Source organism: Pagrus major, chromosome 7 (genome assembly GCF_040436345.1).
Source record: "Pagrus major chromosome 7, Pma_NU_1.0".
NCBI classification, from domain to species: domain Eukaryota; kingdom Metazoa; phylum Chordata; class Actinopteri; order Spariformes; family Sparidae; genus Pagrus; species Pagrus major.
In genome coordinates, this window is record NC_133221.1 from 25,703,383 (window position 1) to 25,847,561 (window position 144,179).

General features: G+C 41.1%; 3 protein-coding genes across 3 annotated transcripts; 2 read left to right on the plus strand and 1 right to left on the minus strand.

The window, feature by feature from the left end:
* Positions 1 to 27,404: 27,404 nt before the first annotated feature.
* mtor (mechanistic target of rapamycin kinase) lies at positions 27,405 to 117,351 on the minus strand. The gene is made up of 58 exons (XM_073469565.1): positions 117,228 to 117,351; positions 116,636 to 116,772; positions 116,235 to 116,343; positions 115,846 to 116,078; positions 114,981 to 115,181; positions 114,753 to 114,887; positions 114,397 to 114,672; positions 112,588 to 112,696; positions 112,147 to 112,330; positions 111,654 to 111,782; positions 111,240 to 111,484; positions 109,765 to 109,974; positions 109,360 to 109,565; positions 108,686 to 108,808; positions 108,099 to 108,182; positions 107,232 to 107,324; positions 106,620 to 106,754; positions 104,722 to 104,851; positions 99,556 to 99,806; positions 99,372 to 99,458; positions 97,605 to 97,772; positions 91,265 to 91,377; positions 90,770 to 90,932; positions 90,215 to 90,307; positions 89,335 to 89,481; positions 88,704 to 88,846; positions 88,018 to 88,180; positions 86,296 to 86,441; positions 65,088 to 65,163; positions 62,371 to 62,510; positions 58,162 to 58,262; positions 57,486 to 57,601; positions 54,673 to 54,750; positions 54,085 to 54,192; positions 49,945 to 50,070; positions 49,066 to 49,197; positions 46,841 to 46,956; positions 43,442 to 43,559; positions 42,716 to 42,913; positions 42,230 to 42,330; positions 41,975 to 42,071; positions 41,728 to 41,826; positions 41,481 to 41,603; positions 40,843 to 41,025; positions 39,971 to 40,105; positions 37,238 to 37,412; positions 35,613 to 35,748; positions 35,268 to 35,415; positions 32,213 to 32,335; positions 31,681 to 31,763; positions 31,518 to 31,590; positions 31,358 to 31,432; positions 30,654 to 30,789; positions 29,113 to 29,178; positions 28,929 to 29,009; positions 28,606 to 28,686; positions 28,115 to 28,220; positions 27,405 to 27,954 (listed from the first exon to the last, which is right to left on the minus strand). The coding sequence occupies exons 2-58, from the start codon at positions 116,762 to 116,764 to the stop codon at positions 27,939 to 27,941; spliced, it is 7,551 nt and encodes a 2,516-aa protein (XP_073325666.1). The 5' UTR covers positions 116,765 to 116,772; positions 117,228 to 117,351; the 3' UTR covers positions 27,405 to 27,938.
* angptl7 (angiopoietin-like 7) lies at positions 79,775 to 82,630 on the plus strand. Its single transcript, XM_073469447.1, has 5 exons — positions 79,775 to 80,135; positions 81,495 to 81,595; positions 81,711 to 81,905; positions 82,146 to 82,341; positions 82,461 to 82,630. Exons 1-5 carry the CDS (start codon positions 79,775 to 79,777, stop codon positions 82,628 to 82,630), a joined length of 1,023 nt encoding a protein of 340 aa, XP_073325548.1.
* Positions 117,352 to 135,148: 17,797 nt separating the features above from the next.
* LOC140999701 (agrin-like) lies at positions 135,149 to 138,912 on the plus strand. Its single transcript, XM_073470222.1, has 3 exons — positions 135,149 to 135,349; positions 137,229 to 137,490; positions 138,842 to 138,912. The coding sequence occupies exons 1-3, from the start codon at positions 135,149 to 135,151 to the stop codon at positions 138,910 to 138,912; spliced, it is 534 nt and encodes a 177-aa protein (XP_073326323.1).
* The last annotated feature ends 5,267 nt before the right edge of the window (positions 138,913 to 144,179 follow it).

The following is a 144,179-nucleotide window of genomic DNA, read 5'->3' on the forward strand; positions in this document are numbered from 1 at the left end:
ATCTGTCATTAAGAGGGGGTGAAGTGTCGTCTACCGGGGTCACTCATACATCTGTCATTAAGATGGCAGAGGTGGGGGTGTTGGAATATTTGTACTTATGGGTGTGAAGTACTGTGTACTCATATCATTACTACTGTCTATAGTGAACATACCTACCATAGTACTATACTGTAAATACCCTAGTGTACTCATATCATTACTACTGTCTATACTGTACATACCTACCATAGTACTATACTGTAAATACCCTAGTGCACTCATATCATTACTACTGTCTATACTGTACATACCTACCATAGTACTATACTGTAAATACCCCAGTGTACTCATATCATTACTACTGTCTATACTGTACATACCTACCATAGTACTATACTGTAAATACCCCAGTGTACTCATATCATTACTACTGTCTATACTGTACATACCTACCATAGTACTATACTGTAAATACCCTAGTGTACTCATATCATTACTACTGTCTATACTGTACATTATGGTATACAGTGTTAATATAGTACACATTATTATATAAATTTAATTTATGCTTACATTTAAGTAACCAGGCTGAATGAAAGGACTTATGTCTAAAAGTAATGTGACCTACTGCCAATAGATGACATCGCCATGTATTGGCGTTTTTGTGTATTGCAGTATCAAATTTCCACCTTTTGTATCGAGCCATTTCTTGTTTTATGATGAATTGGATTGCAATTATATATCATTTATGGTATACAGTATTTATATATAACCAATGTTATTATATAATTTCTATTTATTCTTAGATGTAAGTATCGAAGCTGAATGAAATTACCCACCCCGAATAAATGAATGAAATAAATAAATAAATACCCCCCCCCCCCCCCAAAAAAAAAAAAAAAAACAGGTGGTAGCCTGGCCTAAGTAAAAAATGCCCGGCCTAAAAAAATGGCCCAGTCCAGCCCTGTGTCTAACTATAGTTTAAAACATTTGGTCACTGCCAGAAGCTCTTGAACACAATGTAGGAGAAGTTTGGGATATCGTTTAACAAGTAAATATTCAGGGTCAGCTCCCTCTTCACCTAGATAATCCAGTTCCATTCTCTTGTTGCTCCCCCTGCAAGAAAGACCTTGATAAACTTACAATTCTTCACCTGAGGCGACAATTTGCTCAAAATCTTGAGGGGGCGAGCAGTATTTTTTAGACAAGGAACAACGGTGGCAAAGTTTGAGGTGCTGACCAGAAATTTACCATCAGCAAAAAGCAATTGAATTCTGTCTGCCTATCTATCTAAAGCACAGCCAATAGCTGCATTTACATGGAGCCTCCATATAAACACCTCACTCACAATAAACAGGCCCATACCGAACAAAATTTCAATCAGTTGCAGAGGATTAGTTTAGAACTTCAGGCAAAGGAAAGTCCAAGGTAAAAAAAAGAGAAATACAAAATTGAGGACAAACCAGGACAAATCAGGAGCACAGGTAAATCATGAGGACCGGGGAACAGGCACAGGAGCCCAAGAGACGCATTGACAGAAACCGATGAACCAACAAAGAGTGAGGGAACAACACAGCTTTAAATACAAACTAAACAAACAAGGGGATGAAGTGCAGGTGGAGAGACACTGGGAACATGGCAGTGCTAATGAGGCAGTGTGTGTGTGTCGGGGGGATCAGGCTGGCGAGGTGCACAGGAACACAGGAGGGACACAAGGCATGAGAGGATATAACTACAAAATAAAACAGGAAACAACTAACCAAGAACCAAAACCAGGACAATAACCTGATTTATTTTCCGTCTGCGTTCTTTCTGTGCATGCCCACCGTCTTGATGTAAATGCGTAGTGACATACGTTGCTCCACTTACCAAAGATGGTGGCTTGTAAGGTGAGCTGGTCTACTGTGGGGAATTTGTTTTGTATTTTCTTTCCTTTGTGTTTGACTGTTAATGTATTCCACTTATTAATGTAGTCTGAGAGGTCAGATGATTTGTTAAAAGCAGCAAACTGATATGAAGCTGATTTACGTCAGATTTCATGGTTGAACCATGAACAGAAATAACAGATCGCCAGTGTAGCATTTAAACTGTAGGCTGTGGTGTCATAATTAACAACAACTGAACAAACTGATAAATGTGTCTGCTAACATTAAAATCAATTGGAATCAGATCAGTCGTGAGCGTTTTAGTGACTTCCTCGTTCATCTCGAACGAGCCTAATAAAGCTATAATAACTAACTTCACACGAATTGTAGAAATTAAATATCAATATCAAATCCGGCCCTTGGCCCGTTTTTTTAAATTGTTTATTTTGTCAAAAGTACTAAGAACAGTGTTTTTTTTCTTTCTTTGTATCACATTCATTAACAAATAATGAAATAACAAATGTTTTTTTCATTTTCTGATTTTTCTGAACCAAGAAGTTTTCTGGTTTTGGTTGAATTTATATTCAAATTATTGATTTGAAAATGAAAACAGGAAAAGCACATGGGTTTCCATCTTTTGAACTAAAAAAAAAAAAGTAGAAATGAATAATGCATTATGTATTTCTTCATCCCGTTATCAAACAAGTTGAACACAGCTTTGGAGGAAGGGTACGTGGACCTTTCAGGTCGGGTTGACTTGCGGCACGAACATTGTTGCACCAGAACATAAAAACAAAAATCAATCACACATCTTTTTTTAACGCTGCGAGTCACAAATGAAATTAAAAGTGGTTCAGTTACACAAGGCAAAGCTGTGTGCCAAGAAAGTCTCTCTTGCATCTTACAACAATTCCATTTCTCACTGAGCAAATTTCTGTATTGGACAATCCCAGAATCATCAAATGCTTTTCAGTTCTAATCCGACTGAGCGTTTGATCACGGCCCATTACTTCAAAGAGATTTTTCTCTTGTACTTCATGAATATAATAGCAAGGTAATTTGTAAAGTACAACAACGGTCTACAGCAGGACAAAGTCCACTGTCGATAACATTTAAAAAAACAAAGCTAAACCAGGGGCATGTTTCAGCACCACTCAGTGATATTCATTTGAATTAATGGCCAAGCGGTGCATATTCACTTCACAGCTTTCAGACTCTGGTTACCCACAAGAACAGCCTGCAGTTTAATTAGAAAGCTCTTGGCTCCATTGTGAGGGGGTGAGGGAAAGGGAAGGAGGAGGAGGAGGTGGAAGCAGTCACTGATTGAGCACTTTGTCTTCAAACCCATTTAGCTGACAAGAACACAGGAAGAAACCTTAAGGAGGAGGAGGACGAGGAGGAGGAGGAAAGGCAGAGCAGGGTTAGGGTGAGAAAGTGGGAGATGGTGTGATTGTATCAGAATCCTAACGAGGGAGAAGATGAGAACACTTCCTGTGAAGCATGAGTGTGCGGGTCTTTTAATTCAACCAGGTGATTCCACAGGAGAAGGAGGAGCTCATTCAGTGACACCAGTTGGCATCATCTTCAGGTGAAATGAAATCCCTCGAACTCTGCACCAGTCTCATGTCATTTCTCATGCAGCCAGGCCTGCCAGCACCTTGTCACAGCTTGGCCTGCAGCGATCTAACCAAGCTAAATATGTTGCCTGTACAGTACGCGGCCATGCTGCCCTGTGGATAACAAGCCAACCGATGGCACCAATGCCACCACCAGCCTTACTGGACCTGCAGGAGTATCGAGTAAATGCCATAATGCTCCCATGATGTCTTCCTATGGAGGGAGTGGGCCACCGCTGCCTGCTCGCCTGTGGTTTCGCTGTGTAATGAAATATGTCTCCCTTGATGTATGGCTGCAGGAGAAGCCCAAATCGAAAATTGAATCACACTAACTTAATTTGTGGTCGGGGCAATCAAATTACTTGTTTTGGCTGCAGTGCTGACGATGAATTCATCTTTGTGACAAAGCTGTCACGGCAGCGTAAAGGGGGCGGTGGAGACAGAGTGTATATATGTGTGTGTGTATGTACTGTACTGGGTAATGGTGAAAATAAGTTAGCAGAGGAATTTGCCAGCGGTGCTCTTGTATGCAGCGTCGTGGCGGTGCGGTGACCACCTTTAGCTGCAAGTTCACTGTCCGTGAAAAGCGTGAAGTTGTCACGAGTTTCATAATACCAACAATAAAAGGATTCCTTCACAGCAGCCAATGAACAGCTACACATGTAAGCAGCTTACACAGGCTTGGGTTGCCCTGTGGAGTAGTTTGGAGAAGTGTCAGAAAGTGTCGGCATCTACAGTATGTGTTCATTTCTACTGCAGCTGAACAGCTTGACATCAGCGCCTCAAGACTCAAAGCTTTATTTGGCTGTGCCGAATTGCTCATTAAAAGGGTCAGTTCATCCAAATGGCGAAAAAGAGAACACATTTTCTCATGAATCCCCCTCTGAAATTATCTGTATGTAGACATGCAGAGGAACCGGGCATTGAGACATTTATGAAGTTCCTGTCGTCATCCAAATGCATAAAGGGTGAAAGAAAATGTGTTTTTAAACAAGGTATTCTTTACGTGGCCTGTCTCTTCCAGGCCACCAAGCTGAAGAAGAGGTCACATGGCACAGGTGCCTCTGATATTGTCTTGTTGGTGTTGTTCCTGCAACATAATAATTAATATAGCTCCAGGACCATCATTAAGACTTAACAATCACATTTTCTAAATGACATAGCTTAGGAAATCAGATGGATGAGAGACAGGAAAAATACGCATGTTAAATGCAAGTTATACGTTTTGATGCCTAAACCTAACCAATTATCTTTGTTTTCAAGCCTAATCGATCATTTGTGTTGCCTAAACCTTACCAAATATTCTTGAAGCTTAACCATAACCAAGTCTTTTTGATGCTCAGTGTCCTGAGACAGAGTCATTTAGCCGTGATAGCCCGCTCCAGATGTGGTATTGGCATCATTGTTTTGTAAGATAAATTAGCAATCCTGGAGCAACATTTATTATGATGTTCTGTGAACACAACTATCACAGTGCTACATCATTATTGGTGACATCTCAAGCTGCTCAGTCAGTCGTCCTCGATCCAAACTCTTCAAGTATATTTTTTAATCTACTTGCATAAAAAAATTCTACTTCAGGTTGACCTCGTACATTTTTAAAACTGAACAGGCTAAACAAAGCTTTTCCTCAATGGCCTTAGTTTGGGTTTGTCAATAATTTTTTTGAGGTTTCGACCCAAGGCTTTCATTCAACCACAGCACATGTGATGATGAAACAAACCCAAGAAAATGAAACAAAACCTCCATACTCTGAGAAAGAGGTCAGCAGTTGCGATGTACTGTACCTTTAGCAGGTCAAGCCACAGGCTTCTATGGTGGAGGCAGTGCAGCAGGGTCATGCTCAGCGGTGGACTCGTCCAGAAAATGAGGCTGATAGGAGGAGACAGGGAGGGTGGGTGCAGTGTTTGTGTGTCACTCCTTCTTCCATCCCTTCACTTCACACGTTGTGAAGACCAATGCCCTGGGCGTAGAATAGTTACGCGCCGAATAAATCCCATAAATGCAGAAAGAGAGAGTTTTTATTCACCGAGTTGAACGCGCCAGGCAGAATAAACTAGTTGCAAGATTTGTTCCCTGTTCAACCAATTTCCCCAATTGAGAATAAGTTCGTGATGGGCCATTCCAAATAAAGCCTGTCCATGCATACACGCATACTTCACATCCATAGACGTTTCCCACTGACTGATGCAACACACATAAAGCACATTTAAGAGGGCGTATAGCCCCTTTTCTTTTTCTTCAACTCTGTGGAGCAAGTGACAACCAAGCAGAAAAGATTAAAAAACGACTCAGTGGCCAAACTCACAGTGAGTGATGGATAAACAGCCTTGTATCCAAACAGTTAGAACAGCTCAAACTCAACACACTTGAGTGGGCAAAACTAATGATTGTGGGTCTAAAAGACACCGTTTGAATGGCGTTCGTGATGCTTGTGTGGGTTCGATCTGAATTCTTTCAGTATAACAGGGATACTAAAACACTTACACCCAGTTTATCCACATTTAATGGGTGTATTTAGGAAGGCTGGTGTAGTTTAAATATTCGCCACAGATTGAATGCACTTATTTTAAGACGCTTGAATAAAGTGGCTCTGCCAAATGATTAACATGATCTAATGCTATACACTTATAGATTGTATGTTGCTTGAAACTTGCTTGAGATATGAAATAGATCCGGTACATCAGGCTTTGTTTTATGTTGGTGTTAATTCAGAGTGTCTGGTTTTGCTGTTCAAGCATAGATTGATTGTAAACATCTGCACTACATTACTTCATAACAACATGAATTGGAGAAAACGCAGGCAGACTATTTTACTGTGATGGTTTAAATAAGCCCTCATAGATTTTTATGTATGGAAATGAATGGAAATATTATTCCTGAAACGGCAGATGGAATACATAATAATATCTGTAACACATGGCACGGTTTAAATGGTTATTTGTGATGTAAACAGTGTTGGACGGTAACATAATGTCTATTTATTACAATTATCACTTTTTTGAGTCACAAGTTAAAGCTGCTGTGATATATTTTTAAAATAAGTGTTAAATAGTTCTATATCCCAACACTGTTAAACAGTGTTTGGTCAGTAATCCATGTCTCTCCTCCCCCGGCTCATGCAGTAAAATACAAAATAAATGTTCTTGTATCCCTGCCCACTTTATCTAATCAGGACAGAGAACTCCGTAAAGAGGCGGTCCTGTCCGCTCGGGGAACAAGCAAAGAGCAGGATCCTCCTGTTCTGATACCTACACCGACAATGGCCAAACAGGGAAAGCTACCAATTCCAGCGCTCCTGGTGACGGCTTCGACTACCAAACAGGCCAAGTGAAGAAAAACGCTCGAAGAAAGAAAGAGGCGAAGAGTGTTGAAATGAAGAAGAGTCCTGCGAGTGTGGTGACATAGAGAGGAGGGAGGGCATTGCTAACACGCTTACAGCAGCGTTAAGTCTTTTGTGCCTGTGTTGGAAGCATAAACACACATTTACAGGAGATCAAGTAACAGATGCTTTGTGGCTGTACTTGAATATGACTTTGGCAAACATAAACAGGGGTCGATGTTTGGGTGCTGGTTTTCCTTATACTCTTTATTCAACAGGAGTTGTATCAACCAATCAACCTGTTTGAAACGCAGAGCAGGAGGGGGAGAGCCAGCTATGTTTTGTTAGCTGGCTAGTTAGCAACCGTCAAGCCTACAGTCAAGATTCACCTGGTTGTGCTCTGAGTTGGAGGGTCAGTGAACCTGACAAGACAATAGCGTCAAATCAAATCACAATAGCAGCAGTAAGTATAGTAATAAGACAGTGTATAGACAAGCCAACGATATTTACAGTCGGCATGTGTGAAGCACGTGCAGCTGGCAGTGACCACTTCCATTATTCTGTTTTAATGGTCAGGAAATCTCATTTTCTCTTTCTACATGTGTTGAATCAAGAAGATGTGACAGTGAATGTTGAGCCTTTGGAATCAGAGGGCATCTTTGACAGACCTGGGCTGAGTAAAGTAAAGTAAAATATGTAATGTGATTACTTTTTTGATGACTGACGGGGCATTTGACATTTTTCAAGTAACTTGCTGAACACTAAATGTAAAATATAAGGCTGGTACGGTCCTTCATTCAAATCAAGCTGGATTTATTCTTCTGCACAGTCACACATACGTAAATATACGCAGAGAAAGGCATTATGGGTAACCACAGGTCACAGACACCTCCCAAGTCTCAGCAAAGCATTGTGAGGACTAATGTTTTGTTTATGAATATTCCAGACAAACACACACATACGTAATAACTGTTTTGAAAATGGGACAGCTATGAGGATACATTCGCTTAATGTCGTTTCCCATCTTGTCATTGTCACATCCATTCATGAAAATTGGCTCCCAGCAGCACACACTCGCATCCAATCCATCGCGTGTCTCATTAACAACCCCAGCTTAATGAACCAGGTCCTGTGATAACATGATTTTCACTGCCGCACACGGAAAACCACACTGCTTTTGGCTTCTTAAAGACAGGCGACAGCATCCTAAAAATAGTTCCTGTTTACTCTCCTGTGTTTTGTTGGGCCTGTGTCCTGCTGTGACTCTCTGTGCTGGCTCACTGTTTTTGCATTGCCAGTGTCACCTTCAATTTCCTTAAGAGGAGAATGAGCAGATGAGTTGTTGCTGGAGAGGGAGAGGTGGACACAAAACAAAGGCATGAGATGGGTGATATTCAAAGATGGATAGAAAGATGTAAAAAAAAAAGAAGAAGAAAAAAAGACAGACTAGAGGGAGGTAGACGAGGCTGCAGCAGAGTCAGAGATGAAAGGAGAGAAATTTGGAGGGGTGAGGGGAGGACTATGGAGCTTTAGAGAGAGACAGCTTTTAAGAAAGTGAGGGGGATGGAGGGAGAGATTGAGAGGGAAAAAAGCTCCGGGGAGAGGACAGAGATGGAGTTTTAAAAAAAGACAGAAAGAGAGAGAGAGAGAGAGCAGGCCGACTGAATGAAAACAGCTGGAGAGAGAGAGAGAGAGAGGGATGCAGAGGGAGAGAAAGTGTGTCAAAGAAAGCGACTGCTCTTCTGAGAGCTCTCTTCATGTCCTGGCGGGGCACCACTCTGCTGTCAGGTCCACCTTCCCCGGACAAGGACTGCTTGTCACGTTAATGGCCTGGAAGGAAGACCATGTCACTTTATCACCTCGCCGCGACGCCAACACGGCCGTGGCTTTTGTCTCCTCAGCTCCCTCTCCGCTCCACAACTCCCTGGAAGTGACTAATTGATCCTGGGAGACGGGCTTTTTTTGTGTCTCGGGGGCTGATGAACAATGTGAGAAAAAGCCGCTGATAAAGGGGGAAAAAGAAAGAGAGCAGGATGTGCGCCCGGCCCGGGATAATGTAGCCTACTGTCTGCTGCAGTGCTATCTCATTTCCCCACACAAAAGTAACATCGCCACTTTGTAAATGAAAGTCAGTCAGGCGAAAGATGCCCCTCACGCTCTGGCGGCCCCTTCTTGAGATAATGGGCGCATGCACATTATTTCTGTAGACACAAGATCGACTCAAAAGAAGAAAAAAAAGCGTGTGTGTGGGTAGTAAATGAAATTCACTCAAGTGTGTGTGTGTGGCTTCAGTATCCAACCCTCCAAGCATTCCTAAGTATTCTCACAGGACTGTAGAGAATGATTGGTGGGCTTATATCCTGTAACATGCATCCAATTGCTTCACAGTACGACTCCGTGTCTCGACTCATCTCTGCTGGATCCGATCCCTCCTTGTTGGAAACTGCTGGAGGAGTTATTGTTTACTCATCTGCCTGTTGATGCTAAATGTGAGGGGGTTTAAAAAACGAACTGGTTGAGCGAACGATATGGAAAAATAAAACAGCTACATTTCATGAAAGAGAAGAAGAAGGAGGAGGTTTAGGCCGCAGAGCGCCGTTGGAAATACGCCAAGAGAACAGAAGGGTGGAAAGCTATCTAGAGGAGGCGAGAATCTCCCCTCCTTCAATAGCTCTGGCCTTGTCAGATATGGTTATGCTTATTGGAGACACAGGCGAGGGGGGTCACTGCACCAGCATGCCTCAAAACATCACCGCGCCTGGGCTACGATAAGAATAGTGCACTGAATCATAGCTTACAGTGCAGTTATGTGTATGGATGATGCATGGTGAATGAATTGAAGATAAGGCCAGGGATGCGGATGTGCTGGACACAGCTACACGGCAACGTTTGACACATGGGGGGGCATGTTTGTGTGTATGTGTATGTGTATGTGTATGTGCGCAGATCCACTCGGCTTGCAGACCATCATTTTCAAGGCTCAAGGATCCTGGGAAAGCCGAATTACACGTAAGAGTGGTTTAAGTTTGCTTTTTTCCCTTCCCTCTCCTCATTTCTCAAGTGTTAATGTCTTCTAGAGAAACATGGTGGACAATAAGAAATGTCCTGAAAGCTCATGCAACAACTAAATGCATTGTCTGGCTGATAAAAATGACCACTTCAAGATCCCAAGGTGACATATAAAAATTGCTTTTTTTTGTTCAACCAAGAGTCTTAAACCCAAACATATTAAAGCAGACATATCATGCTCATTTTCAGGTTCATCATTTTATTTCGGGTTACTACTAGAATATGTTTACAGGCTTTAATGCTCAAAAAACACATCACTTTTCTCATACTGTCCAGTTCTGCAGCTCTGTATCTCCATAGACATATATACATAGACGCCTCACTGAGCGCTGAATCGTACGTCGACGTCGCTGCCATATTGGATGTGGCAGATCTGCCCCATGAACTAATACAAGTCAATGGAGTGAACTTTGTAAAGCGCCCTTCTACAAAGTGCTTAGAGTTAATGCCTCTCATTTACCCATTCACACACGTACGAATATATTTGGGAAACAGACAGGTACCAAAACAACGTATGTAACGTTCTCTGATGATTATAAACATTAACATTAACTACTCCTTATATGTTTAGTCAACAGGTAGCCACCAAACCGACATATGTGTAATAATGTTTTTATGAGTGTTTACAGCTACCAATGTATGTAACGCTGTTACTGTGATGATAAATGACAGTTAAATATTGAATCTGTGTCTATAATAACCGGATCCTGACATGTAAATGTGACATCTGTGGGAATAAAAAGCACTGACGTTTACATTTAACTGATTTTGATGAATCGTTTTTATATCCAGTGATTTTAACTACTAATAATGACAATCATTAGGACAAAAAAATTAACAATAGACCTTTTACATAGAGCAGGTCACTGGTTTGGTGCCTACCTGTTTACTAAACATATAAGGAGTAGTTAACGTTTATAATCATCAGAGAACGTTACATACGTTGTTTTTGGTACCTGTCTGTTTCCCAAATAAATTCATATGTGTGTGAATGGGAAAATGAGAGGCATTAACTTATAGCACTTTGTAGAAGGGCGCTTTATAAAGTTCACTCCATTGACTTGTATTAGTTCATGGCGCAGATCTGCCACATCCAATATGGCGCTGACGTTGACGTATCGCAGCAACGGGCCAACCCGCTCAGTGAGGCATCTATGTATATATGTCTATGTGTATCTCCCCTCTGTCTGAAATACTCTGTTTTAGCTCCAGTCTCTTTAAGGCCCGCCCTCCTGAATACCCAGTCTCCTCTGATTGGTCAGCTCACATACACCTGAGCCAGCGCTGCTAACAACAACAACAGGACAGCTGTGCTAAATCAGTTCTCACATGTCAAACTAGCTGCTAGGCATGTTTGATGCAAATGTGTGACTCACTGACGTAGTGTCATATCAAAAAATCACAGAACTGACGAGGCGATTCAGGAGCAGTGACTTCTGTGGGAGAGAGGAGCTTCTGTTGGTGCAGACTTTGACCTTTTTAATGTTCAAGACCTTTTACATGCACAAGAAATATAAAACAGTGAAGGAAAGGGAAAAAGGAAAGAGTTCAATATGTCTCCTTTAACATTTGAATAAAGTAAAACAGAGAAAAGTAGCAGATTCTCACATTTAAGAAGCTTAAAACAGCAAATGTGGTTCTTCTGTGATTTTAAAGGATAAGGCTGGTGTTAAACTGTACTTATTGTCAACAAATCCCCTTAAAAGTCAAAGCCTGGGTCCAAAATCACCCACTATTTGCTAAATATAGAGCCCATTGTGTTTACTTTCTGCTGTTTTTTTTTAAAGCCTTCCAACCTTTGAAATTAGAAATTATATAGTGCTCTCACAATTTCCTTCAATGCACTGAAAAAGTACCGTTATCAAACCATCCTTCAGTGCCATTAGAATCATTTGGTAGATGTGGAAATACTAGTTGTATAGCAATGACACAAAATGTCTGAAATCTCCTACTGCTCAGTCTAGGTGAGAGTAAATACGGGAGTGAGTATGGACACAGCCAAAAGTACAAAATTACTTATGTATTAGTGGAACTGTCGGGTTCCTTCTGAGGATGTACAAATATAAAGTTTAATTTTCTGGTTGCTGAAAACAGTGCCAGGTGTTTTACCAAATTAAAACAGCTACTCAAACGGAGGCCAATAATGCTTTTGTTGGGGACTATTTTCAGCTGCGGGTTAATACACATTTGATGTGCTAGTTGTTTAAATCAAGACAATGGCTCATTGATCTGTTTTTAAAGGAGCAATTTGTAAGTCATGGCCAGAATTTTAGTTAAAAACTGCAGCGTTTGAAGAAACAACAGGGTTGTAGTTATGTCAAAGACGTCTATGTATTTCATTGCAGGGATGTCTACTGAAGTTAGCATGCTAACCAGCTAGCCGCAGCCTGTCCTGTCTCATGATATCCTGTAGTTTCAGCTGGGAGATAGTTAGATACTCAGTCTAATAAGTAAACAAAATAAACTTACAAAATGTCAGGAAATCAGATATTTTACACTAATTATCCTGAGAACAGCAAAATACAACATTCCATTTGCTCCATGGCTAAGCTACTGAGCTACTTGCTAATGGCAGCTAGTTGCTACAGCAAAGAGTAGCCGGTCCAGTATGGTGAGCAGCAGTAAGCTGCTGTGCTGCCCTCTAGCCACCCTCAAATTCTGTCCATTTCCTACAAAGTACACCTTTAGGTTGTTGCCCTTAAACTGACATGAGACAAGTTTCTTGCTTTATTATGAAGTGGATGTTTTTCACAGAATGTAATGGCTTTAGAATAATGACACCATCTGCGTTTAGATTAAACTTTGCTTTCACCACGTTATTCTGTCTGCCAGCAGGCACAAAATCTCATGAGAAAATGAAAAGGCTGAGTCTGGCTGGCAGCATGGCACCATTTCTATCTGCTTTTATGCCTCCATTATAGACTTAATGAATGAATTAACTTAGGTTTACTCTCGTCTTGTTGGTAGTTGCTACTCTGAGGAAAATGGAAAGCGATATCGAGTTGTCTTTCTGACAACAGTAATACCACTCGGAAATGCTAGAGGGGGGAAAAGTTGTCTGTTTCAACTTTAATTGTCTGTCAGTCAACAAGCACTAAATAAATGTTTCTTGTAGGCCGCTGCTGTGGAGGCCATGATAAACTTTTTGTTGCAGCATTCATTCTGACTTGTCGCTGCAGTAAAAGCACAGGTGTAACTGGGTGTTCCAGTAAGTCATCCAGCATGCACAATAGCAGGGCCCTGAAAATGGAACACCTGAGTGGAGTGCAGCCTTTATTAAGGCTATTAATCACACCTGTGCCTTTCCTGCCGGGACGTAAAAACGTCTGCCGTGACAAAGGTCCATTCATCGACTTCGATCTTGGGTATTGAATGTTTCAGTTCACATTTCAAGCTGAGCTGAAAGTCCTGCTCTTGAGAGCCGATGATTGGGACAGCCTGCAGAAGACCCCTGCAGGGAGTCCGCTGTGATTTAGGATTTAAGAAGAACAAGTAAAGGTGCTGCTCAACCTGGAAACATTAGCTTCACCTCCATTTTCTCACACTTCCCCAAACCCATCTCACCCCACTTCTCCCAGCTCCTCTCCTCTCCTCCCATCCTCATCCTCCCCCACCCCCTCTTTCACACCCTAATCGTTGAGACTTACAGAAAAATCAATTTCCACTACCCAGCAGAGAGGCCCAATGTTTCACCACTGTGTCTGATTGATGACGTGCAGACGCCATCTCACACCCCGCTGCTTTTTATAGCACCTCCGAGTTGGTCGCCATTCAGTGCATTTTTATGGCAAATAATAACAGGAGATGTAATAGCTATTCCCTGTGGTGAGTAAATCTGAGCAGGGAGACAAGAGGATGGCCCGCCCAGACAGCTGGAGGACAGTCCCACGTCAACAAGTTACTTTGGCTGAATGATTGGGTACATGGCTGTGAAGGGCTCGGGGCAATTCAACAATCAGATGTGAAGGCTGTTTCTGAGATCACTGACAACAATGTGCCACCGCTTTAATACTGCAGAGTGGCCGGCTACTAATCTACTCTCAGGTTCCACTTTATAGACCTCAGCAGCCTCCTCTCAGCCAATCAGCATGCCCATAACTGAAGATGCACACACGGGAGCATGCAGCTGCTTTCGAGAAGGCGTAGCTGCTTGTTGACTACACACGGACACGTGATTGAACTGCGCACACATGGGCTGGTACTGTTGGGGCCTCTCAGAGACAATCACCCTCCTGTTATTTTCACACATCCTCAGAAAATGGTGTGAACAAAGAAGCTCTGCAGGACAAAACAGCTCGTCTGTGAAACAGGTCAGACGGTGACCAGAGACAAGACAACGGGACGGCCGTGTCTGCTCAAATAAACCCTTCACACATTTCTTAAAGCAGCAGAAGCTTAAAGGAAGCAGAAGAAAATGAGGCTTTATGATGAGCAGGGTGCTAATCTGAAGGCTAGGGATTGGTAACAACTGCAACTTAAAGCTCCCCTCTACACATGTATTAAGGCACACATAAACCACTCTAATGTGCGTCTGACATGGTTTTTGCAGCAAAATTAACACATTAACATTCTTAAAATGGCATCTTCTTCCTCTCCCTAGAATAGACAAATATTTTTTACATCACAAATTCAAATGCTGGACACAAGAAGTCTCCTACTTCTCTGTAAAGTCCATTTTCAGTGTTGGTTCACTGGAGGCTTCAAGTTTCCTCATCACATTTGCTGTATATGCCAAATATTGAACCAGGATTGGCTTCCTAACTATTCGTGACGTCACAAATCATGCTGTAGGCCCGCTTTAAAATCATACTTTCAATGAGCACAGAGAAAATGTACACTTTCAGCAGTGAATATGGAAACAGCCTTCTAGTGTCATGCCCTTGCCCTCCAGTACCTGACAGACCTCCTCCGATCCTACACCCCATCCTGGGAGCTGTGACCATCAGACTCCTCCTTCCTTTCCAATTATCATTATTATCATCATCATCATCATTATTCTCATTCTCATCATTATTATCACCATTATTATCAATATTATTATTATTATTATTATTGTTAATAATATTGTTAAAGTGTCAAACCCGGCAAATACATCATTCTACACAGTGAAACTGTAAAAGGAGAAACAAGAACAAAAACACATTTGTGACTGCAGGGGGGACAAAAAAACACAAGTCAACTGGGAAAACATTGTCAACTTGACAACACATGTAGAGCATGGAGAGACAACACAAATGCACAGCAAGTGGCAGCGACTGTTTCCAGAGGCAGAGACATATTCATGTTGCCATTGTTCAGAGCCTTTCATTCAATTGTTTCATTCAGTGTGGAAAGTTGTTGAACGGGTCACTATTCCTTTTTTGTTGTTGTTTTTGTAAGCTTTTTTAAAAAAAGAAGATGATTGTTTTGTTTTCATCTTCAAAACCTAAATCAGGTCTTATTTTGGGTTCTCTGTTGTCCACTGTGCGCAGTCGGATCTGCAGTGCGCACTTACCTGGAGGTGGCTGGGAGGTCAAACAGGCAGCATCATGATAACAAGAGGTAGTAGTTGAAGGAAGTATTTTGGTTTTAAGTGAATATTGCTCGTTAGTAAATACAAAACCAAGGCTCAATCCCCATTTTGAATTTTTACCTCTACCCCTGGTTTTCGGGTGCCCCTTTGCCCCTCAGAACGGAGTTTCAAGGGGCAGTTGTTGAAAATCTCCCCCCATGAAACAGGGCAACCCTTTAGGACCAGTGGCGGACTCAGGGTGGTTTGAGGGGCAGGGGCAGGGAAAAGACATGGCACCAGCTGTGTGTGATGGGGCACCAGCGTGCAGAAAGAGCACCAGAAGGGCACTTTCATTTGTGTTACTGCATCTCCCTTAGGGGCATTGTATTATCACATTGTTATTTACCATTTATCTGATTGAGATCAAACACTGATGCTCGCAATTTATTCACAACTTCACGCTATCATTCAATCCATCAAAGACAAAAGAACACTACTTCATTACTGGTGGCTAACATTAGCAGTGCTTTATAGGCTAACATTAGCAACCTGTGCTCCTACCTTGTCAGTCTGCACTGATATTAAAGGGGTGGTACCAACTGCAGCTGGACTTTGGTTGAATTCCGGTCGTCATATGCCTTCAAAGTGGATGCAACATTGAGATATGTCAAAATGTGGGACTGTCATGCACAAATCAGCAATAACACTGTAATGCAAGCTAGCTAGTTAGCTACCGAGACGTCAGCTAAGTATGCAGTTGCAATTGTTTTATGTTTGTTATAAAGAAAAGGACCGTAACAGAGCTCTCATAAATCCCCTATATTAGACATGTGCCCTGGTTTAGAGGGCCATGTAGCCCCAACACTTCACCCTAACACTCTATCCCAACAAGAATCGGCACACCCTACCCCAGACATGAATGTGCAAAACAAAAAAAGGCATATGGCTAAGTGGTAGAGGAGAGGGGTGTATTGGGATTGGGCCCAAACCTCACCGCTTCACAAGCATAGCTGCTGATTGACAGTCCGTGAAACTACGCTATTTAAAAAAAATTATTTTAAAAGAAAATCTGGATTAGCGGAGAATGAAAATGTTTTCCCTGGCCCATCAAATCTCAGTTTGTGTTGCAGCAAGCTGGTGGCTCTGTGTCAGAGGTCCAGGCTGGTCGACAGAGTGTAATGGTGTGTGCAGTGCTTTCTTGGCACACATGACTCCCATTAATAGCATCATTGGGATGCCACAGTGTGCCTCGGCCTCGCTGCTGTTCAGGTGCAGCCACTTCTGTCCAGCAGTCTTGTCCTTCTCACACGGATGTTTCCAGAGGGAGGAAGCTGCAGGGAGCATCCACTGAACTGACCTGCTCAGCCTCCCGCAATGATGTGAAACAACGTATTAAGAGCTCAGATCAAAGATATAGAGTATTTATGTTACTTCAGTTCATGGCTTAACAATATTTTCAAGGTCTTATTTTTTGCAAGAGACTAACTCTGCTTGAACTGCAGCTCATGCACGATTTCATTTCACAAATTAAGAAAAATAAGACACACACACAGTAAGAACATTAGTTTATTAGTTTAAAAGTCAGTAATCAGTTAAGCTGTGAATTTGCACTCACTGGATGGTTGAAATGTCATCACGGTGCTTTCTGATGTGATCCGAGCCCCAGCTGCTGGTTTTCACTTTTTAGACTGTGTGTGAAAATGTGTGTGAAAAGTGTCAGGTGAGGCATCTGTCTCCCATCTCCCTCTGCAATCCAGTGAAGCCCAAATGCAATAGAAATGTCAAATTGGATAGTGTCAGTTGTGGCAACTGGTGCCGCAACTGCATCTACAGTAAGTAGTGAGACAAACCACGCTTAAACAATCTTTATTTATCCGGGGAAGGATTTTGCTGAGTGTGCAGCCTTCTCTGAGCACATTCATACACTTCCATACACTCACACCCGGGAGCTGTCACACACACAGGGGCAGACAGCCGCCCACGCTGTGCCGCAATCGGCCGAACAGCACAGCTGAAGCAAATACAATGTTAAGGTCACTTTTGGTCAGACGGTCCAATAACTGCATCACGTTTGGAATAATGTTATCAGCCTCACAGCGCTGTCCTCTGACTGGCGAACAACAACACAGCCTCTGCCCTGCGCCGTGTTACTACAGTGGTGAACGCACGGATGACTCAACTGTCCAGGCTCACGGCTAATGGAGACCTTTACCTCCGCATGACCTGCCTGACATCACCAGGGGGTATAGACAGTGGTAACACATGATGGCGGGAAGAAATGTTGGTCGTCACAGAGGTGCCACCAAACACTCAAACTACTGAAGAGGAAACTTTGATGAAAATTATTTTTTTGTTGTTGTTTTTAGCTTTTGAATTGAAATCAGTATGATGACCTAGAGATAACGTGTTAAAGTATTACTTTGGTCACAAGTAAACAAAAAAAAAGTGACATTTCTTGTAGGTTGCTGCCACAACAGATGTTTGTTGTTAAGCGTCACTGGGAGTGATCCAGTATGCACAATGGAAATGCTACACCTGGATGGAGCACAGGACTTATTAAGGATATTTATCACACCAGTGCTTTTCCTGCTACGATGTAAAACATCTGCTGTGAAAAAGGTCCAGTCATTGACTTCCATCTTGGATATTGACTGTTTTGGTTTACATTTCAAGCTGAGAGTGGAAGATTACATTAAGATTTAAAGGAGGACAGTTCAGTGGTCATGAGCCAACCTGCAAACATTGGCTTGACCTCCATTTTCTCACAATACCATCCAAACATATCTCAGGATCCATGAAACCAAGTCAAAACGTTCTTAATACATGTTTTATTTCTTGCAATGTTACAAAAGTGCAGATATTAAAGGCACCATGTGGAGTTTTCCACCATTAGCAGCGCTGTGGAGCAATGATTTTATGAGCAGGTCCTTGTTTTCTTGCTTACACACAAGGACGCACATACTTTCACATTATCTGCAGATAATTTAACATCTGTCTGCTGATCCACAGTTATTGGCAGTGATGCATCAACAAGTGCAGTTATGTGCTGCTGCCAACACAACACAGACACAGTAAAGAAGAAAACTGTCAGCAAATGTTCAATCTGTTAACCTGTTAACCGTACTTGTAAACTGTGTGTGGGCTGTTGAGCACCACAAGTGTTTTGTTTTCCAATCAGGGAAAATGTGAACACTTGAAGGACATAGTTGTGTCACTTTATCTTTTTAATTATTACATTTCAAACTAAGAATTAAAATCAACAAATGTGAGTTTAGTAGTTTCTGCAAAGCGACATTTAAATTTAAAAGCAATTGCTTTATCTGCATTAACAACAACAACAACAACAAACTATTAGAAATACTTAAACACAACATATACCTTCATTACCATGACTGTAGTTAAAGATTTTCATTTTTACTGCAAATGAATCAGCCCCAAAAATCGTTTTTCAGTCTCTTTGATTTCTAATAATCAGTATCAGTGGCTCGACAGGTACTCCCACACACACAGAGGTTTTATTACCGAAAATGTGTTTGAAATCCACAATCACCAAAATAGCCTTCTTTTTTGTCTCTGTTACTTATGGTTGGGATTACAGTGCATATAAATTATTCCAATTTTTGCTGGCGAACCCCCTCAAGGACCCCACTTTGAGAACCACTAAACTAAAAACATTAAAGCTTGACTGATTTAGATCTGCTCCTCGTCTTTTGGTAGAAAACAGACCAGCAGACAACATACGGCGTGCCACTTGCTGATGTCGCAGGGTATTAAACTTTTCATTTTTCATGCAGTTAACTACCACACGGAGCCATTTGGAGCTGCAAATGTGCAAAATGCCCAGTTCTCTGTCTTGTCCCTTCTTGGCCTGCTTCTGTTTACAGCATGCTAACAGTAACTACAACACATGCATTTTTAAGCTACGGATTCTGTATTCTGTGCTGGAGTTTGTTGTCACCATATGACTTCAGCTGTCCCATTATTTGCGGCTGGCTTTTGCCAAACAGATGATTGCATAAAGCGAAAATCTTTCTACGTACATTTCTGACATGCCAGCTCTGGGGAGCACTAACAGGCAGCGTAAACAAGGCTGAAGCTGGCGGGAGAACGTGTCTGAAGCGTCCTTAGAGAGCAGCAGATCTCAGGCGGGCTAAACTGCTGTCAAGTTCATCGATATGGGCTTTACACCACAGTGCACAAAGACAGCCCGAGTCCTGGGTGCAGGCCTCCGCTTTAAACAACTCCAGAGTCTGCTATCGAACTCCTCTGGCTGGCCGTCAATATTGCCTCTGTCTCCGTCTCTCTCTTCACAGCTGTGAGCCGTGCCAGAAAGAAAAAGTTGGAGGGAGGTTGTGTAGTATGAGAAACAAAGTGTTGTCATAACCATAGGGAGGCAGAGGAGGGTTCTGTTTCAGAGGATTTCTGAGGGAACAAGTCAGGAAGGAGAGAGCATCCAGCTAGCACTCTGCATGTGTATTTCACTCATGCTGGACTCTTTCTCACTGAACTTAAACCCTGAAAGTTTCTCCCCCAGATCTTCTCCTCATACTCACACCTGATCTACATGCTTTTACAAGTGCTGAACATTTTCAAGACACCTTAATAAGGTCCAAGCGAAGACCTGGGCTCTGTCCCTCATCGCCTGTGATCACTGAAGACAAAATGAAAGTGGTCACATTGGCTGTTCGCAGTTTAATCCTTCTGTTACGCTGAATATCCTTAAAAGTGAACTTGGCTAATTTTTGCAAATCAAGATCACTTTACTGGTTTCAAGAAGCTTTCAGCCAGTGAAAACAGCTCTTGAATGCAGGGACGCGGGAAGTCAGTAACAGCCGTGAGAGGTCCGTCTATATAATGATGTCATAGTCAATGGTGTGCCACATTCATTTTTTTTGTATTCATTTGAATGTCCAGGATAACATGTCTGATCATTATTCACAACAATTTAGGAACATTTTGAAATTCCCCAGACTCCCTTATAAAATAGCTTGATTTTGTGAATTGTTGTGTTAGGAGAGACCTTATAAACTCTATAAAGCACCGTTTCTGACAATTCTTAATTATTTGGGCCTTCTTGTCAATTCGGCGTATGTTATAGCCACGCTTTAGGGGTGCTGGAGCCCCCTCAGCACCCCTGGGATCTACGCCTATTGCTTTGGAGGTGCCTTGTCAAGATAAATGACATCAGTTGTGGGATTCAGTTTGGAGACTGAAGACTTTTTATTGGAAAGTCAAACTGGGGGAGTTTTTAAGCCATACCATGCACCCCAGCCCATCCACTATGTTCCACTGCAGCCAAACAGCTTGCTGCTCCCCCACTATGAAGGGGGGGCCCACCTGTGGTTCAACAAAATCCAGACTGTTGGCTGTCCAGCATCCACAATGGTGGAACGAGCTCCCTATTGACATCAGGACAGCAGAAACTCTACACATCTCTTCAATAGAAACTAGACGTGGTCAAAACAGTGTTTACAACAGAAACATTTCTGACTGACATTTATTCTTCAGTGATCATCAGTGAACTCTGACACATCATTTGCATCAGAGAGATGAAGTAATTGTGTTGCCTTCAGGACAGCCTCTGTTCTACTAGCGTCAGTGACTCATTGTAATGTCTCATCGAGAGTCTCATTCTTTGGAAATCTGAAACTTCTTCCTGGGGTTTACTATCCAACATAAATGAGTATCTACTCCAGCTTTTGCTATTGGAAAGGTTACAGCTCCCACAAAAATATCACCAGCCCGGTAACAATGAGTTTCTCTGATATCCCTGACACCCATCAATCAGTGCTGGCCCAGACCAATTTGGTGCCCTAGGCAAGATTTTAGCTGCCGCCCCCTTGCATCGCATACACTCAAACAGAAACTGCATGTATGTATTCAATATTTTAAAAGTGCATCTGAAGAGAGAAGAGAAGTATATGTGACCACTGGATGTTACATTTTAATAAAAAACAGATGCTTGGTGTGTGCTATACATAAGACTAATATAGACATAATGAAAATACGATGAGATTCATTCAACTTTATCGTCATTGCAATGCAATTCAGTCTAACCAGATTGCAAAAAGCAGTAAGTGCAGTGAAATTAATATATATACATACATACATATAAATATGTATACATACATACATATATATGTATATGTACATACATACATATATATATGTACATACATACATATATATGTATATGTACATACATACATATATATATATATGTATATATATATATATATGTATATATATGTATATATGTATATGTATATATATATATATATGTATATATGTATATGTATATGTATATATGTATATATGTATATGTATATGTATATATATGTATGTATATGTATATATATATGTATATGTATATATATATGTATATGTATATGTATATATATATATATATATGTATATATATATATACATATATGTATATATATACTACAAGGACCAAGGAGAGAGTGCTTTGAGAAATGTCTGTGCTGACCTCAAGGTTGTAATGTAAGTAGACAGTGAATGTGTTTCATGTTCTGCTGTAGATGTACCTACCATACTAGATGCTGAACCTGATACTTACCACATGCTGAACCTGTTAGGTTTTTTTATCTGAAAGTAACTAGTTTTTCCCCCTAAGTTATTTTTTTTCTGTCTGTGTGTCCGTGTGTGTGTGTAGGTTCAGTCAGGCTGAAATGTGCTTTTTGGCTGAATATGCCAAAAGCATGGCTCCAGTTGCCAAGGCCCTGGATGTGCTGCAGGGAGAAGTCAAAGTTACCATGGGATATCTCCTCCCTACCATCAACATCATGATCGACAAGCTTGAGAAAATCAGACCGTCGCTGAAATACTGCAAGCCGCTGGTTGATGCCATCCTAGGTAGGGATGCGTCAGAATAATTAAGTACTCACATAATTGCTACAAGGCTAAAAAGGATTGTTTTACAGCAAAGGCTACATTGTAATTAACCACTAAACCCCAGCACTGATATAGTGAGGAAAGCTTCCAATGAAAATAGCAGACTGACAAGTTCACAATGCTGTGTCGGATTGGGAGCTGTCGATCAGCTACTTTCATTGAAAGCTTTCTCCACAATAACTAAATATTGCGCCCTGAGTGACTCCAGTTACCCATAGGAGGTTCATGTGATTAAACCCTGCTCACAGCAACCACATTTGAAAGAATACATAGTATAAGTGTGATAATTCTATTTTGCATCGAGGTAATTAAAAATGTAACCCTCCCTGTTTTACACATCGCTACTACTCCTAGGTGGTGTGGAGAGGCGATTTAGAGGAATGATGTCAGACCCAGAGCTGATTGCTGCAGCTATCCTTCACCCAAAGTTCCAAACGTCCTGGGCAACTGATGATATCCTCCAACCAGGTGAGAATTGTACCAGTCAAAATATGAGCAAGTCCACTTTGGTACCTTGCTATGATGTAACTAAAAAGGTTGGCAAAATGTCTAAATAATTCCTATTATTGACTAGAAATTGATACATCAAAATTATGCTCCTCATTGACTTACATTTTACGGCAAAAAAAGCTTTAACAGTAGTACATCACCAGACAGTTTATTATAGGATTGTAATGGGAAGTTGTCCTTTATATTAAACTAGACATACTTGGTTTGGTGTTACACATGTGAGAATAAGCTTTCTTTGAGTTTGTTTACAGGAGCACATTTTAAATCAATTTCTAGTCTATGGAGAAATGATAAAAATTGTATAATGACTGATTGTTTCATTTAGGGCTTGTGTACATAAAGGAACACCTTCCTTCCTTCGACGAACCTCGGCAGCAGCATGTTTCCTCTCCAAGCGCCTCTGATGAAGAGGATTACTTTTCTGGTTTGAGGCGCACACACACGCAGGAGACCACAAAGCAGCTCGATACCTACCTGGCGTGTACATCTGGAGGTATGGAAACGTTTGCACCTTGTCCAGCTGTTGCCAGATTGGCACTCAAGTTGAACACGGGCCTACCGGCCTCGGCGGCCTGTGAAAGGCTGTTCAGTACAGCTGGACTGTTGTTCACACCAAGAAGAGGAAGGATTCTTTCTCAGAACCTGGAGAACCAGTTGCTTTTGAAGTTGAACAAGGCCTATTTTGATTTCAGGCAGACATAGGCTGACAGAGACACAGAGATGCACACAGATAGACGCACACACACACGCAGACAGTTGTGGCACATGCAGTGTTGTTATATGTTGTTGTACTGGTACTTGAAATAGAGTTGTGTTGTTGTAGTTCTTATGTCATCACTGCTCCTCAGTGAGGGAGGAGACAAAATCTTGATGACTTGACTTGCGATGCCTTGGAATATATTTCTGCTCCGTTTATTATTATATATATTCTTGCACAGATTTTGTCTGTTAAAAAAAGTATATGTGCAAATTTAATAAATAGGATCATCAGAAAGGACAGCGATTTGTCATCCTTGTTTGATTGTTTGCAACCTTTTTCAGAACAAAGTCCAATTTATAATCCATGTGAAGGACGGACCACCATTGGGTGATATTTCAATGTTTCTGGATTAGATCTTGTCCACAATGACATGCTGTATTGATCTTGGTATCATAGGAGGACCCATAACTGGTTACTAACAATACTCACTACTCATACCTTCTGGAAGTGTTGACTTCTTGTAAAGTAGTAATGAAATTTTTAAGGTAGATCATTAACAATTTAACTCTTGAGAGCATGGACAGGTCCATGGAGTTAGAACAAGGTGCTATCAATCAAAAAAGAAAAAAAAGGCCCTATCAATTAAAAAGGAGGGGGGGGGGGGGGGGGGGGGTGAAAGGTAAGTCGAAAGAAGAAATTTACTTTTACTTTTACTTAAGTACTTTTAAAAGCCTGTACTCTTGATTACTTAAGTACTTTTAAAAGCAAGTACTTTTTTACTCTTACTCGAGTAACATTTTGACAGAGCTACTTTTACTTGTAGTGGAGTAAATTTGACAAGGAGGATTTGTACTCTTACTCAAGTACTGAAGTCGTGTACTCACTCCACCACTGGGCATCTTACACCTGGAAGTTAGAAATTACCACTTCATGTTGACTGGAACGTAGCATTAAAGTTCCCTTTCAAAAAATGTTTTTGTTGCTACAGTCGAATGTTTGACCTTCACTGTGTGGAATGATGTATGTGCAGAGTTTGACATTAGTCGGCAAGTGTGAACTTTCTTTGTGCTTACTGAAACCTGAAGCCTCAAATACACATATACTGAGAACCAGTGTTGTAAAAAGTACACGCAAGTCATACTAGAGTAAAAGTAAAGATATCATGCTAAAATATTACTCTGGTAATAGTGAAAGTCAGTATCTGACATTAAATGTGCTTAAGTATAAAAGCTACTTTTCTACTTGAGTATCAGAAGTACAAGTAAAGTAAATTATACCAATCTGATATTAAGATATGATCTGATTCAGTGTTTCTGTATCTGATTGGTGATATAATAAATCAATTTAAAAATACACTACGTTGCCTCTGGTGCAGCATTTAACCTGGAAAGTAACTAGTGAGTAAAGTTATTAAACAAACGCAGTGGAGTAAAAGTACTATATTTTCCTCCAAAATGCAGTGGAGTGGAAGCATAAAGTAGCAGAAAATGGAAATACTCAAGTAAAATACAAGTGCCTCAAAATTGTGAAAGTTTGAAAGTACAGTACTTGAGTAAATGTACTTAGTAACACTGCATCACTGCTGAGAACTGACTTTTCAGGAAAAGTTTTTAATGAGGGAAAAGGAGTAGATGTTTTTTTTTCACAACAGAACTTTTCGGTGGAAAATCAAGATCAGAACCACATTATGAATCAAAGCAAAATGTTTTATATACATCTTAAAACATGTCTGGAGGGGATCTTTAAATATTAAATAAACAATGATGATACATGTTTTATTTATAAGGATTTTCCTCCGTGTATAGACATGAAAATGATTAGCACAACTCACTGTGGAGTAAGGTTACGCTGTGATCTGGATTTTTAGTGATTCATGGTGTTAAAGCTGTTGGTTTGGATTTTGAATGAGAGTTCTGGTTTCACTTCGGCTCTACGGCAAACTACCAACCTCCTATTAGCTGAGTTTAACCCTCTTCAGTTTTGCGTGAAGCTGCTCAACAAAAGAGAGAAGCGTTTTTTTAGTCAGCTGCGACACAGGATACTTTATTTTCCTGCTTTACAGTAACTTTGTGTCTTGTAGCACCTGAGAGTGCCAGTAGCCACTACGTACCTACCGAATACCTTGCCTCAATTTTGACTGATCTTTTTTTAACCTCTCAGGAGTTCTTCAACTTCATGAAAGTGCAAGTGATCTTTGAAGTAAACATCAAGGCAGAATTGTTGAAAAAAAAGCAAATCAAACACTTTTCAACCATCCAGTTGAGGTCACCTGATGCGTGCTACAGTACCTTTCTCTTTTATAGTAACCCGATGGACTCAAAATGTTCTTTATTCAGAGTAATGAAGAAGAAGAAGAAGAAGAAGAAGAAGAAGAAGAAGAAGAAGAAGAAGAAGAAGAAGAAGAAGAAGAAGAAGAAGAAGTAATGTTTGACTATTCAGGCTGATAAGTTGAAAGTAATTAGAGGCTTTTACTGGAAAATTAATATCTTCTCCATCCTGAGTGTGTGCCTCCATTCGTGTGGCTACACTCCAGACATGGCGAGAGCTGCAGAGAGAGCACTTATGAAATCTCGAGAGGTCATGAGAAGCTAAAGAGGGTGCAAGGAAGTGGAATAACATCCAGAGGGGAGCTCTTGCGGAGGAATACAAGCACAAAGATGGAGGGAACGCTAACAGGCAAGAGGAGGAACAGGCCCGGCGGGAGTGCATACTTTTTGAATGTGTTACTGTATTCCGTCATTCCTCATGGTACCAGGTGTGGACGGCCTCATGTGACAACCTTAAAGGCTGATGGAGCGTGGCCTGCTTGCATACACAGCCTCCGCCGCCAAGCCCTTCACCTCCCCTCATTTCGGGGCATTGTCTCCCAATGAGTATCATTTGTCACCATTGGGTTGCTCCGCGCAGACAGCCGAGCTGTTTTTTCTGTGGCCCTCTCCCATTTCCACAGTTGGTAAACAGCTAAATCCCTCTCCTAATCAATGCAGCCTATTTAACTTGAGCTATTGACTCTCCTGCCCCTCAACAGACTTGAGAGGCTGAAAAAATACAAACAAATTAGACGGGTGAGAAAGAACAACAGAAACGGTTGCGGGGACTATGAAAAGTCACATTTTCAATAATGAGCTTTTGGCGGCAGGAGGGAAGAAAGTGACAGAGTGGAGGTAAGGAAGCTAGGGAGGGAGGGAGGCAGGGGGGAACAGAGGAGGGATCGATCGATATGAACAGATAATCACCAGGCCTCTGTCCCGATGTGTAAAGAGTGTGACATTGCAGAGGTGGGCACGGCAGGGAAGAGATCAATGGGCTGCTTTTTGTTGATCCGTAATCCTTAACTATCTATAAGTAATTAACCTTCAGAGGAGAATGCAGGGGAGAAATAAATGGGGAAATGAGACGGGGAATAACAATGAGCGAAAAGTAAAACAGGAGCTACCTTGTATTGACCAGATAACAGCACAGGAAACCAAATTAATAGTTGTCTCCACTGCTGCTGCCTCTGCAATTTGCTGCATCTGATTCGGTTTTGTTTCTGTCAGGGACTGCATTCGCTGGAAATGACTGCATCTCCCTGTGGTGCTAAGATGAGGATATATATAGAGCAGGCCATTTCATAGCAATTTTGAAGAAAAATGTTCAAAATCCAAAGTATTACTGTTATTTTGTTCTGGTTTAAAGGAAGAATGTAGCCTGGTCTTATCATCTCTGGTCTGACGAGTGTGTGTATCCTGAGAAGATGGAGGAGAAGGATCTTATTAGGAGTCAGAGTGCCCTCTGTGGGCACGAGAAGAAAAACAAGGTGAGAGATGGGAGGAGGGACTTTGTCTTTGAATAGAAAAGATGCCTGATTTTACACTCTACAGACACTTTTTTGGTTTTTAAGCTCAGCCACATGAACAACCTGTACGGTCAAATGAACACAGCACAGTCACAGTGGTATCTGTACAGGGTTTAATGGCACACAAATGCCCATACAGTACATTATGATCATCTCAAATCAATTTTAACTTATATCTCGTTATTAGTAAACTGTAAAGAATGTTTAAGTTAGTTAAAGGCAGAGCGTGTGAGTGAAAATGGTCGTATTAATACACAATGATACAACAGACCGGTGGGTTTCTAAGAGGCAAACAGCGTGTGAAGTCAGAAATGTCATAACTTATTACAATATGGCCGCTGTAGAAAGCTTTAGCAAGTGGTTATGGGGTTAAAAGTGAGGGAAGTCATTTGACGGCATTCTGAGTTAAATTACTATCATCAGGTAAAAACAAAGCTCTTAAAATACGTCCTCATGAACTGAATACATGTCACTGGAAAATCAGACCAACAACAATGAAAAAAATCTTTCTCAAAGGCTCGGCACTTTGCCTAAAGTACATTTTTCAGTGGATACATATTTGAGTCGAGTGCTTCCTCTTGGTTTACTGGTGAAAAAATGTCAAGTGTAACCTTGGCTGCCGGATACGATTCTTCACCAAAATGGACACCTGTAGAAAGAAAAAGTAAAGATTTACTCAAGTCGAGCACAAAAATCTGGGGAAACTACAGGATGATCTGCACATGGGGTTATCATGTAACTGTTGTTTGTTTTCATTGGATTTCTGCTTCTGCGAAAAACAGAAGGTGAGCTCGAGCAGCAGCACTGACCATCCAATGTAGCACTGGCACAGGTTCTCGTGTGATGTGGCTTGCTTGATGAGGAGCTCCACTTGCGTTGGCACGTCCAGCGTCTCGTCATGAGAGAAGTCTCGACCTGCGGGGAACAAACTCGCATCAAAAATACTAGACCTTGACCAGAAAGTTCAATCTGGTGAGGCTTTCTGATTTCAAGGGGTTCAATCAGGGACACCCAAGTATTTTTTGGATTGTTTGAGAGCTTTTATCCACAGAAGAAGTCCTGCATGTATGAATCAACCACCAAAGATCACTTGACATTTTTGTGCATAAAAGCATTGAGGAAACTGAATAAATGTTTAACATTAAAGAATATGAGCTTTCTTTTTTGAGCGGTGAGTTCAGGAAAAAAAAATAATTTCACCTGTGGCAGTTTAATAATGCAAATCTGTTTCCTATAGCAATAGGAAAGCTTGGACCCTTTCTATATTGAGGTTGGTGCTTTAGAGAGCTGCAGAACTCACCTGTGAGTTTGTCTCTCACTCTGTTGATAATCTGAATGGCTTTCTTGTTGAGTGCCTCAGGTTGTACCAAACCGTCTCCAACTAAAAGAAAACAAAAAAAAAAGAGTCCACCATCAACCGCCAACAACTTGAGAAAAGCAAATTCAAGTGCTCTCTGTCTCTTTCTCTGCAGCAGACAGAAGTCAAAGTGCACTTAAGTGCTGCCCTGCAATTGCAAAGCAGTTGCACCAATCATTCATGACAGCGAGAGAGCTCGGTGCTGTAGTGGTGAGCAGAGAGAGAACAAAAGGCTTGTACAACGACAGAATGAGCTGATCACTCACTGAAGGAGTGGATGGATTCAGGTACTGTGGTCCCTGGTTTCTTGTGCGTGGTCTCTCCAAGATCTATTCCCTCAAGGGCCTCTGCAAGGAAAGCACACAGCCACGTCTTTCAACATGGTCTTACAATATTAAGTAGGAAACAGGGCCACGATTTGTACTGTAGGTGAAGTGCTTTTGTACTCACCTACTGATTGTCCAGCGGTGTACGAGTCGGTCCTGGTGCGGGAACGCTTGTTGCCTTTGGTGTTTGCTGCGAGTCAAACAGGTGAGATGTGTGAGAACAAGCATGTTTTTCCTCAACATTAAAATTACTACCCTGCATTCTATTCTTCAACCATCAAACAGGAAGCAGCAACATTGTTCTGACCTTTTTAAATGCAGAAAAATGACACTCTTTTTTTAACCTTTACAAATGGTAAGGCTCTGACATTCACTGAAAATACTGAAAAGAGCACATCTGTTTAAATTTTGCAAATTGACTGTCAGATTGTATTTATCTACGTGCCGGAAATGTTTCCTGCTGCAAGAAGAAAATGTTCACAATACTTTACATCAAATAAGGTCCTCCCTGTGATGTTGACAATTAAAAGTTCACCCAAAAATAAAAGAATGGTGATTATCTATTCGACCCCATGCTGATGGAAAGTCAGGTGAAGTTTTATAGTCCACAAACGTTTCTGGAGATTCACAGCAAAACAGCGGATAAAGTTTTAAAATGTAAAAAACAACTGAAAAAAAACCTTAAAATGTCTCCAGCATAATCCAAGTCTCCAGAAGCTGATTTGAAAAGATGTTATTTATAACCTTTTTACAGTGGAACTCTTCACTCTGGCTGCGACGCTTAAAGCGTTGGCGTGCACCCCATCTGAAGTGAGTGCACGAGCTCGACCACATGTCAAGGGTGCAAATAAAACAGGATCTCAGGGCTTCTGGATTTTCTGTTATTTTTTACATTTTAAAACAAGTACCCATTTACTTCAGTTGTTTAAGACACTGCAACACTGTTTTGCTGTGAAGCTCCAGAAATGTTAATGGAAACTTTACCTGACTTTCAATCAGCATGAGGCTGAGTAGATAACGGCTGAATTTTCATTGTTGGGTGAAATTATCCTTTAAGGAAATGGTTCCAGTAAAGCAAAGAAAAATCACTAATGAGCTTCTAATTAATGTGTGTCATATGTTAAAAAACAGACCATTTGTGCCATAAACAGTGTTTCTTGAATCATATTTCACCTACATTTTTTAATGATCACAATGAACACCATAGAAATCCAGCACTGTATTCTTCTGCTGCAGAGAAAATGTCTTGCTTAAGGCGACCTTGACAGTATTAGCTGAGAGTGTGCCGGAGGTATTCATTCACTTTGTTCACTTGAACTTAACCAAAGACCTTCAGATGTCTACAACACTTCTTTAAGCGTTTGGTCAATTTCTCCCCCAAATACCAGCAAAATCGATTTCCGTCTCACTACTGGGACAACACTTTAGTTTTTTAGGTCAGTCGGATTAAATTTAACGCTCCACTCTCCCACCACTTCAAAGGAGGATTTTCTAATGTACAGTAAGTGGTGTAATACACGCTGACCTTCACAAATGTATTTTTCTTGGTTTATTTTGTTATCATGTGATGCTGTTACGGCCATTCCAGTCTGCAACATGTCATCTGTGTGCTGTTTGTGTTCCTTCACTACATCTACTGAATGTGAGCAGCTGATGATCTCTTACTGTCCATGAGCCTCCAGTTGAGCAGCGGGTCGTAGACGAAGGCCTCCAGCACGGCCATGACGCTGTCCCTGTGCTCCCTCAGCACCTCCATCACCGTGTGGCAGGTGATCCGGTAGTTCCCGTCCAAACCCGTCACCTGTCACCCAATCAGACACAACCTTTACCAGTGGAGACAAACCTTTCACAACATCAGAGGATTCAGTTTCTGTCCTGTGTTTGTACAATACAGAGGTCGAAGATTCAGTCTGGTGTTCTGAGGTGTGCTGATGAATCCATTTTTGTTTATATTGAGGTCTTGGAATCTTCCTTTTAAAGTATTTCTAACTTTAAAGACTTTTATAACATTGAATTTTGGGTATTAATGCTTTCATTTTTAATTCCTTTTCTTCTTGGCTCATTAAAGACAAGGCACAGTGACTCACCATTCCTAATGAAACACTGCACACTTGTAAAAGATTAATTATTGTTTTGACTTAAATCCTGAAGGTATAAAAGAAGAAGCTCAGACAGGATTCAGTTTAAGTCCCGTTAAGTGTTGTTGAATGTTGAGGACTTCAACACTTCAATAACTCTGGAAAACTTTTTTTTTCTCCTTTTTTAAAAATTCTTTTCAAGCTGAAATACACCTTTATGGCTGCTTTAAGCTGGTCCACACACACTTTTTAAGAGTTTATCACAGCATAAGACAGCACAGAGTCGCATACCTCCATGGCGTTGGTCAGCATCCTCGTCAGTCTGAACGGGATCTTTTCAGGGAACTTCTCTCTGGTCATGGCAACCTGTCGAAGGTCGTAAGACAGTCAGTTTCAGATAAATTCAAAAATTAATCAGTGGATAATAGGTTGAAAGAAAATCTCCTCTCACCTCAAAACAGTCTCCAAAGTCAATATGGAGGATCTTGCCACTTAACCGGTCTAACATGAGGTTGGATGGATGTCTGGAGAACAGAAACATGGTGCCGTTATTGATGATAACTGTCATCCTCATTATTCTAACAACCTGCTCCAAATAATACAAGACCTCTCACCTGTCACCAAGTCCCAGGATGTAGCCCACCATGGACATCACAGCCAGGGAGCGGGTGTAGTTGGTCCTCCTGTCGAACCACACCTGGAGGAGGAATAACAGCTGCATTATGAGAGCTCTTCTGGTTCACAACATTAGAGGAGAACAGTGTGGAAAATGGCTCAGAGATCTCTGGCAGGCGGCTTCAGATTATCTTTTCAGACACTTGAGCATGCAGAACATCAGGCACAGAAGGTACTAAAAAATTTTTATTAAATTTAAAGGTCTGTTTGTTAAGTCCTGCTAAATCATTTGTTGAAACTGATTCTTCAGTTTTATTTCACTCATGTGTTAAGATACACATAAAAGGTTTCCCTCTTCTTACTATGTTTCCTCTGCATCAAATGAAAACCTTTCATAATGACTGCCAGTCCAGCCTCTTGGACATCTGGATAATTTGTCATCTTTTCCATAACTGATCCCAGAACCACTGAAATGTGAGGATGGGTGTTAAACACACAATCGTCCTTCCATGTGCTAACAGAGCATCTCACCTCAGAGCTGGGACTCTTGAGCCACAAGAGCTTGGCCAGGTCGTCTCCAGCTGTGTTGTTGACGGCGTGCTCAAACACCTCCACCTTCTCCATCAGCGTCAGGTGGTCGTAGTCTGGAGCCATCTGAAACACACAAAGCCCCATTATCAAACCACACTTTAATCTGAAAAGAAAAGAAATCTGTTTATGTAGTATATTTAGACATTTTGGAAGCCAGAGAGTAGAGGAAAAGCTGAGTGAATGGAAGGATTTTAAAGGGATAATGATTCTTATTTTTAACCTGGGCCTCCACCATGATGATTGATTGTGCTCAAAATGTCATCAGTTACTTCACCGCAGAGACCATGAGAGCTGTTGTGTAATACACACCCACGGGGGGAAACACAAGCTCCAAAAGGTGATTAAAATATTGAACATTGTTCATATACGTCTGCATTCTGCCGAGCTTTAATTACATACAGTATATTTCATAGCTTCTGAATGAGGTGCTTCCTTAAGGTTAATATATTATTCAATGAATATTAGATCAATTATGTTGATGAACTCTCAGTGAACGAAAGTGAATTCAACTGGTAGATATATTGGCCTAAAACATTCTACATGCTAATGTAATTACAACTGGTAAATTGTGTTTATTTTAAGATAAAAGCTGTTCAGGTCAGGGAAAATTAAGTGCAAGCAGGTCCCGTTACAGTATGAGTGTTAATTGTTTTGGAAGAAAATGCATTAATAACAGTTCAGGTGTAAGAGACTGTGTTTGCCCTGCAGGTGTGTACTGGACAGCAGAGTATAAACAGAATAATGCTTTACCTTAAACGAACTGTTAAGTTTTTTGTGTTTAAAGAAACAAAGTGTCACCCACTCCAAAAGATTAAATTCTATCATTGTCTCACTCTGCAGTCTCCCCCATCTTTTATCTAAAAGTGATTAATGAGCTGACTGATTGACTGGTCAGCTTAATATCTCGTCCTTTAGGAGGCTTAAACTGAATGTAACACATCATTAATAACTTACACACTATTAGTAAATTGAAAATGAACTCAAGAGTCTTACTTGAGGGCATTATGCAAGGTTTTCCTGAATAAAATTAAAACAATGTATGGACTCTTACGACCTGCTAGCGTCTGCAAACACTGTCAGCTGCCTTTTATTTCTTATTTTGCTGTGTTTGGAACATTTCTGGGCATCAACCTTCGTGCAGTGGTGTGTAGCTCCAAACTAATAACAGTGCAACGGTGGTACTTTATAAAAACATAGTGACCAGGTTACTTGCTGTCTCATCTCTCTGCTCTGCCTGTGTGAGCTCTAGGTCGGGGCTAAACTACAGACACACACATAGAGCAGATAGTTAAACAACGGACAGGATGAAGCTGTTCTTCAGCTGAATTCACACAAAATCCAGCAATGCGGCACCTTTGCTTGGAGCTGTGGCCGTGTTTATTTGGGCTTTTGAATGTAGACAGTGTGAAACAATCAAAAAATAATGTTTTATCTCTCTGCTACACTGCTTTGTTCTCAATAACCCTGCTGCCTCTCTTTATTCACTTGACCACCTCTGACCTCTCAGTTGAGTTGAGGCAGGGGTGAGGATCCACCTTTGAGTGGTTTGTTTTCAAATAGAAACCAAATATTGCAGCATACTATGCTTCTGAACATGCCAGCAGAATAGTATTTGTGTGCAGGGCAATTTCCATTAATGGTTTATTTGCCTGTATTTGTTGTCACATCTGAGATAAATTAGACTGCAAATTTCACAGGTCATGTTATGGTTCAATGTTCACTATTACTGATGAAAAAAGATATTCAGCAGGCTTTCTTTCAATATCTGCCTTGTTCTGAAAAGCAAAAGACCTGTTTTTAAATTTGCAGTTAATTTCAACCATCATTGTTATTTTAGTCTTGGATTAAAAGAGAACTGAAGGACAGGTTGGGAGAGACGCTACCTACTTGTCTACTCACAGTCTGTTTCTTTTTTATCCTCTTGACCAATGAATCATGATTGGTCATGATGTCAACATCACATTGTGGGCCAATAACACTTGAACTTCAGCCCTGCCCTCCTCCTGTAGCCTTGCTGTTTTTCTTTAGTTGACTGTGAGACTTTTCTCATTGTACCATTTTCAATCAAACCACTCTCAGGGTCTTCACCTGCTCTTTCTCTGCTGTTTACGTGTGTCATCTGAGGCACTTTATCTCACTGTAGTGAGAGTTCAGTGAGGACGATTATGTATGTGTGTTCTCCTTTGACTAATTGAGCTTTCTGAGGCAGAGATATGTAGTTAATTTGTGACAATTAAGGAGCTGTGAATGCGTTTTCATTAAAGACTGATTGGTATTCATCAGTTTAATCACTGAAAACAGATGCTTCCTCAGCTTTGATGAATCTATTTCGTATTTAGTGTGGATGTTTTAGATGGAAATGACAAATTTACAAACATTTCAAGAATGAGACCAACAGTTGGCACAAAACAGGGAGTAATATGCCAATATGTAAGACCATTTATAGTAGGAGTGTCCAGATATTGCGATACTCACATTAGCCGGGACATTAAGAACTGACATACTGATATTGCATTAAAAATACACGTGATAATATCCTGCATGAGAACGTTAGGCCTTGTGCATCTTTTGTTTATGAGTTCATCTGTGGCCTTTTCACTAGTAATTGAGTGTAATTGTTCTGTCTTTTTTAAAAGTTATGCTTACAGACTGTCTCCACTTCCCTACACTCGTATTTTGAGGATAATGTATTTGCTAAAAGAAGAGACAAAACACACAGTAAAGGAAATTTAACATAGATTTGATTGCAAGCATCATTTTTTGATATCGTTATAATATTGTTATCCTGAATTTGTTTGGCCATGATAATGGTGTAGTTAAATCTAATATCATGAATATATAATAATATATATACATATAACATAATAGCATAACTAATTATGTTGCTAGATGACTTAATTGACTGAAAACACTGTAATGGAGTAAACTTAATCAGTCTGTTTTCTGTTATTGAAAGCAGGAAGAAGAAACCAAGTGGATATTAACGGCTCCTCACCCTGAGCATGATGCGATGTTCTATGTTGAGCAGAATCTTTTTCTTCTCCCTGTAGTCTCTGATGAGGGCATGCAGGGTGTCACAATGGGGCACCCAGCCAATCAGGCCTGAGTTGGTGGACAGGGGGATCACTGCGTAGCGCTGAATGCTGATGAATGCAACACAAACAAGCTGACAGTTAATTGTCAAGGTTTCAGGGTTAGTTTTTTCAACTTCATGTCCTCAGCTGTGAGAGTATACAAGCATGTGTGCTCAAGACACATACCTCAGTGTGTGTGTGTGTGTGTGTGTGTGTGTGTGTGTGTGTGTGTGTTCCTGTGTGCGTGAACATGACTGTGGGTCTACCTGAGGTTCTTCCGCAAGGACGCAGGGTCGTTGGCCAGCAGTGTGTTGACCAGACCAAACAGCTGCATGACTCTCTCATCCTGCCTCAGGTCCTCGTGGCCCTTCAGCAGGAACATGAACTCGTGGCCGTTGCTGCCTGCAGAGGGCGCCACAAAACAAAACATTGACACACTGCTCAAAAAACGGTGATGGCATTATATAAGGATCATTATATGGTTAGATCTGGCAGGACTGGTTGTTTTCTCCAGGGTGCTCCCCTGCTGCTCTGCAGCTGCATCTCCATTACCTTCGCCTGGAGCAATGTGAATTGAGTTTGAGCAGGCAATAAATGATTTCATTAGAACCACATCACTCCTACTTTAGGCTTTGGACCAATAGTCCCTCACTTTATGGTCACCCTCGGTTTGGACTGGCACTCCAGAGTGACAGATATGAGGGACTGTGGTAAAATAACTGTGCTGGAAAGGAACCCGACAGCAGAACCAACACAGCACCAGGCTGAAAGTACCTTGTGAAGTTCTATCTGTTGATTGTGTCTTGATCATCTCATATGCAGCAGAAAATATGTATCAATGCACTGGATGAACTCTGACATCAACTCAGTCAATTGAATCAGAATCAGGTTTTCAACATTACAGAGAGGAAAGTGTATTTGATGATGTCACACATCTTATTGTTCCACTATCTTATTCTCTCCTCAGTGTTCTGAACAGACCGAACAGACACTCTAATTGCCGCACTACCCTTAGTGGAGTTACCTGATCCTCTCAGTGGAACAAGTAAGACAGAGTCCCTGTTGTAACCCCAGTCTGCTCCTAATGACAATCCCAGTAAGTACTGTATTGTGTGTCACTAGAGGTGGAGAGCGCTGACATTAAATCTAAGGCTGTAGAGGGTGACAGGTTTTAATCTGAAGTCTTGCTCCAGAGGTCACTTGATTTATTGGCTATCATCTTTTACAGAGCATGTTGTGTAACACTGATGGGATACTCCAGAACAAGGTATCACATTGAGCGCTGCAGTAGAGAGAAGTAGAGGGAACCGTTTGTGATTGATAATCTGAGGATTTGGCTTTAAAACAAGGTGACTTCATGGTGCTGTGCCATTTTGGGAGCACTTCCGTGTTGTATTTCAAATCACAAAACAGTGGAGGGAACATGGTGTCAGGCTTATTTATTTCTGTATTCAAATTAATGCCAGTGGACAGTGTTGGGACGTTATCTGATAATTCGATCTGCGCTTGCATGCAGCGTTTCTTTTGGGACAGAAAATGAGAAAAGGGTGACTCATGACATGAGCTTCGTGGCCGCAGAGTTAATAAAAGTTGTTGTTTTTTGATGATTTGGATTCGTTTTGGTTTAAACTTCCTTGCTGGTTTGATCTTGCTTCTGTTTTATTTAAAGATTTTTACTCTTGTGTTTTATCCACACACAGAACTTTGCCATGACTGATGAATTCAGAATAAATCGTGGCCTTAACTGTTTGTTGTTAGCTGAATTTTCTCTAATGTGATGGCCCACGCCTGCTGAAACTCGACAACTCTGACTACTGATATTCTTTCATCTATTTTCCTAATGTAATGAGTTTGGAGCCACAAGGCCTGTGCAATTTCCTCCTAATCTTACCCATGATGGTGAGTTTGCGTGGGCGCTGCTTGGAGGTGATGACCTGCAGGGAGGGGGCGATGGACTGGATGCGGATGATAGGCTGGTTGGGGTCGTAAGTGCCTGGTACAGCCAGCTCCAGGTCCCGGCACATCAGCAGCTTTGGAGACACATATTGTAGCTCCAGGGAGGTTAGCTGCGTGGAAAGATGATGAGGTGAGGATGTAGCACAGGGGGAGACAATCAAACAACAGCACTGGCAAAACAGCTCCTGCCAACAGTGCCTGAGTGTTACAGACACTGGCTAATATCCAAGCTAAGCTCTTCTCTGAAAAAAAGTTTTTTAATAAATGACTCTCAAGCATTTCACTTTCTATGTGCATCAATAAATTCTTTCTCTGCTTGTCTGCATTCAACCATCAGTGATTTAAACCGAACCAAACTGGACTCTGGCAGACGATTTACAGGCTTTTACAGTTCACTTCAGAATGCTAATGTATGGTTACTTCATCACAGCTGCAACCTGCTCCGGATCTCCTGGTCGCATGCATCACGGAGAGGGTTTATTTCTATGTTAATGCCCACAGGGGGAATATTTGCTTTGCTCCCAGCATGTTATTATAAGGCAAAGTATTTCATGCTGCTTACTGTAATGTCTCAGCAGGGAGCGCATCCCTGAGAGCAAGACCATGCCTCAGTGTCAAATAGCATTGCTGTCTCCATTTGCCATGTGAGGCAAGAGCTCCTGACAGAACTATTTTCAATGTCATTGTTCAACAACGTGATGATCACTGCGAGGAATGTCATCTATAATTCAATTTTATTTTCACTGCAGAAGCAACAAAACCTGGTGTACGTAAAGTTTGAGCCATTTTGCCCACAACATATCAAACTGACTTTTAGTAGAACTCTAAAAACAAAATACATCTTGTACAGATTCATCCAAGCTGAAATAGGTAATCCAGCTGGTAGGATACAGCATTTCCACGTGCAAGCTCACAAGGACAATACTTATGAATACAGAACATCATGAGGTTCTGAGTTCACAGAAGAAAACATTTAGATTTAAAAAAAAATTAAAAGAACACCAAATTTTGAATGCCTTTGTCAATTCATCCATTCTCAGAGAAAGCAAATGTAAAAATTGGGACTTAAAACGAGCCAGATTGAGACTTCAGGTTCCCCTGAATCAAATGATGTATGGCATTTGATGTTATCTGCTATAATAGCAATGCTGCAATGGCTGCAATGTATTTCTTTGGGGCAACTTTGATCTTCAAACTTAGAGCTTGTTTTTGTCACTGACAGGCTGAGGTTCTTATTTTTAATATTGAAAAGATTACAGAAATGATTCCTTTGGAGATAGACCTATTTGTTAAATAATAACCAGATAACCTTTTTGTAACCAGAAAAACAAGTCTTGCTCTGAACTCTTGCTCATTGTTGCATCATGATGACGGTGGAAACATGAGTCAGAAAGATGAGTTTGGAGTTAATCAAGAGGAACTCCCAACAGGAATTAATTTCCAAAGTCATGGCTGAATATTTAGCCAATTTGACAATCTTAGATGAGGCATCAACTATCCTCGTGAGATTTCAGAGTGATACTTCACCTTGAACGAGACTTGTGTTCCTTATTATTTAACAAACAAGGTGTCTCTCTGAAGGAAACATTTCTGTAATGTTGTCAGACACAACGTCAGCCTCAAGGTGGCAAAAAAAGGTGAGGTGATCTGATTCCTAAACTTCAGATAAATATGATTTTTTTGCACAAAAACATAGCGCCCAGATTTAAAAATACTGGTATTCCCCTTTAATGAGCATGTTACAAAATCCACGTTCGGTATAAAAGAGACTGTATAATGTATTTATCTGAAGAATACAGGAGTTTTTGGTGAAGGAAAAAGCATTTTAATAATCAATAAAACAGCCCTCCTTCTGTGTTTTGGCTGTTTAACTGTGGTTTGGTAGATGTTAAGAAAGTTGCACAGAATTAAAAAAATCACAACAGTTAGGTGCATGACAGCTGGGCCAGAAAAGATAAGTTAAAGTCATTACCACATTTGCTGCAACATTTGATCTGATATTACTGAAGTGTCCCTCATCATTAAGTTGATAAACTGCTGAGAGTATAATCTCAAAAGGAACGATGCTCTCCCATGATGTTCTGCCATTCCTCTTTCACTTCTATCATCCCTCTGTCTCATCACATCCTGCCATCTTTCAACATATTTCAACACCATTTTTGGCATCTCGTTCAATGACTTGAAATGAATGAGTGAAAGTTCCTTGTTTCTCTATCATCATCTTCCAATCACTGCCTGCTCCTTCTTTATACCATTTTACAGGATGAAGAGATAGAATGTACGGATTTACTTGACAGGAGCTCAAAGAACAAGGCAGGACATGAAAGACAAAATATATCTCATCCCATCTGAAGGGAGATTGGAATGGACACAGGAATGCAGAGCTGGAGGGATGTCAGCTCTAATTTTCCCGGGAGCCTCAGAGTTGCTGTTTCAGCAGACTCTTATCAACCACATTTGTCTGATTTACATTAGTTTGTGTAGCTGAGGTTCACTGGTACATGTCAGTATCTCTTTGTTCCTTTGGCGAATATAGTGAAGAACGTTTACATAATTTCTTTGTTTACATCTATGTCTGAGCACACCCCTGAGGCAGACTGCAGTGGGTATAAGAATGTGGTTCAAAAGAAAAAAGAATACAACAGATCCAGTCTGTAGTTTCACTCACCTGTGGCAGCTGTTTGGAGATGCGTCTGAATACGTGGTAGTAGAGGTCCCAGGCCTGCGTCAGGTCCTTTACATTTCCAGAGCGCATGTACTTCCTGCACCAGTCCTGAGCCTCCATTAAGTCCCTGCCATAAGCCTGCAAGACAAAGTCAGACAAATAAGCTCTGTCCCTGTACAATGACTCATTCAATTAAATGAAAATGGTTTGCCAAAGTAGGTCTATAAAAGTGAATGCTAGACATCAATGTTCCAACTTGATTAATCCGGGATCTACTAAGTATTTTGTTTTTAATAGAGCACATCTGCAAAGGCAGCCTGAATGGAAAAATCGGATACTGCTTGTGCAGACAGTCAGGGTCACTGGTATGACTTGTGGCTGTAAAGTAAATAGGCCAGTGTACAAACCCACAGTTCATTTTGGTGATAAAACATAATCTGTATGTAATTTAACAATGCCTTTAAAACATATTTACACTTACTGCAACTTTTTATCTATTGTTTAACAATTTTTTGAATGCATTAATGAGCCTTACTAATAAAAAGACTACCAATTACAATAAATGGATCTAACTCAGCACAAATGTAATATTGTGTTTTCTGTTTTTTTACCTCTTGGAAACTAAATTTAGCGACCAAATCAGGAACTGAATGTTCCTTCAGTGCATTTGTCTTTGAGTTTCCACTAAATGCCAGCACAACAGATTAAAAAGCCACAGCTTCATTTGTCGCATGCTTTTTGCACACAAGACAACAAACATTTGTGCAACTTTTAATCAGTGTTTTAATCTGTTGACACGCAGAGGCTAGAGTTTGTGGCACTGCAGTAAACAATGGCAAACACTGAATTCAACCCCAATCTGAGAAGTCACGAACCTGGTTAAAAGAGGTCTCTTTGAGGGTCTGTGGTCCCCTCTCCATCATGGCATGCAGAGGCTCGAGCACAGCGAACATGCCCTTGACATTGCGCTCGCCAAAGTAAAGACGTGATGCCTCTTCAAGGCCCTCGTGCCACATCTCATGCCACAAGATGGCCACTCGGATCAGCTCCTCACTCACCTGGACGAGGAAAGATGAAAAGGTCAGACTAATCTCAGAGGTATAAAATATGGGATATCTGGTCTTTATGGTCACTATCTACATTATAGACTATTTCAAGTTTTCTAGATTTTTATCAAGAAAAAAGGAAAACACCAAGTTCCATTTCAAACAGTACAGTAGTAGCGGAGTACGAAGTCGATGCCCATTTCTAATGATGCAACTTTCTTTTTTTAATGGGAAAAATGACTAAACTGAAGGAGAAATTCTTGTTCCAATGCTGATTTTTCATGCCAGAATAGGTATAAAAAAAAAAAAGAAATTCTAGGTTAATTGATCCACATTTACCACGCATGGAGACGAAGCAACTGACAAACTTGTTCTGCTGAGACACAACAGACTGAATAACTCTTGTAAGTGAACAATAAAAATGATTTAAGATGATTTTCGTTAGTACAATAATCAAATCCCTGTACCATGATGGCCTGCTGAACCAGAGTGTTGCAGTGTTCACACATGTTCTTCAGGATCTTGTTAGCAGCATTGTGGCGGGCTGTGGTGGTGGACTTGGAGGCCACAGTCAGCGGGTAGATCAAAGCCTGCAGGTGAACAATCAAACAGTCACTCGTCATGACAGTCCTGCTTTATGTTACCATGTCAAATGTGTTCTTGGTCCTGGTTGATATTGTGGAACAACATCAGCAGTAATGTGAGCAGACTTACTTGAGGATGATAGCGTCCGATGTCTGTTAGCAGCTGGTGGATGAGACGACCCACTAGAGCTCGAGGAGTGTCGATTCGAGCTATGAGCTGAGGGATGACCTGAGATAAAGGAATAGAAACTCAGTCACCTGGGTTTACCTGTGAAGTGTCTAATGAAACATTGTGCTCAAATCAGCAGGAACTGACAACATAGTGTTTTCCTTATCTTTTTTTAAATTCATTTTTAATTCATGTGTGCCTGTATTACCTGAAGCCAGGTGTCTATTTGAATGGTCTTGATTCCCTCCACCAGCGCTTCGTTTACTTCAGGCCAGTGACCATAGTCAAACCACAGAGTCAGAACCCTGAACAGGACAAAAAGTCAAAAACTTTATTATTACAATCAACCACTAGAGGTCATCCTTTCCCCACACACCCCATCTGATGGGTGTCCATGAATATGAGTGCTGTTTGTTTGCTTGGACAACTTGTCCAATGTGAATGTTACAGTCCTTTAACTAACCTGAGTGTGTCCTGCAGGTTATTGCCTCTGGACAGTGATATGGAGCGGAAGAAACCTTGAACAGCAGGAACTGTGTACAGGAGCAACGTCTTCGAGAGGTCCTGTGGAAGGACGGCACACAGAGTATGCTTTCTCATGCATGGCAATAAAAAGTATACTGGAGAACATATTGTACTGTTCATGTTGACTGTGGTTGGGGATGGCAACGTTCAGAGAATTTATTCAGAGATCAAATTTCAGAAGTTTATCATTACTGGAAGCAAAGCTGACATGATTTTTTTCAAAGCCCTTTCTACCAACTGTGACAGGAAAAGGGCACTGATATAATAATAACTTGTCAGGCTGAAGCAAGGCTCAACTTGTCTCCAAAATTTATAGCTTTCTTAACTAAAGATTTCTACTTCAGTTGGACTCAAAGTGCTCGGAGAAGAGGAGAACACTGAATGGCCGAGGTGTGTAGAGGGCTCAACTCTCTTTGACTCTCACCTCATTGACCTTTTTCTGGCCCGGTGACGGCACGGGACTGTGGTCAGTGCTGTCGACCTCGCTGTCGCTGTTGCTGGCTTCGCTGTTAGCGCTGGCACCGCTGGCGTGGCGCAGCTTCTTCTTCTCGTCACGTCCTTGGTTCTGGTGTTTGTAGTGAAGCACCGCCTCAAAATTCATCACCGCCCAGGCGTGCCAGGCCTGTCGAGAGATGGCACAAACGGGGTGAAACTGGTTTTCTAGAACTGGAAATGACTTCCACGTTTGTTCATGATGTCATTTTCCATTTTACTGAGGGACAGATGTCCCCTGGTGGGATCTTATTTTTCTGATCCAAGCTTTAGAGTTTGTTCTGCTGTTTTCAGTAACCAGCTATCAAATATTGAAAGCTGAAAGGAGCTGGTGAGGACATGTGGGCAATGTGACATCTGTGTTCCCTGCAGCACAAGCACGGACAAGAAACAGCAGATTCTAAACTCATATCTTTGATGCAACAGAGATACCACCAGTGTAGCAATCTCATAAGCAAAATAAATGAGCCATGCACACACGAAAGCTGAACAAACAGCTGTTATGGCATGTTTGGTTACAGGGTAATAAAACGGGGTCCAAGGTTTTCCTGGTGACACATCAGTGTCAGGGCGACCTCCTGCCGACACAGCTGGGATTTTATTGCGGCCAGAGAGAAGTCAGAAGTGAAGGGTTAGAGTTGAAAGGGGGGGGACTGACCTTGTACCAGTTGCGATCGTGTTCTGTGGAATGGCTGTAATACTGCAGGACTTTGGGGATGGTGCTCTCGTTGATACCCTGCAGACTGAGCTGCCACTCCCCAAGCTTCAAGAAACATCTACATGGAAGAAAGGGAAAGAGGGGAGACATTTGATATGAGATTATTACTTAAAATAACAGCTTTTATTTCTACTTCTTAAAGAAAAACAAGTTCAACCTTGTGAAGCAAAGATTATGAGTGCCCTCTCACATTTATAAAACTGCAAGCTAAAAATGAAGTGGGTACCAACCACTGAAGCTCCTATGACAAGCCCTTGAACTTTATTCTGTAAATAATAAACACAGTGACATTCTCTGGCATTCAACTGAAACATCACAACCTTTATGAGACAGAACAGTTACTAAGGTTAATGTTAATAATTTGCAGCTCTGCACTGATTAAATGACTACATGATAGCATTAGCAATTAGGAAACAAATGCACTGTTGGGACAAGTCATGAAGAAACATCATCAGGAGGTTATAACCACACTTATGTTGTCATTGCTTATAAAGAGTTGGCAGGGACATTCAGTACACCCAAGGGCAGTCCATTAAAAAGGAGCAAGGTGATGATAAAAGACTTGGAAATCATGCAGACATTTATCAAAAGCATCGCTACTTAAGGCAACGTGTGATTATCTGCTGAAAGGATCTGGGATTACATCTGGAGAGTTTCAATTATCCAAAACACTCTCACTTCTTTACAGTGAGATCTGTGGCATCCCCGAGGGCCTCTTAGCTCTGTCCATCACCCTCACAAACACAGATGGCTACCGGCAAATAGTCAAATTAGTTGTCTTTGGCAGAGACAAGACAGATACTTCTCATACTAGACAAAACTGAGCAACTGGCAAGCACTGTGTTGTCGACCCATCTGACAGCAGTCTGAGTACTCTTTGCAAAGCATCTCCAACTGTCTTTCGTGATTACGTAATTTCTCCCGAGTGCTTTTCCATGCGAGCATACAGTTCAGGTTCAGCGTGTCTATGCTGAGCTGTTTCCGTAAACCGTTAAAAGGTTTGACTTTAGGGGAAGGAGCAGGAGGAGGACGGAGGAGGGGGGGTTGTAGGATGTTGGAACAACATGTTTATTTAGACAGGAGACGCCAGAGTTATTGATCTTAGGTTTAAAAAAAAAACAAAAAACGGTGAAATAAGCCTGGATTCTTTCAGGAGAGAGTGGAGGCATCCACGTGATTGTATGGATGTGAGTGTCTGACTGACCGCTCCAGGTGTGCTCCATACCACACAGCTGACCTGTATTCATGAAAGTGTGTCAGCGCGTCTGGAGAGAACCTGTCCTGACTGACATTTATACAGGTGTTTTCCCTCATATGCATTCCTCAGACAGACAGAGTCACTGTCTGGAAGATGCAAAAAAGAACAAAAAAATTCCCCTTCTGCCTGTTGTCACGCTTGTTGTCATGTATGATTTATGAAATGGGAGGGGGCACATGACTGCTGTGTGTTTGTGCACAAGGCCAGGTGAGACTACTGTATGTTTTAACCTGCTTAAGATTATACCTGTCTGCTCCCAGGTCGCACCTCTTCTCTTGCTTGAGTTGTTTGTCTAACGTGACACACAATGAAGTGCCGTAAAAAAATGCTCCAAAAACAAATCGTTCTCTCCTGCACTGTTGAGCCACTAATAATCAAACCGAATGAAGACAGCATTACATATCAACCTCAAATATTTCCATAAGCCCAAGAGCATGCAAACAACTTCTTTAAGACTTTTAAGTCGTTCCCAGCAATTTGGTGGAATACGAAACTTTCCATTTTGTAATCCCCTAAATCAGCATCTGAAAACACATGAGAGTTATTTGAATTTCAGGTTTTAAAAAAGATCTGGTTTTGTGATGACAGCTGTTTGAAACAGACTCCATACTGCATCTTTTCCCACAGTCAAGCGAAGTGATGATAGTGGAAAGTTGCCAGGGCTGTTAATTGAAGAGCACAACACCCAGCTGGAGAGGTGTAGGTCCACTGTGGAGGACACACCTGGTCTGTGATACCTGTAGGCACTGTGCCATGATTGGTTTTTGATAAGTAGCTGTGTGAAACCAGCTGCCAAAGTGGATCGTTTTATTGAAAAGTTTGAGGTGAGATATTCAGAGAATCTGGCCAGCTTTTAAAAAGACCGCAGGATGCCAATGGACCAGTAAAAGGTGCTATGCCAGATTGGGTCATGCTCATGGAAAAGAGGCAGAACGCACTGTACATGACCCTGTGTGTTTACAACATGAGGGCAGAAAATACATGAGCTTACTTTTTCCTTACTTCAGCATGTTGCTTTGGTGTTTTCTCCATTGTGCTGGAGTGGGGGTAAGGACATTGGCGGAAAGTTACTTCTGAGATCTAATACAACTGAACCACATCTAAATGCATAATGACACATTGGCATTAGTTCTGGTGAACTGGACTTTCCCTTCGGAGCTGCACTGGTGATATGTACCAAGAAACAAAAGCCATGGGGTCGATCTTATCTGTGTATCCATTGGAAGAGATATAAAAGGAGTTTGCCTCAAAGCACTGAGCGCTCCCCTCCTTCTACCTTGTACTGGAACTCAAACTGCTTGCTCAATTGATATGTATTATAACCTTCCTTTCACTGGTCACATTGTTATGTAACGTTAGCAGCTGGATACAGCAGATGTTGAGCACTCTTCACTATCTCATAAACCAATACAACTATACAGACACATTTCTCCATTATTTGTCTAGATTCACTTACTCCTGCTTCTGAACTTACATGCTGATCTTCAACTAATTTTTTATGTCATTTGATGCATAACTTACAATATTCAAGAAATTGTCATGTCAAAACTAATATAGAGTAAACTTAAAGATTTTGTCAATTCTTTCTCTTCATACTCGTCCTCTGAAAACAGAACTTGAATCAGTTTTGGTATCACTGAGCCTTTGATCAGATCAGATCAGATCAGAATGATGCGTAAATGTTGACTTTTAACTTATTTTACTACAATCCCATAATTTTAACATTCCTGGAATTACTTCTGCATCTCTCATTAAAACTGAAAAGGTCTGGAGGGTATGTAGACACTTGATATCCACCACAGGATGTTTTCACAGCAGACATTTTGACTTATCATAGTAGGAAAAGCACAGGTGTTACAAATAACATTAACAATGGCTCTGTTCTATTCAGAGTCCTGGTGAGTCATGACAGTGTGTCAGTGAACAAGCATGCAAACCCAGCAGGAACCTCAAACCGTCATTCACTTCATTATTTACACCTGTGCTTTTCCTTCTGTGACATGTCAACATGTTTTACATGAAAACGGCTCATTAGGGAGGGAGCTGCTGCTGCTACTGTGCTTTCAGAAAAAAGGGCCAACCTGGCCATCAGTTTGTGGAGCTCCAGCTTGTGCTGTTGGTCCTCTGCTGCGATGGCATGCTGAGCCTGCTGCTGCATCCCTTGCACAAAGTGCTGCATGTGCTGGAAGGCATCAATCTGGAGAAATATAGAACAATTATAAACAGGTGGTAAAGACTTGTTCATTGAAAGAATTCTTTTGTCTGTAGAACATTCAAAAATCACTTTGAATTAAATATACTGTAAGCATGTGATTTGTGATAAACAGTGAACAGAGACTTATTTTTGTCTTGACAGATTCGGCATGTCTCCTGTTGCCTTTCTCTGATGTGTTGTGGTGAAGTGTTGCCATGTTATCATCTGCCTGACTTGCCAGAAGTGGCATAACTACTGGCCGACTGTCGAGTATAAAGTAGGAGAACAAAGGACATTGTTCTCAGTTCATATCAGTGTCGCTGGACTCACCAATGGCTCACTGTGGGAAATCTTCTGCTGTTGTGGTTACACTGTTTTTGTTACTTAAACTTGTGACATGGCATTGTCCATGAACATTGAATTTTTTTACATGTATGATTGACTTTAAAACTCTAGTCTTGCCTTTACTTCTAATCCATTATCCCTGGTAGAGGACCCACTACTGCATGGTTGTTAATGAGTGAGACCCCAGTCATGGCAAATATGATGAGTGGCATACTGAGCATTCCCTACAGTTCCAAAACACAGGAAACAGCGAGTGGGCCCTTTCCAACTCTGACTGGTATGTAGGCATGTAAGCAGTCCAGCTGGTCCTAGCAACAGCAGCACTTACACTCACACTTACCTAAGTCCCCTAATGGGAGCCACAAACACTATTCAACACCTGGCAATAAATGTGGAGGTGTATGTACTACATGTGAATGGGTGTGTGGGGTAGACAAATGACACAAGGCAGAGCAGTTCAATCCCATGCTGCTCTGGTGACATGTAGTTTGAAACACACAGTATAATGTAAGTTCACCACTGCTGGTGGCTCGAAGTTCTGGTGGTTGTTCTTGTGCTGGACACAGAAAACACAAATCTTTCTGCACAAATACTGACATTTATTGGTAACCTATTAAGAAACTTTTTTCATCCACTGTTGCCATGGATTTGAATAATTAATAAAAACAACATTGATCTAAATGTAACAGCTGAGTTGATTTAAATGAATCGCACAGAAATCAGTCAAGACTGCGCTTTATTTGTGAGTCTCTGCAGGATTCAAAATAATTCATGCAAATTCAGCCAAAGCCTGCAGTATTTATGAGCAGCTGGACTTGCTGAAACACCGTGGCTCTGTCAGATCTGTCAAATCAGAAGAAAGCTCCACAGAGGAACAATCTCACTAATCACAATATTGTCCAATGTAACATTTTTGTTCAGTTCAGAGCTGCTGTTAGGAGCCCAAATCAAATAAAATCTGACTTCAACAGCAATGAATTAACTTCATTACAAATATGTTAACAATTGAGGATTTTTGTTGGGCAGCTGCTGCTTTCAAATTAGTATAAATCACTCCTAAAGAGCTGCGCCAATTCAAATCTCAGCAAGCAATCAGGAGCATAACAGCAACGTTACACGTTATTTATGGAGCTTGTTGGAGGGAAAATCCTGGACAGGCCTTTCTGTAAGCAAAATTATACAACATGATCTTCTGCTGGCTAACTGCATATGTACCAATTTACTTAATAATACCAGAACTTTCCCATTAAAATACATTTACATAGTTAAATGAAGGCTGGTTTAATTGTATGCCTCAAGGTTACTGTGCTTAAAACACACAAAATAAATACAATATTGGTTTCTAATTTTTTAAACTGAATGTATGCTATTTTTGGCTGCAATTTAATGTTGTTTCATTATTTATGTTTGCTTTTCAGAGCCGTTTTAGGTAATGGGTTATCTAAAGAGAACATGGTTTCATGTGAGTTTGTTAACACAATATTTTTTTTCAAGTCCAGTTGTTTTTAATAATCTTGGTGGGACTAATTAAACAGGTTTGATTCTATGGTCACAAGGCTGTTAAGCATGTTGCAATTTCAGTTCATTTGTTAACCAGATGTAGTTCATTAATGTTCACGTTTCTCAGGCTGTTTATGTCACTATTGTTCCAGTAATTTAAGCTCTCCCCATTATTTTGTCAAGTATGACAACTTGTATAAAAGCAGCAACCAAGTATTTTCACAAAGTAAATAGTAAACCATCACTTGTCAGTTTGTTTGCTCCTACCTTGCGGGCACTCTTCCACATGTACTTCATGTAAGCATAAGTGACGTGTGGGTGGGCTGTTGGCAGCGGGTGATCAAGTTGTTTGGATGGGTCGACACCGAGAAGGAGCACCAGGGTCTTATGGGCCAGTGCCTGGAGGGATGAAGAGGGCAACAGAAGCAAAAAGAGCAAATTAATCGCCAGAGGGCTTATAGTTTAAGAGGAACCCAGATGTTTTTTAGGGACCCCAAGACAGCATAAAGCTCAAACTTCTACCTTGATATGACTTTAGGAAAACCAAACAGTTCAGAGCATTAGTAAGCAATTAGGATTGTGTCGATAAAGACAATTTTAAAAAGACAGAAAAGAGACAGAATGTCTTAGTACCGTCACTTTTTCCAGGCCCTTGTAATCATATTTCCTGCCATGTTTGATGTTGGCCAATGAAATCTCATTTTTCAGTTACGTCATAGTTTTGAGGATTCTGGCATTCTGTGTGTGCGTGTGTTTGAATGCAAAAGAGTGTGTAGAAAGAAAAATTGCCCAATTGTCTGCCATCCTTTGCAATCAATTAGATCAACAGTGAGGGTGGGAGGATGGAAAATTACACCACTTTAATTGTGCTGATATGCAGGTTCAGGTTTCTAAACAGTGTGATTGAGGATGCTGTGTTACGTTCATCAGAGCCAACTTGAAACAAGTTGAAGTGAAGTTCAATTTCATGGCCGCAGTTCATGGTTGCACTTAACTTTGTCAGAGCCTGACTTCCCTTTTCCGTTTGACAAGACTTATTTAATCAACATTGATTTATTCCTGCTGAATGTTATGGGATTATAATTTACTCTGCATCAGGGGTCAAATCAGGGACTACTGAAAGGCTTCATTCATCAATGTACTGACCAGGCGTCCGCTCTTGCCACAGAGGCTGGCATACTTCAACCAAGTCCTCATGTCCTCGTGGGGGCTGATGACAAGTGATCTGACCATCAGGATCCTCTGCCAGTCCTCTACGATACGCTGACAACCCTGGAGGGAAAACACGCAAAAATAACAAGGGACAGACGGGTTAAAGACACTCTTTTGTTCTTCCCTTCAAAGAGAGGAACCTCCTCGTTAAAGTCAAGAGAATGAACACACGTGAGAGAGGGCTACAGTGTAAACCCTTGGGGGCTGCTATTACTACCAGCGGTCCCTGTCTTAAACATGTCCACGTGAGTTCAGGTTCACGTGCCACTAAACACAAACACAGGTTTGTATTAATATATTTGTACCATACGCTGACGTCCTCTATTTAATATCCTCCTTACCCAACCTCGGAGGGAGGCAACACAGGAAAAAGACACTGAAGTAATCCAGCTCTGTTTGATTTAAACTGAAGACAAATCTACAGGGGGTAGACACAATTATATAAACATTTCATCTGATGAAACTTGATTATAATTACAAACACTACTGCTGCAAGGAAGAGTCAAATTAGGTTGCATGGCAGCACCGGCATAACGCCGCCGCCCCAGTGTGTCATTTTGTACAGCAAGAACCAAAAGGTGTGATGGTAAACATCATAATATTGAGATCTGTGATATTTTTTGTTAATGTGTTCCCAAACCGTTTCCCCCTGTAAATCTAAAAATGTCTCAGTAAACTGTTTATAATGATATCACCATCGATAATTAGCAGACCCTGTCTGGCTCTCACTACCAGAGACGGATGCTGTTTTCAGGGGGTAGGTTCACTGAAGACTCGGTTGGGACTCCCTCATATAAAGTTGCCAGAGACAGAACCTGCAACCATATTACTGTTGTTTGGTCTTGTAACGTTGCTTTGTGGGTTGAAATGTGGGATATCCAGTGAAGGATCTGTTTAGTGGTGAGACTGTGAACATAGATCAGATCAGAACATCACACCCGTGTTACATACGTGTGATGTATTTATGAAATGTATATAAAGTATATATTTAGATAACAACAATAAATTCACATATCGCCTAGCTCTAAAATCAGCACAATAGAAGTGTGAGGTACATTCTTTATCTGTGTATACAGGAGCTCAGGTCACATTAGTAAAAGGAGAGGAGAAACTGTTCACCTCGAACAACGACCTACAGCTGAGAGTCCAAAACAGACAGGTTCTCACAGGAAGAGAAATGTAAGAACCCACTCTGATACATTTACCCACAAGCGGTGGGGTGCAGTGTTTTTCATACGCTCTTTAGCGTACCTCTAATCCTTTGATGAGGGAGAGACTGTTGTAGAGAGAAAGAGTTAAGGAGTGCATACAGTGACTCCCTGACAGATGTGTGAGGTCAGCCTCCAATAAATCACTATAGAGAGAAGAAACCTGTTAGGCATCACAGCCCCAGCTCTGTTGCTGCTATAATGGGCCCTGTCTGTTTGCTCAGGAAGACCCCTCTTGATCCTAAATACCTCCTCCGACCAACCTCCATCTGTTGTGAATGGAAAAAGTCGAGATGATCAAGAGTATCTTCATTTTACTGCACAGGGATTTAAGTGTGTGTGTAACGGTTTCCATTCAGCGGTTAAGCTGATTTCAGAAAAACGTTGAAATGTCACCAGGAAATTAGCTAGACTTGGGTGCATTTCTTAAAGCTAAGTAAAAGCAATCGACCAAAAAACATAGTTTGGATGAAAACAAACAGTACCTTTTCTGTCTCGGTCAAGATTTTGATGCTGACTAATATCAAGCCCCTGTCAAAAGCCAAAAAACAAACAAATAAACAAGAGCTTCACATGAGTGCACCACAGAGTGTCTGTTTCATTGCCCTGACTTCATTATTTTGTGCCATTTAGTTTTCTGCTTTTTGGTGTTTTAAAAATGAACCAGGGCCCTCCCTAGAAAAAGAAAAGTCTTACTTCCTGCATTATCAGTTGTCATTTTTAATGCAGTTACTTTGGATTATTTCTAGCATTATCTCCTTCACTGTGACCTCCTCATGTGGACAGATTTGATTCTGAAAGAAGCATAGCGGAGCCCTGTGGGCGGCCCCATGCAGTCTTCATTCAAATACGATCTTCCAGGGCTGTGGTTAAGGTAAAAGATTATGCATGTTTTTTTTGTTTTTTTTTTTGGTTGAGAAGATTCTCTCAAATGTCAGTAACATCTGAGCAGGATATGAGGGACAGGAATGCCTACAGGGACTGAGGGTCAGCGGCATTATACATGCTGTATTAAACTGAGAAGCTTGGATGCCATGGTATGATGAGTCAGAATCGGTGCATCACAGATCAAAGGCTTATCAGTTTATCTGCCTGACTTAAATTCCTCCTTCAACATGAACATACACAGCTGAGGTCTTTCAAACAAGCACATTTTGATCCAGCTGGAAAAAAGCCAAAAGCAAAAGATGGACTTGAACAGTATTATCTTAAGTCTGATGGCATTTGTCTCAAATTCCAAAGGCCTGGCAGGCGGCAGCATTTTTCCCGACCACTTGCAGATTTGTGGTTCTTCCACACATCTTCCTGTCTCATTTGATGGCATGTACAACACTGTAATTCACAATTAATAATGATAATGATATATAAATAGTAATCATAATCAGTCTCAGGAAGAAGGAAGGGTTTCGATCGGATTACAGTCTGGGTTACACAAAATGAGCTGTTTTTTCCCTGAATATTCCTAAAAGTTTCTGTTCATGCAGGCGAGCGAGCAAGGGCACTGTTTTATCGTTTTAATCATCTTATTTCCTTTTAAACTGTAAAGGTGTTTTTGAGGAGGTAAACTCTAATTACGGAGTAAGACAAATCAAGTGTCTTTTCCCCTGGTGTGAAACCATCAGCTTCATCTCATCTGGGAGGCAACAGATGTAAAGACAGTGAGCAGTGCAGTTCACACTGTCACTGTGACCTCTTCTGTCGCTGGTGTCTCAAATAAGCAATCTGCTCCATGACTAGAAATATAAACAACATTAAACAAAACATTAACAGAGATTAAGACCACCTCCATTCTCCAACAGAGAAGTGTAATGACAAACCACACGCATCCACTTTCGTCGCTTGTACGCTGCAGAGTGAACAGCAGACAACAAGTCATTTGTTCCAAGTCAAGCAAGTCCTAAGTCATTTTTTCTTGGGCCAGTGAAGTAAAGTCACAGGTTGTTTCAAGTCAAGTCACTGCCACATACTGCAGCTAAAACTGCAGTATTAGTGACTTTCAAATAATAATATTATTGGCCGATTTATCAAACCTGTTCAAAAAGTATGACAATAAATTGAATTTGTATTATAACTATTAGAATTAAGTCAAACAAATCTAATCAAACAAAAAGCAAATAACTTTATAGAACATTATTTCTTAATTTCTTCTCAATCAAAAACAAAAATCCCTCACCATCACTTTTAAACAGTGAAATACTGACAGCCAGGCTAAAAAGACAAAAAAAAAGACAAGTTGTCACGTCTCAAGTGTTTAACTTCCAAGTCAAATCTCAAGTCATTTATTTTCCGTCAAGTGAAGTTGTAAGTCATGTAACAGATTTGAGTCCACATCTCTGGTGGACAGTGTGCTAAGGATATTATATAACACTTTTCCTGTTATGACAATGTGCAATTGTGACTTCTTTTCTTTGTTGACGAGGAAATCTACAGTTGTGACTGAATTTCTGTAGACAAGCTCACTCACTTGGACAGACTGTAGCGACTTATAGCTGCATCGCTGACTTTCACGCACTGTAAAGTACCGTCACCAGAGCTCAACATGATTTTTCTTTTACAACTCTACTTCAGCATGTAGAAACAAACACAACTCTACATGATGGTGAACCTTACTCACTAGGGCATTTGTCTGTGCCTTTGTATGTATGTACTGTATGGTATGGTGTCTGGCTTGCAATGTTTCCCATTAGTAACAGTAGCCTTTCCAACATCTGCTTTACATTTGTAGTTCCACACTTGAGTATGAACACATACTACACGTGTGTGTGTGTGTGTGTGTGTGTGTGTGTGTGTGTGTGTGTGTGTGTGTGTGTGTGTGTGTGTGTGTGTGTGTGTGTGTGTGTGTCCATTTATCATGCACTGTAGTTACCTGAAGCCTCTCCCACCATGTTTCCCTGATGATGTCCCTCCTCTCTGGCACCAGCTTGTACTGGATCACCTCCTCGAGCTCTGACAGCATCTGGCAAGACACCATGGCCTAGGGAACACACACACACACATTAATGCTTATCCACATGTTAATTATATGATAGCTGCAAAGTTTATATTGAACCAGATGGGGCAAAAAAAAAAACCTTCTGTGCAAAATAATGGGATCATTAAAGCTTGTAAATGAATCAGAATCTGCAATTGAATGTATTCATCAACCCACTGGGCCTTCTTGTATGGCATCTGTCAAATTTAAAATCTACATACCTCCAGAGTGTGTTTGCTGCTGTAACTAAAATATGTACATCAAAATCAACCAGGATCAAATGGCTTTCATTATAATCGTACCTGTATGAGGGGGACACTGCTGTTTATGACTTGAATTGTTTAGATAACTCTAAAGAAGCTCCATCAGACAATAGTACATTGTCTATGTAATAAAGGTTTGTTGCTGTGCCATGCTCCCTCTGCGTATGAATGCTATATGAATGAGAGTTGAATATTTTAGTGGTCTCTGAGAAACACTTACCCCGTACGCTCGACTGTAGCTCTCTCCGGCCATGGCTGTAAGCTCAGCATCCAGGAGGTCTCTTGCTTTGTCAATACACTACATTAAAAAAATAGAAAACAATATATTGTAATCATAAGGCCCACAGTTGCAAAGTTACATACATCACTTTTGGCTATCCTGAAAGAAAATTGTGTATTTTCAATTTTTTTAATCAACAGTTTTAAATTTTGCATCAGAGGCCTCCTAGAACGACATCTGAAAGATGAAAAAGACGTTTTTTTCCTATACTTGGGCATTACATGTTTAATAAAATCTGTAGTGAGAATCACTGGTTAAAATCCATGATTTAAATTAGTTAATTTCCCAAGACAGTAACTCTTCAGTAAAGCTAAAATTAGCAATAATGTAAAGATAACATGACCCCAGAATGTACCATGACACAAAGACACATTCTCCCAAAAAACCCTTGTATCGGGAACAGCCACGACTGGAACTAACCCCAGGGAATAAAAACACTTTGTGGGAACAAATGAAGTCGTGTTTTTGCTCGCTGCACACACCCTTTTCACTTAAGTGCGGCCAACGGTAACACATTAGAGCAACGAGGACTAGAACGCCTGCTTGTGTAGCAAAATGGTTTGATGCACTGCTGAGTGCCAAGTGTTTTATGAGGAGAGGTAAATGAACTGTCGAGAGCAACAGCGTGAAAATTATGTAACCATGGTTTGTGGCTGTCACGTGCATCTTTAAAAAACGGCCTGAATTTGTATGCACAATCAGATAAAGGGAGAGGAGATGGAGGATGATAAGGAGAATTGAAAATAGGGGCTGTTAGTCATAGTTACTGCCATGACAATGATGCAAAGCATGAAATCCTTAGATGATGTTCAATCAACTGTCAGACTACAGTCATGCCCTGAAAATGTTTTTCCTACCTTCCTGGTTTTGGGGTGTATTAGTGTATATTACTGACTCATTGTGAAATTCCAGTTCCCTGACTTTTCCTGAGAGAAATTCAAGGACATTCCATCACCAGTGCGAAGCATGAGGAGTGGAAAAACAGTAAGTGAAGAAAGACCTGATCCAGAGCGGGAAAAGGGACAAACAAGGACACAAGTACTGTGCCTGAAAACGTGCTGATTTCTTGGGCTTCTCCACCCAATGTTTTTGGGAACTGTTATTAGTGGGAAGGTAAAATGAGGGAGGATGACTGAGGAAGTTCTCTGAGGCCGGGACACACAGCTGTTTCAGACCGACTCCCACCAATTATTTTTTTGCGGGGAGGGAAAGGAGGAATGGCGTGCACCAACACCTCTTCAGGCATGCACAACAAGAGGAGGGCTTATGGGAGGGTGGCGGGGACGAGGTGACAATGAGGCTGCTTCTTTACAGCCTCCACTCGGTTAGGGTCCTGTTTACTCCTGAATTACTGCGCTGGGGCCTCATGGGAAATGTGCAGTCCAGACGACTCCTGATAAATGCAGTGTCTGGCTTCTGGCAGCACAAACAAACCGTGAACCTATCTTCCATTCTTTTACATAAAGGTTGCACTTACATTCTTGCATAGGTTGAAGTCCACTGATACTACTTTATCATTACAGTGTGGTATGAAGGCATGTCTGTGAACAGCTAGAGCCAAATCAACCATGAGAGGAAACTGGAAACAAAGCCCAAACATGACTGTGAATTCAAAAGAAGGGCTCTGGTTTGTCAAAACCATGACAAAATCAAACACACACTGGAGGACTGGATGTATCATGAATCTTGGCACAGACTGCTGTGTCTACACATCATCGCTGGAACAGACCAAACAATAAGATTTATACAGCAAAGTAACCTGAAACCCTCACAAAGACGCATGTCGAGACTCCTGTAGCACATGTCTGGTTGTTGGGGGTATAGCGGGAGGAAAGGAACAGCCCGATGGAATCAAAAGAACATAAGTGCGAGGATTACCAACCACATCCGGAAGACTAGACTGAGCTCATGTTGACATTTAAGCTTTCACCCTCGCTCCATCTGCTTCTCATTGCTCTCTTCGTTCATTGTGAGCGGCCTCATTGTCGCCAAGACTGCTTTCCCTATTCAGCTGATGTAGAATCCTATAGGCCACACCTGGATCTAATCTCCAAATTAGAGGAGGGGGTTGGCTGTGGAGGGATGAGGGGGCACACAGAGCAGCTCTCCAAGGCTTTGTGGTGAAAAAAGGGCTTGGAGGATGAGTCCAGGGCAAATTAGAGTAGCAGGTGTTTACTGGTGTCAGTGCTGGAGCTTGCATTCGTTAGACGCGCTGGCATCCACCTCGAACGGATCCATCCTCGGGGACCGTGAGCTCATCTAATACCCCAACCTTCATCAAATGAGGAAAACACCACCCTGACCTCCACCAGACCTTGTTGACAGGCAGGACGGGAGGCGTGACAGACTCTTTATTTGTTTGAGGCTGAATGCTGTGATGATTTACAATTCCAAGAGTTACATAACATTTCCACACCGAGTAGGTAGCACATTGTAAAAGAAAAGAAAAAACAAACAAACCTTGTGCTCTTTATTCCTTTTAATGAAAAGCCTATGCTGATGGGGGAATTCGATCCCGTCTGGAATAGCCGTAAAACCAATTTTATGTTTCTTTGCAGTTTAGGTTTCCAATGATTTGGACTTTTCATACATTGCTATAAAGACTAATGAAAATTCCAGAAGCCACGAGGTTAGTCAAAATCCCATGTGGCATGTCTTTATGAGATGTTTTCTAAAAATATATAGACTTTTATGTACATTGAATGGGGAAATTTTTGGCACTGGGTGTATATGTGAATGGTGATGTAACCCACCTGCTGGGCCAATGAGAAGAGGTCCTGATGCAGGGCAAGGACTGCTCTATAAAAAGCACCATCATGTGTGTCTCTTGGGATCATACATGTGTACTCCTCCATGCTGTCCCAGTGCCCTGGGGAGACAAAAATGAAGTTAAGAAGAGCACAAACACAGGCTAAAACAGGAGTTTTTATAGTGACTGAAATGTCCTGAAATCAAATTTGGCAAGGCTGAAGCAGATTGAATTTTAGCAGTTCGTCACACTCCACATCAGCATGCCATAATATAAATGACGGCATCTTCAACATTTTGCTTCCCAACGACAACAATAAAAGATGGTCTGAGTCTTCAGATAGACAAGCCTGCTGGTTGGGCATCTTCTCAGGGTTCATGATTGAATCTGGAAAGTCAAAGCACAGACCACAAACCTCAGAGGGAGCCTCTGCAGTGTGGTCCCTGCTTTTCTCCACCATTGCACGTAATGATATGTCAATGTTATGACTGGATACCGTTCCCATCTGGTGATGCGAGGGGGGCTTGGCAGGAGCTGTTACTGTTTTCATTGCTGCTCAATTTGATTGTATTGTTGCACTGAGTCAGACGGCGGCTGACCTCAATGCTCCATGCATGAAACTCTGCTGACTGCTACTATACTGTTCATTCAAATCGGATATGAAGTGATTGAGTGGTTACCTAGACCCCAGGCTGCAGCGGCAGCCATACGAGCCATCTTGGCCTGGGTTTCCTCGCTCACCAGCGTCCACTCTTCGCAGCACTGCTGGTGCAACTGGCCCCTGGAAAACATTAACCACAGGCTTCAGAGGGTCGAAAAATCAAATCCAGATTTGTTCACTCCCATGTTCACAGTGATGACATCAGTTAATCAGAAACTGATTTCAGCTATCATCAGGTTCTTTAGTTGATCAGGTAATCAGGGACAGTATGCAGTAAGACTACATGGACAGATTCAGTGCAATGCCATCCAAAATGATTTGCATGTCACTTGGTGTCTGACAGCTTTGTGAAAAAATGCTGGTATTTTTACAGCCAAACACTGAACACACATACAGTAAATGGGACATTATTCTTCTGTAGAACATGATGAAGTTCGACTATAGGTAGAGAGAAGTGACGCACTCATTCCTGACTCATTGACATGAATAGTGATGTTGTGTCGTTTAAAAAATTATTTTAACTTTAATAACTTGTCTAAAGCATAGCAAAGCTATACAGTACTGGTCTATCAGATAAAAAAGGCTGTTCTAAAATCCAACCTGTATTTTATTCACAATTCACACAAGGCAACAAAAAAAAAGCTAACATATCGTGATGAAAGATGGATGATTTAATATTCCATGTAAAAACTTTTTCCTTCCTCTTTGAACCCTTGTGGGACATGTATTGCATTGTCCTCCCCCCCTCTTCCTCCTCCTCCTCCCTCTCCCTCTCCTTCTGCTACTCCTTCTGCTCCTTTTTTATGCTGGGATCAGACTACACAATATTTATGTTGTTCACATTGGTCACCATGTCAGATTAAGCAATCACAGTGGTATAAATTCTTGCTGTGTCAACACTACGAGTATGACCCCGACCAATCACCGCTGACGACCCTCCACGAGTTCAAAGGTCATCAGGGAGGAGGGACAGGAAATTGTCAATCATGGCTACCGAAGTGCTGTGTTTAATGTTAGCGGTCTTGTGCTCAAACACAAAAAAGAAAAAATGATTGTGGACCCGTTCCTGGGTCTCAAGAAGAGGACAGTATGAGAGAACTTCAGGTAAGTTAACGAATCAATGAACCGTTCCTCTACTTCACTATTCCACCTGACAGCAGCATCCCTCTTCCTCTTGGCCATGTTAACATATACGCGTCAGAGCACTCTGTCATCCTACTGGTCAACATCAAGGGACACATCTCAAGGGAGATGTTAAACTAGGCAGGAAGATACAAAAAATTCTGACATGCTAGAGTTTTTGTCGGGGTGTCGTGGAGCATCCCAGATACAACATCACTGTTCTTCAGTTATGTTACACTACATGTCTGTTGGTCGTTACCACCGTTCATAATCGAGCCAGACACTGGAAATTTGTCGGCCACGACCAAATCGTATGAAAATTGGCCTGAATTTGTGTAGTCTGATCCCAGCATTAATGTAAAAGTGCATACCACCACCTACTGTATCAGAGTGTATACATACTGTGCTTGTTAAGTCCATTAAGCAACTTAGTTTCATATTATAGTCTATAAATATCGCCTTTAATTTTACCAATACCAATACATAGCCAATAATATACTGTTAGTCATTCCTCTATTCCCAATATAGGGCAGATATATTGGGCCAAAATATATCTTGTATCTAGTCAAGACACTAAATTTCCTTTGCTAGACAACAAATGAGGAAATCTTTCACAACAATAGCAGAGTGCTTTTGGCCATGAATGAGAATGAGATAAGACTAAGTTTCCATCACATCTGCCTTTATTTATTTCTTCATTTGTTCCTAAAGATGAACATCCTTAATCACTGTCCCACCAGTCTGATAAAATCCAGTATCCTGGCAAACAGATGGATGTTCTGGTTGAGGTCAGGTGCATCTAACCAAGACTAATTCCTCATTAACAATAATCAGTGCGGCATTATGCAGGAGATCAAACCCACCGCATGTGTTTTACAGGCAGGATGTTGGAGCGAGCTTAGAGGAGGGAGGGAAGCAGGAGGGACAGACAGAAAGTCAGAGGAGGGTTTGGGTCGAGGTCAGTGAACTGAAGCCATTCTCCAGCTGCCTGGCTATCGTATAACATGAAAGCAACAAGTACAAAAAGCTCCGATACACTGGTCCTACATGTTACTACAGCAGACAAACACAGAGTCCAGTGGAAGGACAGTTCCAGCAATAATTTGACTCAGCAGACCATCATTCACATCTTTGGAATTTCTATTGAATAATCGACCAGAACAGGAGCCAGAGTGAGCGAGAAAAAGTCTGTGGGTCTGCAGGGCATTTACAGTAACATACTAGCATTATATAATAACACTAGAATGGCACTCAGTGGGGTTCAGTAGAGCACATACCTCCGACAAGGCCCAACAGTCCCCTTTAATTAAATCAAGTCTAATCTGATATCAAGAAAGCATACTTTAATCTGCTAGATCCAAATTTTTAATTGGATCTGCATCAAACTGTACTCAATCATAGATACCAGCTACCTTAATACACCTCATTTTCTATAATCAAGATCCATGTATTATTCCCTGAGAAATCAACGAAAATGTTGAAAAATGCCCCATCTCACAATGTTAAAGAAAGTGAGAAAGAATCCTGGATCCATCCCTTCCGTCCTGATCCGCACCAAAACTTAATGTGGTCTATTTTGGGCCGAGACCATCCTCCAGCCAAGTTTTGTGGGAATCCATTATGTAGTTATTGTGTAAAACTGCTGACAAACCAACCAACCAGCCAAAGAACAAATAAACACAGGCAAAAACAAAACCTCCTTAGCGGAGGTAATAAGATAACTTATCCTTGATACCATGAGTTGACATCCTGGTATATTGTAGTAAATTGTTGCCTAATTCAACTCTCTTTATCCACCTTTATCCCTCTGTTTTAATGTCCATGTGTTTCCATACTTAAAGCTATTATATGTACTGAAAAAAAGTCTTCTCCAAAGTCAACCTTGAAATGCTGTTATTTTGGTTATATCACTTTTCAAAATAAACAGAATAGCGGCATGACTAAGTTTGAGTGCCAAGTAGCAGCATTTGTCAGGTATAAAACGGCTCAGTGTTTGGACAACACTTCCCAAACTCTTACTCTGGACACAATTTGAGACTAACATAATATGCCCCACCATTGTAGCAATGATGACTTAGCTTATTCTAAGCCCATTTTAAATTTTTTGTCAAACCCCTTGATTACCTTCAACACTAATGATGGAAATTCTAGACACAAGGTTGCTTCAAAGCTGTCCAATACCTAACTATGGTTTGAGTTTGAATATCAAAAACATTAGTTGCACTTTTAACAATTTCTGACCAGTTTTGTATTAGCACAAAGAAGTCCCTTTACCTTAACAGGGAACAGTGTGTTCTTTTAAGTCTGATCACCTTTAACTCATGTCCTGCTCAACTGTTAGATCATCCCCAAGCCCTACCCAACAAAACACAAACACAGACTCTCTCAGAGTCTTCTTCTTGTAAAATTATTGAATCATTTCCTTGTGAAATGAATCAGGGTGTATACAACAATAGCACAAGGACGGCAGGTTACATAAGCAAATTAACATCTGCTTAGCGTCATGAGCTCAGTGACGATAGACATATTTGGATCTGTCTGACATCTTCTGACTTTCTTTTTCCCTAAAAATGCTCTTTGAAGGTAGGCAATCATTAAGGAGTCGAGCTGTGATGAGCTTTCACCGGAGTGGCGGCGTCTCTCACTAGCATTGGATGCCTAATTATGTATTTACTGGAAAAATTGCGCCACTCAACATAGAGGAATGGTTTTCTCACTCTTTTCGGCCAATCATCAAAGGCCTAATGTCAGAACTCATTAGGAATAGGCCTCCTACGCACCATGAGCAAAACAAAAGTGGGAGAAGGATGAGCTCACAGCAAGTTTACTACCTCAGACACTGTCTTTATCCAATAGAGCCAAGGTTAAAAACAGAAGAAAGCAATGTGTTTTCTATTTTAACACTTCAGTGAATCACAAAAACCCCACGGCGGGAAAGTGTTAGAGAAACACTTTCTGCGGTCAGCAAATATTACAGACATTGTCTCGATAATCAGTGTTTATATATTAAGATACATATCAATAAATTGGACACGTGAAGGTTGGAAAATTTGAACAAATTGTTGCAGCACCACCGAACTCACAACAGATGTGACTACTGACATACCATTCTCCCAGGGCCTCTAAGCAGCGCATCCTGCCCAGGATGAGCTCTGGATCCTCTTTGTTCATGTCGATCTTCTTGTCGTATGCTACCAGGGCATCTTCCCACTCATGCAGCTTCTCATACCAGGTGGCTTGGATTTCCTAGTAGAAAAAAAGACAGCAGAAGGGAGCCACATAAGATACATTAGATTAGATTAGAGAGTTTATTGCCATCGTACAATGTACAACGAAATTAAAAGGGCTTCACATTAAGGTGCACAAGAAACAGGCATCCACATCCAAAATACACAATCCAGGCAACCCAGCACAAAAAATAGATGAATACAAAATGTGTTTTGTTTTAAATATTTATATATATTGCAGGTGTTCATATAAATATACTGCACTATAGAGGAATATTGCACAAATATATATATATTGCACTGTATCAGTTTTTGCACACAGTAGTAGGTGAGGAGAAAATTTTAACCATGGAACTATATGAATCCACACAATTAACCTGAACTACTTCTCTTCAAAAGAGTCAAAGACCTGATTTTTTTTACATTGATCGTCTTTTAGAGTAAACAAAGATTTTTTAAACTACACTCCTCTTACATTTACAGTCTCGCAAAGACTTCCCCATCTAACTTTTATTTTAATATTAAATGGCTAAATAGAGACTCTCAACTCAATCAATCTTGGACCCGTTGTATCTAAATGATTACATTACGAGAGTACATCTCTTCCAGCCGTTGCTTTACTGATGATTCCTGACTGGTATACTAAACAGGGAAACCTCACATCCTCTCACAGTAAAGCTTTCCAAATGGTCACCTCATAAACAAGGTTCCTGGAAGTGCATAGTGAAACTGGTTTTACTGAGTCTTTTCACTTTTACCATGCTTTCACAGAGAAACATAAAGACAGCTCACAAAGGAAGAAGGGAAGACCTTTTTCCATAGGAGTCCTAATGGTTGGGAACAAAACATTTGACTTGGCTTTAGGATAAAAAATAATGGCTTCCTAAAGATCAAGAATGCATTCCACTGAGAAATACTGTTTAGGTTATCTCTAAAACATAGCCCTGTTTATTTTACTGAATAATCCCACCACTGATCGCATACATTAAGTATGTCATAAATACAAGCTTAACTCTTGAATTTGTAACAACTGTGGATTTTAGGAAAAGTAAAAACATTGCATATTAGCGACTCTTTAATGCTAATGGGTTGCTTTGTTTTTTTAAGTCATATTTACTGTCCTTCACTGTATTCTATCTTCACTTTCACATAAGATGAACGCCATGGCTGTTTAAGGTTTTTTTAAAGTGTGTCTGTTAATTCAAGAAATGTAGTTCTATTGTTTCCAGGTACTATTTAGTTTTTGATGTCAATGTTGAATGTATTCAAGTTTAACATCATAAAAATGTTGTTTTTTCTTTATCATTTAAAAAAAAAAAAAATTACATTGACCACCTTCATTGTAATGAAGTAAGACTGAATACCTGCTGATTTAACCACATCAAACCAGTGGTCGATACTGGTTCATTCTGTTAAAATAGTCCTCCCGGTCTACCCAGTCAAGAACCAAACAAAAACCACAGTCACCAAATGATGCAATTTTGGTTACAGAGACGGGGGCCGATCGGAACAAAAAATGCTCCTTTCCTCTTATGTAATTGATGTGGAAAAACTGTGTGCTGGTGTCCAATGCACGTTCACTGTCCGACAGTTGTTTAATTTCTGGACCAGGTTCATCTACAAAATACTTAAGACTTTTATGTAATATTAAACTAGGCATGATTAGTCCTGAACATGAACTGGAAGGGGGAAAAAAAGACAAAGATAAAAATATGGCTCCATGATTATAAAAATAAACTGCAAACAATTTAGATTTCAATGTAGCTAATACAACTAATACAGGAAAAATCTGGCATTTGCTCAATATAAACACCAATGCCAACAATCAGGAGTGGCATATTATGTGTCTTTTAACTTGGACTTGAATCATTTATCAGGAGTCACATAGGGAGTTATAATAAGTGAAGCTATTTAGGAACCTTACAAACCACTGGTCATTAAGAAGAAATTACCATTTGTAGTTTTTGGTATGAAACATCATATCCTTTTACCAGTGGAAAAAGGCAAAAAGTGGTCGTAAGTACTGTTTGAAAAATGAAAAGTAGAAACACATAAAAGGTGTGCAACTATGTACCAAAATTCAAACATCCTGTGATTTGGACAAAAAAGTCCATTATTCCGCTCCTTGCCCTTGACAACTGATCAGCTTAGCAGATGGGTTTTTACACATGCTGCACATTGAGAACAGGGTGTTCTGGGGGTATGTGTCTCAAATGACCCTCATCCCCATGTTAAACTGTGTATGCAGACAAGAGACCACATTCAGTACGATCCACTTAGAAACCTTAAAGTACAATTCAAACTCCACAAGACTTGTATTTACTTGATAGGCCAATATAATATGTGGCCAGATGATGTGGAACTGAGCTTCATTAAAAGGTTTAACAAGATTTAACATTTTTGATGAAAAACCTGTGTCTTTTGCAGGAGGCCTCTGCAGCATAACCCCTGGCTATGCCAACACAGTGGTACCACCAAAGGGAAAGAGCCTTGTTTTTTGTCCCAGTGTTGGTTTGATTGCCACCTAAAATAAGGTTCACATTTTGGTTGGAGGCATAAAAAATGACCAAAGGGTGATAAAAAAAAAAGTACTTACCAGCTCTCCAAAATGCTTCATTGCATACTCTAGTACCCCAGATGCTGCTTCTGGCTGCTGCAGTTTATTGTTGATGCTGTAAGATGTGACAAAAATGAAAAACAAACCTTTTGTTAGACCTTTTGAACACAAAACTTGGAAAAGTACACTACACAAAAAGTCTTTGGTTCAGTGCAGTATGTGAACAATGTGTATGGTAGATGTGTCTTCTGTTGTTACTAAAAGACAGGCAAATGGCAAAAAAATGCCTACAATAGCAACTTGCTGTACAATTACAATACAAAACATCCTGGTTGAGAGTGATTATGCACAGGCAGGCAATTGAGTAGGTGTCAATAGTATGTCAAATGTTTAACCTTTTCTGGAAGAAACTTTTGACAGCTTGAATGCCTTTACATAGCGAACATTGATTCCAAGATAAACAGCTTTTTCTCTCCAACCTGAAGTCTAATTCCCTTGCAGTGAGGTATCTGTTGCTGTTAACTCCACTGTTGACCTCGGGAGGTTGTAGGCTTTTCTTCCTAGTTCCCACCCACCTAAGTGCAGGCGCCATCCAACCAGTAGGAGTCAGTGGGGCAGAGACCAAGTGTTGTTATCCTTCACTGGATTCCCACCCACAAACACTGCTAACTAAGAACTAACTGAATATAGAACTAAGCAAGGGGAACCACTACTAGTAAGCCTTGGGTTTCTCCAGTGGTGGCGGTGGTGAGAATTGTATCCCTGTGCCATCCATGTGTCTTCTGGGAAAGTCTTATCATTGCCAACTAAGTCAACTAAGAAACATGCCTCAGTGCATTTTGAAAAGGTAAAATAAATGTTTCCTCTCCCGGGAAGGTGTTTATTGTGAAAAGCAAATGCACCTAGTGACATTTGTCACGCATGTTTGACAAATGATGAGTTATCTGTCAAGACACCACAATTCCCGTTTGTACACCTTCCAGTCACCCGCACCGCCACCACATCTGGAAACACTCAAATGTACCGCAAGTCTATTATATTTCCTCAAGTGCAAAACCCGTGTGCAGCCACAGCCAATACATCTGTAAAATGTAGCGTTTGAAGAGGGCTGGTATGCAGTGGAGTTCCTGAGGACAGCGGGCGAAAGTTGATGAAGGATACCTGAGCATATATGTCAGAAACCTGGTTTGACATGGGGTTAAAGGCCAGAAAATGTGATGAAATGGCACAGCAAGTGGTCATGCCAAAGCGTAGGGAACTGCTGGTGCAGACCTGCATGATGACAGGTAAAATAACAACTAATCACAACAGGAGCTATCTTGTACATCTTTAGAAGACAACCACTGCAAGGACCTTTCAAAAAGTGTTCGCTGACTTCAGGGACTCAATGTTCTGAGTTGCTATTGTAATCATGCACCAATAGGCCAATGTGCCTGAGGAAAGACTTACTCTCTACCAATACTGATTCCAAAACCCAAATTTAGAGTTCTGACTGGAACAGTGTGCTCATACCAGTAAACTGTTTTTACTTTAACAATTTAAAATCTGTGTGGAACAGATTTGGATCAATTTTCGTTGTTGTTTTAACTATGAGTCAATACACGAAATCCTCCATAAGGGAGACACTTAGATAAAAAGTGCACATACAGATCCGTATATGGATCCAGTGTATCACTGCCTGTATGCAACAACAACTATTTCAGCTATGTACGATAGATATAATTTGGATGTGAGCTTCACAATAGTGATGCCTTATATCCATCGATTATCTAGACAGTTGCAGGAAGCCAATCCCAGCTGACATTAGGTTAGAGGCAGCATAGACCTTGGACAGGTCACCAGTGAATTACACAGCTGACACATACTGTAGAGACAGGCAACCATTCACACCTACAGGGGATTTAGGGTTGCCAATTAACATGACCTGCTTTGGACTGTGGGAGGAAACCGGGCACCACCATGCCATCCCCACATGGAATATCATGCTACTGAATTCTGAAGTTATCGGCTGAATAAAGAAAGTAAAAAAAAAAACAGTTCTGACTGAATTGTCAACTTTTTGCACTCGGTTTCCATCTTCAGTCTGACATTGCCTCCATTCCAACTGATTTTTGTGGGAGAGGGGGATTCATTTTCCCTAACCAATCACTAGAGACCAGTATCCACCTGAATATCATGACATTTTAAACAGACACTGAAGTGTAGCCAAGCATACATAATGGTTTTGCTGGGGTTTTAGGAATGGAGCAGAGCGAAATAAAAGCAAACTACTATGTTGGCAATTTTGAGAAGACATGCCATCTATGTTAAAGCGGCATCTATCTGGTCCATAGCGGTCGGCCATTGTTGTTATAACTCTGGCGCACAGGTTGATAATGCTTGACAGCAGCTCGACAAAGTCGTTAGTCCCGCCCGTGGCACTGATTGGCTCGTTAGTCCCTTCCACAGCGCTTAGTGGATTTTCTGCTTTTTCAAAAACTGTCGTTTCATGTCATGATGCCAGACGAATCAATCAACTCTGTGGAGTGGACGGATTTAAAGTTTTGGACTGAATGACTGAAGAAATGCTGAAGACTTATGACACGATCTTACATCAATCACAAACTAAACCAAACAGTTACGCAAGACATCCTTTATTCTTTGCTCTTGCGTGACAATGAATATCGTCAGTTCACAGACTACATTTCAAGAGATTTTTCAAAAGAAGCTGGTGTAAACAGATGATGAAGAGTGCAACACTCAACAGACTATGGTTGCATAACACAAGAAAGTGAGCTCATTTTGGTAAATAAGCATTTGTCTGTGACTCTCACGGGGCCTGATAGAGTGCCATGCATCATTACAGCAGCCAATTAAACAACAATCCCAGTCTTCAATAAATACAACTACAACACATCCAGTATTCTGACTAACACTGATGATAACACACGGGTATGTTATGTATATTTGATCATTTAAATTTGGGAACTACAAATTACTACTTGTTGTCGAACTATCACCAAACAAACGAAGAACTGCAAGGCCTTTGTGTCCCACCACACACAAACTGCCAGTGCCGAGGTATGCTAAAGCTGCCCAGATGTGGTTTCATCTGAGGAGACAGATCAGAATAAGGGCCTTCTCTCCTGTGGACCCTGGAGATTTCATTGTCCCTCAGCTGAAGCCATCTGGCTGCCAGCTCCAAGCGCACACAGTCTAAACGCATCCAGATGACAGGGCTCACATAGCGTTCTCCTGAAGTAAAAACTCCATCAAACTATTAGCAAGCAGAAAACTTCTTGAAAAACTGTCAAAACACTCTCGTGCAGTGCCACAAGTATCACTTCCTAACTGGAACTTAACTCTGATTTGCTCATGTGAGACATGGACAAGTCACTGAAAAGAGCTTGAGCTTAAGTTCTATCAGCTGTAAAACCGTCATGATTTATTATATCTCGCCATGAAATTCAGACAATGTGCTGTGTATCCTGAATCAGATTTCTCTGAGGTTTAATCCTAAACCCTGAATGAGATTAGCATGCTGCTCTTTTCCACAGAAGTCAAGAAAGGTAAGAAAGGAACATCTTGATACCTGTTTTTAAATGTGTAAGGCCAGTCTGTAGACTATAATGTAAACAAAACAGCCTGAGACTGAATTATATAACATATTTTACAGGACAAATGCAGACACTATGCATACCATTTGGCCATATCCTTGGCCAAATACAGAACAAACAGTTTTGTCTTTCAGCTAACTTTGACTGTGAATTTTTATAGCCCCTTCTATTACAAAAACAGAACCGTGAACCATTGCTATTCAAATACCTCTGACCAGAGGAGAAAGAAAAACAATCACCTTATACAGACTCATACCTTGTATCTGGTTTTTAACTATTAAAACATGAACAGTCATGGCATATGTTTTTGTCATACCTTAATCAGAAATGGTGACTGAATCTTTCAGTCAGGACCTTGGTAGACACATGCTGTTACATTTTCAGCACAGAGAGAAATAAATCACTTTCTACTTGCATGTCTCAAGAGTGTAACACAAGCGATTTATCACACTGCAAACTCTAACCCAGCATGTATACATTAGATTTTGATTAATATAATACACTTAGCCATAATTACCCTGGGTCAGAAAGCACCAAGAGGGAGTAGAAATGTATATATTATTTTCAAATGTTAAACTCTATAATGTATCCACAATCCCCCTCTCGACTATTTTAAAGTGGTTTGGCTTTTTCATTGAAGAGAGAGCATGATCCCTAAGAAAATTGCAGGTATTTTCCTACACAGAGGGGAAGATATATGTGAATCGCGTAGAAAAGAGGAAAAAAGGGGCCTCACTACTGGACTTAATCTAATCTAATTAGGAAGATATCCACTTGATCCTTACTGATTTTTGGGATCTTTGCTTGCCAAGTGCTGACTCCATTCCTTAATGTTGGACATAATAACTTCAAAATTGGATTGGATATCTAAAGACTGATCAAGGAAAGACTCAATCAAGCTCCATTGAATTGATTCACTTTTGTTTTTATAAAGATATTTGTAAGTTTGAATATTTCTTAAAAGATCATTAAAATCACTGACAGGTGAAGGAGTACTGCTACCATGAGGGTTGTACTTGGTCTGTGACAATGTCTGGGTAGGTGTGCGCGTCAAGTGGCATCCACATGAATGCCAGGACCCAAGGTTTCCCAGCAGAACACTGCATTGAAATGAGACTTGAACTCTCAGCAGTTTTAATGTTGTGTCTGATCGGTGTATTTTTGGCAAAGGCTATCAAGAGGCCTAAAATGGAAGTACATTGATTCATTACTCAAAACAGGTGTATTTACATCTGTCCCGCAGGTCCTCTCAGCCAGGTGCCAGTTGTAACCTAGTGATAGTGCATTGTCAAGGAATGCACAAAAAATCTAGGAAACAGTCGGGTTCAAAAGCTCAGAAATCACAGATGTAGACAAGATATGACTTTTGGTTCATGGTTTGATTTGGTTGATGGTTGCTGGAGGCGTGTATATAGACACCAACAAGAAGGCCAAGTCTTCAAAATTTAAGAGGAGCCTTACTGCTTAAATGGTTCATTACATTGGCAAATCTTTCATATCACTGAGCCGTACACTTGCACCACTACAGGAAAAGTGGAAAAGTGACCTGATACTTCTCTGACCTTTGCGTCTACAGAACTGTTCATTGTTGGGGCAGCCAAAATGCAATCAACAATATTCCAAAGCAGAATGAACCCAACTATCTAGCACCTTGGGGGAGTTCTTTCCATTGCACAAGCCCCATCTGAGCAGACTACAGATGAGAAACGGATGGAGGTAGAACATTGTTGACAGCACAACGTACAATGCTTCAACCAACCATTGTCTTTGAAACAAACACTTCCCAAGGCAATAGGACACAAGAAGGCCAATTTGAGAGATTAAAATGGAAAAAACATTCCAGTCAAGATGACCTCATGTTTACGAGAAAATATGTCATGCAGTAGGGGTCGCCACACAGAGCCAGTAAAGAGAACCTGTTTTACATAAGAATTTTTTTATCCTGGCTAACAGGTGGCTCAAAGTTGAAAAGTAAATCTTCATCTTGATTCTTCAAGACATAATCACACACACACAAAATGAAGAATTCAAACCTCTGTAAAATGTTTGCTGGAACTAAGTAAACACATGCAATTTTAAATAGATAAGACCTTACATTAAAGCATCATTATGCAGAAATGTGGTAGAATGTAGGCATTTTGTGCAATTTGGCGCCCCCCAGAGTCTCTGGGCGCAACACTGCTGTCGTTAATACAAATCCCGGGTCTGTAACAATGTGTCAGACATAATGTAGGTGCTAACTGCAAACAAAACTCATTATGTCATAACAATGTTATGTGTTGAAAACTTGTATGTTGAAGTAAACATGTATGTAACGCTGTGATCCTACCCTCTCATTGAAGTTACATAGTGCAGAAACAAGTGATAGAGGGGCGGAGTGTCCGAGACAGAGACACCATTCACCCTGTTACAAGTAACTTTACCGTCAAAATGATTCTGAAGCTGTTATCTGAAGGTAAAAAAGTTACATAATGTTACTTTAAATAACAGCAAGTTTTGAAGGCATTGAAAGATTGATAGTCTAAAACAAAACAATATTAAGAAGGCCCTTGTACCCATTTTTTCTTTGCCTAAAAGCCTAAAAACTATCCTCATTTGTTTATTGGATCACAGAGACCAATGTAGCATGAAGTGCTTTGTTTTTCCTTCTCTGTCCAGAAAAGTTGCACCGACGATCCAATTCAGACATCAGTCACGGGCAATTACAAAATGATTGACATTAATGGGTCCAAAACATTCCTACTTTTTCAGCTGCATATTTTTTTTAGCAGCATGACTGAGCTCTGAAAGAAAACGATACTGTACTACTGAATGTTGACACGTGAATCGGATGATGAATGAAAGCAGGGCAAGGCGGGGCAGGTTTATTTCTTTAACCCCTTTCAAACACAGAGAGAAATAAACATGCATTATGTAAGGAATTCAAATTAACTAAAACATTTGAATAGAAAAGGAAACATAAAGAGAAAGTAGAAAGAGAAAAAAGATTAATAGACAATGCAACAAATGTTGGAGCGTCCTGATATCCAACCAGTACACCAGTACACAGTACACAACTACTGCTGCTTGATACTGACATCTTACCTCTTGACTTTAAAAGCATAAAATGGAATAAACATTACTTTTAAAGCCAAACAATGAAATTATTGTAAAGCATTGAAATCCAAGCTATACAGTGCTTTGATAAATGCTGTGACATAACCAATGCTCCATCTCTCATTTAGATAGCACCTGAACAAAATATACCATATCTGAGCAGTGTCAGTCAACACCGTCTAAAATGAGGACTCAAATCCTCAACTTGTAATGCATGAACACCACATACATTTTCAAGCCTGTCATGCACAGGTCATCTATAGCAGTGATGAGCAACATGTTGTCATCAAAAACAGATCTTGGCCCCTGTGTGTCTTAAGAGACAGCAGCATCACATGCATCACTGCATGAGATAAGCATGGAGGCATACGAAATGGTTACCTCAGTCATCTACTTCCTTCCAGATTGTCCTGGGGGGTTGAACTCATCACTGACTTCATATGACTGGCCCTTTGTCTTTCATTTCTCGAAAACGTCAAGACAAAAAGGCAGTTGTTTCGTCACCGAGCAGATGCTGCAGCATGAGGAAATTCTTTCACAGTATCCCTCAACTTTGAGATGATAAAATACACTTGTCAGTGACGTTCACCAAAAAGCTTACTCCTTTGGAATGTGGCATCCTAAAAGGGTAAATACGACTAAAAATGTATTGCAATGCCAAATGAACAAAATGGCCCTTGTTGAAATTGTATACATAAAGAAAACAAGTCGCTCCTTCTATTGCATAATTCTACATAACTTTCTTCTGTTTTTCTTTCTCCTCAAGTAAGTTGGGCATGTTAGGAGGCCATTGAGACATCAGCCGGAGAAACCATTCCGCCTATGTTTACACCACAGTATCACCACACTGGGACACCACTGCAGAATGTGTCTCCTGGGTTCATCACCTTCAGGTCAAGAGACCAACAGAACAAAGCGTCTCCGGTGGCCCAACAAAAAAGAAAAAAACATCCCGACAGCTACCTCATTGGAACGCTGCTGTTGCTATGTTAACAAAGGGATCCATATACAATGTTTTTTGGAAGACTTCAGTTTCTGTGGGCTACATATTGACTACATTTTCACTGAAATTGTCCATTAAATATTTCCAATGAAAGATGCCAGGTCTTTGATATATTTATTTTTTCTTTGTCCTACTGAAATCGATCCATGCTGTAATTCGCTTTTCTTCTAAACAATGGAAAAAAGCGGGTGCAGATGTATCATTCAAACAAACAAATTACACCAGTGTTATGAGGTAACAAAACGACAGCTGTTGGCCAAAGAGATGTTTATATGTAGTATCTATATTTACGCTGTATTCAGATTCCTTGAGATATAATTTCTAGATGCATGGAGACGAATCAATACAGTGAAGGATTATGCAGATTGACGTTGAAAGCCAAAGTTGTTATATTTTACTTTAATTAAAAGCAAAACCTACTTAATGCCTGAGATCACAACCACAAAGCTAAACACATTTAATGATTAACCAGAAACAATGGAATCACTTCATGGCACAAGTGGTTTTTGTTTTCTGTTCTGTGATCCAACTGTTTTTTACATCCCACTGTCACGAAACGTCTCTCTGAAGCAGTGCCACATGGCGAACTGTGCTTACACGAAGCAGAGGGGACTATTCTAAAGGGATAGTGGCTAATCCACCTTCTTCCCCTGCAGTACTGTTTGTCCCTGCTACTGGTTTGTAGGGTGGCGAGCAGACAGCTGCTGCCTGGCCGGGGTCCGCCAACGGACACCACCTGGTAGCCATCACCAGCTTCAGCCACCAGACCTCTTGAAGGTCTGCCAGGGCATGAAGGCTGCCACTCTCAGAGCTGCGGGATGCCCCGGTGCATACCAACTCCTTCATTATGGAAAATATGGAACAGTTTATTCTGCCCCTACACGTGACCAGGTTTAACTGAGTTGCAGTTCCTTAACCCTTGGGTTATTTTGAAATCCAAATCCATGGTTGCTCAGCTGCTTGCCTTAGGTGTCTAAAATCAAGGTAATATCCATCCCATTGTGATTTTGTAATGACTTAACTGTAAATCAGCTAGACTGTGAGAAAATAACTCAGACCAAAACCAAAAGTATCCATTTTATAATGTAATCCAGCAACCTTGTGGCCTTCTTAGTTCAGTGAATCACAGTGAATCCACTGCTGTTATAAGGGCTTTACAATAATGTGTTCTACTCGAGATTGATATGGTAAAGGGGCTCTTCAGTAAAAAAAAAAACAGGCTGATGACCCTGTCTTTGCAATCAGACCACTGGCGTACAGTGAATATCAACCCTATTTCTCATACCTATACTCTCATTTAGATGCCAAAGATCTGTGTTAGATTATTCCTACTTCAAAGTCTAATCAAAACCATATTACTGCTATGATGATCCAAGATTGTAAAAAGATGAGAAATGTAACCTTAAGCTTTGATATATTTGATTAATCTGAACACAGGATACATAAATGATTCATTAAATGGTGAGAGTAAGCATCTCAAGGGAACAAAATGATGCCTTCAAATAAACCAATCTGTTACCAAAATCTGTCGAATTCAAATGAAGATCTTCTGTGTGAACACAGCAGACAGGTGGAACAGGTTACTGTTAATAAAGGTTATGTAATTCAACGTTTTCAAGATAGAAGCCCTGGAATCTCCTGGCTCCTTCTTTCACCTCCTGCCTTTCCTGTAATTGAACCCATGAGTGCTCTGCTGACAGCTTGGCCCTGGTGGTCACTTTGATTACAAAACGATTTTCCAGTGTATTTAGGGACACAAAGCTGTCTGAGTATATTCTGACTGAAAACACGTTTTTGTCAGCTTGTACTTATCAAAGATAGATGACTGCTGCAATTTGCACAGCAGGGTGTCCAACTTGTCTTAAAAGGAGAAGGAAAAAATCTGTTCAATGAAATGTGTGGGCTTCCCAAGGAAGTCACATAAAGACGGGAGCTTTGGTTAAAGTTTAGTGAATTCCTCTAATGTTAAGAGGAGCCATGCATTCTTCAAACAGAGCCTGGTGAGACATGGTTTGAGGGTAAAAGGTGTTAAAAGAAGCTGCTTGGAAGGGAAAAACAGCGTGATGCTAAACGTATAAAACGGCATCCAGCTGGACCTTTGTGTACTAGCACCGAATGACAGAGTCCAGGACCAGAGGAAAGTGATGCCGCTGGGATGCATTGCTGGAGAGTGAGATGTGACTCACAGAGCAGTTAGAGCAATGAGAAAATCCAGGAAGGCAAATTATCCACATTTTTCCAAAAGAGACTGACGCACATCAGTGACTTAAGGTTAAAATTTACAGGGAGGTCAACAAGCACTACACACCATCGAGCATTACATTATTGAACAGTTAGAAACATTTGAGACTGTAGAAACATTATTTAGACAGGAGCTGAGGGGAAAATGATAAAAATAGAGAAAACAGATACTTTCAAATGTAAGACCAGTAAACTTTCTGCTGTTCTTTGTTGGCAGCAGAGTTGGAAATTGTCACAATTACATTTAACATATCAGGGCAAAGATACTCATCTTAATTGAATTTACTCTAAATAGTTTCTCTCTGGTAGATATAATCTCAAGACAAATGCAATGGAAAGGCAGACTGAACATCCAGGAGAACATTGTGGTAGCTGAACCCTACATATTACAGTCAACACATTTGTTTCCTGTTTAATGCTTAAAGCACATGGCACATGCGGCACATGTGACTGAGACACATAAATGTTGGGGTTGACCATAAGCATTTTAAAAAGCAAAACAAACAAATAAAGGAAATTCAAAGCACATGTCAACTTTGAAAATAATTATAAAACCATGCAGTGAGTTAAGGGGAAATGCAGAGCGATAACCAGTTGTGGCCGGTAACATCCAGAGAGCAGAGTGACAGGGGAAAGGAAGAGCCTTACACATCCAAATATTTCACTTCTACTCCGTGACACATCAAAGCAATAACAGACCATCTCATAATTATGTAATATTTGGGAATTTAAGGGAAAGTCATACTTTTTAATTTGTGCTCCAAACCGCAGTCCCCGTGACACAAAGATGATGCTTAACAGAGCGCTCTAAACTGTTTCCTTATTTGTTCGCCTGACCAATGGAGGAAAAGTGAGGTACGCCTGCCAAACATTTGGCAGGAGAGACACAAAGAGCCTGAGGTTTAAAAAAAAACACAAAAAAAACACGAGGCGTTGCTGGTGATGCAAGATTATGTAATGTGATGGTAGACGAGGGTTAAAGTGTGAAGTTTTATTTTTGCTCCACAGTTGTAATATTACCTCAACCCTCAGTTCCCTGGTCTGTGCTTTCATGAGTTACATAATTCGTTTAACTGAATGATATTACTGATTGACGTCCTGGTTGTTTATATTATTGACAAGACAATCAAGCCATGCAATAAATATTGACAAATGTTGAGAAATTATATATATGTGTCTCAAATTGCAACTAAGGGTTTAAAGGTGGCACTACAGTTATTTGGTACTAGACTTTTATTGAATTAGGGGAATTGTATGAGACAGATTAAAAACTATTAACATTTTTAGCAAAACATTAAGATTTCACAGTGAAGTTGACTTTTGACCTTTAAAAATGTCATCACTTCAGACATTTACGTAAAGTTTTGTCATAATTATCATAGGAATTGTTGAGAAATGGCCAGAAATGTCTTTTGTGAGGTCACTGTGACCATGACCACCAAAACTAATCAGTTTATCCTTGAGTCCAAGTGGACGTTTGGACCAAATCTTGAGAAATTCCCTCTATGCGTTTCTGAGATATCGTGTTCACAAGAATGGGATGCACTGAGGTCAAAGTGACACTGACCTTTGACCTCCAGTTCATCCTTGAGTCCAAGTTAACATTTGTATCAAATTTAAAGAAAGTCCCTCAAGGCTTTTTTAAGATATTGCATTCACAAGAATGGGACAGACAGACCATTGGACGGACAACCCGAAAACATAATGCATCCGGCCACAACTATTGCCAGCACGGAGGTTTTGAAATGTTACAAAGGGAACAAGAACTTCTATACAAGTGGTCTTTAATACAAATATATAGGTCTTTACAGACTTAAACAAAGTAGTTTAATGTTGTGTTTTAATACATCTACTGTACTGTACAACTGTGTGTTGTCAACATTATTATCTATGAATGTGCAAACACCATCATCTCTGCCTTTTCCAAACAGTTCATTCCTGTCCATGTGGAGAAGAGAAAAACCCATAAAGTTCAAGTAAAAACTGTCAGGAATCTCTTGGCTTTAGCCATGTCCAGTAACACACAACACACAACTTTGCATGACAATGATCACACATAGCTGAGTATCACAGAAGTCAAATATGACTTATTGTCTCGATGCTCAAGGTACACTCAGACACCCCCAAACCCCACAACGACCTCTTTAGCTTAATCTCCAAAGGTAATCTTCTCTAAGTTGGCAGGGCTGGCAGCTCCTCAGGGAAGGATGAGATAGAAATTCCAAAGAATGAAGATTCAAGAAGGCCTCTCTGATGTCTGGCTTTGCAAAAGTATTATTATCACCTTTAGCCAGGGATTGGTAAGTTAGAAATTTTAAAAGCAAAGATGACCTAAGTAGACATTTTGCAAACATCATCATTACGAAACACAAATGCAGAAGGCTGCTTTAACTTCCCATAAAATATTGTTTTAAGTGCCTACTGTATGAGTGTTTCCTTTCCCTGTGAATAAATTTGACAAAAATCACTGAGTAAATTAGTCCATGCAACCAGCTAGTAGTCATTGTGCAGAGCTTCTCAATACCCATTTCAGACAGACACAGTGACCCAGGTCAAACCAAGTTTTGGGGCTATTTTAATGGGCGAATGTGGGTTAGCTGAAAGACAACCAATTTAATCTAAGAGCAAATACACTGTGTAATTCTTCAGACATGGTTAGGATACCAGACTAATCGCAATAACCAATCAGGAGAATGGAGGATAGGTGCAAAAGGAGTTTCATATCAGTCTAGTCCTTCTCAATTCATTTTTTTATTTCCAAGGGGTGTTATCAACAGGTGCAGACCAGAAGGCAAGTTTGGGCGGTTCTTGGTATGATTTTAGGCAGGAAAAAAATGTCAGCCTGGTCACTAACAATCTCCTATTACAGCTAAACTCTACACTAGAATGTGTATTTGATAATATTTAGGCAAAAAATATGCTATGTGGTAACAGAATATTTTTCACATTTGACCAGCACGGCCTAGTTAGACAGTACGATCTGTCCTTGATGGACCCTCAGACTGAACACAACTGGATAGACCTACTATCACTCAAAGTCAATACAATACAATACAATCCAAGCAGCAGAACATGTGGCATGTGCCTTTCATATCTGGACTGGGAGTGCTGCTCTGTCAGTCATCATATCAAACCCACCCAATATTAGATAAACTGTTGTAAACAGCCTGATCCGGACCGGACCAGATGGAAATCTATCTGAATGGGAGGGGGACCAGATGCATCTGCTGAGCGAATGAGCTTGGCAGATTCATTTTGTTCCCAGGCTACAAAGGACCTACAAGGACAGCAAAGTCAATAGACGATGCATGTGCGTGTTCGCATTCACCTGTAACCATAAACACTGTATGAGTCTAAGAAAATCAACTAAAAGCAGCAGGACAAATCCTGATATAGACAGCAGTGATTCATTTTGGATCTGAATAGCCACTTCTAATTTTAGGTCACTGTATGGGCAATTTCAGTAAAACATCACTTAACAGTTAAAAAAAAACATGTTAATAAATCAATTTTTTCAGCTCTAGTAGAGTCACATCAAAGAAAAAAAGGAAAAGGAAAGTGGTATGTTAAAGAGTCTATTTCTCTCTGCCTCCTAATGTTTCCAGTGTTACTGTGAAATTGTTTTTCAGTGGTAACACAACATGAAAACCAGTGACAGCGTTGTCAATGCTATAACACAGAAGAAAAAAATACAAGCAGCCGATTCCCTCCGTTTTCCATAAAAGCCACAAGCATATCGCTCTGTTGCTCTGTGGTCCTCTAGTGGGTAACATTATAACATTTAGCTACTTCACTTTGTGTGATGGCAAAATGTTAAGCCTTTACACATGTACGCAGCATATTCAGACTGTGCCTGCCTGTTCTTGAACAAATTCTTTCCGCTTAATGAAAACTGTATTTTGGGCTAATTTTATCCTGAAGCTTTCACTAAGCCTTTCTCCTTCTATCAACACCCTTTTGAAATTTGATGCTGAAAGGCTCTGCGGAAAACATGCCTGCTTTAACATCTGCCGAAAAGGGTAGCATCAATGAAACACTTAACCTACAATTAAGAGTACTTAGTGACTTCACACGTCTCTTGGCATGTGTAGACTAAATTTACTGAAGAAATGGTCAGCCCGAGGATATAGTAAAATCTGTCATTAACAGGGTAATTTAAGTGAGAAAACGGAGAAGGAAATTACATACAACAGATCTAGAGCCTAAAACAAGTATTCAACTTTTTAAACAATGTTTCTGTATAGCTAAACATTTTTTAAATGATATAGAGTATTCAAGAGTTCAGTTTTCATAGTGTAACAAGTGGAAGTGCAATGAGTTCAGACAGTAGCCTTTGTTTGTTTCCTAAGCTCTTCCAGGCAGAGGCATATGACTGACTACTGCCCAGAAACCTTCAACACCTGAAAAAAGAGAGGAGAAACGTGGGCAGAACTTCTGTGGAATGAGTGAAAGTAAGATGAGGGGAGAGGCAAGGGGAGGAGGGATGGGGAGAGGTCCTCCACCCTGAAGGTTGGAGAGGGTCAGCACGGTGAGTGGTGCGCACCGGGAGAGAGGGGGAGGACCCACATGCACACAAAATATATTTAAGATGTTCAGGCAGAGGAGGGCTTCACAGAGGACATAAGACAGAGCCTGGGTGAGCCTTTGGTCAAACAGCAGCTCCAACTCAACTGGTCTTCTTGATAATTCCAGCAAAGACCTTTGACAGGGACTGACTGCTTTTGAAAGCAATCAAAAACTCTTAGTGAAACTTAGATCTTTTAAAAAAATCTAGAACCTTAATATAGAAAATGGCAAAGTTAAATTTGAGCATAGTGGCTTTGGTGGTCACAGTGCTGCTTTTGGCAGAGACATGGGCCCAGAATCCAAGGAAGAGAATGGCACCTCCAAAGCCTCCCAAGGCTCAGTGCTGCGATGAGGTGCGCTCCCTCAAGGTTCAGGTGGCCAATCTGACCAGCATCCTCGAGGAGCTGAGTCGCAAGCAGGAGACAGACTTGATGAGTGTCGTGAGGCAAATAATGGAGCTGGACAAGCAGAACCGGCAGCAAGAAGCCCGGGTGACGGAGGCAGAGAGCAAGTACTCAGAGATCAACAACCGTGTGGAGATCATGCAGCTACAGACTCTACAGTCTGCTACTCAGACTTCAACAGGTGAGCATCATCACTCTGGAGCACCAATAGTGTAGAAAATTAAATGACATACTGGCCTAAGTTTTGTGTGCTGCTGGCTGGGTCATAATGTAAAATAAGTAAGTTTTAGCTTCACAAGTTCTTTGGCTGAATTTCATTCATGTGTATTAAATTTAAAAACTAAAATGGTCCTGGAGAGAGTTCGTTAAGTGTTCACACATGGTAAAACTCATCCGTCAGTGACTCAGTGCATATCTGAGCTACGTGCCTCTTCTCTCTCCAACCTGTTGAGTAGTTGCTGTCAAATTCACACTCCTGGTGTTAAAATTATTTCCACACATGGATTTAGATTTTTTGTCTAACTGTGCTTAAACTATACCATTTGTCTACAACCCTTTGTAGCCTGTAGCCTGTGTTGAATGAAAAACAGCTGTTAAAATTTTGTTAAGAGTAGTTTGAAAACATTACAAGGGCACCTTTTCATTTGGAAGATTACTTATTTTTGAACTGATAAGATAGACTCTAATAAGTAGCAAGTTGAGGAAACCATAAGCTGTCATTTCACAGGAATGTAAGTACCTACATTTCCCAAAACAGTCCTCAAATAGGCCAACTACGCACACACGACATTTTAGCTGTGAGAAACTATAATAAGTCCCGTCTATTACTTCAAGGGCCTCAGACAACTGCTATGAATTGGTCGTGGGGATAGATTACAGTGCACACATTTATTGGACTTGCCCAACAGCAGTCAAAAACATTAATTTGGAACTGTAGAGTCCCATCTGCAGGGCTGTCAATAATGAGCCCCATCAAAGCCAAATCATCGCCAACATTCATCTGAACTTTAACACACCACTAATCAGCACTGGCTGCTGTGGAGAGGTTAACCAGGCATGACGTAGTTTATTATTTCAATACCTTAACTGTGTGGTCTAACAGGGCCACATTTATGTCACTGGCAAAGGGAACACAGAGGCCTTTTTAGAACTTGAGTAAATTAGAGACAGGAGAGCAGAACAGGAAGGGATGCAAAGATTAGAAGAAGTGTAAGGTTTCCACTTCTTCTTCTTTTACAGACATTTAGACTTAGAAGTATTGGGCTCATTGCTCCATAGTGATCTCATAGCCCTATTAATGGCATCACCATACAGTCAAAGAATTGTACTATGCAAAAATCCAAGCCATGCAATGCACATTCCCCTCTGTTTTGATCTATTTTGCTATTGGTGGGGTTAAAGGTCACTTTTTCATCTGTCCAATCACTCCATATATCCATAAAGCTGTTGAATTTATGACATTCACATTTTTCAAAAACCGCTCATGAAGCAGCATATGGTTTTGGCATAACTGAAGAGATTCTTTTCTTTTCTTTTCCAGATGCCATATACGACTGTTCATCCCTCTACAGCAAGAACTACAGGATCTCTGGCGAGTACAAACTGCCCAAAGATGACTTTCTGGGTACACCTGAGCTGAATGTAAGTTTTACTTGAGTCTTGTGTGTTGCATGTCTTCTTCGTGTACTTTTTGGTGAAGCATGACGATTTCTTCCTCTTCCTCTGAATTCTATTACATTTTGGTGAATACTTTCAGGTTTTCTGCGATATGGAAACAAATGGAGGTGGTTGGACTCTGATCCAGAGGCGTAAGGTCGGCCTGACGTCATTCAACCGTGACTGGAAGCAGTACAAGAATGGATTCGGATCCATCCGCGGAGACTTCTGGCTGGGAAATGAGCACATCTTCCGTTTAACAAGGCAGCCCAGTATGCTCAGGATTGAGATGGAGGTATGTGTTGGAAAATACTGCTCTCACTAAAGCTCTAACAAGCAAGAATATGTAAACCACACATAAACTGTGTCATAGCCAAAGGTAAAAGGAAATACACACAGAGCCCTTTATTCCTTCTGGTACTGTAAAATTAATAATAAATCAAACTAAATTCTGCAGACGACCATAAGAGCCAGTATGCTTCAGGTTCTATAGTTGGCCCCCTCTTAATCATGTTATATGTGTTTTTCAATGCAGGACTGGGAAGGACAGACACGCTATGCTGAGTATGGCTTTTTCACTGTGGGTAATGAGCTCAACAGCTACAAGCTTTTCCTCGCCAACTACAGTGGGAATGCTGGAGACTCCCTGCGCTACCACAACAACACCAACTTCAGCACCATCGACAAGGACAATGACAAATGTGTGGATGACTGTGCTGCACGTCGCAGAGGTAAATTATGAGAGCAAATCTCTCAGAACAATCTATGCAGTCATTTACAGTCAGCATTACAACCACATATTTCCATCCATTAACACCAAGTGTAATTCTTATCCCTCACATTTTTCCAGGTGGTTACTGGTACAACTGCTGCACTGACTCAAACTTGAATGGTGTTTTCTACCGCTACGGTGAGCACACGAAGAACTCAGATGGGATCACTTGGTATGGCTGGCACGGATCCAACTACTCCCTCAAGAAAGTGGAAATGAAGGTCCGGCCAGTGGGTTTTCAACCATAAGTGCTTAGGCTGCGTGTCCTGGATCAAGACCATACGCATGAATGCTGAGAGATCTCACTAATACCTGTTCAACTGAATTGTGGCTTTTCCTGGACTGCGAAAGGAATGAAAATGTTGTTTGTGATGGTCTGGTCGATTTTAAGTCAGATGAATGTGTAATGTTTTGCCGTGTTTGATTGTAAATTGTAGTATTTTGTGTATTTATCAGTAAGATATTTTTTTAAAAGCTTCGATAGATGCTCTTTTACCACTGTCCCGTATGGGTTACTGCATTTTCACTAATTCTCTTATTTGTTTTGAACGCACTAGGATATATTTTTTAGTTAACACAAGCAATTTATGGTCAGTAGCAAGAATCAGTCCAGACTGGTCTGGTTCATGTAGAAATAATCACGGACTGGTAGGAACTAATTAAAAAGGATTTTTGAGATTTGCTGGAATGGGACCAACCACCACCACGGTATCTCCTATGAATTACACTGCATTTTATTGTAAAACCCTAAGAATTGATTATGGAAATGTTTAATTTGTAATATGTGTACAGCTCTGTAATTATGTTGTTTTATGTGATAGAAAATAAACATTATTTTTTAAAAGAAATAAGTTGCAATACATCTCATCTCTAAATAGCATAGTTGAGACAAATGTTACAAATGCGACAAACTCGGTCTCAAAGCAAATCGAAGTCTTGTGTCCATTCATGTCCAATAATGGCAACACATTTGCCTTGAGCCACCGACCTCTGACTCTTGGGTCATCTCCTGACATTCTGACCAAAGGTCCCAGGGCACCTACGCCAAACGCAGGAATGAAGACCACACACACATTCTGCCATCAAGTTAAATGCCTCCAGGTTTACTGCCATGAAGAACAATGATGCCATTTTGCTACGCTTTGAACACAACAAAGAATTCCTTCGAGCATTCAAATACCTAAAGACAGGGAGCACTGCCTATACAAGCTCAATGGAAGGGGAAGGCTCAGTCAGATTCTCTTCCTTTTATGAGGTGACATATTTAGTCAGGGTAAACATCTAATTAAAGCTGGACATTTATCCCCTCCCTTCAGAGGGGAATAGAGGCCACTTAAAAAAGACCTTTGGATGGTGACATATGACCTGGTCTTTCTATTCTAAGGTTTAAACGTGTTCAACCTCGTCCCCAACAACAAAAGGAGACCTTGAACAGCAAAGGACGGTGTCAGTGAAGCTACAAGAGTCAGTTACTATTGAAGTAAAGCTTTATGTCTCCATAGAGGTAACAACACAGCTCTACTGACAGGCATGGTCATTTAAAAAAACAAATTAATGCAGATGGAATTTATAGTTTTGTTTTTTTCAGGAGAATGAAACTTTTGTGAATAGGGCTTCCAAAAGTCAGAGTTATTATCTGATGATCTGGTGAAAGCGACTTGAGCACTCGGCTCCTTCAGCAGATATTAAAGCCAAAGAATCAGAAACTATGGTGTGGAAAAATGGATTGCATCGTATCATCTAAAAGGGTATTCAAATATTATAAAAGGCTTATTTCGGCCTTAGCAAAAACGTATTTATTGTGTGTATTTATAAATTGGTCCTTTTGGTTTCTGTATTTTACATTCACCTAATTTTCAACTGGGGTGCAGATTTTATGTAAAACAATAATCCTATGCATCCTGACTTTGAGCTATAGTAAACTGTAATGCAATCTACTATAATAGCTCTCCAATAAATGCTTTTGGACATTGTGATGTTGTTGAAGTTAACTGCATTACAGGCCATTGTTTTCCTGCTCTTTATAACTATATAAACATTTATAAGGTGTGATACTCGTGAATTTAAGAGGTGCTGTTTCTGTTATTTTTCAGATGTAACCCCAATGCTGATGTGGTCACAACAAAAGAACAACATCCCAAATTTCACAAATAAGTACAATGCAGGGATACTAGGGTTTCATTAAATTGGGTTCCTGCAATTGCAAAGGGTAAGGATTAGCTCATTTGAGCAGCTGAGAGGTAAAATTAAAGAATGCACATAGCCACTCTGGCAAGCTAGCAAAAGATGAGATTTTGCTTAACAGTTTGCAGCCCTCTGTACATCTGAACATATTAAACTTCATTTAAAATTCCATTTCCAGGCACTTCCACGGTGCCCGGTAATATTATGGCTACACAGTTATTATTAACACATGGTCCAGATACAATAATACCTGACTCCAGTCGATAAAGTGATGATGGAACCACCAAATTCACATTCACTCTGTAAATGAAGGAGCACTTTATATTTATGGAACTTTATAAGACCGATCAGACAGCTTTCAGCCCCATTAATACATTCGACCAGTTATTATTGAATTCAGCTAAATTGAAAAAGACAGAAACAAATTACGAACCCAAGTCTATTTAACGACGACACATGATGTACCAATAACATCATTGGCCATGCTCAATTAACAGTGTTCCTCTGTTGTTGGGTATAAAAGGGAAAATATGACCAATTTCCTGGCTCTTTCCAAAGCTAAAAGAATACAGTCAGACCACAAACTAATTCTTTTTGACTTTCTTAAAATCCTTCACACATTTTTCATACCAGGCACAACTCATAAAAGTTGTACTATTTTGTGCATGACACTTTTTCAGATTTAATACTCTGATTTCAACTAAAGATCCATATGTGAGAATAGGAAGAACAATTTCTGAAATAATCGCAAGCCAATCTACAAACACCACGACTCATCAGGTACTAAAAAAGTAGTGACGATGCCTCCTCGTCATCAAAAACTGTGCATCAGGTATGATGGCTTTTTTTTTTTTTTAAATACAGCAACTCAGTACTGTAGAGCCAGGTTCACCTAGTGCTTTTTGCACACCAGCCTCTGGATCTTTTATGGGAAATCCTGGAGAGGTGAGAACCAGATGGGGATATTGAAAACACCACAGTGCCGGCTCCCATCATTCATCATCATCAAGGCTCCCGAGAAATTGAAAACAGGCCCCTGAGAAACACAAGTCCAGACACTCATAGATGAAAAGGAGGCAAGCGTCCAATTAGATGCCTGGAAAACAGATTTCTACATGCCATGCCAAAGGCACAGAAATAAAGGAGGATGAAAAGAGGGGATGGAAAAGATGACAGAAGATATCAAAGGGTTATAGGACAGGGGGAGATGTGTAATGTGATTTCTTTATGTATTTATTAGATAAAAAATTGACTTTGAGAGAATAGCTTAATGTTTGTCTGTAAGCAATAACTTCTAATGCAATAACTGTGAATCACTGAAGCACCTGTCAAACCAAGTTTTTATGACGAGGGTGAATCTACACCAGCAGGAAGGGAAAGAAAAGAAATATGCAATTGCTCACTTCCCCCTGACACTGACAATGTTACGATCTCAAAGTTATCACAACATCATTTGCCATAAGCAAGAACAAACTTTCAAGAACGTTTGACTACCCTATTACAACTTCATTAAAAAGAAAGGTTTAACTGTTCCTTGGACCAAAGGAGAATTTACACAACCAGACAATAAGATGGTCATTTCTTATTTGCCCTGTTCATGTATAGAAAAAGTGTGCTTGCAGTTTTCTGTCAAATGCTGTGATGAAGACTTCTCACCATTTACACAGGCAGCAGTTGTTTCTCATTTTGGAAAGATAGGTTTGTTTTCTGAGGTTTTCAGGACTCCTACCTGATAAGAGACTCCAGGATGAGAGGAGAAGGGCCTTTCTGAAACTCCAGCTCTTTGTAATGCAGAGCTTTGGCGTAGGCACGACATTTGGCAGCTCTCTCTCCAAGCAGCACAATGCCGTTATCATCTCTGAGGGGCAGAGGGCCCTGGAAAAGGAAACACATTGTATGAAAACAACCACAGTTATTTTCTAAACCAAATGAAACTGGAATGAACAGTTGTCTGGGACTTTTACCGTCCTCTATCGGCAATAACTCAGGTTTGCACCATCAGTACAACCTATTACTCAGCTAAAATCTCACTGGTTGTATTATTTTTCAAGGAAATATTAAAACACAGCAAAACACAGTAGACAAACTAATAGCCTGTCACCTATTTATTCATTGGGATTGTAACACTGATGGAAATGCATGTCAGTTTTTACAGTAATGTGTCTGAAGTCATCTCGTGAGGACACATACAACTCAGTGTATTTAAAGTAAACTACAACTCAATTACTGTAAATGACTGGGATAAGGTCTTTTAATGTAGCATTTAAATGATTTATATTAATGCACCTTTGTAATTGACTTAATGTGCAAAGTCTAGCAGCCTGCAGAAAACATCTTATGTCCTTCTTTCCACTGGCTCAGAAAAGGACATTTTATATGTGCTCATACTACAACCTCACAGCAGGGGCAACCCATGAAGAAATGCTATATTATGACCCAACCATGACGCTCTCTGCCCTCAACGTAACAGTATCGCCACTAATTAGCTCAAGATGTGCATTTAAACAGTAGACTAGAGAGAAAGTACCACCTCAAAAGGCTTCAACCTTTGAGTAATCTTGTTACAGTTTCAGTAACACCTGTGTAACAAAGACTTGCTGTTGTTTTAGGTGTTATCTCTTAGGTTCCTGCTCTTGTTTTTTTATCATAATGATGTTTTATTGTACTTATGATTATCTGTTGAGAGGTATAACTTTCTGCATTTTGCGCCAACTTCAAACTTACAACAAAACATCTGTTTAAACAACCAAACATGGCACAGTATGATGCAAGTATCCCACCTGTAGTGAGTGCAACTGGGGGAATTGGAAGGTTTCTCTTGTTTTAGCATTGATAAATGTACTGAGTACCTTTGTGTAGTCCTAAACTCTGTTTTTTGTCCAGTTCACCATTTGACTTTTCTAGCAGATGCTTGAGCAACTTAGTCTGAAGATACATTGATAACGAAGGAAGACATCAAATTAACTGAGCCCTGTGAACAATCATCGTTGTTTCCACAAAGACAACTTTAAAACAGATGAGGTCTGAGTGCTGCTGCTTTGCCAGCTGGAGACGCATGTAAGTACAGCCTATTCTCAAATGGTATTTCAGCAGCATGTAGTGGATTTAATGTCATGCACATCCAACGGGCATGTACTTTTTGTTCCACAAAGGAGTTGGACAGTAAGAATAAAAAGCTCAAAAACAGACAAGTTGTAGTCATTGGTAGTAATAAATAACAGCTAAACCTTGTAGAATTATGATGGACTGTTTTACATTATATTCTTAGAGCCAGGAAAAGATTTATTCATCATGCCTTTAAAATGCACGAACTAATACAAAACATTAAATTGAGAACATGCAATTTAAGATATGGACCTGCCAGTACCCAAATAAAACATGACATATGCAATCCTTCAGTTCATTGTATCATATTAAGTCTGAGCTTTAGCTGCTACAGTTCAATGCCAACCTTGTCACTGTGCTCCATGAACTCTGCCAGGTTGAGCAGCGTCTGTGTGACCTCAGCAATGTCCTGGGAGGTGAGCGCTAACTCAATGCTGCGGATGAGCTCATCCTGCTGGTCCTCACTCAGCTCAGACCAACAAGACAGGAAGGCTGCATTGAACAGGTCCCTGTGGAGCACAGAAAAAGAATTTACACCTTAACTTAACACCTTAAAACGAAGAGTGTGACACAACAGGTAATTGATCCGTTGCAAGATTATGGGCAACATATGACCAGAGTGACCCCTAACTACAGCTAATTGTAGCTGCCCTTAACTAGTTAGCTCAGTTAGCCGTGCAGCTAGTGGTCTGGCCTGGGAGCTAGGGGACAAGGGCAGTGTTGGTGTTTACACCGCTCGCACAGGAGCTTTGGACCAGGACAGGGCTAGCTGGTTAGCATGCTAAGGACACAGACATGTCAAAACTGCTATTCATTCAGATTCTGTTGATAAATTTCGTTCATTTTTTTACTTTTTCCAACTAAGATTCTGACATATTGCCCCTTTAAATTCTGTGTTCATATGACGAATTATGTTCATTGTTTTAGCTGTAGTGGTCGATCATGGTTGAAGGGCATTAACAAACTGAGACAAGAAAGAAAGGGGGAGGGAGGAAGTGAGCTAGAGAGGTAGACATGACAGAAGTGGTTAACCTGGCGAGAGGGATGTAGGTCTGGGCCAGTGACCAGCACGACCGCAGGGCCGGGGAGGACGACTCCTTGAGCAGGACAACACTCAAGCGCCTCAGCCACTCCAGCCAGTCGTCTTTGGACACCTTCCTGGCAGCACCCCAAGCCTGCGAAGAGACAGATATCATCCATCACGGATGTTAGTGGGAACTACGTGGGAGCAGCACATTGTCTTCGGTCCCTGAGTTTCACTAGTAATGTGTGCGTGGGACGATCTGGCTGAGATACACAAATACAATTTTCACTTCTGGTCATCAATTGTTCCAAAGAATGGAACAGCATGTGTAATGATTCATTTACATAATTGTCACAGTACTCAAACCATTAAGTGATCCCTGCCTCCAGCATGGAAGCATCTGCATTCATTGTGTGTCTCGGCTTGTTTTTTCAGGTCTTTCCTTTAATTCATCACCTATCTGTTGGTCCGTATGTCACCACACATGTAAACTATGGGCTTGTACACAGGACTGTTCACTGTACACAATCACAATACCTGCAATCAACAACTATAACACTGAAACAAACACCGGACTTGTGTGTATCACCTTTTACAATAAAATTATAATTAAGTTAAATGTCAGTTATCCCTTCTGACCTTCTGAAGTGCTGTAGTGCTGACATGAAGCTTCTTCATAGGCCCCGCCTCCACCGGCCCGCTGACCAGAGCATCACCTTGGTTACCACGAAGCTGGCGATGTTGGAAGATTAGAGAGTCCTCTTCTTCCTCTGCCAGAGTATAGCCCTATTATGGCCACACACACACAGGCCACACACACACACACACACACACACACACACACACACACACACACACACAGAGGCCACACACACACACACATACACACAGCCCACACACAGACAAACTGTTGAATCAGGCCTCAGAGAAGTGCATTTCCTTCCTGAAGGGGCTAAGTGTTGATAAACAGAGCATGGTAATGACTTGCTCATGGTGCACTGTGATTGAAAAGTTTTGTTTATATACGATTATGTAATTTTTTTGTTTGACAATGTGCAGTTATTCTGTGTCATGAAGAATTATAATGTTTTGGGTCTCACTGGGCAAGAGGCAAGGAACAATGAACATACCCTCATTAATTCAGGAGACAACATGTGGAAATGTGCATAGTATGAATTGGTTTAAAGGTCCAGTGTGTAGGATTTAGTGGCATCTAGCTGTGAGGTGGCAGAGGGGAGCCAACAAATTACCCTTTGCCTCATCCTCCTCTACAGTGGCCACTAAAAAGACATCAAAGACCCTCTCTAGAACCAGTATTTGGTTTGTCCATTCCAGGAGACTGTAGAAATATGGCAGTGCAACATGGCCTCCTCCGTGGAAGAGGACCCATTCTGTATGTAGATATTAAGGCCCATTCTAAGGTAACGATGCACGAACGAATGTAACGATTTTTAATATGATTATGATTATACTTATTTAATATATGTTTAAGATAACCCAGATGTATTGGGGGGCTTACCTTTACAATGCGACATATAAGTACGTCATAACGCTGGTGGTTGATCCTGTGCTTCAGCATCACTTTGTTCACCATGGGGATGAAGATCTGGTACTGAAAATAACAGAGAAGGAGAGTAAATAAAAGGGTGTATGAGCGTTTTATGTGGTTTAGTCTTGCTACCTCTTTCCCCTCACCATAAGCCCAATAATTTAGTGTCCTGCACTTGTATCTTAACCACCATGGGTCTCAGATCAAAAGCTCCCCGTGCACGTTTGCTGCCAGACTTGGCTGCACGTGGCTCTGAGGTTCGGCCAGAAAACGATAGGAGGGTTTAGGGATAAGGGAGGGAAATGCTCAGGAGGAGAGGGAGGAGTAAATGTGACCTCATCCAATCTTATAAACATCACCCCCCGCCGCCAAATGGTCAATGACATCAGCAGTCTGGCAGGAAGTAATAAAGACTGGGGGGTTTACCGAAATGCTGTTCATGTGAAGCCAGCAGTAGGGAGGCTGGAAGTAGTCTTCTGGATAATAACTACATTTAAAGGGGGCCCTGGGGACAGTATTAGCTACCTTCTTGCCCAGCTGGAACACCAGCGAGGACAGGGTGTCCATAGAGGTGGAGCGCAGCTCAGGCGTGCTGTCAAGTGTCCGAACAATCGGGTGGATAATACGGGAAGCATAGTCGGTGAAGTCCAGGGACTCTGTCAGCCGGTCCAGTGTCTCCAAGGCAACCCTGAGCCACACAGAGGGAAAACAGATCAACACAACTTACTTAAGCATTGGGAGGACAGAGAGACATGGCCGGCTCCAAAGGTCTTTAAACTAGATGACATGTGAAAAAGGCTGAAGTATTCGCCAGATAGATTCCTCTATATCAAAGAAAGTGCTCATAACAATGTTGTATTGTAAAGAGTTCTACCAATGGAACAATTTAAATCAGATTTAGGAGGTAACACAACAAAATCAAATCATTAAAATCCAATGTGGAATCCAGTGGGAGTGCATTTTAACTTCTCACTTAATCCCAAACTATGACCACATGGGACAGCCATGTGTAGTACTGACTTGCGGGCCTGCAGGGGTACATCAGGGGCATCAAACAGCTTGACAATGGGAGGCAGCAGCAAGTGCAGGTAGTCGTCTAGGTTGGCACCAAACAGCTGGATGGCATTTAGCAGCTGCAAAGGAGAGCATCGGTGTTCAGTGGCACATACCGTAATACTCGACATGAGCAGTTCATTTTAATGAGCTTGTTATGGCTAAACGAAAAAAAAAGCCAGGCAGTGTTTTATTTCAGCTGCTGGCACACACACTAGCCTTCAAGGAAAATTCTGCGTCCCTATGAGTGAGTGAATTACTGAGTGTCTTATTTGTATGTCACTTCACTGCACAGAGACTATAAAATATCATACAAAGTGCAATTGAGCTACAAATATTGTACGTTTTAAGTACAAACTTAAAACGTACAACATGGGTAGGCCAGCAGCGATGTACTATATTATGAGAGGTGCACAATGTCACACTTAAGTCCTTGGTTTGATTTCCACTGCAGATCTTTAGTGTACAGCTTAGGTCTTTTGGTAAAAAAAAAAAAGTATGAAAATAAATAATACAAAATATAAACACACATATGGTCATATTGAAACAATTCACATTATAAGAGCTAGAAAATAACATGTGCTCGTATACATTCGGTTTTACATCAAGACCCATACCACTGTACAACTTGGGGCTGTCCCAAACCAAAGTTAACGATTGTGAGAGAAACATGGCGTTATCTGCCCAAAGCCGTGGTCTTATGATGGTTTCAAAATAAGAAAAACAAAGTTCTGCAATGTGACCGGTGCTATGACCCATACTGATACACTGGCTGACATGTAGATTTAATTACAGACCAAGATTCCTAAGGCAAAGACGGCGTCTGTTCAGTCCAATGAGAATTGTGCGTCTGGCACATACGCTGAAAAGTTTCTATCTTCCAGGTTTACATCCTGGTTATGCAGCCCACTGAATATGCACAGTAGTGTTTCTCATGCTGGGATCGTCCTCAGCGCCCACTCTGACATCACAGATTTTTAAACTGCTTATTTGGGCTTGAGGAAAGTTTTACAAATAAAGAACTTCCATGGATCAAAAATTCATAATAGAAATAATCATAATTATAGACTCAATCTCTGACCATAAATCCACTTGGAACAATTTAGATGTTGTATGGGTTTACATTTACATGTGTACTTTTTTATTATGATATGGAGGCCTGTTTTGTTTTGTAATACTATTACTATTATATTTTTATGTCTACTTGCTTGTTTATTGTCTTTGTTTGACAAATGTCATAAATAAAATGTTGACCGAAGAAGAGTCATAATTGACCATAATTGACAGTTTTACAGACATCTCTTTTATAATGGTGCTCTATGGGGAAATGCTTTCAGGGCCGAAGGGGAATTTTTCGCTCCAATACTGTGAGTGGCCACTGGGCAAAACTGGAAGCAAGGCTGAGTGGCATCACCATAGCCAGGTTCTAATAGTACATTCATGGGCCAACACTGACATTATAGCATGTGCCAATACTGTAAATACAGTATGTAGACATCACAGTTAAAAAAACCATTCCAGCACTATGCTAATGATTTTTTATCAACAACATAGTGAAGTTCGATTCAACTTGCAACCAAGACTGTTTTAGACCCAACTTAGAGTGTGACATGCATTTTACAGAAAGACTGCTGTTAACTTACATCGTGTAGAACCAAACTCATTCATTACATGAAATGATACAAATCTGGAGGTGCATGTCATGAGTGTATTATGCACTCATGACATTACAGGAAACTACATTAGCAGTGAAGCTCAGATGTTTCCAGTACAAAGGTTAATGGGATTCATAATCAGTGGATTCATTGTTACATTAGAGAGCACAGACACATCTATCACCCTTTAATCAATTTCTAATGAGTTGACACCCAAACTGAATGTGGCACAGGCACTTCATAGCTGTCGTGAAGCCATAGTCTGAATATAAAGCTCTAAATTCATAAGGGTGTCACTGCAGATGTAGGGCTCACTGGATGTAATGAGTGCAGCTTAAATAGAAAGTGTTAACATTAGCTGTGTGACTGTGTTTTGAGAGAGGTTTCTGTAGTACTAAGGTCTAATCATCACATCATGTTGTGTTGAGCATGTGTGACTAGTTTGCGTGGATAGATGGGGGTCCTGAAGTATGACGTAAGTAACAAACCCACCCCAGCCCCCCAACACGCACCATGACCACTTCCGCTCCTTCTCCTCACCTCCACCCCATGTCTAAATTGCGCCGGCGAGACAGCAGGAAGCCGAAGTGGCGTGTGTGCCTGTTGGGGGTGGTGGTGGTGGTGGTGCTGGACAGAACAGCTCCTTGAAATGATGGAAGTATGTTTTTCTTTTCTTCTCCTTTGGACTGGAGGGTAACTCGATTCCCGGTTCCCCTGTTTCATGACCTCCATCCTGTGCTAAAGATTAGAATCCAGACCCAGGCCTGAGTTATAGACTATCCAGACTGTGGGCTGCTGGGTTATCTAACACTGCAGACGCTGAGACAAAACAGCACCAGAGTCGAGAGCACTAGATGACCGAGCTTCTTATGATTCTGTCTTTGTGCTTTGTGCCCAAACCATGATTTAGGGTTTGAGGGAAAACTCGACAACTACTGGCAGCCGCTGCTGAAACAGGAGATTGTGTCAGCAACACGTCTATGCTGTCTTTGAACTGCTGTATTACAAGTGAATGGCTTAGACCCGAACGGTCTTGATGGATATCGACGGAAACCGCAAACAGAAAACAGAACCCCAATAAGTCAACTGTGGGCTGAGCTCCTGTACTTTCTGAGAGTGTGGAGTGATGGGAGTACATTTTAAACACGCACTCGTCTTGGCAATGCCAGCAGAATTAAGATATCTACTCAAATAACAACTTAAATCTGACATATGATTTTTTTCAATCTAATAAGCGTGTTTTCTTCACCAGAGTTATGACACACAGTGTGTCCCTTTTTCTCCATCCATTAGTAAAATGACTAAGAGAGCTGAGTGGTGACCTAAACAAAAAAAACAAAAAAACTTTTACATAACATACATGATACATTCTCACAGCCATTATTAATTATGGGCACTAAACTTTAATTCTTATTTATTACAGCTACCTACATTTCTATGTGAAGAAATATAGCACGTGTCATGTTTAGTTATCCCTGTTTTAGTAAAGACTCAACAAATCCCAACGACAAGTATAGTAATTGATATTCTTTCCTATTTATCTTCCCCTTAAACTGGGTTTGTCCTGCTCGGAGATGTTGTATGGCACAGTCAGGCAGACTGAAATCCTACTAAATTTACTCGGTGCTGTGGCAGAAAGCGGGGGGGAAGATAAATAATGTGGCTGGAGTTGTGAACAGAAACAGCTGAAGCTAGCATGGCCAGCGTGCTAACAGCAGCAGTCCACGAATCTGTTCCTTATACAGCAGTTTGTGATACATTTTACTGTCATTCACATCTGTCACTGTCCTGCGCTCACTGCAGCCAAACAGCACCCCACTACATCATTCTAACTCACTGAACCTTGGAGAGCTTCAATCAGTTCAATCAGATTCAACAACGCACAAAGCAATTCCACACTGAAATGAATGGGAAACGATTTTTGGTCTGACTGCAACATTAGGGTGGCCTGAAATGTTCAAATCTTCATTTGTTACATTTCTATTCAAGTTGAGTTTATGTTTAAAAAGATTATGTTTAAATTCAGTGTTTCTCACTAAAACACACTGTGTGTATCTTTGAGCCCAATATCTGTGCTGAATCCAGGTTTGTCCTCCTAATACATATTTTATTACCTGTATCGTTTACACCTATGCTTACTAAAGTCAAGGAGGAAGACTACTAGTTTCCTTGACTTTACAGATGCATGGCTACATAGTGCTAATAGCAGTCAAAAAATCCACAGGGTACCTTTCAATCTTAAGTTAGTTTTCAAACGTTTGCTTTTTTGTTAGTAGAGTGAAGGGATGATTGATCAGATAGATTGGATTATTACATGTAATTAAGATATTTCCTGCAAAGGATTAGGTTAAAACCTTTTTGCCATGATCCGACTGTGATTCATGGTGTTATTTATCTCTTCTACATCAACAGTTCTCAAACTTCATCCTCAGGATGTGCTGATGTGAACATGGTACCATTAGTGATCCATTCACTATTACTACTACTACTACTACTACTACTACTACTACTACTACTACTATTTGGGATTTCTCAATTGTTTACTACAAAGACTTCGTGGTCTACAAGGAAAGCTGTATACTAAAAATATGATCCACAAAACAGAGATAGAACTGTAAATATAAAACACCAGATTTGTAAACAGCAGAGAAATAAACTTGACAACACCCTGACACTCTCTGTCCTTATTCATAATGTAGATGCTTACACTACTTTAGGCTTTTTCAGAGTATTATTAAATGTATTTAGGACTGAATAATTGCCATCCATGTCAATTTGAGAGTGGCAGTTAAAAATAAGGTTTGAACTGAGGCCACCTGTTAAATTATGTAAAGGGAATTGTCAGTGACTGAACAAAATGGAAAATGTTGCACTGCTCGAGGACTTGGAACATGATGCAATATGCAGAGAGTGCATCATTAAAAATTACACATACTGAGGTCTCTCTGATGATGATGCTGCCTATGCACTGGGCCGCGGCAGGCAGTTTGGTCTGTTTTTATTGCAAGTATTTTCAAATGACTCAATTTCTTTCTAATTTCAGCTATTTTTCAGTGTTAACCTGGCAGCATTAACCTGTTTCCAAGCAGTATTTTTTATTTGTTAAGTCTCTGCTGAGGTTTCTGAAAGCACCTTTTTAAGCTGTTCCAGCTCTGTAACCGCAATTTCAATTCAAGCTTCACTGGATTCATTTCTGTTACCTCTCAATTTGTCAAATCTTTATTGGTTTTCATTTTCTCACTTCAATTTTTATGCTTATACTCCCTTTTCCTCCCTGTGGAATTTTGTTAGTTTTCCTACTGCAAAAACTTGATTTTAACACAACTTTTTAAAATGTTATCTCTTCTGCAACTCTGACAGGTCAAACCTCCATGTGTCAACATTAAAGGCTCAGTTAATTTTTGTGACTGTAAAAATTCCAGGTAACAATTGGAGGTTCAAATAAAAACAAAAGATTGTGTTTGTTGTCGTTCCTCATCTTATAATATATAAACAATATGTTTTATAGCTAAATCAATCTTTTAAAGAATTAGAAAACAATAAAAGCTTAGAAATAGTTGTATTATCTACAGTTTCTGCTAGTGTACTACAAGCATGGCGGCCCAGCAGCCCTAATCATCAGGAAAATCATTTTTTTTAAATTTTGGTAAATAGCCTGATGATGACGAAATGAGAAAGGCAGAACTAAACTGTGAGGGAGTGCAGCACCCACACGCCAGGGCTGCCTTGTAATTCATCTTAAAAAAGGAAAATGGTTCCAAGCATATTATGATTAAATGACTTTGCCTTTGTGTGACAAATGTTAAGTGTATTGCGAACTTTGTATGCCACCACTCAGATACTTAGTAAAAACAACTTGAACGAACTCTAAGGTGCAGAAAATAACTCTGTGCTCAGTCTGTTTCTGCACCTGTTCAGCGGCTTCAACAGCAATGGCTTTCCCCAGAGCTATCAGAGCAGCAGAGAGGCTACTCTCCATGTCCTGAGATGTTAATAACTACACAGCAGAGCACTCCACCTCTCCCTCATTTTGTTATTCTCAAACAGGCAGGACACTGCCAAGTTTACTCTCAAAATAGTAACTTGGATAATGCAATTGTAGCAACTTTTTTAAACAAAAGGGCCGTGGATCATTGATCTTTTCTGCCAGTTATGTTTCATATTGTGTTTTAGTGGATTAAAGATACTAGCAAATGATCTGGCATCCAAGTATCATGGTAGTACTTAAACTACAGTAACAGTGGGGCAGCTAAGGTGGAAATACAGATGTAATGGTTGGAAAGCTTACCAGTGACATCTGTTATTTAAGTCCACAAAGGGCCCCTGTCCAAAAAGACACTAGGTTGCCACACTGGCCCTGATCTAAAGATCCTTGCCACAGGGCCCAACAACTTTTATGGGGGAACCCTGATCTAGTAGTAAATTTGGCTGAAAAAGCCCTGTGGTTCAGTTGACGATTGACAGCAGCTTATCATCAGCAGGTTTTCTTTGAATTCTGTTGGCTGGGTTACCTTTCAGTGTACATTTTACTCACGAATTCTACTTCTGAGTTCAGGAAAATTTATGAAATACTACTTTAGACAGGTTTGGACCTACAATCGCACAGCAGGATTGGTGATTTTGTCATCTGAACTGCACCACGTTCCACTCACCTTCATAGTTACACTGCGGCCAGTGCTGTTGTCATGCATGAAGACACGCAACATGTGTGGGATAAGCTGAGGTAGGTAGAGCTTGAACTCTCCACCCAGAGCGACCACAATCTGCTCGATCAGAAGGATAATGGTGTTCTGCATGGGGTTGTTCGGTGTCCAGTACTCCTAAGGTTTAGAATACAAAATGTTGGCATGAATTAGAATAACAACATATTAAGTATTACTTCAAATACTGTCTATGATTTATATAGCATACAAGAAAAACACATTCTGCTACAATACAGTTCCAAAAAGGGATTGAAATGTCCTCAGGCTAATGTACACTACAGAATTTCAGAGCTCTGATATTATGTGAGGATAAGAATTAGTTTACCACCTTACTAAACAACAGTTCAATAATATTAGCAGATCAGACTATGTGGAGGCCAAATTTTCTAGAATGTAAAAAAACTAATAATACCTAAGCTAACGGACAGACACTGTCGCAGTCGGTAATACGTTTGTCCTCAATAAGAGTGACCTAAATCAATGCATCCAATTTCTGAATATAAATTTTTTACAATGTTCAGAAAGTACATCCAAAGCACTAAGTTCAAAGCACTACCTCATCCAACGTTGCTCTCATATAGTACAGACAGTTTGTGTGGGTCTGAGGAATTGGGTCAGAATGTGTTTCCATCGATGAGCTGAGTGTGTGAGAGAGACGCTTGGACAGATTTCTCCGCTGGAAATACAAAACTTTCACGCACCAGAGGCAGAGAGGGAGCGTCACGATACTAGATGGCGCGGAATGGAGACAATTTCCTGTCAACTGGGACGGACATCACGTCCCTGTGTGGCTTATGACACTGTTTTGGAAAATCGAGGCACAGTCACGGTGTACATTAGAGATAATAGCTATTGGAGTTACGGTAGAAGACTTGAAGTCACGCAATACGTCAATCAGTCAATGGGCTTCAGCTGTGAGATCTGGCGGAGGTGTTTTGTCAGGGACCAGAGGTCTCAGGCAGCCCCCAACTTCCTGCTTTCCCTGCCTGTGGCAGCTGACTAGAGAGCGAGTGAGTGTACATCCTGAATGGCTATTCCAGCCCCTCATCTGGATGCAGGAGCTGAGCCGGAGCTAAAATGAATAGATTCTTTGTTTCACCCACCATTTATTAACTCACAGGGACTTAAGGTGCAGTGGTCCAGCTCTCAATTACTTTTCTCCAGAAGGAGTTGCCGCCATTGCAAAAGTGTCGGTAACAGTGTTACCAAGATTCCCATACAAGGACAGTCATATGATATTTTGTGCGTTGTTATTTGATTATGTGCTAGACAAGTGTGTTTGTGCAAGTGCAATGGCTATGGCTTTAACAGTTGTTCCACATCATGTGATAAGGATGAGTCCTCACCAGTTTCCTCTTAAGAATGAATGGAAATGTACATGTTGAAAAGTGTCATTTTTAAAAAACGAGGAATAAAAAGCATACCATCCAAAAAAAAAAAACGGCATGCTTTTTCTGTTTCTCTCCATACAGCAGCTTTTTTAATCTTGTTAGTTAAGTACCACACCACACATGATGCTTACTGGTGTGTGACATGGGGAAAGACTTCATCCAGGGGCCCTGAACGCATTACTCCTAATGAGGAAGGTGGCGAGCACAACTGAGTGCAATTAAGAGTTTGCAGCCGTTTGCCTGACTCACAGGAAACTCAGAGGGGCTGGATGATCAGTGTTTAGGGATTTGGGTTAGGTGGGAGGGTGTTGACACAGTTACTCACTCTGATGAGGGTGAAGATGTCGTCCATGTAGGGGCGGATGTGGATCTTCACAAAGCACACTACCATTCCCATCTGCTGGAAAAGGAACTGTAGAACAAAAAGAGCACAGAAAGAAAAAAGAGTAAGAGATTTGCTTTGAGAATAACCGATGGCCTCTTTTCTTATAATCTGTAGTGCTACGTACCTCTCGGATACTGGCATCACAGACCCGGATGACATTGAGGAAAGTGGGCATGACCTGGGGCAGGAACTGGACACACTTGAGGCCCAGAGACTTAAAGATAAAGGTGACAGCCTGGACCACCATGGTGTGGTGGTTGGAGAGTGAAGGGTCTCTCAGGATGCGCATCAAAGTGACGATTGCCACAGCAGGGTAGAACTCATCCAGGGGCAGGTTGCCCATGTTCACTAGCATCTCACTGGTGCTGTAGTCCGCTGCGAGGAGGAGAAAACAGAGGGACTCAATTCGATTTTAGTGAAAAATTTAACATACAAAACTTGCAACATCTCTCACACTTGAGGAAGAAATGGTTGTATAATGTGGAATGAACCAGTAGTTGTGATCATATTTTTCTTGAATCTCTTTGCCCTGAGAAAATCATTGTTAAGGGTCAAAGGCTTAAACGAGTAGCACACAAAATTGTGACTCAAGAAGCTTTTTGTTAACCTTGAAATGCCAGTCCTGACCAAACTAAGAAACATCTTGTCCATCCAGAGAGCCAACATGCATCGAACAGGAGTAGGGTACTACCTAAACAGATCTCAATATGCTAGATATATAGAATGTTTCTGGTGGTAACACAAGTTCACAAAGACTGCTCAAATGCAGTCTAGTGTTAGTCCTGTATTCAAAAGAAAGGGTGGTTGGATTTTTGGAGGTAGAAACTTTTCCTTTTCTTTAAGCAGTACAAACACTTCCAGCTCAATTCTGAAGAATCAAAGCCGTCCATTTAAACTACGTGTGCATTTCCAAATATGATCATACCACCATGAGAATTTGAGCTATTGTACAACTATAAATCCAATTCCAACTATAACTTCATCAGTCTAACCCTTGTGACTATGTAGGACAGAAGGGCTATGTCGTCATTAGTCAGGCAATAATTCTCCAGTGTGTAAGTTTGAGTATATCAACTGTGATTTATTGCATCCCAGACACACACCCCCACAATCCAAATCAGCTCCCCCTTCACAGTACATGTGGCTGAAAATGTGTCTGGTGCTGGCTATAAACTTGAGCTGATGGGAGCAGAGAGCTGATATTGTTGGCGTGTTGCTGCTGGCTGCTTGTCAGTTCCGGCTCTTACAATTATAGCAGTGGAAAACAAATTGTACTAGGATTTCTGCTCTTTTTTAATTTGATGAAGCTTGATTGAAATATTTAACGACTTTTCCGCTGTGTGTTTAGTCTTGTTTAAACCCCAAGAACAACTATGGAAAAAATAAACCCCATTTGCCAACAGTACGGTTTCCCTTTTGGGTTACGATGATAGTGGTTAACATGCTTATATAACTTCTGGTCGTGTCTGAGCACGCGAGTAGAAGATATGCATGAACATTACAAATGAGGTAACTGAGAAGTACATCATCAAACATGGATGTTCTGTCCTACACAGAATTTGCATTAAATGCAGGGCTGAGTTTAGCACCTATGAGACAGCTGCATTGGAACAAACCTGACTCAAAGCGTTCCCATCCAACTAAAGGAGTTGAAGTTGGGTCAACTTTTAGCACAACACAATGCAACGTCACTCATCAACACACTGCTCTGGTGTATCAAAGACGTGCTAGCTCACACATAAGGAGTGACACTTCGGAGTGACTGTTCGCCTCACGATCCTAAAAACAGAGGATAGGATGACAGTGTTGTAAAAAATCCAACTCATGGATCTAAAACTCAAACCAGCCATCCTGGATTGCATTTCATCTGCACATGAGAACCTGAAGAAACGCGTTCACATCAAGCTTTTTCTTTTAAAAAGTGACAGTTTTGGTCTGAACAGCCAGTAATTCTCACTTTTAAACTAAAATTTGATCATTGCCATCCGCAATAGCCTTTTCAGAATCACCCCAAAGTGTGGGAGAATGTGAGGAGACATGCGATGGTTTCAGCTGGTGTGCCCAGAATTAGACTGCACAATTTTTAACCCAAGCAACAGTGGTGGTCTTTTAAGCACTTCCAATACATATATCTTTTTAAAATAAGTAGTTTTATTAGTGCTTTTTTCTGATTTGCAATGCAAATGGGGTCAGTCTGTCCATTCATCTCTGCAGAGCTATTGAGTTTTACAAGGCATCTGAGAATACAGACGTCTGGTATTCAGCATTTCACTGGCCTTCAGCAGGGGTACAGTTTCAGCTGCTCCAGTTGTCTCCCTCAAGACTCTCGGCTGTAGACATAACAGATTGGCACAGCGCTTGCAGGCTAAAGAGGGTAGCTTTGCTTTTGGATCTTTTATTATCCCAGCCTTCACCAAGTCTAGATTAATGACGGTGATAGATGGCTACACGTGTGTACCTTTACAGCCTGCAAACAGGCATCAGTGTAGCTGAGCGAGGCAGCAGTGCTGCAGTTATTCAGGCCTCGGCTGTGTGGGAAAAGACATAATAACAGATGTAAAAACAGCAACATACTAAGACGGCATACGCACTATTTCATCAGTTTTATGACTCTCACGTTCTGTACTGACGTGATCGGTCTCGTTTTAAGTCAGGTGAGGAGCTGGGCCGAGCCAACGACCTCCCACATGAGAAAACCATGCTGTCAGATATTTCTAGTGCTCCAGACGCTGACCCTGACAAACCTGCCAACAGATCTACAGCCTCCAATTCTGGTCACAGTCCATTTAGCCGGAGAACAAACTGGTAAAACTATTCCCATATTGTCCAAGGTCACATTCTGAGACACATGACTGGATTAGACAAGTGGAGACCTGCATTCTCAATACACAATGCACATGACGAAAGACAGATGAGCATTTTTTATTCTGATTGTTATGACTTTTCAAGCTCTCCAGAGGATGGCAGGCTTTAACTGTGAGCATCCATCATAAGAAATGTCAAAATCTCCTGAATTTATTATGAGAATTTCTGTAGTTAATTGCAGTCCGCGGAGGATACAATTGTTTTTTTTTTTCAGGCGGGGGTGTTTCAAAGGGTTTTTTGGATAGTACAGCTCAGAGAGATGACAGGAAACAGGATGAGCACGGGGGGATAACATGCAGCAAAGGGCCACAGCCTCTGTTCATGGGGCGCACACTCTACCAACTGAGCTACTGGGGCGCCCCGATAAACCCTTATGTTCTGGTGGCACTGTGGCCCTTCCATAAGTGCTACTCTTACGATTAACTTAACAGGTTTTACCACTCAACTAGTAAGTCTCTAAAAAGGGCAGAAACATGTTATTTCTCTCTTACTGTGGCAAACAATAAAGCTGATTGGGCTGCTCACTTTGAAGCTTTAGTGAGAATTACCCACGAATATCCAGAGCATTCGTTGGACTGTTGTCAGTCTTTTGCCTCTTTTTTTAGTACAGCTGACGCAAGGTATTTACTCTTCCAAAAGTAAAGTAAAACAATAAATAATTTAATAATGGAGCATGCAAATACTGATTTGGACATTGATCATCATGGCAACAGAAGAAGCTTTGACTCTTCAAAGCATTCTGGCCAGCCCTTTATCCTTGATTAAGAGCCAAAACAACCTGAGGTTCCAACTGCCAAGGTAACAAAATCCCTCTATGGTTCCTTTTTGGCACACACAGCTCTTGATTGGTTCTCATAGTTTGTGACAAACGTATTGTGACAAAGGTTACAGAGGTAGAGAGTGATGGTAAAACATTATGTATAATATTAGACATCAGTGTTTGACAGAAGGATGAATGATTCAGCTGATGTGGATAGACACGTCTTTCTAAAGTGGGTCAAGTTAAATTAAATATCTCTCCTCTAAAAGATCCCCTCCAGTTGCAGTAGTTATATTTCCCTGTGAACTGGAATGCCCTTCGTCCTGGAGGTGGTAATTTTGTGTGTAGAACAGAAAGAAGCAAGAAATTAGACCCTGAAAAACAAAGGCTCCAACAAATTGAAAACCAAAGCCATAGTTGCTGTTGACTTTCCAAATGCAGGGGCAAGACCTCTAAAAATTGTGTTTTGTCTTGAGCTTGTAGACATATCACTTCACTGCACTCCTTTTCTAATTAGCTGTAGATTTACGAAATGTAAAACAGCCAAGCTGTAAAGGATACTCATAAGTGCTTTGGACCAGACAGAATATCACTGGTGTATGTGAGCCAGAGTCAGCAATTCAAATAATTGAAGATGAAATCAGTTCCTCTCTAGAGTGATCGCATTCTAACCAAAGAAAAAATTGTGCTGTGAGACTGCAAAGGTGTTTTACCCACACCGCTCATCCACTAACGGAGAAAAGTCAGTAAGTGCATTCATGTTTAAATGTGCAACCATGTATCAAGATCACACCTGCACAAATGGTTACTGTGCATAATTAAATATTGTTCAATTCAGTGAGCGATAAAACGTCCAATATTGCTCTGAACAGCTGCTTTATTTAATTTATAATCTGAGACTCTCATTCTTATTCACATAAGATGTTCTGCGGTACTAAATCATTCATGAATCTGACAAAAATGTATGCAATTCAATCTCTAGCTGACATTTGATAAATCCAAATGTTGCAGAACAACTTATTTAGCAAGTTATTACCCACTGCAAATGCCTTGTTCTATATCTCTGACGCGTTTACTAAATGACATTTACATGCTTCTCTAAAATGCAAACTGCCACTTCATAAGTTTTGTGACCTTTAGAACCAGACTTGTTTGTTCCACCGTGTTACCTCACAGTCCATCTCTTAGAAGTGTGTACTGCCTAGGCTGCCTCTTGCCAGACTTCCTGGTTTGATCTGATATCTATATTTATGTAGAGACACCCTAAATCTGTTCTTAATGTGTCCAAAAATCTCAACATGTTTTGGGAGAGGTTAGAGGGAAAACGGTGTCAGAAAAGGCTATTGCAATACCATGCCTCAGTGGAAACAAACTAGTTTTTTTAATTACTATCTTAACACAAGAGCTATAACAGCTGTGAAACATGAAACAAGAACAACCAGGGCCAAGGCCAAAATATTACCAGGACTCTTTACAATACTAGTATTATACCAGTATTCATAAGGCTCTCTCTCTCACACTCTCACTGTTGTACTGAAAATGTAATCCTGCTGTAACTTTGAGGAACAAATAAAAAGCTGAACTAATCCATGTTCTTTTTCTTTGAACATTTACAACACAAATTGCTCCCAAAACCATGATGGGTAGTAGTGATCACAGGCCTACCTGAGTCCTGACTGGACTTGGACTCTGAGAGACTGACGGCGGAGGCATCACGTGATTGGTCAATCATGCCGATGTTCACCTTGTGCTTGTAGGGGTCCAGAGCTCCGAGGAGACCCAGCACACGGATAGCCTGTAAGAAGCACATCATACACACATTTAACAATCCTTCAATGAATGAATTTTGCCTTGCACTGGAACACAACTCTGACAGCACAGAAATCTTCATTTAGACTTGACTTTGGTTTGACCACCAATGTATAGAAATGCAAAAAGAGGAAATGGAGGACTATCACCTCTTTATTGCTTTGAATCTCTGTTGAGGTAGCACATTTAGCCACTTTAGGACTATTTGGAACACAATGAAAATGTGAATCAACAACAGACATGTGAAGTGTATTGCATGATTGGTCTGAGAAGCCTCTATCTATATTGTGTTTTTTATGATTGAGCTCCCATTGGAATCACTAGTAAATGTTGTAATGCAATTCCAAGCTGACCATTACTACTTTCCCTTTAAATGCAATGCAACTTCAAAGTTTCTGGCAGTTGCTGATTTAATGCCATAATAAGCTGCATCCCAAATGCCTGCAGGAAATGAACACTAGCATAGCTAAATTTTCATAGTGTAGCCTATTAGATGAACTTAACTTCTGTCTGCACTGCACATTTTCCTCACAGTGGACAGTGTTCCAATGAGGCTTCATTTGCTCAGCACAATTAAGTCAATGAAATCATCCACAAGACAAACTACTTGTGTCTGTTTGCCTACATTGCTTACCGCCAAGCTAATTACAACCTACAACATCAACGGTATCGCCTACCTAGAAAGATGTTTGGATGAAAGGCACATAATATTCTCAACATGATGACACTAATCAAAAAGTTAATCTAACATGTAACAAGGTCAGTTATAGTTGAGTAATGTGTGTAAACATGCCGCAGTAGGTTTTAGTGGTGTTGCATGATCTTCGAAATGAGCTACAACTTAACGGTGCACATGCGCGCTTCATAGGCTCCAGTATTTAAACAAATAGCACTACACCTGTAGTTGGACTGGCTAGCTATGTGTGCCTCAGAATCTCTATAAATGGACCTGCCCCTGAAGCATACACATATAGACAGGCATTACAAATGTTTTTGCTTTTTTTTCAAGGCAAGGAAAATTCAATATTCCAACAGGGAATGCCAACTGTGTAAAAAGGCACATGATGAGAGAAGGAGAACAAATCTGGACCAAAAGCAGAGTTAAATAGTTTGAATCTATGGAACATATTTTGGAAAATTTAGATGTATTTTATCATTTTATCATATCATCATATTCATTTTTAACAGTATTTATTTTACATTTTCATCAAAAAGTTGAGTTAAAGTTTGTGTTTTGTTATTTGACAATGGAAAATTATTCCTTAATAGTTATTTTTGGTGACATATAGTTATTTATTGAGTAGATCTTCATAAACCTTTGAGTAGTATATTTCTGAACCCACCCATTACTCTCTGCACCACCCACTACCACTAGTAAATTCCCAACCTGTGGGAAACACCGCACCCACCATGCACAGAGACAATGCTCGCTCTCTGAGACTCATGTAATGTGGCAGGTGAGGGAAGAAACTTTGACAATTATCACTTACATCACAGCTCAGGACTTAGGAAAAAGTTCCATATAACTGTGGAAAACATGGATAGCCTCATACTGTATGTATTCATGTGACTATAACTCTCCAGTCAAAGTCAATAAATCCAAACAGACCTTTATTTGTTTAGTATATGGTGACAGGTAGAGTTTCTGGCCTCATAATGAGTCACTAAACGACGGAGTTGGGTTCACATTGCCGCTAAGAAACCTGTTGGGAAAACGAAGAGTTAGGAGCCAAGATGGAGGCTCCTGTGCATACCTCTCTCCTGATGCCCTGGTTTTGCTCTGTCTTGAGGAAGTTGAGCAGCACCTCCAGAAGGGAAGGGTACTTGCGGTAGGGCTCCACCACATAACCTGTGCTAGCCACCTGCTGGCCCAGTGTCCACAGCGCCACCTAGGGGAAAGTCAGAGGCAGAATCTCTTTGAACAACGCCACTCATGGAAGAGCATGATGAGTAATGTTTGGGGTGCACTGTTTTTTGCATTATTACCCAACGAGCCTTTCAATAAACTATACCTATTAAACAAACAGTTGTTGTAATCCTGTTTGCCCGTACCTGCCATCAATTCAAACTAATTGTCAGGCCCATATATTAAAAGGCATTGGTAAATACTTTTGAATGATCCCATCCTGTGTCAGCTCCTGGCACACAATTCTGTTTAAACAGGAAATACTAGAGGCACAATGTCAAAATGCTTTCTGAGTGACTTTAACCGTTTCCAGAAATCAAATCCAGTTATGTTTACAAGAATAGACATGATGTATTTATTGTACCCAAGAAATAAATATTATTTAGAACTTGGAGTAGTGCTGAAGAGAAATTAGTACAAGAAATGTGAACCAGATGCTCTTTTTCGGGACGAACTGTACCTGTCGTTTGGCCAATGAGGAGGAGTCCTGCAGCATGTCCATGATGATTGGAAAAAGCTCGTCCATCCACTTCCTCATCTCCAGGCCGCTCACCTGATGGCGCCAGAACATTGGACAGATTATGACATTTACTCAGTTTTGATTTGCTCTCCTGTGTCAGTCCTAAGACTTCAAAAATCATTTAAGGGATTGAATAATTACTTTTTACATTACAAAAAGAGATCCATAGCCCTTTTGTGTAGAATTTTGACATCATTTGACATTATCAAGTATTTGTCTAATAATTCTGATGGCAAGCTTTTGTTTGTGAGAATTTGCTGTCTATGTGTTGTTTTCTGTCCATTCATGTCTGTGTCCCTGGTCAGATTTGTTAGGGCAGGGGCGATGCAACATTTACTCCAAAATCAGGATTTTGCAAATCTACACATAGAGCCTTGAAGCTTTACACATCTTATATTTTTTTACACTTATGTAACGTCTATTGTATTCCCTACATTTTCTTGGGTCTTCCTGTGCTGGTTCATGAGCAGCTGGGCTTCTGTCTCTTCCTGCACTGAGTAAACCCTGAGCACTTGGAGCATCTGAGCATCTCCTGCACTCTGTCTGAACTGCATATTCTGAATCCCTGTAACTGGGCTTTCCTGACACCACCTTCGAACCACCTGGACAGGGTGGAGCAAGGCACACATTCATGGGTGGGGCTCTACTTTCTCTCAGAAAAGGACATGCTCAGGCTGCTTGACGGAAAAAGTGAGTGACGCCAAAAATGTAATTATATGCACAGGATAGAAGATTCTGCTTAGACGTACTGGGTAGAGAATCAATATGATACACAGGCTAACACTGTCCCCATGAAGCCAGCCTTACCTGAGCCAACTCGCCGATGGTTGCAAGGACACTAATGACCACTCCAGGGTTGGGGTCTGGGTCTTTCAGCTTGAGGATGAGAGCCTGCAAAAGTGAAAGGTAACAGCGTCACTTAATACATTGGGCCCCAGTGATTACTTTAAATTTCATAATCAGAAAAACATTTCTTTATGAGCTTTAGCAATTAAGATTGTAATGGACTTAAAAGTCTTCAATTGATTTAGGCATGAGGGACTGTTGAAAGCATGAAAAAAAGGTAAAATTTCTATTTCACACATAAACAGATCCTTGTCAAAATCTGCTGCCTACATCACCCATAGTGCAACTCAACCAACAACAGTTCAGTGGAATATTCATGTGTGTTACGCTAGTAGCAGCTAGACTCATACACCCAGATTTTTTAAAGAGAATTTTCAAACTTGAAGTCTTCAACTGATGCTACCTCAAATAGCATCACTACTTCTTTTATCAGATTATGTGGAGCTTCCTCTGAAGGAACAGAAGGCTTTATCCAACTTCGTCTTACATATGCAAAAGGACTTCTCACACTCATACACCTTCACAACGGAGAACCAGCAGCGTCGTACCTTGAGGATGGGCTCCATATAAGGCCGTATGAGGCGGGGGGCGTTGGAAACCAGGTGACCGAGCATACGGGCACTCTGCTCTTTGTTCCTGCCGACACCACTGTGCTCCAGCTCAGTTAAGATCTGAAAAAACACAAAACAGAGTATAAATCTTAATGAGGTTGATTCATAGTGCAAATAATAGTGTTATGGAAGCAACACCAATCTGAAAACCTTCACTAAGTCTGACGAAATGCTTTGAGTTTTTTAAGCTGTACACAATAATGTGGCTTTTGCTGCCCTCTAATGGTATCTTACCAAAACAACAGACAAAAAGTGATCTTTACAAGCAGAAGAAATGTGTTTTAAAGATGTGTGTGATTATTAAAATCTAAATTACTTTGTATTTGGTTTTTTTTTAAAGGCAACATCAACGAAACAAATGCTCTATTATCTATTCGATTAAAAGCCCCTACACGGTAAGTGATTACAGCATATTTCAATCTATCTTGATGGGAATAAGCTTTTAGCTTAAGGAGAAAAGGAGAAAAATGCCAAAAAGTGGCAATAAGTAGGTATTTCAATGTTTTCAGTTGAACAATTTAATAGTAAAAAAAGACTAAATCAATTTAGGGCATTCAACGCAACAAATCATTCAACTACGCATATTGTGCTATCTGTTGTGCCTCTCCTACCTGGATGAGCATCTTGCGTAGGAAGGGCATGACAAATGCAGGGTTCATGCTGCTCAGACGTCCAATTGTGCAGATGGCCAGCTCTCTGATCTCAAACACCTCATCGTTCAGTGCAACAAACAGCGCCTGCAAGTTCTCAGCCTGGGCAAGGTGGGCGTCGAATCGTTCATCTAGAGATGCCAGCACACAGTATCTAATGTCTGGATCTGTAGGAGAATGGGGACAAGAAAAAGTCACACATATTGAATCTTGGGTCATTACAGCTGTTAACAGGTGTGAAAAAACAAAGTTTTTCTTTTTATCAAATGCAGATTCTTGCAAAGTCTTGCAATGATCTTTATATATTATTAGCTTAAACAAAACTGCAATACTCAACACATCCACATGGTTCTTCCACCCTTTTACCTGGGTCAGTGATGCCAACAACTAACAGCTTGCTGAGCACATCTGCAACGACCTGCACAGCGGTCTGGCTGACAACGTGGCCACTGATCAGGTGGATGGAGGGCGTCAAGAGGCGTGAGCAGGTCCGAGCCGCCTCCATCCGGATTTCCTTGTGTTCACTGTTCAGAAAGTGATCAGCACAGTGGCGCACAAACTGGGTGAGGGAGTGACCTGGTGAAAGAACAAAAGAGTTAGTTAACATTTACCCACCATTAGCTTCAGGACTCTTTACTTTTTATCCAGACAGGACCATTTTGCTTATTCAAATGGTCTGGGATTATAAAGTTGGTGTAAAGAGCTAGAAATATTCCATTACCCATAACAACACCTGTTCTGTAGTGCAGTGTCACTCCAGCTTATTTTAGCACTTAAAGGCAAACCTACACTACCACTGTTCTGTTTGAGCAGTAATTGTTTCATCCCAGAGTGCTGTATGCAGATAATGTTGGAAAATATTAAGCAAGTCAGCTTGGTGACTGAATATGAGTCAAATATGAGTCACCCCATATTTGAACTGAATTTCCCCTCAAAACACCTCATCAACGCAGCTTCTTATTATTCCTATTCAACAATACCTTTAATAAACACAAATGCTGGTTGTATTTTGAGAAACGATTTAAGTAGTCTTGATTGTAAAAGTAGCTTTAAAAATGCTTTATACTTTAGAAATACATAGTCATGTAATGAGTTGGGCCCAGGGGAGCAAAATACATTTGCAGATTAAAACTATTCTATGAAAACATTTTAAAATTGTATTGCTTGTCACTGCTAACATATTACATGTGGTGTCAAAAGCCACTGCAGTAAACAGAAATATTAACCTTCTGTTTATACATTTATTTTAGCTTCTTTAATCACATTCCTCACCTAAAAAATACAAGGCAATAACTCAATTTGAAAGGCGAATGAGTTCAAAACAAATAGACAAGTTTTACAGGGAAATGAACAGAGCTATCTGTTATTTGATTCAGTGATATGCTATCTAAAGCTGTTTGGGTCCAGTCCAGAGTACTGCTAAAAACACCCATCAACACAACCACTTCAGACATTTTTGCAGTTCACTTAATCTTTTCTTACAGACCATGTGCTCCCCCCCGCCCCCTTGTGGCTCCAGTCTTATATCTGATGGTTTATGTTTTTGATTTAAAACCAAAACACTTCTTCTCACACCCAATGTGCAGTGTGAAGGCAGCAAGGCAGTAGTTATTTCTTTTCATGATTTATGATTTTTTTATGGGGCTGTAATGCTGCGACCCACATTTAAAAACCATCATTTTTGCTTCTGAAAGAACTAAATTTAAAATCAATCAACTGATGGAGTTTGGTCTGTTAGAAGAGAACTGGAGGTCTGTGTTTTTCTCTGCCGGTGAAAGAAATAAACTTAAAAATAAAATATGATAGTCATGCTTCAAAGCTGTGTCTTGTAAGGTACTTGCCTTCAAACTCAAAGCTTCCCAGTGTGCGCAGGGCCAGTGTGATGCTGCCTACATCACTGGCCTCAGGGATGTTTGTGAGGCTTGGCGAGGCCAGCTGGTGAGCCAGGCCTTTGGGCATGCCGGGGTGACGCAGCGGCTTGTGCATCAGCACCAGGGAGAGCATCTTCAGCAGACCGTCCTGGATGTCCTTCTTCAACTGGGGGATTTGACGGCTCAGGTCGTACAGCACCGCCGTCAGTGCAGGACTAGATGAGCAGAACACAATGGGCAAACAACCCAATATCATTGACAACATCATCTTTAGATGAGGACAAAGAAGCATGTTGTGGTATGTTAACAACATATAGAACAATCCAAAAAAGTCAAAGGCAAATCCTTGTTTTTGTTGAATAATTCAGGGTGATTCTGTCTTACCTGAGGCCCACAGCCAGCATAGGCTCTAGCAGCTCCTTGATGTCTGGTTGGATGCTTGGACCCATGGCTCTGGAGAGCATGCTGATACAAGTGAACACTGTGGCGTCCACCTGCATGGTCTTCTGCCTCCTGTACACATTTCCAGACCGGAAAGTGAAAAAAATACATGCACAAATTGTAAGTCTCTTTCCGTTTCATAGACAAATACTACCCCAAAAATACATTCTACACTCAGATCAAGTGACATTAAACTAGCCATTGGAGACTGAGGAGGGCCTCATCCAATATAGAACTACCAAACTACAAAAACTACACAACAAGAATGATGCTTAAAGTTTGTGAAGCAACTATGATATCTGAGCCTTATGATACATAAGTCACACAATAATTATTAAAGTACTAAATGACAATAAATGACAATTCAAACATATTAATATCTTGATTTGAAGGAATATAATTTACAGTATCTACAGACAAAGTTATAAACACTGACTTGTGTGCAAAGTCCTTGGGTGGCAGGGCAGCCTTGATGATCTCAAGGACCTTGGAGAGGTACGGCTGGATTTCTGCCCTGACAGCCACCACTAGCAGCCCCAGGGCCTGGAAGGCTGCCGTTCTCTCCTTCTCCTTCTTCAGACAGCCCAGCAGGTAGCCCATTGTGTCTGCCAGGTACTGGTCTACACGGTGGATGGAACAACCACAGTACAAATGATGAAAAGCAGAAGTAGGGCTTTGTGTAGGCCGCAATTTGACTAGGAGAAACTTGAAATAGGGTATTACGGCAAAGCACAATGACATCAGGACAGAGGAGACCAAAACGTATCGGTCATGATTCCTTTACATTTCGTGCCCAGGGGATATCATGAATTGAATGCACAGCTGCATGTTACTGAAAGAAAGATGGATTCAAATGGATTACATTCAATCATCCCACCTGTGAAGATATGTGGCTGGAAGGCAGCCAGCCGTGGCAGCAGGTTGAGGATGGTCATCTGGATTAGAGGGTTTTTACTGGTCCTGTATTTCAGCACCCACCGACACACCTGGACAGAGCACACAATAAAAGCTTGTGTCAACTGGGATTTATCTGGTGCTCCAAACAGCACTGGCCTTGTGTTGCTGACCTTGTGACATATTTGTTAAATCTCTTCATGGGTAAATATTCTTACAGCTGACTAGTCAAAGGGCTGCAAAAACAATTATTGTCATTGTTGATTAATCTGTCTCTTATTTTCTCGATCAATTCGTTGTTTGGCCTATAAAATGTTGAAGAAAAAATGTTGATCAGTGTTTCCCATCTTCAAATGTCTTGTTTTGTCCACAACCCAAATATATTCAGTTCACTGTCATAGAGAAGTAAAGAAGCCAGAAAATACCCACATTTAAGAAACTGGAATCCGAGAATTTACTTTTTCCTTCTTATAAAAATGACTCAAATTAAATATCAAAATAGTTGGTAATTAATTTAAAAGAAGACAACTTATGAATTAATTTCTCACTAGTCCTATTAATCAGTTTGTACTTGGCCTTCATGCTTCATGGACTGTTGGGTACATAACGTTTCTTCTACAACAGTCTTGGAAAATTCTAGAGAAGAGATCAGAACGGCTCATTTAATTTTAAAATGTAATTCCATTTCTTGTTTTTACTGTTGTCAAAGATACTTTAGACTACTTTTTTCCTCACATTTACAGATCACCAGTAAGTAAGTAAGTAAGGTTTATTTATATAGCACTTTTCACAGATAAAAATCACAAAGTGCTTCACAATAAAATAAAATACAACAGTAGAAACATAAAAATACAATGAATAAAACAATTTAAGACATTAACTAAAAGCCTGCTTAAATGAAAAAGTTTTCAGCTGTTTCCTAAAAGAGTCCACAGATTCGGAGCATCTTAGAGAGAGAGGCAGGGCATTCCAAAGTTTGGGTGCCACTGCCTGAAAGGACCGGTCACCTCTGGTCTTAAAATGGGTGTGAGGGACCACCAACAATCTCTGTACATTACAGTACATTAAGTACGCCATCTAACACTTATATGCTCACACTAGGAACCAAAACAAAGTGCTGGATCCAAGACTGAAGTGAGTTTGAATAGTCAGCTTAACCACTGTTGAAGCAATCATTCAAATCATTAAATTAGAAGTTGACAAAATGACAGGAATACTCTATTTTGTGATGCATTCCAATTTAACAACACTGTCGTCCAAAATGCTGCATAGTTCAATGAACACCTCTCTGGCAGTCTAAACAAAAACATTCATCGTTTACTGCCCTAAAACCCAAACTCTCACCCTAGCCCTCATTTTGGAGTGAAACTTCATTTTGACGGCAAACTAATGAAACACAAGCGAGTGACATACGATGGAGATGGCTGAGGCAGAGTAGGAGACGGATTCTTTTACCCCATGGACAATGTTTTTTCTATTTTTGTCTTCACTGACGGCACATACTGTACATATAAGCGTATAGCTGCAGAGTTTGATGGCACATTTATGAAGATATCCTTTATCATTACACAAAAGGTTAATAAGAACTGCAGTGTTCACAGTAGGTAGCACAGCACTGTCCTGATTGCAATGACAATACGTTTAGTTTCAACCACTTGGTAAAATATAAAAATGCATTGGCATGGTATGAATTTCTTCTAAAGCCAAGAAAATAAATGGAATAATATAACAAATGTCAGATCAAACAACTGTTGCATTCTTGGAAAAGCCAGACCTCTGCTGTAAAATCTACCTGGTCGAATCGCTCCTCCATCAGCTCACGACAGTATCGACTCTCCACCAGCGAGCTCTTGGCAGGTGCCGGTGCTGCTCCGAAGGTGAGGAAACCCTGCGGTGTGCTGTAGCCCAGCAGGCCCAGGAGGGCGTTAGACTGCTGTGGCTGCACCGACTGGAAGCTGGTGAAGGGTGTGATGTGGCGGGGCTTGGTTCCAAATCCCATCAGCTCCTTGCAGTACTTGTCATGGACCAGCTGCTGCTGTGTGATCTCCTCCATCTCCTCACGCATGCGCTGTTGTAGAAACAAGGAATGTGAGAGGAATGTTTTGATCGCGGACGTGAGAATGTTTCCACAGTGGACTCAGCCCTCACCTCTCCCTCCATGCTGCTGATGCGAACCAGCTCATTGAGGATCAGAAGAGCACCGTGGACCCTGTCGTCACGATTCATCCCTTTCTCCTTGGCCAGAGTCTCATCGAAGCCTTTCTCTGCCTCCTCAAAGGTTTGCTGTCAAAGAAAACACAATCACTCATGTTGCTTATTACAAGGACATAGCATACAACACATCCTGAAGAAAGATGCGTCTTTCTGAACTCTTACCTTGTACCACTGTGGTTTCTGCATTTCCTTGGTCTCCCTCTGTGTGGTGAGGATGAGACAGGCTCGCAGTGCAGATACAGCTCCTTCTCGGATGGCCTGCTTGGGGTCCCATACTGCGTAAAAGATGTTGTCAAAGAAGGGCTGCACTTGCTGGAAGAAGAAGGTGGGGGCACTCACAGCCAGCTCCCTCAACACCAACACCTGAGAAAGACATAAATCATTTTTAAGGGTGGTCATTACTTCCCTTCTGTGGGTTTATATGTCAGTATTGTGCTTTCAGACATCAGTGAGAAGTTATAATATCATTACAGGGCTTGTATAAATGTGAGGATGCTAAACCACACATTACTAATGAATGTTTGTAAATGAGAAAAAATTGTCAGAGACAGAGACAAGTGCCTCACCAGTGGAAAATCTTTGGCATTCACCATCAAACAATTAAGTTTTGGAAAGCTGTCCACAGAAATATCAGTGATCATTTTCCTTTAGACACTCACTCATGTATTAACTCATAACTGGTTCCACATATTTAAAAAGTGCCCAAGGTAGAAAAATCCATCACAAAAAACAAACAAATTTGATTTGATCTGTGTTTCTATTGTTGCATTACTGCCCTGTGCTTTGAGTTTTCATAATGCACTCCTCACTGCATCAGAGAATAATTGCAGATAAGATAAACAAGGCTACAGTGTAAGTTGGTCACATCTCACTGTACTGTTCAGCAACAGTCAAGGCCGCAGTGCAATGGGCCATTCCCGAGTCAAACTGTCCTTGGCCCTCATCTCCACCACACATAAACACCACCATAAAGCGGTGTTATTTCAACAACAAACAACACAGTTCCTGCTATCTGCTGTTCACTTACTGCAGCATGGCGTCGTCCTTCATTTCTGTCTGCTCCCAGCCACTCTAGGGCCCTCTTCACCTCAAACTCCACATACTCAGCGGTAAAGGTGTCCCCTGCCATGGACAGGTGGCCCATGGCTTTAGAGGCCATCTCCATCACCACGGGGTCGCTGGAGGGCAGCAGGTTCCGCAGGTAGTTGGCAAAGCGGCTGATCCTGGTGGCATTGCCTCCCTCGACTCCGATCAGACTCACTGGAAGAAATCAATTGAGAAGATACTGTTTCACACATACACTGTGAAAACTTAAGTGACATACATCCACAGCAGAAACTTATCTCATGCTAATGGCAAGTAAATCAAAAGTTGATGTAAACATTAAAATTTGGTATTTTAATGTTTACAGCTTACCTATGGCAAGAATCCCTCCTTTCTTCTCATTCACATCAGAGCTGGATACCAGCTCAAATATGTGGTGGTTCAACTCATCATAGAATGTGGTGGCTTCATCTTGGCTTAACTGTGGGGGGAACAAAATCAGTGTCACAAATACCAGAAAGTAGGAAAAGCATGACTTAAGAATGCAACTTGTAATAATACCAATAATAAACTACACAAAAAAAGGTCCCTGCTCATTTTATGAAACATTTATAACCAAAATGAAGTATGGATACATAACCACACCTGAAACAGCGTTAACAGCTGATCACTCCACAGCTCTTGATGACAACAACACTCTGACAGTTTACAGTATACTGGAGGGATATCCTCATGGCAGATTTCTATTACATCCAGGTTTATTTTGATCGTACCTCTCTGAGCTCTGTAGTCACATAGTGCTGCAGATCTTTGGCAGATTTCGCTCTGGTGTCTTCATTTCGACTCTTCAGCCCACTGACAAACTGTTGCAGCACAGTGGCTGTGCCTGACATGATCACCATGGCCTGGTCTGCAAGAACACAAATAAAAGGGACGTGCTTTCACTGAAACGTTCTGGGCTATCAAATTAAATGCAACGATGAAAAATAAAGAATAAGAAGTACCGGTATAAATACCATACTTGTAAAGAATAGTTGTCCTAAATAATTTACATAGGTCAATGTTGTTGTTAGCTGAAGCTTAGCTAGCTAACGTGTCTGGTTAGCTAGTAAAACAAACTGTCAGCCTTGCTCATTAGCAACAAACCAAGCAGAGACACCACACTCGGCTAACGAAAGGTAGCATCATTTACATCTCTAGCACAAAACTGACACGTCTAACTGGTATAGGTCAGGTACAGGCTAATTCAGAGCCTTATAAGTGTATCATGCTGGTTTGTTTAGCAGACGTTAGCTAGTGCTAACGTTAAGCTATCTAGTGTAGCAAACCGCTAGCCAGATAGCAAAGTCGCTTTGTATCACTTACGTGTTTATATTAATATACCGGGCACTTAATTGCTATTCTGCCCTTGCAGAATATCTCTCATTGTACGACAGCCGGGCGAGCATGGGGCACCGATGTTAGCTAGCTGTAGTGTCGCTGTGTGGAGTTGGACCGTCTCCAGCAGGCTACATACACCTAACTTCACAAGCGTTGTGTTGCGTTCACTGTCCTGAGCAGAGCTGGACGCATACAGTTCCGATGTCCTTCAGTATAGTGTTGAGACGGTGACGTTTGACTTATTTGATTTTATACTTTATTCTTCGACATTCCAGAGAGAGATACACGTATTATATTTCAAAAGACAAATGTTGTAAGTTTTACAAGCATAATTAGTATAAATTAGTAACCCCTGCATGCCTCGAAGACCTTTTTAATGGCACACAGACCTGTCAGATGATGAACAGTCCACATTAATGTTCCACTGGCTCACTGCTTTCTGAGACATTTGAATGCAAAAGAGCATTATGTTATGTCATGTCATGTCATGTCATGTCATGTTATGTTATGTTATGTTATGTTATGTGTCAAGTTTCAGTTTCGTCTATGTTTCCATTGAGAACGAGAGCAGAGTTCAGTCGGATACAGAAACCACAGGCTTCATGTCAGCAGGGCTCAGTTTGTCTACAGAGACATAATGTGGTCAAAATAATTTGCAACTTGCAACACCTGTGTGGTGTAAGGGATTAAAGGGGCAATACGTAGGATTTTAGCTGAAAAGGTTTTTAAAAAATGAACTAAAATTGTCAACAGGATGTGAATAACTAACCGTTTTGACATATTTATGTAGCTACTGTGCTGCAAAGCTATCCACTGAAGTTAGCATGCTAACCAGATAGCCCAAGCCCGTCCCCACCACCTCTTGAACTCATACTCCAAACAAATAGGGCGCGGCAACTCACCAGAGTAACCACTAGCTGCTGCTAACACTAGCCGCTGTTAGCCAGTTAGCTCAGTTAGTTGTTAATATTTTAATGTTTGAACAAAATTTCTTACATATCACACCTTTAATGTATATAATGTAACGACAATGAGTACGGAAGCCTTAAAGGGCCATGCATTCATACATTTTATTTCCTCCGTTTTCCCGTGATAACGAGTTAATTTCATTTGTTTTCTCGAGACCTCAAGTTATTATCTCGAAATAACAACTGCCGTTTTCCCGAGATAACGATATAATTAATTCAAGATCTTGAGAAAACAAAACGATAGTGTAGTATATTAAATCATTGCAGGAAACATCATTCAGTGTAGCAATGTCAGAGGAGCAGGAGCATATCGATCACCGCGGCACATATCTTTTCAATCAAGGCCTGACAGGCTGAAATAGCATTATGCCTTGCTGTTGCAGATAATATACACATTAGTGTGGGTAATCTAAAAAGACGGTCAGCAAGGCTTCAGCTATATCGGCTGCGCAATCTAAATGAGCCTGATGTCGTCGTACATAGCCGACCAGCTACGAGGTCCCGGGCGTCTCCATAATCTCAGGCCTATCATATCACAGTCATTATCTCGAGATCTCGAATTAATTATATCGTTATCTCGGGAAAACAAAATTTCGCTATCTCGAGAAAATTATCCCGTTATCTTGGGAAAACGGCAGTTGTTATTTCGAGATAATAACTCGAGATCTCGAGAAAACAAATTAAATTAACTCGTTATCATGGGAAAACGGAGGAAATAAAATGTATGAATGCATGGCCCTTTAGCTGACCAGCTATGAGGTCCCGGGCATCTCCATAATCTCAGGCCTATCATATCACAGTCATTATCTCGAGATCTCGAATTAATTATATCGTTATCTCGGGAAAACAAAATTTCGCTATCTCGAGAAAATTATCCCATTATCTTGGGAAAACGGCAGTTGTTATTTCGAGATAATAACTCGAGATCTCGAGAAAACAAATGAAATTAACTCGTTATCACGGGAAAACGGAGGAAATAAAATGTATGAATGCATGGCCCTTTAGGGCTTCCGTAAATGAGACCATATGAAAAGAAACTTAATTCAAGCTCAAGTTCTTTATTGTCATGTTGCACAACAATGACACTGAAAAAGTCGTTGGCAATGAAAATATTAGTTGTCAGGTTCCAAATACAAAATGTCTTTCAAAAACAGAAAAACATGCAGGTAAAAATGACAATCTAATACACTGAGGCATAAAACTGTATGTAAGTTTAAATATAGAAATACATGGACTGCAGTACATGCTGTATATGTATGATGGACACGTAAGAACAAGACGTCGACAGCTAGTGCACACAAATAGATTTACTATTACAGTTAAAATACTAATATATGGGGATGTAAACTGGTAGTAAATAGTAAACAAAGGTAGTATAAACATAAAGTGACATCCATGCATCAGTACAGTGGGTGCCAAAATGCAATTACACTGAGACTCTGCACAAGAAATGAAACAAAATAAACTGCCATGAAATGAGATCATGGCAACTGTACTGTAAAATATAGGCCACACATGTTTACATTAACACACTCCTGTGGCTGATGGTGTTTTCACAGTGACATGTTCAGCCTCAGGGGGGAGACATTGTCCAAGTAAACAACCGTCTCTCACTGCTGAGCGGAACATATCTGACCGCATGTACCTATCAATGTGTCTGAACGGTGACATTTACCACAGTACAGAACACTAATTAGACCCATACCCTCTTATTTGTCAGTTGTAGGAAATTGGACCCTAAATGTCAAATGCATTTTCATCATCAAAATGAGCCATAATTACCATCGTCTTTTACATAACTGCCATCATTAGGTTGAGGTCACGACGATGAGGTGATATGAACAAACAAACAAAAATAACACCCAGGTATACCAGCGGTTCCCAGCCTGGGGTCTGGGGACCATGAGGCGTCCTTTAAGAAGCTCTATGAGGTCCCATGCAAAAGGGGGAGCATTTTAAGAACAAGATGGATAAAATGTAGTCTATAATAAAGAACGTCATTGATTGTAGAGAAAAGGAGGCAAAAAAGCACAAAAAAGGGTCTATGAAACTTAAGAGGGTTAAATTCTTGTCAACTTTTACAGCAATAGAAAGCAATCTGACTAGAAAACACAACAGAGTGGCATGGTTCATCATCAGCACTCCATCATAAAAAAAGTTTTCTTTTTCTTGCGTAGCATAAAGGGAGTACAACTTACCTTTCCTTGTACAACCTTGTGTTGTAGAATGACAATTAAATGAACCTTTAACCTTGATATTATCAATCATTGTTTCTTCTTTGAACAGTTTACAGGGGAGTAACAGAATACATGTAACAGGATTATGTAATCTGGATACAAAAAAAAGGTAACTGTATTCCAGTAAAGTCACAGAAAAAAATATGTAATTAGATGACAGGTGCATACAGTAAGAAAGAGGATTATTAACAGGATACCAGTTTTAAAATAATGAACCTTTCACATGTGCACACATCCACATGACAACATTTCACAAGTCTCACATGACATCACTCTGGTCTTAAGTGAAACCAGAAGACACACTGAAGACACACATTATTAAGATTCAATCAAAGTCATCTTACTGATTTTTATGATCTCTTGCCTTTATTTTGCATATGTTTGGTAACGGAAAGTAATCAAGTTACATTATTTTCACATTGTGATACTTGGATTACGTTCCTGCCTACACTACTACTGTATGGAAATACATTTTCAAAGTAACCCTCCAAATCCTGGCCGTCATCACAAAGAAAAAAACATTCAAATAAACAACTCATTAGTCATTATTTTCATTGTGCAATCAGTCACCTCCCTTTGAATGTGGATCCAGCCGGTGACATTGTCACTGTGACCCCATCGAAAATGTTAACTAAATCTTCGTCAGTGTTCACTAAACTGAAACTGTAGCTGAATTAAAAATGTTTTTTTATAAGCTTTTATAACGGTTCCTGCTCTTAGTGAACGGGGACCTTGAATCACCTTGACACATGCTCAGTAAAACTGACTTCTGCCAATGACTGTGTTTAATATATCATATAAACTCTTAAGCTTTTATTCTGATGACTCCTGTATTCTAGTAAAAACAACATATTGCAATTAAAGTCTTTCTCCTTGGATTTCAAATGAATGTGTCTTCCCTTGCTTCTGAATAACAATTAGTGTTGTGTTTTATACAGTATGACACTTTTTTTATTTGTCTAAGAGCATAAGCTCATTATGGTCGCAAGGAAGAGGGAACATAATGGCAAATGTCAGGACTGCACTTTTTGTTATTAGGGATTTAGTTCATTGGTGCTTGATTTGTTAATTAACATGCAAAGTTACATAAAAGTTAATTAAACCCCAAACAGGGTGATGCTTTGATCAGCATGCTGCAGTGTGTGAGTGCGGACAGGAATGTGTAATAGTGTGTGTGAGTGTGTATGTGTGTGATGTGGTTTTGCAGAGGGAGGAGCGGCAAGAAGAGACCCGGCAGCCTTACAGCGCTTTACATGGAGAAAATGAGAGGGTGAGGTAGAGAGGGGGTGGGAAATGAAATGTAAGGACATTGGGAAGGGGAGCACATCCCTTCTTTTGCACCCAAGGGCCCCTTTCCCTCTCTCAGGCCTTGCCGAGCCAGACATATTTTACTGATGAGACATCAGCTCATTCAATCGGCAGCACTCACCTTTCTGTTCGACATGAGCTTTCACTGGAGAGTTTATATGTGTGTGTGAGAGAGAGAAAGAAAAACAGGAGGATGAAACACACATGCAGTCACTTGACTTCAACACACACATAAAACCACTCGAGCACTGCAAATGCATGCACACTCACAGCCACAAAGGGCTCTTGTCCTAACAGGCAGCCGGCCTCCTCCGCTAAGTGACAGACAGGATGTTTGGAGCACTTTCATCAGTCCGAGGCTTTGATTCCTCTCCCGTCACTCCTGTTTATTTTCTGCTTTGCTTCTTCACTCAGCCATGCTTTTGAAATATTTTTCCCTATGATGGAGCCTGTCATTCCATCTCAACTCAGAGAGGAGGGGGGGAGGTGAGCATGCTCCTGCACTGACTCCTCCACCCACCTTATTCATCAACCATTCATCCATCTTTTAATCCTTCCCACCTTCATCCTTCCCTCCCTCTGTCATGCACTTCATGATTTACCCTCCACCACCCCTCCGTGTTCCTTCCCTTTTTCCAATTTCATTCCTCCACAGGTTCTCAGGGATTTTTGTTAAGCAGAAGGAGGGATTTGGTATGAGTCACAGATTCCTGGGCAAGGATTCATGAGGTAACATCTGCTTCTAGATGCTGGGGGCGGCTCTCATCCTCTACCTGGCCACAGCCCAGCACTGTGCTCTGGCCCGAATGTATCTACCCACCTGCACGGGCAAGATGCCTTTGGATGCGTTCAGTTGATAATGGCAGGTCGACCATTTTGCCTCCCTAACATTTAGTTGTTACTACTGTGGCTATACTCAGACAAATGTTTAGTGTGAAGGGAAAACTGAATTTAGTCTAAAGGATATCTGCCCAAATGTTCTATTCAGTGAATAGTTAGGTTAGTTGGCATTTTACTTTAAAAAAAAAATAGCATAGCCATAGCTTAAAAAGAACAATGCTTTCCAATAAAGGTGTTCTTTAGCTTGTGCTAATAGTGCTGCTAGCTTTACGTCATTAGCTACTAGCTAAGCTGCAATGTTTGTTTTTTTTTGTTGTTTTTTTTAGCTAAGCTGCAATGTAGTCACATAGCTACTTTATTTATAATTGTAAATTTTTGAGGATTTAACCAACTAACTTTAGCGACCATAAGCTATAAAATAAATGTGTGCATACATGTGGGATTTTAGCTGTTAGCGTAATAGCTTGGGCACATACATCCATGCTAATTCTGTGTTTACATCATATCGTTCAGACCACTATGAGCAGTTGCTTTCACTTTTGTCTCAAGAATTTTTCACAGTTATAATATTTCCCACTTAGCAAAAAATTACTACAAGTGCTAATAAACTGGTGGCAAAATGGTTTCACAGCTACCATGGCTGCCAGTTGCATCTAAATAAAAACAATATGAATGCCAGTAAACCTTATTTAGCTAATTTAAAAAGAAGCCACACGCAGTTTTTTTTAAAATCACATTAATAGTCTTATACATGGTCTTATACAAGCCGACAGACTAATGCTGGGTTCAGACTTTGTCTTATTGTTGAGATGGTCACTGTGTCAGAGGCGATTATGGAGTCATAAATTCTTGTCGACCCGACCAATCATTGCTTGAAATCTTTCATAACCTGTGTGAGGTCATCAGGAAGAAACTGCCAGGGACCCACTTCTTGGAATGCAGGGGTGGAAGTAACTCATTACATCTAATCAAATTACTGTAATTAAGTCATTTTTTTGGGGTGACCATGACCACGGATCAGAACAGGAGTAATTTAGACTGAAGAATTGGAGAAACAGAAACCCCTTTGATATAACGCCTGCTATTGATAAAGCGTCAAACATCAATGGTTAAAAATTAACTAATACTCTGAGTAGAGTTTGAGAAGCATACTTTGTGCTTTCACTTAAGTATTATCTTAATACCAGTAGTTGTATTGTAATTAGGTAATATTTTAATAATGTAACTGTACTTGTAGCTACTTGTGTACATGTTTTCAGTACTCTTTCCACCACTGCAAGAATGGCCACAAACAATGGCATCGGTAGCAGTGTGCATGATATTGGCCGTCTTTTGTTCAGGAAAACCTAAATAAGAAAGAATCATGACCATGACCTTTCCTTTATTTCACAGAACCAACAACATCATTCCTCTTTTGTTTTGCAGAAAAGCATTCTGGGTTCCTATTGGTCGATGTCATGGTACACACCATGAAATATGTCATACTACATTAAAGAAGGGGGAAAACGTTCCCTCAAAAGTGCCATATGCTGCGTTGGTTGTCTACTATTATACACTACACAGGATAAAATGGAAGATGCCATTTTGGTTTCTGGTGGCCTGTGTCTGTCAGGTTGGTCAAGTATTGGGCTGCAATTGTGTAGCCTGAACCCAGCACAAGGTCAACAATGGAGATAACCATCTTGGAATATCAAGAGGTTCCCATTCCTTCCATTTTGCAGACATTGTGTGAAGGAAGCATAAAGCCCAACCAGAACATGGTGCATTAGGATTGCTATGGTATCGCTCGGTAGTCGAGCAAAAATGGTACCAACAGCAGTCTGTGCACAGTGTTGGTTGCTTGGTAGACGAGTAGAGAATCACTGATCTGTTAATCTGTAAGATTCATAATGGCTTAATCAATAATCTTAGATGTCCTTTTTATTGGTACAGGTGAGTCCAAATTTAATAGTCGCAGCAGAATTAAGTGATTAAACTCATCTGTCTGAAGTGAATCAGGTCAGGTCTGGTCAGATTAAGTGCCAAGTGGCAGAGAGACAATGGAGTGTGCAATTAGCTAATGCAACCGGACAGTCGCTGGGGGTCGAAGAAAGTCTGCAGAAGAGGGAGCCATGATGATGAGGCACTTTCTTGTCACAATGTGCTGAGTTTGTCTCCTGGCACAGTGCTTCAGCTCCCTGAGGAGGGGCAGCAACAGACGCACACACCCACAAAGTCAACCTATTGATCATGTTCTCCTCCCTTGTTGAGACGTCTAGATCAAACACGAATGCAGGGGAAACCGAAGGCCAGCTTATGGAAATGAGGATCCTCTCTGACATGAGTTCCTCTACATCAAAAAGTCCCTAATCAGGGAGCATTACAGTGAACACTGGCGCCTCTGGTTAATATGGTGTTGGTGTTTCCACAGAGGCATTACTCATCGTTTCTTCTACAGATTACTATCTTCCTACGGTAATCCTGTTGTTGTGATTCAATCTGTCAAACAGAGAGGAGGGGACACAGTGCTTTAATGGAGAATTGTACTCAATTTCACATCCAAATGGATCTCATTACACATCTAGCAACAGAAGTCGCCAACAGGTACAGAATACAAAATCAGCTCAACAGTGGCGACTAAATCACTCGGAGTCAGACGGGCTTTGATCTTGGCATTCATCTGCAGTGGCGTGGTTGTGGGCGTTCGCAGTGGACTCATTTCCTAATGGACTGAGGCGAGCGCCTGCCAAAGAGCAAGCTGGGAATGAATGAATGGTATCCATTAGACAAAATGGCCGTCGGTAAATTGTCGCCACTCTGCATAAACGAGCAGGAGCTGGGCGGGAGCGGGAGCAGATGGATGGAGGGGTCTCGTAACCGACTAATAGTAATGGAAGCTGGCTCGCTATCATTCACTGCTGCCATGCCTCCGATATGGCCAGCAAACAGTTGGCAGCTGGTTTTAACATGATGATTTACAGAAATCTCAATCTGACATCTTAGATCTGACATTAACATTTTGTAACCCCAATTTTGGGGATATTTGTGATTTCATGGAACATTCAAACCAACCTTTTCCAACTTATCATTGCTTGTGTGGTAACAGTACACACTGAATCTGCTCTAGGAGGAAATATATATTCACCATGTGTGACATGAGGATTTGAGTGGGACTTTATCTGGGCCCCTATCTATAATGAGGCAGACACCAGCCTACATGGTGTTCTTCACCGACACTCCTTTATCTTGTCTCCACTCAACCTTATCTATGGAAATCCATTCTGATAAGACAGATACTAACGATGGCAGAAAACCTCAAGGACCATACGGCTGGCATTTCTTGGAATGGTTTATGGCATTCTGGTTCATTTTTAATTGGTTTAAGATAAAGATTTCACCAGTTGATATCCCTTTATCTCTTCCTCCATCCCCCCAACAAATACTGGTAAAAACTGAAAGAAGTGCCTGAAATTGAAAATGATTTGACGATCTGTAACTTACCTCTTGTGTAACTCTTTGTTTATTGCTCTTTCATGTGTGTGTGCCCTTTAGTGTGCACACACTCACCAGTTGGTGCCCACACAGCACTGCAGCAGAAAACAAGGAATAAGGGAAGGAGGGAGAGTTCAATTAACATAGAACATCTGTTTGACAGTGAACGCAACAGGACGTTATTTATTTTTTTATTGATCTATTTATTTATTTACTTATTTATTTATTTTAAAAACACTCCAGAAAAAGAGCACTTTCTCTCTCCGAGGTCATAACAGCAGGTGCTCAAGCCCCCTTGAGGTCTATGTGTGCATGTGCATGCTTGGAAAGTCATTGCATAAATTTGGGTATAAGAAGACAAAACCAGAGACAATGTACTCAGACAGTGATTAATCACCTGCTTGTTCATACCCTTGTCACCAACAAGAAACACATCAGCTCTACTCAAAGCCTCAAACAGCAGACTTTCTGACTAAAAAGAGAAAGCTGGAGAGAGAAAACAGAGATGGGAGAGGCTCCACAGGGATTTGAACTATCTGACATTCCAGTTAAATGCATGGGGATAAAACCAGGTGTGAAACCACCTCTCCTGTTTAGACTTGACGCCACAAAGCAGAGGGCCATCTGGCAAACTGTCAGATGGCTAAACACAGTGTGTTTGCTCAAGCTCTACTGTTTGTCTTGAGAAAGTGGTGCTGCAATTTGAGGAGCATAATGAGGCACTAGAAAACACATCATTTTCACCCAAACTTTTCATCTAGTCTGTAAGCAGACAATATGGAGAAAGACTGAGACACTAAAATTTCTATATTTTCAGCGCTTTAGACGTCAACAGATTAGTTAAGCACTAGTTGCATCAACGCTACACCTTAAGTCCATTGAGCAATATGAGATGCCCTAAACAAAACAATCTAATGTTGTGAATGACACACTGGGAAACCAATCAACTTTGACTGAGCTCCTACCAGATGGTCTAATAGCTCCAAAATAGATTTGAATAGTGCAAAAAACCACCAGATTGAAAAAGCAATTTCCTTATGCAAATCCATAGAGCAGCTATAGGCATCTCATACTGTATGTGGCGGCTCAACAAGGACCTGATGAAACTCTGCAGTTTCTCAGACACATGAGCAAATGTAAATGCCAGGCCTTATGGCAAGAATAATAAAGACAGAAGTAAAAACATCTTGCCGCAACATTATCACTGTGAAAAACATCCAGACTCCAAAGATATTCAGACTCTCACTGCTCTGTGTCATGAAACTGAGGAGGCTCCAAGCATGTTCTATATATTTACATTTCCCGTGGCGTGCATTGACTTTCCTGCTCCTCTTTGTATAGAACTTTCACACACAAACTCTGTGTATGACGCCTGACAGTGAACATGTGTTCAGCCAGTGTTTAACCATTTGTGTCAGGCTGTTGGTGTTAGGAAAAATCCCTTATTACTGATGTTCAACCAAAGTCTTGGTCTGCAACTACACTGGCAAGCCGTAATTATTTAGTTTTTCATGCAAATCTTCATGTTAAACGGGAAAGTTTGCAATGTTTCATACATAAATTCAACATGACAAACTGTACAAATAACAAGTGATTTCTTTACATTTCCTGTCTCCTTCATAAATCTTCAACGAATTAATTATTTATTGCGCGTTCGAGCAGTTATTATGATCACTCTAGGGCTCCTCCTCTCACTGATTATGCAGTGATTTCACTGGGATTTGTTTGCCTGCTTTCCTGTCATCCATTAAACATATTTCATCTCTCTGTTGTGAGATGCCACTTTGCCGCTTCACCCCTTCAGCCCTCCACCACCACCACCAGTGTCAAGGGCCAGCCTATTTCTCCCTAGAGGGGGATCTTAGAGGAGCTGCTGTTTATAGGATTCTACCCCTTTAAATCAATCTAAATGACATGGTCAACATCAAGTTGTTTTATGAAATGTAGCTTCTGCATAAATGTTCACTTGTGGTGTCTGTCTGATTGACCTCATCATGTTTATGGTTAAGTTGTAAATAGAAGAATGGGTTTTATGACCTAGGAGGGCTGAGGCAGGGTACAGTATATAGCCATTATAGTTAAGAACATGCTGTGGAGCACTGGCCATTGACCCATTCAAACCGATAGCAAACGTGTTTTTACCAGGTCCTTGCATCAGTATGAAAAGGATGATACACTGAAGTAAAGCAGACTTCAGGTTATTTTATCAGCTCACTGGAGGGGTCCTGGAGCCTCCAGGGGTCCTTTAGAGAGGGGGTTGGTTGGTTGTTTAGTTCCATTTTAAAACAAGTCTTCATCTACTTCAGTTGTTTAGGAGAATGCTGCAACGTTGTTTTGCTGATAAGCTCCAGAAATGTTTTGTGGACTAAAATTTCACCCGACTTTCCATCAACTTGGGGTTGAGTAGATAATGACTGATATTCATTTGTGGGTGAACCTATCCTTTCGGAATAATAGGTATTGTATTGAGGAGTAAGGAGGATGTCGGGGTACGTCTCTTACAAATCTGGAAGCAAAATAAATTCCAGACATGTAATTAGACGCTCAGGATGACCAAAAATCCGCCCAACTGTGGGCTAAATGTCCTTCATGTTTGATGTGGACAAGTCAAACTTATAAAGAACTTTAATATTTTTGGGACAAAAATACAAACAACAAACACACCCATAATGACTCGTATTTCACAAGGTAAGCATATCACCAGATGAGTGTATCTGCTGCAGGTCTGTCAAACTGGCAGCGAAGAGAAAGGGAAAGGCTTCACTGTACGAAACCGGACACGGTGTCTGTGGTCTGAGCCAGGCGAGGCTCGCTTCTCTGTTCTCATGCTGATACCTGATAAAGAGGACTGGGCCTGTCCTCTGGAAAAACAAAAGAGCTGCAGCAGCCTGGTTTGATAATGCTGGAATGTCTCAGTGAATGTGTGTGTGCTTTGTGTATCTGAGTGCCGCTTGCTGGGCGATGCTAAGTGGGAGTGTGACGGCACATTATCTATAAGAGCAGTGTAAAACACAACAGAGGAAATGAACGGACACTATCAGAATAAAGGATGTTGAAACAGAACTTGAATGCCGAGACGCTGAATAACTTTAACAGGAGTGGTGTGCATTATTTATGTGGCACACACTGTAAGGTATCAGTTACATGGCTGGAGCACGAGCCCAAAGGTTGGATTGGTTTTCGATACAGTGATTCTCTGACCGACCATGAGGCAGTGATACACAGGAGTGCAGCGATGCAGCTGCCTCACCGTGAAACGCAGCCCGTGGGCTTTGCATACAATTTGGCTGCTAATGTTGCATCTCGGGTTACACCTCTTTCTTTCCAGTGACACACGTCTGAATGCGGAGTCAACTCTTTCCAGCTGCGATGGCTTCTTCTGTGTAAGCCATCAACATAAGTATAACTTTTCAAAATAGATCATAATAAAAGGCTCCATCTGTATCCATCACTGTCATAATTGTGAAATGGATAGATTGATGGCTGGGAGTATTTTAGGGCCACACCAGTAAGACACCACTGGGAGCCCGTATTTCATGCTGATATTTGACATTTTTAAAATTTTACCCTTCTCTTGCCAGATTTTATTCAAAACAGACCAACTTGTTTTGTTCACACTGTGAAAGGGTGTTGTTGCTCACATAGTCTTTCTTCAACATACGTGTCAAGAGAAAAAGATCCAAGAAAGGTGATACACAAGGTTTTCCAGCACACCGTCTCCATGAGACGGTAAATCCCCTCTGAGGGAATGTAGGTTGATGTCTCCGCTCCCAAGCTTTATCTCCTGCTGTAATTGCATCTGCCCACACTTTGATTCACAAAGGAGTCTATGAAATGTCAAATGCTTGTAAAAGCTTGTTTACTTTCTGCAGCCTTTGTGTTGAAATATTTGTGGGAGGAGGAGGGCTGTCAGGAGATAACTGGAAGTGGGGGGGGGAGACATGATCGCTCATGTGCTCTGGTAAGTCTCACTTCAGAAGAGATGTTCTATCATGTCCACAGAGGAAGAGGACTGAAGCTACAGCAGCGCTCTATGTTTGTCTCAAGGACTTTTTAAAAAAAAAAAAGTTTAAATACAGAACAAGAAAACATCTAATGAAAGATTAAAAACGCCATCTGCCCCTAAGAAGTTTTTGCATACTACATTGGACACATCCATTTGTTCAAAGCTTGCCTCTTTAATTGTCCGTATAATTTGTAATGTGGGATTCTAGCTGAGCACAGAACAGAAGACTGTTGCAAAGTGTCACCTGTCATCTCATGTCAAGTCTTCAAAAATTAACAAAAACGTATCAACAGAATGTGAATAAATAACAGTTTTGACATTGCAATTCCCATACATAGGCTCTACTTGGGCGGCCCGCCCAGGTACATTGAGACCCACCCAGGAAGATAAAATCCGAATTCCACTTTTTTTTCCAATCAACGATGTACTTTTACAGCACACACAGACCATCTGCCCTCCAGCCCCACCCACCTCATCACACATGCGTGCATCACGCAGCATGCATCAGCTCTGGCATCAGCAATTTACTTCAGTGTTTCCCACACATTAATTTATTTGTGGCGGTCCGCCACAATATCTACATCTACATATTGATTTTCTATTTTTGGCACTGCGCATCCCATTCTCATTCACTCAAGACAGTGCACCCATCAGTGGATAGCATAATTTATGTACTCCAATACAGTGGATGGCAGTGTGGTTTTTATTCCGCTAGTAAAACCAAGGTTGAAGAGCCAGTTTTCATAGTGGCCAAACCATGTAATTACATCGTCATGTGATGCACTGCGGCCCAACAAGACTTTTCGACATACGCTAACATTGTGAAAGACGCGTCTGTAAAATGGTGGAATTGTTTTTGAGCCTCACAACCACTGTGAAATGACTCGTTTTACTGTCAGAATGTCAGCATGATTAAATGATCATATCCCCATTTAAGTTAGCGGGGCACTGAACTGGAAGTTAGCTGGCTGCACACGCTCTCTGCACAGCTAACTGAGCTAACTAGCTAAGGGCAGCTACAGTTAGCAGCAGTTAGCAGTTACTCTGGTGACATGCTGCCCCCTGTTTGTTTTGAGTATGAATTTGACAGGCGGCCACTTCTTACATATTGCACCTTTGATGGAACCGACAACAGGCTTTGAATATGATTTATTCTTTAAAAATTCCGTGAAGCAAAACACAGAACAACATTAGCAATCAATCGAGTCATGTTTCTGGTTACCTGATAAATGTAAATCCAGTTCACTCTCCTTTAAGCTCCTTTTTGTCCCTTTTCTAAACAGTCCCTCAAAAAACATTGGAGGCCCGCTCTCAGCACATCATATTACAACTTTCTCTCCCAAGTTGATTCTATATTATAACAACTTTATCATACCATGGAAAGCAGAAGATGCATATGTATGGAAATAAAAGACAAGTATCCTCTTTTCTGTCAGGTGGAAGTGTCACGCTCTGAGGTACCAGAGCATCATGATGATAAATTCATGTCCAGTGAGATTGAGATAAAACATGATAAAGTGCCTTCCAGGGTGTCCTTCCAGTGGACAAAACGTGAAGTGTCCTCTAGGGTGCCCTTCCATTTCACTATAAATGTATCACGACTTTCTGTGAGCTTGTGCACCATGGCATACAGCTGGTGCCCTTTTTTCTTTTGTTTTGCCCTTGCCCCTCAGACATCCAGAGTCCACCACTGGGTAGTGTGCTGTGGGTTTACAAGAGCTTTCTAACGAATACAGCAGGAAATGGGATTAATGACCAGATTTCTGGGACAGAAACCCAAAACAATGGTCTGAAAGACACTAAAACGCTAAAGAACAGTTGGATGATCTGCGGGTTTGTCACTACAAACAACACATTTGACATTACAGAGTTATTTGATCTATTGTGTGAAATCTAAAAAGGTCATATAAAAACGCTGAGTGGTGCAGCTTTGAGTTATCTCTATATATTATACTGTAATTAGAGTGCTGAGAATAAAAAAGTGCCGAATTTTTGTACTCGAAAACACACACCCATGCAGCTTTAATTTACACTCATTACTGTTTACTGAAATCATAAACAAAGGAAGAGCTGCTTTTATCCAAATATGACAGCAGTGATTCACGTCAGACACCAACACACAGCTACATAAGGAATACTTTACAATACATAATAGCATGCGGTGGAAATGTTTTTGAATTTTGGGTGTACTCTTGTTCAAACTAGTCATTACTGCTATAAAATCAAGCTCATTTAAATGTGGAAGCCAATGAAAATGTTATTCAAAACCACAAAGCCGTTTACTTTGAGTGGAGCCGCTCCAGGCCTGATGACTGATATTACAGATTGTGTCATTTGTTGATTTGAGAGATTATTTGTGTTTGAATAGTTCTTATTGAACTGTCCCTGGCCAGTTGAATAGTGTGTGATAGTGTGTTCACGTCACCTCGTCTGTGTAAAGAACATGAAGAGCGAAGGCAAACTGTATCATTTTCCATTCAAAAGACGGCTGTCTATTTGGGTCAAGTCAGCTGTCAGAGCCGAGGCCTACTTGAACAAATTTCTGCAAATATCCTCTCTAGCAACGGTGCATATGCAAGCCTGTCATTTTCCCAGGAATAGAAGGGTAGTTAAAATTACAGCTTTTGAGGAGTGGAAATTTACGCACTGTCTGTTCTTAAATAGGAGCTCTAACAAAATAGCCATATGGTAACATTTACAGATTTAAACACGGGAAGTTTTATGATATATGGGGAATCTTTGATTATATATGATAAAGTGTGAGTTGAGCATCCGCCTATTAGGCTGTAAAGTTCAGTTTTATGTGGAATTTTCAAAGACTGAGGCAGTTTCATGTTGGGTGTAGAAAAAAGTCTGCAACCTTAATATCTCAAATAAAAATACATTCTTAAAGACCTGCTTTAGGCTAATACTTAAAATTGAATCAAAGATCAAATATTGTTAAAGGTGGGTGAAAGGATTAAAACTGCCTACCCGAGTATAAGTAGTTGCTCTGTACCTCTGCTATCCTGACATGACACTTGCCGTGTCGGGGTGAAAGAGATGCTGTCATATAGGCAACAAAACAAAACATGCACTGACAGTCAGAGGTGAGACTTCACCATCAGAGGAAGAGAAATACTCAGACTTGTTGCAGATGGAGAAAGCTTCTCTGGAGGAGTTGCTGCTCCTAATCTGGGAGCAGGAAACCAGACGCTATCTTGGTGGAGTTCATGGACCAAACGATGATAGGTGTTTCCTGCCATCCAACTGTACAACCCTGCACTAAATGCCACTATACTTGATTTGGTCTGAATGAGGCCTGAGAAGGTACAAATGTTACAGTATGCAACATTTATATCTCTGTTTTGGTCTCAACCTACTTTTCAGAAAATGACATACACTATTTTGTGTTGTTTAAAAAGAAAAAAAAAGAAAATATCTGCCTCTATAGCAGTTTAGTGCTTCATGGTTTGCGCCTAGCTTGTGAACAGCACTGCTTGGTGCTTGTCAGGGCTCTGAAAACAGTCAACTGAATAGACCAGGATAGACCCCATTAAGTTTTGGTGCGGATCCGGTTTAAGGGACACATGCAGAATGTGACTGCTGTGTTTTATGTGTTTTTTAACCTTCGAAAAAATTCATTCATTCATTCATTCGTTCAGCATTATTGTGTGTTGACTCTATTTTTCTATTTGTCACATGACGTAGCAGACTTGAGTATGTTTCAGTGGGAAGCTGGTAATGGCATACTTAATTGCTCATTTAGTAGGCAATATGTAGTACACACTGAGTGAGAGTATGTAGCAGGCTGATATCGAACCCAGCCAGTGTTTCTGAATTGGGTCCAACAACTGCCAGAAACCACAGAAGAGGATCTAGAAAGGTAAATATCTTAAAAATAAATAAATAAATAAAACTGTTTATCTTCCCACTCTGTTGCAGTGCAGGAAATTTTACGTGACACTTTATTCCTTAACAATAGAATCAGACAATAATAAAAATTGCTCGTATTGTATCGGTGAAAGACTCTTTACAAGACTTTAACAAATTTGAAAACACAGAGCTTGTTAGGACTTGGGGGGAACGCCTAGGCCTACTGTCTTATAAAAGTCAATTTAGCTCGCATGGTAAAGTTCTCCTAAAGCCTTTAAGAATCTGAGCTCTGCTTCGTCCTGCCTTGAAAGTCTGAGAGGAGCCAGCGGCATTAAACCAGCCAACTCATACAGCAGTACCTGATACAATAACACTTTAAACTGGTGCTCACTTCCATTATATTCTTGAATTATGTCAAATTACTAATAAAGGTTGATTAACTATGAGATTAAAGCACTGTTGTGGTGTGATGTTGTAAACTAGATCATTTGGAAGCCAGAAGTGACCTACTGCATGTCATGTGACTACACATCCTGGACACTGAGAGTCACTGGATGTCACATATGGAGGTGATCACTTTTGGCGGGACAGGTTCGTCATACCTGATCCCTGCCTGCTCCTGCTGAGGGGACCGGAGGTAACGACAGCGTCTGTCCGACTGGGGGCGGCGTTGGACAGCCACTTTCTACAGGCATCCCGGCGCGCAGCCGGCCACCACCACCACCACCCTCTTCACCCTCCTCACCCTCACTTGTGGGATCAGCAATTCAGATCGCATGCAAATCCAGGAGCGTCACAGTGTGAGTGTGTGTGTGTGTGTGAGACAGAGAGAGAGAGAGAGAGAGAGAGAGAGAGAGAGAGAGAGAGAGGGGTGCTGTGCATTCCTGGAGAGAGAGAGACAGAGAGAGAGAGAGAGAGAGAGAGAGAGAGAGAGATATATATCCCTCCTCCTCCCTCCTCCTCCTTCCTCTCTTCCCTTCTGGTCTCCCAGCCGGCGGCGGCAGAGAGGGATTTTTAACCCGGGCTGCAGATGCAGGGAGCAGGGCTGCAGAGTGGAGCAGACACTGGTAGTCCGTAGTGAAGTTGTGGAAGGAGGCTCGGTGCACAATTGAAGCTCGTTCGAAAGAGTTTGGACTTTGTTCTCGGACCCTCCGGCCGCTAAAATTAGTTTAGTTTTTTTTAGAAAAAGTTTACTTTCTGGGTTCCATCCGTGCGGTGGTCATGGGTTCCCAGCGCTCCGCCCGGCCCGGCCGGACAGCGCTGCTCGTCGCGGGGCTGCTCGTGGCTCTGTGGCAGCGTTGCGCCGCAAGTTGCCCGGAGAAAGACTTGGAGGACAGGGAGGAAGAGGCCAACATAGTTCTGACCGGCACCGTGGACGAGATCATTAACATGGACCCGGTGCACAACACCTACTCTTGCAAGGTAAGAGGTTTCATGTGGTTTCTTTAAAACGAGCAAGTGAAGGGTGCATTGCTTCAAGGAGGAGACACCTGCTCCCTGCGCCGAAAAGTGTGGACTCAGTCACATTATTACTTACCTTTATCGCCGTGTAGCTGATGGAAGCCATTAACCAGCGAGTCTGTGGCCCAACTCCCTCAGTGCCTGACAAACATTGAACAAACTCATTCATCCAGAAGCATTTGGCAGCACTTACACGGACACTGACAGGGAATCCACTTCGCCTTCAGAAATAGATAGATGTTGTTTTTTATTCTTTATTTCCACTTACCAATTACATAGCTACAAGGGAGGCCTAACCGACCATGTAATCATCCCAAACATGCTGCAGCAGGAGAGTGGCCCCTCACCGGCCCCTGGCTGCAGCTCTCTATTGATTTCCACTCATAAATGCTGAAAACATGCAACTTCACTTTCCACCAGCTGCAGGGATGATACTCTGAGACATGATTTATTCTGTGGTGCTGCTGACAAATGACACCACATCTATCCCAAAGTAGAGATTAGTGACTTGTGGCGGTGACAGTGATGTCTTTGGGATAAAAAAAAAAAACCTCCATAAAATGTGATAAGACTGCTGTGAAGTACCACAGGAACACTCACAGGATCCAAAATAGAGCAGTGATTTGTAGGCTGCTGTTATAACATTGTAAGAGATGATCACATGGGTTTTCTTCTCAGTGAAGAGTGCTGACAAGTGCTGCAAGGTGTGCCCAACGCAGCAAAGATATGTAGGGGGGCTTTACATTGTCCTTAGTCATACATGTGTACCTGAAACCACTTCTCTTCATGCCACAGGAACATTAAGTCAATGATTAATAAACCACACAATAGCACATGGTGAAAACAAAACAAAAAACCCACAGCTCCACAAATGAGCACGTTTTCTGCCAGGAAGCAGACTTCCTCCATTCTTATTCCAGGGCCACTCATTGTGAAATTAACTTACGCACCTAACTTATGGACTTGCGGTAGACCACCCTATAATCAGTCAGAACAATCAAGTTGTGTTTGGTCAGCTCTCTTTCGCTGCTCTTTTCCTCAGCGCCCACTTGCTTCCCGTCTCACGATGAATGAGTGGAGTAGATTAGAGGCACACGGCTCGCCTTCTGGAGACAGAAACCACCGTCGAGTGCTGAAGTGAGACAAGACAGCTAACATGCAGCGGAGGGGGCGAGCTTTCCCATGACAGTGCATAAAGCTGGCTTTGCTGCACTTCCTGTGATGCACAACCTCTGGGTGCAGGCAGTGTTTGAGATTAAGTTTTCAAGTAGCCTGCCAAACGCTGTGTCTGTGGATCTTTTGTAGAAAGCAGTCACTTAATAATCACTGTTATTACTTATAACGTCAGTGGATGTTTTGGTAGCACGGTTAAAGATTTGAATAGCACTTTTAGAGACACAATAATCTAATCATCAGTTGTTTCAGTCATTTTTCAAGCAATAATGTCAAACTTTTGCTGGTTCCAGCATTATAAATTTAAGGATTTGCTGCTTGTCTTTGACATTTATGACAGCAAATGAAGAGTCTTTGTTTAAGACTGTTGGTTGGACAAAAGAAGCAATTTGAACACGTCACTTTGGGCTCAGGGAAATTGTAATAAGCACTTTTCACAAATAACCGGTAGATTAAGAAGTAATGAAAATGATCATTAGTTGCAGTCATTGGAAAAACATACACCCTCAGGGGAGAGGCACTGAGGGAAACCCTGATCAGATGGACCAAATCTGGACAAGGGCCCCAAATCTCTCACAGCACCCCAATACATACCTAGAGATTACAACATACGTTTTTGACAAAATGCTAAAAGGAGATCTGTCTTTCTGCTGTCGTCCGTCTAAAGGTCAGGGTGTGGCGCTACTTGAAAGGGAAGTCCAACGTCAACCGCGAAATCCTCCTGGACGGCGGCAACAAGGTGATGATCGGTGGCTTTGGAAACCCCGGGATCTGCGACAACCAGGTGGCCACGGGCGACACACGCATATTCTTCCTCAACCCCAGCCCGCAGTCCATGGGGCCGGAACACAAGAACGAACTTATGCTCAACTCGAGTCTGATGAGGATTACCCTGCGCAACCTGGAGGACGTGGAGCACTGCGTGGAAGGTAAGGAGCCAGCTTGTTGGAGTGGAATGAGTTCTATGGAAAATACAGTAAATGTTATTGGGAGTCTAAAAAAGCACTTTGAAGAATGATTAACAGGTATGGGAATCAATTTGTAGCCTTCATCAGGGCTTTTCATTGCTATTATTAAGTCACTTTGCTGTAACTTATTTCAATATTGTGTGTCACCTGTGAGAAAGTCAGTGTATGATCCATGCTGCGGTTAATTGTAAATCACTTAAAGCAGCAAGGATTTCATACACCGCTGGCTGCTTAAATTACATAGCCCTCGGGCTCAGGGAGTCAAACTTTCCCAGAACTCCATGACAGAGACATCTGAGTCATTTTCTGAGCTTTGTTGCCATGGTGAAGCTCCAGCCTTTACAAGCATAGCCTTGAGGTTGGTGTGTCCCATTAACACCTTGATGACACGGCTTCAGTGGTTGCGAGATGATTCCCGACCTTTGCACTTTGTAGCCGGGCCATTTTATTAAGTCAGAGGTGAAGGTGTTTAACACTTAATGTACACATAACACATGACGAGGGAGCTTTACGGGGGAAACACAGGTTCCCACACTTCCATCGTAAAAGAAAGGTAAAGTTTGCAACAGTAGTAGCAGGGGGTGGATGGACGGATCAAACAGGAAAATGCTTAGAAAGAGAAAGTAGAGATGAATGTTCAAATGTTGTTGTTTTATTGATTTGGATGCCAGAACTTCAGCATGAAAAGGGTTAATTGAATACTTTCATTCCCCTGAGTCCTTTTTTGGTTGAGAAGTCATTTGTCAGGCACTTATGAGACAAACCATGCAGCCATGACTAATAAATCTCAGCATCTACCGTGACTGTAGCAGCCTCTGCCCCCATGCCAGTGAGCAGTGAGCTTGCTGCTGTTTAACTTTTACTGGTGCTTGACAATGTTGGCAGCTGTTCAGAAGTTTGACTCTGAAACACTCCGGGAGCACCGGGGGGAAATGAATCAGAGCACGAATCACCTTGCTGAAGGCTTTCTCGGGCAATCTCTGCTTCAGAGTTGCAGGGTCTATATGTATTCTGGGTACTTTCCCCTGAACAGTTCAGGGTGGCAGGATGTTCCAATGGATGGAGCTTGTTTGCAGTGTTAAGTTGCATTTGGCACACACATAAAACTTCTTCTGTTTGTCTGTCCAGGCACGAAACACTGCACTGCTAACCTTTTTATTCAGCCCCCTTTTCTTCTTTTGGGACTCCTGTTGTGGAGAGGGGAGTTTCTTGGCTCTGACAAACTGTCTAGAATGTGCCCTTTTTGTTTCGGCGCTTTGTATTTGAAGAGGGTTTACTTCACATAACCTGATTTTCTCATATCACCTTACAGCGGAAGGAATAGAGGTAAGGAAATACTTCAAGAAGTCATCAGGCAAAAGTTTGATAGGAATCGCGCTTTAAGACTTCTGAAAGAACTCTCCTTGGACTTCTCTGGAGCTTCTTGTGCACTGACCGACCATTAAGTAATACCCTGGGACAATTGTCAGGTTCAGCCCGGCCATGAAATCTCTATTTGTTTTTTTGGCCCTGATAATTAGCATGCTTGCCTCTATCCGGTAGTGTTTTGAGGCTTGTTACTGTGCAAAGTTTTAATTAAGAGAGTCGAGTCAGATCCCATCCGTTCTGCGCAACCGCTACCCCCCGGAGACTGTGGGATGTCAGTGCGGCGGGACAAGACTCTACCTGCCGCAGCACTCATTGTACCCTCCTCTGCTTTCTCCTCATTCTTGACATTTTCGATAGCTAGGATAGACTCAGGAATGCCTGGCAGAGGGCTAGGTGGGGAGGCGCATTGTCCGTGGTGGAAGAAAAAAGTCTTTGTGCGAACGCCTTCCCACCAAGAGTTTTGAGAGGGACACAGACACGAAGGAAAATAAGATGAGTGATGAAGCACGAAGTAAGAATGGAGGAAATTTTTTTGTACATGTGAGAACGTGAGGGATGTTGTGTTTGCTGTGGCATTTTTTGTTTAAGTTTGGATCAGTGCTGCGTGAAGATAAGATGCCCTCGGGCTTTGTTTTTCACTCTCTTTCTACTCCTGTGCTCTTCGTTCTGGGCGGTGGCACTTCAGGGCCACTCAGTCCATGTGTGCGATCGCTTGGCTACAGGCTTTCATGTGCCACAGAGCTCCCCAGAGGAGTGTTTACAAGATCTCAGTAAACACTTGCAGTGCCGACCAGATCTTAAAATTCTGTATGCCATATTTGCAGCACAAAATAAAGCCCTCTTTTGTATTTCCTGATCCCTGTCTCTACCTATACGGTATGTATGTATGTAGGTATACTGGCATTTCTGTGGTTGAAGTAAGAATTGAAAACAGCAAAAATGTTTAACTCCTTAACTCAAAGTGTAGCACATCTACACTGTTGAATTGGCACCTTGTCTAGGGTGATAAGCAGAGGGCCTTTGGCACACACTCTCCTTCTATGGTCCTCCAGCTACCATTCAGGAGAATGTTACCGTAGTCAACTGTGCTGTGCAGAGAGCTGACAGATAACATTTCAGAATAAAACAGAGACATTTGCTGTGGAAACAAAAAACAAGTCATGCTTTTGTAAAATGAATGAAGCGGACAATTTGAGGCCCAACGGAACACCTTGTCCTCCAGATTTCATGAAAGAGGTACAAGGATAAAAAGAATGTGCTGTGTTTATTATCATCTCCATTTTTTCCACTGCCGTGTAAATGACAACAAAGAGAGAAGGCGGAGGTGTTTGGGGTTTGGACGAGAGGAAGCCCTCTTGATGGAGAAGTGTTGAGCGTACAGGGAGATCTTATCTGTCTTGCTCTGTTTATCAGCTGCTTTTGTTTCAGCTCTTGATGACTTGATGCCAGAGTCTTTCCCTCAAGGCCGCCATGAAGAACAGCAACAAAGGGCTGTTTCTTCCTTCTGTCTTGATCCGTTCCTCCCCTTCCTTTTTTGCCTCTTTTTAGAAGAGGCGAGATGAGCCAGTCAGAAGTCAGTGCATAGTCATGCAACAGCTGCATCAAAGATCAGCTCTTTGTCCCTTTTGTGCCGCATCTATTTAAATACTCAATACTGAGTGCGGCTTGTGTGCTTCACTGGTTGGACAATCAAAAGTCCTTGTGGGATGTTAATGAGCAGCGTTTTACTGCTCAACATACCACTGGCTCTTTATGATCTGTGTGTACAGCAGTCCAGAGGCTCACTGGTAATGGGGTTAGCCAGGCTTGCTGAGAACATGATGGGGGTCCTGATTTGCCAGCAGGTGGTCCTGCTTAATGATGGGCGAGCAGACAGTCCTGTGGAATGCTCCTCGGGGTGGGTGGGATGTGGGATGACGGTTTGAGCCCGCCCCTCCTTCTCCTACAGTGCTCCTTCAGTGAATGAGCCGAGGCCTCGATGAAAACTTTGAGCTCCCCCCCCCCCCCCCCCCCCCCCCCCACACACACACACACACTATTTGTGCAAGGAGGAGGCCTAGAAGTGAGTGGAATTCCGAACCTGCACAAGCGCCTACCTGGCCTCCTCCTCCTCCCTCCTCACCTTTGTGATGTGAGAGGAGATAATGAGTGAACGATAAGGGCAAAAAAGGAGAGGAATGAACGCTTCAGTTTCAAGCCATGGTATGTACTTTAGATTTTTCATAACGAACATAAATGATGAACATCCGCAGGGAAGTTGGATTACTTGTTTCAAGAACAAGTAAAGACATACTGAAAAATGCGGGGGTCGCCTCACAGATACGGTTAATCAGTGACTCAAATATTCACACGATGTTGGGAGAATGTTCAGTGCCAGTCCAGGTTTACCAAGAACGATAACTATAACAATGCTATAAATATAAACGAAGTATAAATGGATTGATTTAAAAATCAATCTGACTCAAGTGGATGGCGGTGCCCACATGACAACTATAACGACAGTGGCAAACGATATCCTCAGGATCACTTATGAGTCATCACAGTTCGTCACGTGCACAACTTATTTAAGGCTTATATATTGGGCTGCATGTTACACAAACAATCAGCAATCTTTCTCGCTGATGGGGTCTCTGGAGGTCATTTTGTCCAAAATGTTGTTCTCTTTGACGATTGCCAGGACAGTTGAGTGTGGATAAAATTGGTCCTTTTTTGTGTTTATTCTTCTCTCCCTTTAAGTATTTGGTGAGCCCACATCCTTTCGGTTTTCTTTTTGTTCCTCTGTGCCACGTACAGCAGTATCAGGTCATCAGTCTTAACCCGCCCACTGTTAACTTTATCGTTCATCAGTGTGGATGCTCACATCGATAGCGTCATAGATATCGTTACAAATAACAGTCTTTGTGTGAATGGCCCTTTATTCTATTGTCTAGCCTTATGTGTTTCATGCTATGATATATTGCTGCAGTAGTCTCTCACATTAAATATATGGTTATATGTGATGTCTTCTACCTGATGTAGTGCCGCCTCAAGTTTCCCTTAAGATTAATTATATTTCCTACAAGTGTAATAATTTCCTCTGAGTTAACGGAGGCAGTCTTTATTTCAAGTGCGGTGGTCTGCCTCCCCTATAAAACACTCTGGGAAATCTTGCAGCAAGTCTGCTGCCCTATAATTTAAATATCAGGCTCAACTACCACCTGCTCATGTTTTAATCTCACCAAGAAGTTCTCGAGACAGATTACAGCATCACTACTGCGCAGTGAAGTATTACAACCTACTGTATATTTGACTTTCCCTGCTATGAAAACATATGGCTTGTGGGTAATTCCAGAGAGGTGATGGAGTTTATTTTATTGTGGCTCTGTAAAGTGTGTGAGAACACTACGCAGCTGCACCCAGGTGACTGAACTAAGGCACTGGCGTCTTTATCCAGTCCGTGTCTACACAAGCAGTCTTTTGTCTTCGAGAAGTCATGGGAAGTCAAGAAGACTGACTTTAGGGATCAGATTTTTCTCAGGGTCCTTGAATGGATTAGGCCATAGTCTAAGAGTGAAAGTTCATTTGCTTGCTGTAGAGCTTTTCTACAAAGGTGTACCCTTGGTAAGTCTGTGTACGCTGTGTGGCTTATGTCAAAGCATTTATGCAGTGAAGTGAACAGAATTGGACAACAGAAAGGCCTGATGGAAGGCTTTGATGAAATCACCAACAAAGGCTTGAAGGGAGAAACAAGACCAGCGGACCTGTTTGCCAGCTAGCCCAGAGTCTCCAGAGTTATTGCACATTTTTCGATTTTAATTAAAAATGCGGGAGCGGAGAGCCTGCCTGGCATAGCGATAAAGGCCTCCGAAATGAAAAAGCCATGAAAGATGGAAGAGAGCAAAGGAGGAACAGACCACTTAACCACAGTCTGTTCACCTTGGCTTGTGTCCCAGCTCCAGCTAGAGTGTATCACTGTCATGCTGATAAGAATCATAGATGGTATTGATTGTATGCAAAGACACCTACATGTATTGACATGCCTGTCACTTCAGTGAGATGTTAACATGCCCAGTGTACACACAGACATACTGTGTAACATCATGCCTGTCCAAATATACTTTATATCTTGTGAAAAAGCAGAGTCTAAATTTATTGTCATAATTAATTCGTTTTTACTTGCACAACTTACTCACACCTTTATTTGTAAAATACCTGTATAGCACTAAACCAACAACAACATCCAACATGGCACCTTTTTCCTGCTGTGGTTGGAAGAAGCTCTCAAAATCAAAATTCAAATGCATCACGATCAAGTCAGTAAGTAATTTGATAGCAAAGATGACAGTCTTTGACAACAGTTTTGTTTTGAAGCCCCTGAAATAGAAAAGAACATTTAAAGTTAGCTGGTGTCAAAGTCCAAGTTAAGCTCTTCTTTAGTTTAGGAACAGGAAAGTGGAACTGACCTAGGAGGAGCTGGGCAGGGACTTGGGTGTACAGTGACCCGGAAAACCATCCTCTTCTATCCCAGACATAAAGAGCTCAGAGCAGCAGTCTGCATGAGATCTGGGCTCCCTCAGGGGAACTGGATCCGTGACAAAATTCTTGCTCCAAGACTGCATTTTTGAAGCAGGGCAGCTGCTGTGGCAAGTGTGGCTACTTGCTGTCAACCCGCCAAAAACATCAGGTTTAGAGAAAAGGGTTTTGGTGGGACACCAGGGGGATAGCAGAAGCCCTAATGTGATTTAGATTTAGGTCAGCTCAGCTGTCACTCCAGCGCGGCTCAGATCAAGAGATCAAGAGATCAAGAGAAGAAAATGAAATATGTTTTTTTTTTTTGGCCTATAACTTCTTTTTGTTGAAGGATACATAAGAGACATCTTTGATAAACTTTTCTTCTTGAAAAAGTTTGACACACTTAAGCTTGCACTAAAGTGCGCTTGGTCAATAGAAAGCGTATAACTGTCAGATAACACATGTGAAACTGCCGTCAGTCAGTGGTGTCTTGATGGGTGTTAACCTCCAGAATGAGCCAGCAGTGTTTAAGATAAAGTGATTTTCTGCTTCCTCTTTCATTGTTATCAATGTTTCTGGCCTTTAATGAATCATAGTTTGTCTGAGAGTCTCAGATGCATAGTTGGATGAAAAACAGGAAGAACGTGGTTCAGAGGTTAATCACATTCTGTCACCTTCTGGATGTGGGCTGGAGATGCAGTGACCCAATGCTGGTAAATTAGACCTATCATGTTCCCTGTTGTCTCATGGTATGCACCTGTTACATACCACTATCCATGTGCATGGCAATG

Coding starts and splice junctions, on each gene's coding strand:
- LOC140999701 (XM_073470222.1), top strand. CDS start 135,149: ATGGGTTCCCAGCGCTCCGCCCGGCCCGGCCGGACAGCGCTGCTCGTC. Junction 135,350..137,228: donor ACAACACCTACTCTTGCAAG/GTAAGAGGTTTC, acceptor GTCCGTCTAAAG/GTCAGGGTGTGGCGCTACTT. Junction 137,491..138,841: donor CGTGGAGCACTGCGTGGAAG/GTAAGGAGCCAG, acceptor ATCACCTTACAG/CGGAAGGAATAGAGGTAAGG.
- angptl7 (XM_073469447.1), top strand. CDS start 79,775: ATGGCAAAGTTAAATTTGAGCATAGTGGCTTTGGTGGTCACAGTGCTG. Junction 80,136..81,494: donor TGCTACTCAGACTTCAACAG/GTGAGCATCATC, acceptor TTTCTTTTCCAG/ATGCCATATACGACTGTTCA. Junction 82,342..82,460: donor CTGTGCTGCACGTCGCAGAG/GTAAATTATGAG, acceptor ACATTTTTCCAG/GTGGTTACTGGTACAACTGC.
- mtor (XM_073469565.1), bottom strand. CDS start 116,764: ATGGTGATCATGTCAGGCACAGCCACTGTGCTGCAACAGTTTGTCAGT. Junction 54,193..54,672: donor GCTACAGTCGAGCGTACGGG/GTAAGTGTTTCT, acceptor TGTGTTCCCTAG/GCCATGGTGTCTTGCCAGAT. Junction 41,604..41,727: donor TCGGACGCTATCATCCTCAA/GTAAGTCTGCTC, acceptor GTTCACCTGCAG/GCTTTGATCTACCCGCTGAC.